At 37.2% G+C, this 144,179-nt stretch overlaps 5 protein-coding genes and 1 long non-coding RNA gene across 10 annotated transcripts; 3 read left to right on the top strand and 3 right to left on the bottom strand.

The window, feature by feature from the left end:
• The first annotated feature begins 32,118 nt into the window (after positions 1–32,118).
• On the top strand, positions 32,119–66,081 carry LOC126976147 (ER membrane protein complex subunit 1). Of its 2 annotated transcripts, XM_050824351.1 has the most exons (17): positions 32,119–32,294; positions 32,381–32,496; positions 32,686–32,820; positions 33,658–33,856; positions 34,930–35,266; positions 36,027–36,219; positions 36,900–37,013; positions 38,139–38,153; positions 41,538–41,707; positions 43,540–43,686; positions 45,005–45,172; positions 45,806–45,910; positions 48,212–48,398; positions 49,934–50,086; positions 51,252–51,428; positions 54,923–55,147; positions 59,533–66,081. In XM_050824351.1, exons 1-17 carry the CDS (start codon positions 32,152–32,154, stop codon positions 59,691–59,693), a joined length of 2,745 nt encoding a protein of 914 aa, XP_050680308.1. In that variant the 5' UTR covers positions 32,119–32,151; the 3' UTR covers positions 59,694–66,081. The 2 variants fall into 2 exon arrangements, with proteins under 2 accessions (XP_050680308.1, XP_050680309.1); XM_050824352.1 differs by lacking the exon at positions 38,139–38,153.
• A 581-nt stretch (positions 66,082–66,662) lies between these two features.
• On the bottom strand, positions 66,663–89,997 carry LOC126976007 (TELO2-interacting protein 1 homolog). The gene is made up of 11 exons (XM_050824139.1): positions 89,942–89,997; positions 86,721–86,921; positions 84,083–84,250; positions 83,311–83,535; positions 80,821–80,963; positions 78,901–78,996; positions 74,789–75,074; positions 72,339–72,636; positions 69,995–70,100; positions 67,332–67,454; positions 66,663–66,882 (listed from the first exon to the last, which is right to left on the bottom strand). The coding sequence occupies exons 2-11, from the start codon at positions 86,917–86,919 to the stop codon at positions 66,676–66,678; spliced, it is 1,851 nt and encodes a 616-aa protein (XP_050680096.1). The 5' UTR covers positions 86,920–86,921; positions 89,942–89,997; the 3' UTR covers positions 66,663–66,675.
• On the bottom strand, positions 87,085–89,801 carry LOC126976039 (uncharacterized). Of its 2 annotated transcripts, none has more exons than XR_007731824.1 (5): positions 89,681–89,801; positions 89,121–89,540; positions 88,701–88,980; positions 87,581–88,560; positions 87,085–87,160 (listed from the first exon to the last, which is right to left on the bottom strand). It is a non-coding gene; the product is annotated as an uncharacterized LOC126976039 (long non-coding RNA). The 2 variants fall into 2 exon arrangements; XR_007731825.1 differs by having other exon boundaries at positions 89,121–89,400.
• Positions 89,998–90,036: 39 nt separating the features above from the next.
• Positions 90,037–103,256, bottom strand: LOC126976012 (TELO2-interacting protein 1 homolog). 3 transcript variants are annotated; one of them, XM_050824150.1, is made up of 9 exons: positions 102,737–103,255; positions 100,837–100,982; positions 99,952–100,126; positions 97,435–97,627; positions 93,862–94,000; positions 92,191–92,356; positions 90,755–90,945; positions 90,184–90,360; positions 90,037–90,062 (listed from the first exon to the last, which is right to left on the bottom strand). In XM_050824150.1, exons 1-9 carry the CDS (start codon positions 102,925–102,927, stop codon positions 90,052–90,054), a joined length of 1,389 nt encoding a protein of 462 aa, XP_050680107.1. In that variant the 5' UTR covers positions 102,928–103,255; the 3' UTR covers positions 90,037–90,051. The 3 variants fall into 3 exon arrangements, with proteins under 3 accessions (XP_050680107.1, XP_050680108.1, XP_050680109.1); XM_050824151.1 differs by lacking the exons at positions 90,037–90,062; positions 90,184–90,360 and having other exon boundaries at positions 90,761–90,945; positions 92,195–92,356; positions 102,737–103,256; XM_050824152.1 differs by lacking the exons at positions 90,037–90,062; positions 90,184–90,360; positions 90,755–90,945 and having other exon boundaries at positions 92,209–92,356; positions 93,875–94,000; positions 102,737–103,256.
• A 9,692-nt stretch (positions 103,257–112,948) lies between these two features.
• On the top strand, positions 112,949–114,586 carry LOC126976017 (uncharacterized). Its single transcript, XM_050824161.1, has one exon. The coding sequence runs from the start codon at positions 113,398–113,400 to the stop codon at positions 114,472–114,474; it is 1,077 nt and encodes a 358-aa protein (XP_050680118.1). The 5' UTR covers positions 112,949–113,397; the 3' UTR covers positions 114,475–114,586.
• Positions 114,587–129,094: 14,508 nt separating this feature from the next.
• Positions 129,095–130,885, top strand: LOC126976011 (uncharacterized). The gene has a single exon (XM_050824149.1). It carries the CDS (start codon positions 129,122–129,124, stop codon positions 130,595–130,597), a length of 1,476 nt encoding a protein of 491 aa, XP_050680106.1. The 5' UTR covers positions 129,095–129,121; the 3' UTR covers positions 130,598–130,885.
• Positions 130,886–144,179: the final 13,294 nt, after the last annotated feature.

Below are 144,179 nucleotides of genomic sequence, written 5' to 3'. Positions count from 1 at the left end.
GTTTCTTCTGCCAACATGCAGGCTTTGCACAAGGGGCAGTCAGTAATGCCTATTTTAAATAGATGTTTCCTTTAAGGACCGTGACGATTAGTTACCGACTCTGGGCGAAGACACTCTAGTACCAGGTCTTTCCATTTAACCGCGTACTGGGAAGATCGGCTCGAAGCAATGACGATCAGGTCATCCCTGCGCTGGTACCCACATCACAAGTGAGATATTACCGTATCCGCACGGAAGACTGCACTTTATTTAAGATAAGTATTTCTGTAGGACATCGTCGTATTTGTGTGGATGTTCAAGTGTTGTTGACCTCTGGTTTAGTGAATTAAATTTATTTATTTTATCTATATACGATTGGCTTGATTCCCTGGCGTTGCGTAGAGACCACTGGCATGATGGATTTAGGATATGAGCACGGCTCAAACTGAGCCAGATAACAAAAGATCGAATCAGATGTACCATCGACAAAGTTGATTTATGACCCACTTTGCTGATAATTCTCTGAAAAGCATAAAACAGTTAGGTTTATATTTGCACGAAAGAGTTTGACAATTGGTGGAGTGTCAGCGTGTAATAAAATGATAACCGTTACTTAGGAAATGTATGTTCAAGTAAATTTCGACCTACTTGTTTATGATGACTGTAGGAAATTGACACGATTAAATTTTGATGATAGTACTTGCAGAGGAACAAAATTAAAAAACTAACAACTATCCTATGATAACCGACCCACTAAAATCTTTTACTAAAAATAAAAACTATCCTAAATTTGTTTTGTAATATTCTTATTTTGTTAGTGTGTGTTTTAGGAATGCCGTCCTTGTATTTCTGAATAAAGTCCCTTATTGACGTAAAGACGTATTTAACAATGCAAATTATACTTCATATTATATGTCATTAGTAACATGTCATTGCTCCCGTCAATTTCGGTATCATTTGTATAGACGCTACGTATCAACGAGGCCACTGGCCACTTATTTCGTGACTCGGATAATTTCGTATCATTACATTTTTCGCATGTGTTTTGATTTTGGACATACTCTTTGTCCTAAAAATTTGTCAACTAAATCCTTATTGCTGTTGTTTTCTGAATGCGTTTCCAAAATATATGAACGGTAGCCTGTAACTATTCAGAATTTATTGGGAATAAGTTCTGAGCTGTAAGCCACAAAATATCTGTTTCTTTTAATTTTCATGATACCCAGAGAATAATGGATTGGTTTCTACTTTTTTTTTATGATAATAAGGGACGAGACGAGCAGGACGTTCAGCTGATGGTAATTGATACGCCATGCCCATTACAATGCAGTGCCGCACAGGATTCTCAAAAAACCCAAAAATTCTGAGCGGCACTCCAATTGCGCTCGTCACCTTGAGACATAAGATGTTAAGCCTCATTTGCCCAGTAATTTCACTAGCTACGGCGCCCTTCAGACCGAAACACAGTAATGCTTACACATTACTGCTTCACGGCAGAAATAGGCGCCGTTGTGGTACCCATAATCTAGCCGGCTTCCTGTGCAAAGGAGCCTCCCACTACTACCATGCCAACGACGAAAGCATACCATATACCAGATTCTTATATGCCTTGCCGAGCTTGAATTATAAGAAAGAGATGTACAACTGACATCATATAGCCCATCATTGCGCAGTCATCTATTCTTACTAATACTACTTACTAGCGGTCGAACAGGTACATTTAACACATACCATTGTACTACGCATACAAAAGTACGAAAATAATCCCTAGCCTTCATAGATTACCAAAGGATTTGGCAGCCTTAAACATGAATTCGTATGACCTTTGTCATAATAGAACAGGGGATCGAAAATGCTTATGTAAATGTCATCAGAATATTTGCTAGTAGAGTAAAGAAAACGTGATGTTATAATCTCTACTTTTCAATCAACAGGGAAGTGAGGCAAGATATCCCAGAAAAGTTATTCTTAGCAGTAATAGAGCAAATGTTCAGGCACTTAATCTAAAATTACTCCATGTTACTGGAGCCTATGATGAGTCCCTAGAAGCCGAGCAACTCGATCAAGACAAAAATTATGGCAAACTCAGCTGATCAAAAACTCAAATATTAAAATATTATTTTGTCAAACCGGCTTGAAAATTTGAGCATTATTTTTCGAGATAAATCGAAGTTGTTGTACTGGTCAAATACAGCGGTCGGCAAAAGTTGTATGCAAATCCAAATGTATCATGGCTTAGCGGCCAAATAATTTACACTCATAACTGTCGTTTAATTTAAAAATAGAACGAACTTGTACTCCGAAACAACCAAGGAGGTAACTTATCAAAGGTTTTATTTAAATTTCGAACTGAATTTCGAGTTAATGGAAATCTGTTTAATGAAAACAAAAAACAAATGCACATTTTAACGCGGGAAAATCTATTGTTGTTCGTTGTTTTTCAATGATTTTGAAAAGTAATTCTATTTGAAAAATGAGTTCAAACGAAAATAGCAATAATATGTATTATGAAGCCAACGAAATTCTCTAAGAAAAAAGCGATTCACTCGATTGTATTAAACGTGCAGTCTTTGATAGATTTAGAGATGACGGCTATAATCTTGTAAAAAAGGAGATCCACTACGTTATAAGCAACTGTTAACCTTCAAACTTAGCCGGATTATAGTCAAACGTCGCCAAACACCATACTGTAATTACTACTATTTCAAATCACTGCACGTTTTATATTAAACAAAATTTCAATTATTACTTAGGCATTCCCGCCTCTTTATTTACACAAAAGTGTGATTGAATTACTTTACTTACCTGAAATTCATGAGGGGGAAGATCCGTTTTGTTTTAATTTCCGCGCATTATTAGGAAAAAGTATTATACAACCTTGGCCACAACTAAGAATTGGACTTACTAATATGTTCTGTGTACTAATGTGTTAAGCATGTTCGCCCATCAATGCCTCTGTTGCAAGACACTGCAGTAATGTGCTATTCAATAGCCACAAAGTTGACGGCGCGTCCTCCTAATACTTTTCTATTCCTTGTTTGCTATTAAATAAATTACATGCACTTGATGCGAGACACAAAAAAAAATGGAGCCAGGCAGTGCCGGAATCGTATCCAAGGGATGGCAAGCGAAGCGGAGTTAGGCAGTTTACCAGGTGGGAGGATGAAATAAAGTTAACAGCGGGTCCTAGCTGGAGAAGACTGACGCGAGAGAGGAAACAATGAAAAACTTTAGAGGAACTATAAATTTGATTTAAAAATTATTGTATATATGTATATATGTATTGTATATATATTATGTATATACTTTCAGAATTAATGGGCCTATTATTATTATTATTATTAACTTACAGATTCCTATCTATAAGGACAATGTCTATCGGGCCTGTACATTTTTCTGCACTGTTGTACAGAATGTTAAACAGATATCAAATCTGACCAATTAACAAAGATTTAATTTTAAACTTCATTTACCACCAGTAAACTATTCAAATATTGTCGGCTCCACCGACCTCTTCAAATTGTGTCTGTCCTTTGATTATTTTTACAGCCGAAGGATTTAGTTAATATTGCACTAGAAATTATTTTCAAGTAGGTATATGTATGTAAGAAAAAGATATGGAAAAGAAGAAGAATATAGATAGACAAAAAAGCATTGGCCCCTTCCGTCTCTGGAATCCTTCCGTCACACACTACTAAGTTTGGTAGCAAGCCTCCCACTGCATGTCGTTTGCAATTATAAGATTGGTACCCAATGTGTGGTTCTTTTTTTTTTCAAATCTACCAGTATCAAGAAATTCTCGATAGCCTCATTTGAATATCAAATCTCACAGTTACTTGTTACTGTGTGCGTTCTCCTCACTTGTTGTCAGGTAACCACCCTTGGCAGATAATGCGCTACCAACCTGTTTTCACTTACCCGACCACTGGGGAACATAACAACTAAAGAAACGCGCATCTTGCACACATTCGTGCCTCTACGGTTAGTATTTTAAAAGCGGTCTCAACTCTCAGTTTCGTTGTTGTTCAGCGTGAAGTTGTCACTGTCTAGCTGACTTGAATTAAGAGGGACAACTGATACTCAATTAATTTCGACCAATATCTTAATGGTTATGAACGTGGAAATCGTTATCAAATACCACAGACAATTAAAAAATTGTCTGTGTCAAATACACATAATTAAATTTTATTTGTATCATTATGAAAAATAACCAGATATGACTCGGGTTCGTGATGCCCTGAATATATTATCACATAGTATTATCAAAGAGGATGTTAATACTACGTAATAAAAATTTAAATTTAGTTTAGTATGAAACGTGCAGTCATTTGACATAAGTTTGAAATAGTACTAATTACAGGATGGCGATAGGCGACGAAGTATAATCCGGTGCAATATATTGAAAGCGAACAGTTGCTTAGAACGTTTTCAAATAATTACTCTAGAACGAATGTGAAACAATACGGTCCTTATAATAGAATATCTACAACATTCAATGTGAAACGATCATGACGTTGACATTTTTCACGACACGTTTAAGTCATTTAGAAATAAAGTTTTAGAAAAAATAACGACCATTGTAGATAATAGTTTGTATTAGATTGTTAATGACTTATTAATTCTTACTTTTATTTTTTGTAATTCCATACTTACCACTTTATAATTATTTACATTGTATAGTTTCTAGAATTAAGATTTATTACTAAGTTACTTAATTTTTTCATAATTAAAATTCTGAATGTACCTAATTAGAATAACCAACCTAGAATTAGTATATAAGTGCAAATCAATTGTTAATGTTGAGTTATTGTTGGTACATCTTAAATAAATAAATAAATAAACGTAGTGGATTTCGGCTATCGTTTTTTACAAAATTATAGCCGTCATCTGTCAAACTATCAATGACTGCATGATTTATACAATCGAGTGAATCGCTTTTTTCTTAGAGTGTTTCGCTAGGCTGGTATTATCACCAATCATCTTTAAATATGTCCTTATAGAAATGTTTAATAGAATAGTATATTAATTGCAATGCAACTTTTTTGAAAAATCAGCCTTTATTCAATATTTCCTAACATAAGCGCAAACATATAAGAGAGAAAGGGTAACTTAACCTAAACAAAATTATACCACCATTTTACATTCAATGGCTTCCCACATAGTTAATGAAGAGATTAATAAATAGATGGAGTTACAAATTTATATTTTCCGTAGTTATCGTGTTTACCCCGCCATGCGGACTCTATAAATCCACACCATAAGCAACTAAAACCATACTTTTTATGTAAAAATAACAATTAACTTAGACTAGATTTTTTTTTAATATGTTCAACACACGCTTCCCGCTTAAGGCATACAGTAGATAAAGTATTATTATTTTAACCGTTTTTTTTTCTCTTGTGGTTCCATTAATTCCATTAGGTGATTTGTCCTCTTATGCCAAAAATATCCCTTTCAATTTTTCCTTCTCCGTATAGTCCAATTGAATAAATAGTTGCTTAGCTTGTCACTCGGAATATACAAGTCAAGAAGATTGGCATGAATTTCCACTGAAAACAGTAAATAAAATGAATGGTTCGTTCCGACGGAAAATCTATTGGTTATATTTACGACATCTATTTTATGTGAAAACAGCCCTGAATTCAAGTCTGTGGTTCAAGTGTTATTTCGGGCCTGCTTTTTAAAAAAAATTCGCTGGTCCAGTGTAAGTTTAGTCAACACACAACCTTTGAATATCTTCGCTGGTTTGTGACGGTTCGAAGTTCTTCATTCCATCGAAAATCGGAATTTTTGGAGTCGGTGTCATCCAAGATAGGTTTGTAACTACATACATTATTGGTGAGATGTGCTTGAGTCGTGAGGAGGCGAGAGGCGAGAGCGGGTCGCGTTGGAAGGACACCGATTCCAAAAATAACATTCATCGTAACTAGAATTAGATTGTATTAAAATATGCAATTATTTTTATACTTTTTAGTGCATATTATATCTATTGTTTTGGAATAGTGTTTTTGAAGTTGGTTGTTTTTTTTTGTTAATTTTTTTTTATTGAACACTTCTCGTACTTTACTTACAGTACGTTCGAAAAAGCAAAACACAGGTAGAACTTACATTACATGAAGTAGGATAGATAATAGGATACCTGAAGCCTTAGTACTTACAATTATTACGTCTTGTAAAAGTCGCATTTTTGAACGAGTTTGTTTACCAGTGGGAGTCTCCTTTGCACAGGATGCCGGCTAGATTATGGGTACCACAACGGCGCCTATTTCTGCGGTGAAGCAGTAATATGTAAGCATTACTGTGTTGCGGTTTGAAGGGCGCCGTATCTAGTGAAATTACTGAGAAAATGAGACTTAACATCTTGTCTCAAGGTGACGAGCGCAATTGTAGTGCCGATCAGAATTTTCGGGGTTTTTCAAGAATCCTGAGCAGCACTGCATTGTAATGGGCAGGGCGTTTCATTTACCATCAGCTGAATGTCCTGCTCGTTTTCATAAAAAAGAGTTTATTTAGGAGAAGAATATGTGACAAGGGCGTTTATAAATAATGATTTTCTGGTCGCTATTATATCCTACAGCTTAAAAATAATCCACAAACGTGACCGAGGCTATCACTTAATATCAGATGACCTGAATGCGCTTGCAATTTTAATCCATAAAAATACTAGGCTTTTACAAAGGAGAATATTTTTGTAAAGCTTGCAACACAAAGAAAATCAGGATGTAGGTTCATAGGCTATTCAATAAAGGGCCTAGTACTTACAATAGTACTTACCCTACGCATACGACTATTGCATTGAGACTCGCCCGTTATATTTTTTTTTCTCACATCTAGGCATTGTCTAGTTCACCTACAGCGATACATTGTTAATTCTAGACTCCAGACTGGTGTGAAATTCGCACCGGCTCTCAGCTCTCATAACCGGTCGCGGCTGAATCGGACGCGGCATTGTTCGTTGAGAAATACTCTGAATGGATCTAAAGGGGATGAATCGAATTGCATTGCACAGATGCATATAGTTAAATCTTGAAGAATGATGTATGAATTCGTTTTTTCGTCTTATTTCTACGAACTGTGTGACCACGGAGCGGCTGCTCGATTATTAAAGACCTTCTAAGAGTCGCAATTATGAATTTAAATTCATATTTCATTGAATTTCAGCTTTGCTCGTTATTATTTATTCAATTTTAACGCATTATAATGCGTATTTTAATGAACTGGTTTTATGGATCAATTAAAACTCACTTCATATTAATTTTTATTAAAAATTTTTTTTCTTTCGTAAAATATAATTGACAATATTTTTTGCTTCGTTCTAAGTGAGAGGCTCCATTGCACAGGATGCCGTCTAGTTTTTGGGTACCACAACGGCGCCTATTTCTGCCGTGAAGCAGTAATGTGTAAGCATTGCTGTGTTTCGGTCTGAAGGGCGCCGTAGCTAGTGAAATTGCTGGGCAAATGAGACTTGACAACTTATGTCTCAAGTTGACGAGCGCAATTGTAGTGTCGCTTAGAATTTTTGGGTTTTTAATCATCCTGAGCGGCACTGCATTTTAATGGGCAGGACGTATCAATTACCAACAGCTGAACCTCCTGCTCGTCTCGTATCTCTCTTATTTTCATAAAATAAAAAAAATAAAAAACGAACGCCGTTTTCGCAAGGTTTTGAAAATTATTAGTTATTTTAAAATAAGTTTTATTTGCGAAAAATAATGCTTATTTTAGTTTAGTCCATTAGTTATTGATTCCATTTAACCTGCAAAGAAAAAAGTTAAGGATAAATACATTCGACGTAAGTCATTCTTTGGAAGGACGGGTCATTTCGAAACAACTTGTTTACCAGCAGTCATGGAAAATTTTCAACGTAGCCTCCACCACAAGACTCTCCAGTTCAAACAGCCATATCTGTAATATAATAATTATGTACGCAAAGCAATGAAGTTTTGACACTCCATTTTTTATATATATTGTATAGATATAGTCATAAGAAAGTCCCCCTGAAAACGAGATATGGAAAGGTCTTGAATCGTCGCGGTCGGGTTATCTAGAATAAAAATAAAAATGTAAATTTAATGTAAAATAATAGTTTAAAAAAACTAAAAAACACGCTTTATATAAAATTCAACTAAAAAATAGAAAATAAATTTAAATTGAAAAAAGTGTAAAAAAAATATATCCTATCCCTACTAATAAATGTGAATGTAAGTTTGTTTGTTACGCTTTCACGCCTAAGCCACTGAACCGATTTTGATGAAATTTGTACAGAGATAAACTTGACTTTGGGAAAGGACTTAGGCTACCTTTTATCTCGAACAAAAAGCATGGTGAGGTTAAAATAGGGATGGATGATTGTATGGAAGATCGTCATCATCGAATATGACACCATGAATCTATGTATTTAGGCACTTAATAAGAAATAAATAAATATTTGTTCTACCGATTTTGAAATTTCGACCTGTGGGGATGAACTATGAGGATAAAAGTTCTATCGTAAGTAAGTAGTATATAAAAATGTATTAACCGCAGTAGTTTGTGTGTGTATTATTTGCAAAGTAAGTTTATATTATAGTGTAAAAATGCTGCCCAAAGTAATTATTCCACGCGGGGGAAGCCGGGGTTAAAAGCTAGTCTTATATATAAAATTCTCGTGTCACAATGTTCGTTCCCTTACTCCTCCGAAACGGCTTGACCGATTCTCATGAAATTTTGTGAGCATATTGAGTAGGTCTGAGAATCGGCTACTATCTATTTTTAATCCCCCTAAATGTTGAGAGAAGTCCACCCCCAATTGTTTTTATTTTTATTTTATTATGATTCAGCATTGAAAAATACATACAAATTTAAACTTTCGCCCTTCTACGATCTACAACTATTTTTGTATCACGATTTTTATATGATTCTGTTTCATCCACCAAACTGATATAGGGTTGCAAGAAGAAGAATCGGTTGCATAAAATTTTTAATAATTGATTTTTTTAAATATGTTATGTGGCAAACCAACGTTTGCTGGGTCAGCTAGTTTCATTATAAAAAAAGCATGGGATGTAGAAGAATTTTTATTTTAATAATATCTTAAACAGCACCCCACGCTTTTTATACAATAAAATATATTTTTTTACACTATTTTCAATTTAAATTTATTAAAATTTATTTTCTATCTTTTAGTTGAATTTTATATAAAGCGTGTTTTTTAGTTTTTTAAACTATTATTTATTTTTCATTTTTTAGTTAAATTTTCTATAAAAGCGTATTTTTAAAACTATTAAGTACTTTAACATCAATTCCTGCCTTATCGACTATAGATAAAAATTACATAAATTGACAAATATCTTAGTTGGCAAAATGAATAATGGAATAATCTTATCAAATTAGTTTAATGTAATCGGTCCTCGATAAATCTACAAAGTTGAAATGAAAACTGGCCGTTTAAAGTGGGTCAAAATCGCGTCTAAAGGAGTCAGTTACAAACATACATACAAACATACAAGTGAAGCTAATATAAGGCGTATAAAAACATAGTTACAATTACACGCGTTTTAATCCTTTAAAAGTGTTTTTTACATATAGTTATAAGATTAATTTTTTTGAATAAATATAAGCAGATAAAAAGATACAAGATAATAATTTAATAAAGATACCAATAAATATTAAAACTATATGAAAAACATTAACTTATTAGTAAATTGAATTATTCTTGTAGTGAAGATATTGCAGAGAATATTATATTACTTAAGTTTCTTATGATTTCAGGTTACTTTCTCTGAGGTAGTTTCACTTCCACACGGCAACTAAACTTGTAGATACTTTTTATTGTACTGGATAAGTACTAAGTCTGTCTGATATATCTTACGGCCGTTGATAGTACTCAGTCTATCTGATATCCGATTGTGGCCTACTTGAGATATAAAAAATACTACTCCAAAAATTACAATAATCATAACTAGAATTAGATTAATTAATTAGATTGTATAAAAATACGCAAATAATTTTATACTGTTTAGTGGATTTTATATCTATGGTTTTGGATTAGTGTTTCGAAGTCGGTTGGTTTTTTTTTTGATTTTTAGTGAATTTGAAGTACACTAACTAACAATATGTCTAAATATACAAAATTTTTCAATGCAGCAATGAACGTAAGCGCTATGCAATTTGATTACAGGCAGTTAGAAATTCTGCCACAGATCGCACTGTTACTGTAAGTCGTTAAGGAGTCCCATATTCGACTACGACAATTACTTGACCATAACTATGTTATGGTAGATGACTTAAATATCCGAATAGCATAAAAAAGATTCGGCCGAGTATCGTTAATTTGCTTCTAAGAATTGAACTCTCAACCAACTTTGAATATCTTTGAAGTATATCCTTTCCAATAAAAAAAGAATCATCGAAATCGGTTGGCGTGATATTGAGTTATTCGTAAATTTATCATCCACTTTGCTATACGTATGTATAGCAAATTTAAGACTTTTATGGTTTTCTCATGGATGCCATTGTCAGATCTGGACTAAATTACAATGGAACCACACGTAAAGCAGCTTTCAAATATCAAAAATTATCAAAATCGGTTAACTCTTCGAAAGTTTTGAGGTAGCAAACATAAAAAAAATATACCGATGAATTGCGAAGTCTCCTGCTTTTTTGAAGTCGGTTAAAAAGTAGAGCTCGTGAGAAGAACTGTTTTCAATTAATAGAGTTTTTACAACGGCTGTAATATACAAAATAAATTAGTTTGTAAGGTGCTGCATCCATATAGATTTAGTTCCCATCCCACATCATCATTATAGACAGGACGTAGGTACTACTTGTGCGATCACTGGTGTTTTCCATTTTCATTTATGGCGCTGAAACATGGACTTTAAAGAAAGCCGACGGGAAACGAATCGATGCCGAATGAGGTGCTGGAGAAGGATGTTGGGCATACCTTGGACAGGACACCGAACTAATGTGTCGATCTCTGAAACGGCTGGGCATTGTGACTAGGCTCTCTACCATCTGCTTGCGTAGGGTCCTAGAATACTTCGGCCACATCGCCAGAAGGGATGAAGACAACCTGGAGAGACTGATGGTAACAGGGAAGGTGGAGGGAAGAAGACCAAGAGGAAGGAGCCCCATGCGATGGATCGATCAGATTCGCACTGCCCTTGAAACCACTGTCCACGATACACTCTGCTTCCGACAGGGGCAGATGGCGGCAAATAATACGCAACAAAGTACTCTGTCGAGATGATCACGACCCTCAGCACTGTGGAAACCGACGCGAGGAGGAGGTAGGTACTACTAATCTAAGTTTACTATGCGTTCACTGTTACATACCCTATGTGACAGACTGAATAAGTAGAACCATTTAATATCCAGTTCTTCCATCTTGCAATTATAATAAATAATTATTACTTGATACAAGTTATCCACGAGCGACTTTGTTGACTTTTCCATATTAGGTGTAGACACTCATTGGCTTCAAAGCGAATGATGAAGTTGAGTGCCCGTCGAACTTAAGTACCGAAATATTTAGTACTTTTAAAACATTAATTAAGTATTGAATAATGTTTCTGTACCTTATTTTTTTATACATAAATAAGGGACGACTTAAACTTACGTCTCCAGGTGACAACTGCAATTATAGTGCCTCTCAGAATTTTTGGGTTTTTCAAGAATCCTGAGTGGCACTACATTGTAATGGGCGAGGCGTATCAATTACCATCAGCTGAACGTCCTGCTCGTCTCGTATTTTCATAAGAAAATGGGTATTACTGCCTGATTAATGCAGTAAGAAATGAATTTCAGCTATTTTTATGATAAACTTAATATGGTTATGGGTAGCCTTGTTTCACTGCGACCAATACGATCTATTGTGATAGCCACTGTTAACTATAGCTCACTGCTAAGATTGATTCTTTTAATGAATCTTATTATATCTTTTGCAGTCAGCTGAATGAGCTAGACTAATCCTTCAACCGCTTGAGATACTCAAGCGGTTGAAGGATTAGTCTATCCAGAGATGTTACGTTGAGTCAATTACATTGCAAATCATTATATGTATTTAAAATCATACTATTATATCATTTATCATACTATTGTATGAAACAGAGGCGCTTTGCATTGTCTGTCTGCACGTCATATATTCGCTTACTCCTTCTATACCACGCGACGGACTTTGATTCGGTTTTAACCATCACTTAGACAGTTTTTCACTGAAGGTTTACAGTTTAAAGTTCGTCACGTTCGTTAAAGGTCACAATAAAAGTATTTTTCAACAAAGTCGGCAAAAAATTAAGTAATTAGGTCAAACCACAAATTTTTGACTCTATTTTTCTGTTTATTTTTGTGTGGCAATCCTTGATTGCATGTATTTTTCTTAGGCTAAAAGTATCCGCAACACCATTAGAATGCACCGGAAGACCAGCGTTGATCATATCACCTATGATCTGTATTATGCCATTTGAATGTTATCCTCAACAAAAATTGTACCCTACGTTAACTTCAAAATAAATAATGTTTCTTTCTTCTTTCTTTCTTTTCACTAAATGCTAAAACAATCAAAATATTCAATTTCGCGAGATTAAAACTGAGCGGCGAGTATTTTTCCCATGGATAGCTTTGGCCTTATGAGCTATCGTATTGCGAAAAGAAAAGACAAAAACCGCACATTATTTTGTCGCTATTTTTATTCCTAGATTACACAGTTCAGACCACTCTATGATAATTAGTAATTTTTTATTTACGTCAAAAATGGTAAATAAAATAAGTGGGTCATCTCAATCTCAATAATTTTGATCATCTCAACACTAATAAGAATGTGTAACAAATAAATTATAGATATTTCCCACAACGATAAACGTTTCCAATAGGTAGCACCGGCACCCCATTTGCAATAGGCGTGTTAGAAAGTGATCCGTCAATTTCAGCATAGTCTTAGAACGGCTAATAAGGCCGAACAAGAAATCTCTTTTGAGTTACCCTTCATAGAATCCAGTTAGTAAGTCGGGTCAGCTGGGAATGTGAAGGGTCATCGTGGTTGGTTCTCCGGGTATTATTATAAATGTTTTTATTCGCGGCTCTCAATCCGGTTGGCGGCCCCAGTCGTTCAACTATCGGCCGGCTGTTCTCTCAATACATCTTACGAAGTCTTGTCTTATACGTCGCGTAATTATTTATTTGGTTATGCAAATTTTAAAATGCAAGGTTTGGACTGTCTGGCAAACAAAGTTTTGTGAATACTCTTTGCTTGGTGTTTTGCAACCAGTAATATAAATATTCTTTTTTTGTAGTGATAACTACTTTAGCGGCTTTGAGCACTTTTCTTGTGATGGGTATAAACTGTTAAACTCGCGTCAGGACACCTGATCGGAAATTTTGCCGGCATTCCCGGAGTTCCGATACTTCATAATATATATTTACTATATTTACTGAAAGCTCTACTGAAATAATAGGATTTAATATTAAGGCCTATTAATAAAGAAGGGCACAATTTACTTCTCACCATCTATATATATATAAAAGAGAATGTATGTTTGTATGTTCCCTAATAACTCCTAAACTATTCGACCGATCTCAATGAAGGTTTACATATCTTTAAACGAGCAATTCTTGTATATATATATATATATAATCTGAATCTCGGAAACGGCTCCAACGATTTTCATAAAATTAAGTATGCAGGGGATTTCGGGGGTGATAAATCGATCTAGCTAGGTTTCAATTTAAAAAAAATGGTTTTATCCATGTTTGAATGAGAAACAGCTACAATAACATTAGAATACAAAGGTAAATTTCGCCACTATATACAAGACTATTATAGCTCAGATGGGACATTGGGTGATCCGGAAAGCAGAAGACCACGGTTCGAATCCAGATGTCCTATTAGTTTTTTTTTTTGTTCAAGTTTTGTACATTCTTAAAAATCCGAGCAAGGCTCGGTCGTCCGGATATTATAATTTATATGGCAAAACAACGATTGCCAGGTCAGCTAGTTAATATTAAAAGTGCTTTCATAACACACATAAAAAGTATTTATTTTCTCAAAATTTATTCCTTTAGAATTTTTTATTGTCAGTTCAAATACTACTACCGCTTCGGAAACAAATGGCGCTCTGAGAGAGAAGATACGCTGCAAGAAACTCTTCCAGCATTCTTTTTTGCGCTGTTTTTTAAAATGAACTATAATTTCATTGTTATTGCTATAAAATCATCATAATCTAGCCCCAGGCTGTCCGATCGCTTAGATATTCAGCTGTGGAGTAGTAGGATTTACGACAGAGCTACTTTTTAATAAAACATTCAAATTTATTTATAGATAATGCGACTGGGACATTATTATAAAAGTGCATACATTTAAGCTAGAGGATTGAATCCCGGTAGGTGCATGCATTTATATGATGAATATGGATGTTTGTTTCCGAGTCATGGATGTTTAAATGTATTTATGTATGTTTATATGAATATATGTATGTTTAAGTAAGTATATTGTATTAAATATATCATTGTCTTGTAACCCATAACACAGGCTAAAGATGCTTATCTTGGGGCAAGATAATTTGTGTAAAAAGTGTGTCAATATTATTATTATTATTATTATTTACCTTTAAGGCATTATATTGTATCATATTACTTCAAAACATCGCAACAGATAACGAGGGCTAAATTTTTCCATCACTTATGCCTCTTGTCACTCGACAAATTTGGTGGTTCTGGGTCAATGGAAAGTACCCAAAAGTTGTGTTACAGCAAGTTTTCATTTACCGCAATACTTAAAGTATTATTTAGTCTTAAGAGGTACTTCTTTAAAATACCTAATATATAATTTATATTTTTTTTAATGAAAATAAGGGACAAGACGAGCAGGACGTTCAGCTGATGGTAATTGATACGCCCTGCCCATTACAATGCAGTGCCGCTCAGGATTCTTGAAAAACCCCAAAAATTCTGAATGGCACTACAAATGCGCTCGTCACCTTGAGACATAAGATGTTAAGTCTCATTTGCACAGTAATTTCATTAGCTACGGCGCCCTTCAGACCGAAATACAGTAATGCTTAAACATTGCTGCTTCACGGCAGAAATAGGTGCCGTTGTGGTACCCATAATCTAGCCGGCATCCTGGGCAAAGGAGCCTCCCACTGGTTGCAAAGTTATATCTGCAGTAGCTGATACCCACGTACCCCGTACACTTATGAATGAGCATGTAGTACTTGTAATAAAAATCGTTATTTCTATATCTTATATCTTTATACGAGTAATTCTTGAATACATTATATATATATATACATATATATAATCTGAATCTCGGCTCGAAACGGCTCCAACGATTTTCATAAAGTTTAGTATACTTTTTCGGGGGCGATAAATCGATCTAGCTTGGTTTCAATTTAAAAATAAGTAGTTTTTTCTGTGTTTTAATGAGAAACAGCTACAATAACATTAGAATACAAAGGTAAATTTCGCCACTATATACAAGACTATAATAGCTCAGATGGGACGTAGGGTGATCCGGAAAGCAGAAGACCTCGGTTTGTATCCTTATGTCGTATTAGTTTTTTTTTTTTTCAAATTTTGTACATTTTTAAAAATGCGAGCAAGGCTCGGTCGTCCGGATATTAATATATAATCTAATCTATCCTAATCGAATAAATTTTGGTGTATTTGTAAGTGCATTCAGCTTCGAACAATTTTCATTTCGTGTTTCGAATAAATTTGTTTTGAGTGCCCAAAACGGAGTTTCACCAGACATGATATTATACAATAAATATTAACATTACTAGCTGTCCCGGCAGAATTCGTCTCAATGCCTCAATAAAAGACCGAAATTTTTGTATAAAATAAACTTAAAACAAACAAAAGGAATCTTTTTTTAGTGTAATTACCCGTGTTTTAAGGAATTTTATATTTTACCTCCTAAGAAAGTTAGAAAGATATAAAAATTCTAATTAGTTATTCATTTTAAACTATTATTTTTATTTGATTTCTGAACGACGCACGGGGTACACATTAAAGGAAAAACAAAATTGTTTTTTTTATTTAATTCTGAGCATTTTCCTATTAATTCACCTTTTAAACCTTCCCTGGACTTCCACAAATAATTCAAGACTCGGTCCATCCGTTCTCGAGTTTTAGCGAGACCAACGAACAGCAATTCATTTATATATATTATTTGTTTATTTTATCGAGATAACAGGATTTATTCAATTAAAGTTTGCCGTTTGCCGTGAAAAAATTTCATAGCTTTGTATTGATATAATGAAGTTTGTAATGAATTTTAATTGCCAAGTTTAAATTGGTAATAGCCAAGTGTCTAAGGAATAAAACTTAGAGACTCAATTGATGCTTTTCTTGCTTTTCCGTGATGAAATAAATGAAAATATAATATGTTATTTTATTTATATAAAATTTTAATAGTTTCTAGTATCTGTTAATTGCTGTTAATATGATAATTTGAATTTTCAGATAAATATTAGTGAAACCATTTTAAGTGATGCTTCATATATAATTAAGTGTATGATTCAATTCGTTAGCTGCAGACTGAAAATGGTTCTTAACGGACTTAAAAAAAAGAGTAACTTCAAGTCGAGTGTTGATTTTTATTTTTTTCATAACACCTCCGTTAATTCGGACGATTTCTTTATTTAACCATATACACTTCAAGATTGGTCCTATGATAAAATATATTTTTTGTTTAATTTGTCACCTACTTCAAAATGAAGTAGCAAATGTGTACCAATTTTCTTCATACTTCTTCTTAGTCGGACACTCTTGTCAGAGTGGTCGTGGTTGCGCTGACGAGGTACATGGTGGGGTGTTCGGTGGGTCAATATCCTTTCTGAGGGTAGATCTCCTGGCGGTGTGCTTCCATTCCTGACGGTTAGAGGCGTTGCGAGCACACTGGACTATGGTGGTCAGTAGCCTTTGTGATGGCGTCTATCCAGCGGGATTGCGATCGACCGCGTGCTCTCTTGCCTTCCACCTGGCCCTGAACTACCAGTCTCTCCATCGAGTTCTCATTTCTAGAGACGTGACCAAAGAACTTCAGTATTCTTAGTTGCACAATTGACGATAGTCTGTCTCTCATACGAAGCTCTTTGAGGTTGGATACATTGTTGCGAAATACCGTCCACGGGATCTTTAGGAGGCGTCTCCTGCACCACATCTCTAATCACTCGATTTTATGGCGGTCCTGCAGTCTCAGAGACCAAGTTTCGGCTCCATAGAGAAAGATTGGAAACACAAGGCATTTCGTCAATCTGACTTTAGTCTTCTTGGTAATCCTCCTGTCCCTCCAAATCTTTCCCAGTTGTTCCACTGCAGACCTGGTGATGGCGCACCCTCGTCTGATCTCGTCGCCACATCCTTCAGTACTTGATATAGTAGAACCAAGATAAATATAGATCTGTACCACTTCACAGTTGGCTATATAGGGTACGTTGGTTCCAATTTGTTCGGCCCGGTCTACTATCATCACCTTCGTCTTGTCTCGGTTAATAGTAAATCCAAATTGGAGACTGGTACTTTCTAGACGGTTTAGAAAATTTTCCATGTCTTCTCTAGTCTGTGCGAGAAGGGTAGTATCATCAGCGTATCTGAGGTTATTTATCACACGTCTTCATACTTACCTTGTTTTAAATATTAATAAGAAGTCACTATATTGTTTGTAAAATGTATAGTAGTAAAGTGTTGAAACTATTTATCAATATAAACCATACTTTTAGATCATACAATACGAAGACAAATACTTTAGCGAATACTCAATAAAGTTGTACTCTAGGTCTAAGTAAAGCTGTGGTTCCTTGCAAATTTTAAATGAGAAGAGAATTTTTTTATCACGTCACATAGAGTAGAGCTCTAAAAAGTAAAAAAATGACGTTTATTTTTAATCATTTGCAATAAGAATCATCATATAAAAACTAATATACTACAAGAAGAGCAAAGGCTTTTTAACGCCATGGACGAGTAAAAAAATAAGGACTCCGTGTCACCTTACATAACAGTGAGGCACCAATACAAGCCGCAAAACGTGTAAATACATAGCCCGATGCACATACTTACACTAATACAAGCCGATCGGCCGCCATTACGATACGTTTGCGTCGCAATAAAATATTTTAAAAATGCCGTCTTGGGTTGTGAAAAGGTGTAAAAACAAAAATATAAAAGTATTTATGGACATATGATTATTTAAGGGAGAAAAAAATGTGTAACTGGTATACCCCGTAACCGCACACACACTAGCATAAAGGTGCTTCACTTGCTAATATCACGGCGCGCATCTTTTTTTAGTAGTCCGTGTTTAACGCAAGATTATTTCAAATGCGGGTACCTCAGAATGGAGAAGAGAAGAGGACATTGTCAGTAAATTCTAATCTGTCTACAGCAAATACCACCTCCAAGGCAATTATTGGCGCTAAACTTTATAATGACAACTATGACAAATACTATCTTTGACTCATTTCATCTGCAGTCCCCCTGAAAACGAGATCTGGAAAGGTTTTAAAACGTTGGGTTAACTAAAATAAAAATGTAACTTTTACGCAAAAATCTAATGTAACACTAGTTACAATTACACGTTTTAATCCTTTAAAATTGTTTTATTTAAATACCTGAGAATAGATTAAGTAAGAATTTAAAGAGAAATAAGGAAATGTGTTTCTTTTTTATTCATTTTTGATAATTTTGGATTGATTGACTCATAGTGAAGAAAGTAAATCATGTGCCGTTCGTATAGAAGGGGTGCTGGTACGTCCCCCAATCGATGAGAGGGAAACCCTAGCTAGAGGAGGTGAACTATATACACACCCGCTTACCTATTTACAATCGCCCCATTACACGCCGTGGGGTCCCTTGATTATAAAAAATACACCACTAGTTTATAATTACGAAAAAACCCACCCATTACCTACACGCCGTCACGTCGCGTAGTTTATAATAACGATAAAAAAAGCGGCCAAGTGCGAGACGGACTCGCTCATGAAGGGTTCTGTAACAGCAAGTAACATAATATAAAAGTTATATAGAAAGGAAAATGATATTAAATTATTTATATGGAAAAGGCAAAAAATCTTTGATCAAAACATACAGTGCAAATGAGCTCGCCCATTTATACGTATTAAAAAAAAACTACTTACTATATCTCGTTCAAATAAATGTTCGGTGAAAGTTTGCAAGGTATATTGTACATCATATATTTATTTTAGTTTTATCATTCTCTTATTTTAAAAATAACAGGGGGGGGGGGACATCTTTTACCACTTTGGAAGTGTCTCTCGCGTAAACTATTCAGTTAAGAAAAAAATGGCATCAGAAACATCATTATCATTATTGAAGACCTATCCATAGATATCTCACACGTATGGGTTTGAAGAAAAAAATTCTAAGTTTCAGTTCTACTTATGATAAACCCCCCCCCCCCCCCCCCCCCGTATAGTTCTTATTGTTTTGGTAAAAAGTGGCTGTGACATACACGGACAGACAGACAGACATGACGAATCTATAAGGGTTCCGTTTTTTGCCATTTGGCTACGGAACACTAAAAAGGAGTTTTCACATCAAAAAATCTTCAGTTTGTATCTGCAGTCACACCAACAGCTTCACCATCAATTATCCCAAGACGTACCTCGGTTTCACATTACAACGACACTTCTTTTGAATAACCCACCTCTTTCTTTTATTATCCTTTTGTGAGCCAGACAAACCCGTTGTCCGTTTCGGAACAAAAAAATTTAATGGATGTCTCCACAATAGGGTGAAATTTCGATAGGTGAGAGTAATCTTTGACCGACCTTACTTGACCCGTTACTCATAATGGCATAGGGTTACTTGTTAAACGTATTCCATTTTGTTATTGTATACCTATTTTATGTTCTCGCTTAATTCAAAAGAACGATAATAAGATTACTCACTGAATTTATAAAGAAATGTCTTTCATGTGACAGTTACGTTTGGCTACGATTTTATAATAGAGCTTCACAACACTAGCGTTGAATAGTGACAATTAGCGGTGAGTCTATTTTATTGTTATGTCTATGATTCTATTTGACAGTGACAATGAGGCAAAATATTTTGTTATAATTTTAAAGAGGGGAGGTTTTTTTTAGGTAGAATTAAACTTTATTGTGACGTATTGGTATTTGTTGTTAACTCTAACCACAAGTTGCAGAAAGCATCATTAAAGTTAATGTTTCAATAAATATAATAACTCCACTTTCATTTTCATTTTGATGGTCAAAGATAGTGATATTTTCTACTTTCTGCAACTAGCGGTAGGCCTAATATAAAATAAACAAATGGATACTTGACTCTATGACACTATATGCGTGTGGTATCGCACGAGAATAGTACCACCCCTACTCCTCCCTTGGGTGTAGTAAGAGGCGACCAAGGGAAACATATAACAGAGGATGGGCATCAACATCCTTCCGAGAAGCATCAACATCTACTGCAATGACCAAGCGAGGCGATTATGGCAACCCCAAAATGACAACGGACACTGTTAGGCCCCGGCCCATAATTCCCGGTGGGCCCGGTGGTGGTGGTGTTGGTACGTGGGTGGTTGAAGATGTAATGATGATCTTGTCAAGATCGGCCGAAAGCGTTGGATGAGGGCAGCGCGGGACCGATCATCGTGGAGATTTTTGGGGGAGGCCTTTGTCGATATGTGAAAGTTGTAAATATATAATATATTCCAACGTAGAAATGCTGCTTGAATTCTTGGTACACTTCCTCGTATTGATAGTGATTACTTCATGAATAAATACATAAACATAGCGTATGTTCAGTGCTATAACAATGATTCGAAAATTAAATCTTTTGCAGCATCTTTCCTTTATGAGGTCGTGACTTTCATTTACATTTACAAGCTCGGTCAAGCTTTGACAGATTAGTTTATTTATAAGACAAAATAATTGGTTATTTTTATAAAGTCTTAACCCTGGGAATAATTATACAAATTATATTTGAAAACAAAATTTATGAACGATTCGGGACACGAGCCTGCGACCTCTCGCGTTCCGTGCGAGTTTAAAAAAAATAACAAACTGTTTTGAAAGAGCGACATCTCAAGTAAATTTCCTAATATGAAAATTTTGGGGTTGAGCAGGTTATCAACTGTAAAGTAGATCCTGTAGATGAAGCCATAACCTGAGATATGTGGTACAAGACATATCAAGATTTATGAACTTACGTCACTCGAACGATTAGCTCGGTGGAAGAGCGCTCACGCGAAACGCGATTAAAAGTCAAAAAAATCATACGTCGTGTATACCTACTATCAGGTACCCATATAATTTTAATATAAGGTTGTGAAGATGCAGATTATTCGTTTTAGCTTCATTTTGTGAATTAGATGTACATTTGATAAAGTAGTTTAAAAAATACGATATATTACCCTGACCCGTTTATTAGTAATTGTGAATCAATGATATCTATCTCACAATTATTATCATGTGTGGTTTCAGAATCAATTACTGTGTGTTGTGGTAGCTTCTTGTGGGAAACGCCTATGTACCTACTTCTTTAAATATAATATTATAATTTTTTATTTATTCACTTGTGGCCACATCTCAAATTTGCCTGTGTGTGTTGTATACACTGACCTGTATAAATATTAAACAGCACTGGACAGCTGTTCCATATGTTTGACAGCAAATTTTTGTACCTATTTGAAGCGCCACTCGCGAGCGTCCAGAGAACTAATTTTGACGTATAATACAAATGCTTGCGAAGGCACATACTATACTCTGAAGTGATTTTGCATTTTGAATTAATTTCGTCTGTTTCCGTGTTATTTATACTTAAAGATTCAACGTAATAAAGTTCACATTTTTTTGAAAACCACCATCCCATCATCTATCGATATTTGCTGAGGTTGTCATCACTTTGTTTTAGTAACGCAGACTCTCGCTACATGGCGAACAGCGCCAAAATGGCGAATATCAAACAGGCACAAAAGCACTTTGACAGCCGCCAGTTCAGTGGTATATAGTAGAGGTGAGTATTTAACCTGTGTATTTAACAGGGTGTGTTTAACCTGTTCTGTGTGTTTAACTTTCTTATTATTACGCTTAGATCATTTATACGTCTGTCAGACAGCTATGAAAATGTCGATAAAAATTGAGGTTTGCGTTTAACTTATATTATGCGCAATGCACGCACACTAACACAAAGTGACATACAAATCGAGAGTGTAAGACGTAGTTTGCCACGCACACAAAAGTAATGAACCTGGCCTGTTTTCATCGGTGTCTAGCAGCAAGAGGCTCTATCGAATATTAGTGGTTGCATAATTGCACTTGTTATAATAAATGAAACTAGTTGTTTATCTAAACTATTCATTCAGTATATGTAACTAGCTGACCCGACAGACGTTGTTCTGTTCATATTAAAAAAAACCTCGGGCGGGTGGAAATTCGTAAAATCCGTTCTTAGCTGACCTCTACTCGGTGAAAAGAATATTGCTACCAAATTTCAAGTCTTTAGCTCTAATGGTTCCAGTGATATCGGGATGAGTGACTATATACGTGGAAATCTCTTATATATATATAAGAAAATGTTAGACAGTACTGTTTATGAGGATATTTTTTTTTATTGTCATCAACGCAATTCTATACTTACCGGACGATAACTGTTGTAAAACTGTATGGAGATTTTGGTAAAAATATTGTGAATTGTGAATAGAATATAATAAAATAGTTATTGTGACTCCATAAGGAGTATCCATCTCCATAACATAACATAGCAACAACACTCGGTAAACGTCATGAAGCTACATCAGTTCTAAGGGGCTTTGACATTGGGAGAAGAAGTGATAAGAAAGTGACAGCATATCTTTTAACTCATAGAATAACAAAATTTCTTAGCATGCTTTTTATAATACTACTAGTGGACCCAACAGACGTTGTCCTGTCGGAAATTTCGGACACACGTCTTAAATTTGAAAAATTGGTCCAGCCATTAGGAGGAGTCCACTAAAATACACATGAGCAGGATAATTATATTATATGGACGGGATTGAGAATCTAAAACAATCTCAAGTTCACTAGAACACACAAACAAATCATCAAAATCTGTTAAATTTTTTTTGTATTATAAATTGTCATTTTTGTGTACAATAGCGCAATAAATGAATATTGTATTTAACTACATAAATGCTAGTACTTTTATACTGATAAATAAAGCAATTCGTGCGAAATTATTCCCAAACCATTCAAAACAATTCCAAAATATTCAAAAATGCACAACGTTAATGTTCAAGTTTTCGCTTCTGCCGGCACTCCCGGAGTGTAACCCGTTTTTTATATAGATACCTTCATGTCAAAGAAGCTTTAATGTGTTTTTCAAATTTGTGCTCATTTTATTGTAAAGTTGAATACCAAGATCCATGATGAAGTCCTTAATCCATAGCATTAGAAAGCAGCTGATATCGTAACAATATTTGTTTTGCAAAAAAGGGCGATAGGGCCATCTATAATCTGAGCTCTATAGAAATTTTGAAAACACTTTAAACACATAGGAATTTTAAAAATATCATCCCAATTCATTTATAATAATACTAGCTGACTCAACAGACGTTGTTCTGTAAATAATAAAAAAAAAGTTTTATAGGAATTCGCCAATAATATTTCAAAACATCAAGAATTATTTCGTATAAAATGCTCCCTGTTGTTATGCTGAAATTGTTTCACAGCAGAACTGTCAAACCGTGCGTCAATAAGTTATCTCATAGAAAATATGTCCATACAAAATAAATATTGGAAATAAAAATAATTATGGATCCCAAATCGAAATAAAAACTATCCTATCTCTCAAGTTGGACTAAACTGCACTCTATGAAGTAATCCCCATTAAAATCCGTTCATTAGTTTAGGAGTCCATCGCGGACAAACAACATGTCACGTAATTTATAAATATCAAGATATGTATAGTTTATAATAGAAGGAATGAATACATTCAAAATAAAGGTATGCATATTATCCATACAAGAAATATAAATAAAATCGCTATTCCAAAAACGAGACTCGTTACAATACAAAATTTATTTGTTTATCTCAGTGTGCAGTTCTTTAATAAAATTCCAAATAATATTACATGTCTAATACATAGATATATATAATAAAAATTTGTAAAGACTCACCTTATCCAAAAAGCCTATACTATACTCAATCTAAATATAGTCTCCTTCCCTCAAATATGTGCGAAGGCAACGATGGCTGGTCCATGCGTCAACTCATGAACGGTTGCTGCTTGTGGTGCCAGGTCGACCTGTTAAAGTTAATTAATCATTGTATTTGTTGGAATTGTAACAGTGGTCACGACCATCTTGTTCACGAAGCATCCTTACTCGGGCAATGAATTCAAGCTCTAAAGGTTGATGCATCCAATATACGATAATTTATATTCATACAGTTTATTCTTTACTATTTTTTATCATATCATTTACGTAATTTAAACAGGATTCCTATATTGGATGCAGCACCTTACAAACTAATTTGTTATATATATTACAAATATTCTATTTGATTGAAAAGAGTGGCCGATGAGTTTCTTGTTATCGCTCCTTATAAGCGAGAGAGCCACTTAAATAAAAATTTTCATTTAATTTTTTATATGTTTTTTGGCACTCCTACTACTATACTAAAAAGTTTTGTTATTATATTTTTTTTCTTTCGCAAAAGAAGTATACTCATTTTTACGTGTGTTAGGAAGTGAAAGGTTACGCGATATAACTTAACCCTACGATGCAATTCCGTTCACGATGTTTGTGAAATCAAGTTTGCGCTCGACACCTTGATACATAAGATGTTAAGTCTCGGTAACCTAGCAATTTCATAAGCTACGGTGTCATTCAAACTAATCTCTGTGAAATTTGATGGTAAAACTCAACCGCCGATCTTAACCCTAACATTTATTCCTCTGAATACTGGGATAGACTTTTCACGCAAAACCAAAGTGTCAAGCCAATCGTAGAGACATGATATTTGATGATTCTGATCGTTGTACACATACATATGATATTTAGAAGATGCTAAGCTCTAACCTCGTAACGGATATTTTAATTATAATTAATTATCCGGACGACCGAGCCTTGCTCAGATTTTGAACTTGAACAAAAAACTAATAGGGTATCTGGATTCGAACCGGGGTCTTCTGCGTTGCGGATCACCCAATGATGATCTGAGCTATTATAGTCTTGTATATAGTGGCGAAATTTACCTTTGTACTCTAATGTTATTGTAGCTGTTTCTCATTAAAACACAGAAAAAACTACATATTTTTAAATTGAAACCTAGCTAGATCTATTTATCGCCCCCGAAATCCCCTGTACAGTAATTTTTTATGAAAATCATTGGAGCGATTTCCGTGATTCAGATTATATATATACAAGAATTGCTCGTTTAAAGATATAAGATATTTATTTTGAATATGTTCAAAACGCAAAGCTCCACGTTAAGCCAGTATTAAAACAGGACAAAAGTATGTGTTTGAGCAAAATAGAAGCCTTCGAAGTGAGTTCCGGCGCGGCACATGCAAGTGAACACGTGTGACCGACCGCGCCATATGCAGTACTGCTTACCAGGGATGTACTCACCGACACAGAGGCCCCTTGGATTAGAGGGCTCAAAGTTGATAAATTATTTATTTATTTTAGGGAACAAACAGTCATATTCCAACATTATTACATAGTAAATAGTTCAAACAGACCTAGTAGTTCCATTCATTATTTAGAATTAAAGTAAACATAATATTAGACATACTAGTAAACTTAAAACATGTTTGGAGATAAAGTAACAAAGTATTCATTTTTATTAAGATTTATAATGCATATTTTCGAGATTTATAAATTCATTTGTAATTATATAAAAATTGTTTATTCGTTCAAATGTTCCATAGAAATCATTTGTTCTTAACTTTATCCAAATTTTTTTGATTTGACGGATAATTTAGGAACGGGAGTGTTATACGGGACATGAGTTGCGTCACGAGACTCTTTCAAATTACGAATGTGGGCTGACACTTACATATTCATTAATTCACAGTTTTATTTAAATTAATTAAAGGGTCGCTTTCATACTCTGGTGGAAGAGGGGTAGGTGGGCCCCGGCACCTCGACACTAGCCTATGCGAAATACGCTAGGCTGCTACTTTACGCCGGTATTGTGTGCGTGTGTGGTAATTAACCCGGACGAGTCTGGCCCGTTTGTGCTGACGTCATAAGACTCCTACTTCTAAAAAGATTTTAGTCGCCTCTTACAACACCCTTGGGCCTGGGACTCCCCTATTATCACTACGCCACGGGAAAGCAAAGGGAAAACAGCACAGTTTTTTATAATTTTTTTAGAGCGGTAAACTCTATGTCCAGGTACAGGATATTGAATCATCGTATCGCTTATAAATTTAGTATGTTCAACTCTCAAGTTGCGGCACCTGCTGTTGGCACAATTATGAATTGTTTCCGATAACTGGCATCAATAATTTTGTGAGGGGCCCGAGATTCGAGTCTGTCCCTGGCAACCAGTCTGCGGTTATATTCTTGTTGCACCCCTCCGCTAGCCAACATGCACATCCAGTACTACTTGTACTTATAGTTTAATCAACACGTTGTAAAATAATACCGTGCCACGCAATGCAATACGGAGCATCTATATGTGTAAAATTATATACCACTAGCTGACCCGACAGACGTTGTTCTGTAGATAATAAATGAAGTACTGTTTTTTTATGAATTTGTCAATAATATTTCATAACATCAAGAACTATTTCGTAAAATTTGCTCCTTGTTGCTATAATGAAATTGTTTCACAGCAGAACTAACTGCAGCAGATATAAGGGATTGCTTGTAACTAATTCTAGTAGGCTTCATAAGATACATAATAGCTTTAAGGGTAAGCGCCGCTTCTTCTCTCTCAGTGCGCCATTTGTTTCCGAAGCAGTAGTAGTATCTAGTATATAAGAACCTACATCAAACAGAATTCTAAAGGAATCAATTTTGAGAAAATAAATGCCTTTTATGTCTTTTAACTGTCAAACCGTGCGTCAATAAATTCTCTCATAGAAAATATGTCCAGAGTCTGAAGGAGAAAATTGATTCTTTGGAATTAAAGCATGTGGAGGAACGGGAGTATATAATCCTGCTCGAAAATAAACTTGACGATTTGCAAATATCAAGTCACAAACAAAACTTTGAGCTGAAAAACGTGCCAAAATATAACAATGAATTAAAAGAGAGTTTAATTGAGGTGATTGTTGAGCCTTTCCGATACTGTGAGATATGAGATAAATAAAAAAAACATAAAAGACATATATAGAGTACGCGGAAAGACAACTAGCCCAAAAAATTCTCGAATTATTGTTGAAATGACATCCACTCTAATTAAAAGTGATCTAATGAAAATGAGTAAAGAATTCAATATTAGACATAAATCCAAACTCACAGCTAAACATTTAGGCTTCCGAAAGGATGAAGATGTATTTTTATCTCTGAAAACTTAACCGCTAAAGGAGCTCGCTTGTATTTTTTGGCCCGAGATCTTATGAAGAATGAAAAGTTCAAGTTTTGCTGGACTGCTATGGTAAAATTTATGTCAGGAGAGATGAAACCTCTCCAGTCATTTCTATAAAGTGAGAAGCTCAATGCAATAAACTTATGAACCTCCAATGACTAGATATTATTGTCGAATGTTTCTTACTCTATTCTTTCCAATTGATTTTTGTAACTGGAATATTCCTTTAATTTGTATTTTTTGATTTAACTATAAGATATTAAAGTATATATATAGATATTATATATTAACTTAAAGGCCGGCAACGCTCTTGTGTTCCTCTGGTGTTCAAAGCTGTGGAATGAGCTTCCTTGTGCGGTGTTTCCGAGACGATACGACATGGGTACCTTCAAAAAAAGCGCACACACCTTCCTTAAAGTCCGGCAACGCTCCTATGATTCCTCTGTTGTTGCAAGAGAATGTGGGCGGCCGTGATCACTTAACACCAGGTGACCCGTAGGCTCGTTTGTCCTCCTATTCCATAAAAAAAAGATATTTTAACGTAAGAAATTTACACATTTACTTACGAATACACAAACATGCTCACTTAATCAGTATACACTTGCACTTCCGATGCACACTTATTCTTCCCATGCAATCATAACTCTTATCCTCGATTATCTACTATTTACAAGAGTATAACTTAGTAAAAACCACAACTTAAAAGTTGTCTTTGTTTTCAACTGCAGTATATCTAGTATATTAAGCATATATATGGGGGTACCACAAAGGTCTATTCTTGGACCCTTCCTCTTCCTAATTTATATAAATGATCTACCTAACCTTGTAGAAAAAAAACACAAGGTGGTATTGTTTGCGGATGACATTTCACTTATATTCAAAGTGAAACGAAGCCAAGTTTTATATGACGAGGTAAACAATGCTCTATCTGACATCGTGTACTGGTTTAGCGCCAATAACTTCTGTGTAAAATGTACGATTATATATTATTTGCCTGAACTGAATCGATGTTTTACAATGCTGCTTATTGACCAAGAATATTTTAAAAAACTAACTAGTAACTACGGCAATGTATGGATATAACAGTCGAAGCTTATTATGGTGTTATTTTTGGTATGTTCCATATGTCGCCTTTTTTCTTTTAAATTTTCGTTTTTAAATGATTTGTCTATATGTATAGAACTTTATAGACCGCCTTTCGCACCAACGTGTCTATTCTAAGAGCACTTAACGTCAAAACTAGACTTTCCACAATATGCCTTTGAAGGATCCTGGAATTCTTTGGACATATTGCGAGCAATATGATATAAATATAAATCTTTACGAGAAAGAGGGTCATAATCTGGAACAGTTGATGGTGACAGGCAAGGTAGATGGCATGCGTCCCAGAGGACGCAGTCCCACGAGATGGTCGGACCAAATACGATCTGCTCTAAACACTAACTTCCATGATGCCCTTCATAAGGCTCAGGATCGCAGCAGATGGAGGGGAATCGTACGGGAGAAACTGATGCAGCGGGGGAGTCACGACCCTCAGTAATGAGGAAAACGACGCAAGGAGGAGGATAGAACTTTTTTGACCTGGAATCATAAATCTGTCATGAATGAATAACTGCACAAGTAAAGTCAAATTATTTTTACAATAGATTCCGGTTATAATATAAATACTATCTGGTATGAGACTCAGACTCGTACCAGAGTTTGGCGAGTCAACATCTCCTAAAGATGCCTCGTGTAGAGGCGAAATACGTGTCGAATTGTTTGAAGATGAATATTGGCGGAATTAACACTCAATAAATCTCAAAACATTTGGATAGTTATGCATTTCCGTAGAATAACGCCTCCTTCAAAAATATAAATACTATTTTCTATTGCATAATAATTTTATAATTGTAGTGTCCGTTAGTTTACACCATGGAAAATATCAATATTTAATTGTCAATCTTATGGATTGTTCTAGGGACTCCAAATTATAATGACGTTTAGAAAGTGCCATACTCTCAAAAACTAAGCACAAGTCAAAGTCAAAGGAACTTTGTTCATTAGGCTGAAATTAAGCGCATTTGAATCATCACTATAAATATTTATTTTAAATTACTAAATTTACCTTATGAGATCGTGAGAAGAAGAATACAAGAAACTCTACGGCCACTCCTTTCAGTCAACAGATTATTTTACAATGGCTGTAATATATAAAACAAATTCGTTTGTAAGGCGATCCAATATAAGAATTGTGTTAATACCAATCTATATATAGAAAAATTAATTGCTGTTCGTTAGTCTCGCTAAAACTCGACAACGGCTGGACCAATTTGGCTAATTTTGGTCTTGAATTATTTGTGGAAGTCCAGGGAAGGTTTGAAAGGTGAATAAATATGAAAGAGTTCGGAATTAAATAAAAACAACAATTTTGTTTTTCCTTTGTGTCCTCCGTTGACATATTTTCTATGAGAGAATTTATTGACGCACGGATTGACAGTTCTGCTGTGAAACAATTTCATTACAACAACAGGGAGCATATTTTACGAAATAATTCTCGATGTTATGATATATTATTGACAAATTAATAAAAAACATCATTTTATTTATTATATATAGAGCAACGTCTGTCGAGTCAACTAGTTATTTAATAAATATAAGTTTTCGTGTATTGGATCCATCAACCTTTAGAGCTTGAATTCATTGATTGTGTAAGGATGCTTCGTGAACAAGATGATCGTGATTACTGTCATAATTAGTAATCGCATCCAACAGTTTGATTTTTTAATTTTAACTGGTCGACTTGGCACCGCAAGTAGCACCCGTTCACGAGTTGACGCATGGACCAGCCATCGTTCCCTTCGCACATATTTTAGGGAAGGAGACGACCCCGCACACTACGCCACCGCAAGCAACGCCATTTTAGTGAGCATGACGAACCATGTTATTATAGCATACACATGACAAATACAAAATTATAAAAATAATGCTCACAAAGCAAGCCCACTATGCGATTTTATATACTGCAAATAATAGTAGATTTTATATAAACCAAAGAATATAATTATATTATATATTTTTTTTAAATGAAAATAAGGCACGAGACGAGCAGGACGTTCAGCTGATCCCATAAGTAAGACTCTTAACAATATGATGTTTAAAATCATAATAATTTATTATAATATAAGTCATATATAATACTTATGTGTTTTACAATTAATGAACGAATGAATAAGAAACTCATTATTAATTGTAAAATACTTATGTATTTTACAATTAATAATGAGTTTCTTTTGCATTCATTAAAATTATGTATCTACTCACACTATCTAAAAAGTGTTTTATATTTTTAAACTAAAACAACAAAGGAAAAGAAGTTGAGTTGGTAGTTCTATTTACGAGAGGCATAAAGATTTAGTACAAGAACTTTTAAAGCACTAACAAGGTACAGTCTGAATGGGTAGCACTTGAATTGTCGGCATTGCAATACTGCATTGCGGATATACTCTGTAGGTAGTCTGTGGTCAGACGCTGCGGTGTTTTTGAACTCCTGCATTAGAGTGTCGGGTCTTGTACCTACCTAAAAAGATACTTTATTATATATAAAAATTATAAAGAAAAAAATCCTTTAGTTTTTATATAGATCTGCTCTAGACGAGGAATCTAAATTCTTTAATAATTTGGAGGTACATGAATATTGCTATGAGTAGGCAATATATGTAAAAATTATGAATATAAAAACATAATCTGTGTTATTAACAAACGCGAAGTTAAGTTATTAATACTTTTTGTTTAAAAAATCTTACCTTTGTTACAACAAAATTACACGATAAGGAGAAGTAATTTTAAACCTGTAAATTTCAATATAATCCATTTTAGAAAATGAAATTTAAAAATTATTTTCACAAAAATTTACCTAATGATTCCTCAATTAAGTAGGTAGTTTCCCCATATGAGTAAGTACACTATGGTTTGGGGTTCCCCCATCCTATACCATTTATTAAAATGCATAATATTAAATATTTTTATGCCATTTCAAACTAACGACGTTCAATGAACGGTATGACCCTATAATTGATTTACTAACTTATACATGGTATATGGCATACAGGTACCTACAATAATTTGTAGTTCATATTACATTTAATAGGTATTTAGTTTATTTATTTCTTTACAGCGACCCTGATCGACACTATAAAGCGCTGGAACAGACATCAATGAACAAAATATAATATTTTTCATATAATAATAATAGGAAAGACTGAGCAATATCAAGGACTCCATTTTTACGACATACTTAAGTCATCATGGGCAGTACGCATTATCTATAGGTTCCTGTTTTTATGAACTTTGGACCGCCATGTATATTAATGTCAGGAAAAATATATTTATTTTATAAGAGTTCCATGCTTGTCATATTCTGGATTATTATTATACATACATAACATTGTTATTTAAATCTTTTATAAAACAATTCCTTCAAAATACACATAAGTAATTACCAAATATCAAACTTAATAGAATTCAGAAGAATATTCCTCTTTGTGTTTAAAATGCCAAATGTTAACGTCAGCTTTCACATTGATGATAGTATTCATAATGTCAAAAACAAACTATGACATTAACGCTCGTCAGCCGTCTTTATCAGTTATCACAGTGACACAGTGAAAACCTACTCTAGTACTCTTTGGTTATCATTATCACTAAAATGGGGACGCTGTCCTTTACAATAAAACCCAATTTTTTGGGTTTATTAAAATTTTTAAACAGTATGAATTGGTTTATAGTGTTTTTTAGTTTAATAAATCTATCCCTTTGTATATATGAAGATCAAATCGGCAAATTTGACTGGTGAATACATTAATTATAGGTTATAAAGTTCTAAGACTTCTTGGGGTCGTAGTACAATTTATAATTTATTTAATAATTACTTGCAGGCGTCAAACGTATGTAGGCCGTATTAAATTTGCCCATTTCGACACGGTTTCAACAGCAAAAAAGATAATAGTAGCGACCGAGGAGAATGTTTTAGCTGCCCTACATTTGAAAACTGGTAATTAAATAATAGTATCTGATGGAGTATTGCACCGGTGTTTTTCTCACGGTTCATTTCATTTTTAGAAAGGGTTTAAATAACAAAATGAAATACTACTTTAACTTAATCTTTCAAACATTTCATTCATATGTTTGATATTTAAGAATTTTCATTTAAAGTAGTATCAACTAACTTTTTTTATCATAGGACAAGTGGTGTGGAGACATGTATTTGAAAGTGCATCGTCAGGAAATATTCAGCTGCTGCATGTCGATAGTGATAAAGTGACAACTGTAACTGGATCTAATCCATACTTAGTTCGAGGATGGGATTCAGCTACAGGTAACCATTTTAAATTTGTTTATTGTAATGAGGAATCCTTAGGGTAAACTGTTTGTAAACTTCTTTTTTTTTTGTCTTAAAATCATTGGTGCAGTTGACACTGAGCCTCCATAAAGTAGAAATATAGCTGTGTTGTGTCAGACCAGCTACATGTATTTTGGGTAATCAAAACATATATTATATAGGTACTGTAAATAACTGTACTGTACAGTGTCTCACTTGGATGGTGACAGTTGCAGATTTTCTTAGAAACCTTACACATTCACCTGGAAAGATATTTACCCAGAGCTTTTGACCTATCAGTAATACATGTAATCTCCTGTTGGTACATCGGGATGTCCTCATATTGGAATACCTCCTTACCTAGTAGTATTTAAGTCCTTACTTTGTTTTTAGTTCTATTTGTTGATTTAACATCATGAGCTTCATACCGATCTGTCATTTTATAATAATCATAATAAATTATAAAATAGATAACATTACTTAATATGATAATATCATGAAATAAAAATAAGTGCCTCTCTGGTTATGATTTATTATTTGTCTGTCAATGATCTCAGTGTGGGTGCTTCTAATGGCCGTTTTCAATAATGTATCTCTAGTCATGGATCACCATTTAATGACAAGATCTTATCTTATATTATTAGTTATGCTCCAATGCTATCTGTTGATAGGTTATTGAAATGCAAGTAAGAGTAAAAGGATAGATTTGTCTATCTCTAGTAAGTTAAACTAAGGATATATAGGTTATTGAAAACCGCCATAAAAGGATACTGCAAAGTCTAGCTTGCAGCTTGTTTTTGTTAAATGAAATAATTGTAAATCTTCTATTTTCAGGTGTGCTTATTTGGGAGTGGCCAATCACAATACTTGACGATGAGCGTGCCCATCTGTCGGAGTGGTGGGTGCAACATGGAATGCTGGTGCATATGCTGCCATCTTTTGGTTCCCATCTTGAGGTTTCTATGTACAACTTGATGACTGGTGCGAACAGAGGTGCCACATCAAAACTACCAGCAGTTTGGACTAATGAGGGGTAAAATTATGTGCATTACACTTTGAAATAAGTAATTTAAATAGAATGAAGTACATACAGGCTCAAGTAAGAGTGATCTCTCAACACATTATCATATAATCATTTATACCTCTAGAAAGACCACTGTCTATGTCTAACATGTGAAAATGTTGAAAAAAATTGAGGTCGACAGTTAACCCCTATTTTGAGCAATGCAGACAGACTAACACAAACTGGCTGACATACAAATTGCGAGTGTATCATATACCTTATCATGCACACAAGAGGCACTATCTAGACATTAAATTATCTAAAATTTTTTATGTCTATGATCAAGATAATGGGCGTGATTATGTTATCACCACTACCCACACATGAATTAAACATAATCCGTAGCAGTTAGAAACCAAAGCCAGTGGCTTCATAGACTCCCACTCTTAGGATTGGTGTATAAAACAAGGCTCCAAAGGAAAGGATGTAACAACATTTTTATTTTTAATAAAAAAATAGTTTTACTGAAACACAAAATACATAGATATAATTATAAAAATTAAAGTATAAATATGTAGTTAGAGACACTATTGGGTACAAATAATACTTCATAAATAGAAATATATTAATTTACAATAGGGAGTCAACATAACATATTGCAACAACACTTGGTAAAGAGTGGGAGGCTCCTTTGCACAGGACGCAGGCTAGATTATGGGTACCACAATGGCATCTATTTCTTCCATGAAGCAGTAATGTGTAAACATTATTGTGTTTCAGTCTGAAAGGCGCTAGTGAAATTACTGGTCAAATGAGACTTCTTCTGAGAGAGATCTTATTAATTGTAGTCCCGGCCAGTGGCATTTTCAAGAATCCTGAGCGGCACTGCATTGTAATGGGCAGGGTGTATCAATTACCATCAGCCGAACATCCTCCTCATTTCGTCCCCTATTGTCATTAAAAATAAACATGAAACTATCAGTGTATGAAAAGGGCTATGAGTTTTTGAAGCAATTTTGTATATACTCTCTAAAATGATAAATTTTAATAAGCTGTATAAATTAAATAATTATTGACCAACCTAGATTCTAACTCTCTTCCAGATGTATTTTAACACCGCCATACTACACCTGTGTCTCTGGGAAGATGGGAAGCTACCTCCTGCAATCCATCGATGTTACTGCTGATGCCATACAGCTTATAAGCAAACCTTTATCGTCATTTTTCAAGGACAATGAGATCATTGAGGGCAATCTTAGACCATTGGATGGACACAGCACATTATCTGGCTTTATTATAGATGATAGATATATACTGTTTATTAAGAATAGTGAATATCACCTGTTGAATACAAAGTTGCTCGATCAATCGGCTAGTGCTGTTATAACTGATGGCGCAAGCGGTCAAACTTTGGTGCAGATGTGGACACATGATGTTAAGGTATATACACTTCATACCTATTATAATTTGTATATGAATCTTATTATAATAAGCTATAATATTAAAGCATGTTTATTTCCTCTTTACATTAACTTTTTTTTCATTTGACTGAATATTTGACTACATTGTAATGTAGTATCACAATTTTAAGTGACCTGATTTAATTTTCTGTTGTTGTCATATTAAAGTTTGTATGATATCTTTTTAGAGTTGATCTTCTTGGTGAAAATGCATTATCTTATCACATTTATTGATTTTAGATATATAAAAAATAATCGGAAATCTAACTGGGCACATTTGCAGACACCCAACTATTATATCAAATTTCTTCCTCCTTATTGGTTGTATCCATCATAACTCATGATTGTGGATGTTGGTTTTATTCCGGGCATGACTGACCCCCGCCATTGATTCCTCTCCATCACCAAATTATAAAACTTGAAGCAAGCTGACATGTTATTTTATAATGCCACTGGGCAAAAGGCTCCCCTCTTCTACTCCACTCTTCTTTATTTGCAGTTTGTATGATCAAGTTCTACCAGCCATTTTCACTATTTCATCTTCCAATCTTCTAATTTGCCTACCTCTATTTCTCTTGTAATCTCTTGGGTACCATGAAGTGATGGTTCTGCTACATTTTTCAGGTCCTCTCATCATGTTTCCAGCCCATTTCCACTTTAGTCTCTCAAATTTTAATTACTTATTTTGAATATATAAGAATTATATAATTAAAATATTTAATTCATTGCTCATATTCCAGGGTTTCTCAATGAAAGCTCACAACATTGCAACTGGTAAAGAGATATCGGAGATCTTTTGTTCAGATGCCACATTGGAAATACCGGAACCTGAGATACTAGATGTGGTATGCATGAACACGGCGAGAGAACAGCCTGCTTGCAGACTATTGGTGAATGGGGCTGATGATGCAGTTCATCTGTTGCAGCAAGGAGGTGTGTTTCATGTAGAAGAATATTTGCCCACTGCATCTCTTGCTGACTCTCACTATCAAATTTGATAAGCTATATAAAGTTTCACTATTTGTTGTGTATGTTTATTTAATTTAATAGGTATCTTTCTTTCATATGAAATCTTAACATATCTGTATGCATGCCACCCCTAAAACCTTGGAAACAATATCCATATTACACAATGATAGTTTTATGTGGTGGCTAACACAGACTTCAGTCCAGCTTCTTACAGAAGTTCAAAACATAGTTTAACCTCATATTTTCAAAGGTTTTTGGGCACTCATTTTACTCATTTCCATTTCACACTAATCACCGTTTTATCATTGAGAAAATATCATCTGCACTTAGGGCTATCCATACTCTGTTTGTTAAAAGTTGCATGTTTTGTCGCACATGTTGCTTGGTGTGGTGGTCTCGGGTGGTGGGTACCAAATTATTGGAATGACAGGCCATCATGGATTTATTCACATAAATCACTCTAGAATGCCTCTCAGTGCCCTTGAGAACCTTGGAAACCATATCTGAAGCTGTTTTTAATATAAAAAATAAGTAAAAAATCCTTTTTAAGTGTATAGTTTATTTTATCCAGATAGAGTCCACTGATAATTTTTATTAGTCTTTAGTAAACTATAATATTTATCCTTTCCTTCGATATATTCCAGGCCGTGTACTCTGGTCTCGAGAGGAGGCGTTAGCAAATGTAGTGGCTGCAGAGTTTGTGGACCTTCCTGTATCAGACACTGACGCTGCACTCGAATCCGAATTTGGAAAAGAAGGTAACATAATATACTTTCTTAAAAAATATTTGTATGGTGATAGTCTTTAGTCACACCTAGTGAATGATTTGCAGTCTGTCACACAAAACGTAAGCATTTCGTCTGTTTTCATGGGTGTAATGTTTGATGTGGTTGTCTTTATTTGGAACAAGGCCTTAAGAGGTTGATTCGGTTGACGTTTACAGATTAAGGGACTACGCGCACTTATTCAGCTCTTTTCAGCTTTTGTCCATAGAAAACAACAATTTTGTATGGAGACGTGTACTCGTCGATTCAGCTTTCCGTGTCCATTCTGCTTTCGCGGCAAACCAGCATAAAATGAGGATAAATGCGTTTTTATTATGCGAATGCTATAGAGAGCGTTCGGCGCTGTTCGTCGTCGAATGCGCCGGAACAGCTCTTTACAGGGATGGTTCGCGACTCAGAATGGACTCCATACAAAATTGTTGTTTTGTATGGAAAAAAGCTGAATAGAGCTGAATAAGTGCGCGTAGTCCCTTAAAGTTATTATTCTGAATCTTAAGATGCCGTACGCGGCTGATAGAAGCTGAGCTGTATAAGTTTGACCAAAATCGTTCAGCGAAACGCGAATGGAGCTGAATAAGTGCGCGTAGTCCCTTAGCCAACTAAACCAATCTGAAGAAGTTACTCGAAACAAAAGATGGACGCTGAAAGTATTTTGTGGCTAAAGGGAAAATGTTTTTAAATGTCAGCGCTCATACTTTTACATAAATACTATGTGATTGTAAACTGAATAAATTATTTAATGGCCGTAATTTCATATGTATTATTATTAGTAACATAACATATGTTGATACAAATTATTTGATTTATGTGCCACCATATTATTTTCAGTTGTATTTTATTGTTATTTGAAATGTTTTCGTTTAGATAATTTATACGTCTAGATAGAGCCTCTCGCTGCTCGAAAACCGATGGAAACAGGCCAGGTTTATTACTTTAGTGTATGTGCATTGCTCAAAATAGTGGCTAACTGTCAACCTTAATTTTTTTCAACGTTTTCACAGCTGTAACAGTCTATCTAGACGTTTAAATGATCTAAGTATTTTACTTTGATGTCTAAACTTTGTAAATATTATTATAATATGATATATTTGTTTCTAGCTGCGAGGGCCTACAGTAAGTATGTATGCATGTAGTGTGTACAGAGTTTTATATTCGCACGTATTTGTGTTTAAGCATTGGTTTTGATTTTTTATACATATGATAATCTACTTTTTCTATAAATCTTTGAATATAAATTTAATCAAATACGAGGGCTGCAGTAAAAGTATCGGGAATGGAATATTTCCACTGTTCCTGTCATATTAAAATATTTTTAATTGAAAACTCCTTGGTTTTAAAAATCGAATACCATTTATTTATTTAAAAATAAATTCTCGGTCTTGTCACAAGGTCTTGTCAAACTTGTTTAATCGTTGAGAAAATGGAATTGACTCGAGAAAATTCTAGAGCGATGATTTATTATGGTATGACTTTCGAAGTGGTTCAACACAAAAACAGAGTGTTGACCGGATGATTTCTGCATTTGGTGATGAAGCCCCATCCAAAACCACATTTTATCGCAGCCCTCGTATCTATATTCATTTTTATGTATTTTAGTTTGCTCGTACAGTTCCCGACACGAATCGTGAGCACAGTTAGAAATTAGTGGCGCTAATTAATACACGGCCATATTATCTCTGGTCCTCGCTGGAACGGGAAGCCCCTCCCGTTCCCCTTTTCACCCCCTCGCGCTCGCCCTGTAGCGTCAGTACGGTTTGCAGATTCATTACCGTTATATTTAAAGCTATCACTGCATTGTTTTTGATGTTTTCATTGTAAATTTTGACTTTTGTTGTTAAACAAATGATTTGAGTTTTCTTAAGTGTTAATTCCGCCTATATTTGTCTTTAAACTAAAATCTGACACGAGACTGAATTTCAGTCTCGTGCCAGATTTTTGGCGAGACAACACGACATGAGGATGCCTCGTGTAGAGGCGAAACACGTGTCGAATTGTTTAAAGACAAATATTGTCGGAATTAACACTAAAGAAAACTCAACTCATTTGTATAATTATGGATTTCCGCAAAGTAACGCTTACTTCAATTTTTTTTTTGTTAATAGTTCTGTAGTTTCTGTTGTTCTGTGTCGCTATAATAGAACTGCCAGAAAAGAATATTTTTTTTACTTAATCTAGATTCTTTCATTGATTTTTCATTATTATAATAATAATCAGCAACACAACACATTTATATTAATCTATAATACTGAAAAATAAATTGATGTTTATTTATCTGTACATATAAATAAAATTGGAGTGTCTGTTTGTAATATTGAATTAATATATATACGGCACATACACCAAAATAACATTATTTACAATTTTTGCCTGTCTTGTCTGTCTGTTTGTTCCGGCTAATCTCTGAAATGGCTGGAGCGATTTTGACGGGACTTTTATTGGTAGTTAGCTGATGTAATAAGGAGTACCTTAGGCTACGTTTATTTAAAAAAAAAAGTAATGTTGGAATGTCTCAAAAACTAACTCTAAAAATAATTTATATGGCAAAACAACGTTTGCCGGGTCAGTTAGTTATAGTAATAATATCCTAGTGATGCTTGTTTTGCACACCGTAACAAAGCGACGATGTGACGTCATCGACGTCAGGGCCAAAGATAATATAGCCGGGTAGTACTCTTAAAATTGTTATTGACATGAAGAGTGTATATAGAGTATGTTCCGATATGCACTGCGACCACTGTACAGTGTGACGTCAATTTAGTATACTGTGAAGCCGTTCCTTTATAGCCAGTTATACTGGTTAATATTTAAAACGAAACGCAATCCCGTATACTGTCAGCCGCATTTTTGACGCGGCATTCAAATGAGTGTATTAAGTACTGACTGTTGTTGGAGTACCTACTGTCAAATTAAAAATATTTGGGATTAAACTGTAGGTATTGTTTATAAAACGCTAGGCACTCGAGTGGTTTTGACTGATCACGTGATCAAAGTACTGCGAGTACCTTACCTCGAAAACGCCAGTGCTCACAGTAGAATATGGCGGCGATATATGACGTCATATATTTTCCTAGGGTACTGCGGCAGTATACTGGCAGTTCATAACGGAACGAATTTTTCTACGGTGATAGAACTGTGCAGTGCATATCGGAACATACCAAAAGTGAGCCAATCATAGCTTGTTCCGCTTCACGTGCGTTTCACACCGACCAATGAAAGGCGTGCTCACTGCTCGTGTCGGTTTTTGATTTTCAATTCGCTTTGGAGACTGAAAATTTCCATTATTTGTACCTGCATATTTAAAAGATTGTTTTTTTTTTCTCTTTTATCTTCTACATGGGCATTTACGTATTGAATGGGCTTTTTAATAGTGATAAATTTTTTGCTATTCATTCCTTTTTTATCTCTCTCTCTCTCAAATTTCTCCGCTTAAATCATCTGCCTATTTCTGCCGTGAAGCAGTAATGTTTAAAGATTACTGTGTTTCGGTCTGAAGGGCGCCGTTGCTAGTGAAAATGCTGGGAAAATGAGACTTATGTCTCAAGGTGACGAGCGCAATTGTAATACCGCTCAGAATTTTTGGGTTTTTCAAGAATCCTGAGCGGCACTAGTTTGAAATGGGCAGGGCGTATCTATAACCATCAGTTGAACGTCATGCTCGTCTCGTCTCTTTTTTTCAAAAAAAAAAATCTTATTTATGTTAACCAAGATGATAAATTTCATCGTTTATTTTTATTTTGTTATGAACAGTAGTGCAACCTAAAGATAACGTAATTATATATTTATAGCAATAATGACAGTACAATATTGTATATTTTATTTAAAAGAGCGCTGGGAGAGTTTCCTACGCCGCTTCTTCTCTCAGAGCGCCATTTGTCTCCGAAGCGGTGGTAGTGTTTGATGTCGCGAATTCTAAAGGAATTAATTTTGAGAAAATAAATGTCTTTTTTGGCAGAGCGAGTAACAGTCCCCGAAACACCGACACCTTTGTATAAAAAAAAAATATAAGAAGTAGTTGTACGGTTTGATGTATTAGCTCTAGAACTTTCTGCAGATCTTGTCAGGTCAAGGTTCTTTAGTAGGTTGGTGAGAGAAACTAGTATACCTCTCGCTTCTACATCCTATATTTTTTATTTGTAAATGAGGGACAAGACGAGCATGACGTTCAGTTGATGGTAACTACTTGCCCATTACGATGCAGTGCCACTCAGGATTCTTGAAAAACCCAAAAACTCTGGGCCCCACTACAAATACTGCGCTTGTCACCTTGAGATAACATTTTAAGTCTAATTTGCGCAGTAATTTCACTAGCTACGGCGCCCTTCATTGCGAAACACAACAATGTTTACATATAACTGCCTCACGGCAGAAATAGGCGCCGTTGCCGCCGATAATCTAGCCGGTATCCTGTGCAAAGAAGCCTCCCGCTGGTAAAAATCTACGGCAAGTAATTCTAATACATACCCGTGTTGGGCACTCAACAATCAACTTGAACTCCAGGTTCAATATGGGCTGCATTCATACGCCGACTGCACACCCAATATCAACAGCTGCAAGCGCTGCTCCAGAACCTTCACACGGAGACTAGCATCCAGGACTCCAAATCGCCACTTGTCCGTGACTACTTCAACCTGCACAAAATCATCGTGCTTGTCACTGAAGTTGGCAAGGTAAGCTTTATTTGTCGTTAGTTAATATTATTTGAAGGAAGATGCATGTTGTATTTTCTTTGATTTACGAATTATGCATTTAAATAAAACACTTTTTAAAGGATTACATCGCGTGTAATTGTAACTGTGTCATTACTTTCGTTTAAGAGCACGTTTTCAGGTGGACATTCAGGTTTTCAGACTGTCTGAAAACGTGCTCTGGAAAGGACCCGAAACGACGTTGGGTTAGCTAAAATAATATGAAAAATGTTACGTTTACGCAAAAATAAATAAAAGACAGAGTTACAGTTATAAATTGTTTTATTTAAAGATGCATGTTTATTTTTAAAAAGTCATGAAATATTTAACAAAACCAAGTTTTTTGTCGATTCTTCAAGGAATCGCTTGAAACAACATGAAACTTTATAGAGGAAGTTTTCCATGTAACTGTGGTCCTTGGTCTAAGTTGATACGTGAAATTTATCAGTTAAGTTAATAGAAGCAAGGAAAAATTAATCACGAAATGAAGTAGATGTAATAACAATCATCAAGTAATCATTTCAATATTACAATATCGGTTATAAATATAATAAGGTTCGGCGCTACATAATATGTAGACGACCTGTATAGTCGAGTGGTTAGCGATCCTACCTACTAAGCTAGCGGGTTCCCGGGTTCGAATCCCGGTAGGTGCAAGCATTTATATGATGAATATGGATGTTTGTTTCCGAGTCATGGATGTTTAAATTTATTTATGTATGTTTATATGAATTTATGTATAATTAAGTAAGTATATTGTATTAAATATATCATTGTCTTGTAACCCATAACACAGGCTATATATGCTTAACTTGGGGCAAGATAATTTGTGTAAAAAGTGTGTCAATATTATTATTATTATTATAGTTGCACCGTACAATAATTCTACGCTTAGATTAAGCTTTTGATTAGTCTCCAACTAAATAACGCAGGCGTAGTCGCAAGTCCGGCAACTAATACTACGCCCAAGTTGGCGTACTCGAGCCAATCTTGAACACTGTTACGTTGTTACTCACACTCTGTCACGTTGACGTGCAACATGTTGTGTTAAACTTTGCTTATAATTCAAACTAAAATGCTGGGTTGCGTAGTGAAACTTTGTAAAAATAATACTACAAGAAATAAGAAAGACACTGGGATCACATGTAATGAATCATAATATCATTTAGTATTTTATTAATTTCAATGTAAAATAACACGAAGCGTTTAAAAGTTACAAAATTTGAAAGATGCCATTGAGTGCCGAAACACAAGCATCTAATAGTTGCCGTAATAAAAAGCTATTGTTCTTAGGTAGTGCGGTATTTAGTTGTAGCGCAGAGGAGACTAATCCTTAGTCTAACCCCCTTATTCGGTCCGCTAACTTTAAACAGCCGCTAAGGAGTGTTTTTTCTCATTCTGACTTAGGTCAATAGTAGAAGACAGAGTGAGAATTAGCAATGCTTTAAGTTAGCAGACTATTATAAATAAGGGGGTACGGCTCTACGTGATCGTAGTCTAAGTAAATAAAAATTAAGGTTACTACTAAGCGTGGTGGTACGAATATTTTCTTTTTATAGTATATTATATATTCTATTTAAAAAAACAGAAGTCTTAGACGAGACAATTAAATAACCATGAGATTAATTATTATACTAGTTAAATTTGTAACCAAAATTTATGAACGATCACGCGACCTCACGTTCCATCCGAGCGCTCTTACCACCTGAGCCAACCATTCAAGTGACGCAGGGTTCGTAAATCTTGGTATTACTTGTTCAACTCTTAAGTTCGGTAGCAAATTTTATTTATTGCTTGGGTGATGGTGGTTTCAGATATTCGGCATGGACAACTTATCGGGCGAGCTGCTATGGCGGCGGTACGATCCCAGTCTGAACACAGAGAACGTGGTGCTGTTCACACGAAGGACTGCAAGGCATCCACCGCTCGACGCCTATGTTACCATCGTAGGGAAACACGAGGTCGGCTGAATTTAATTTAATTTGTATTTTAAGATCAAGAAAATTTATTGAAGTAGGCGTTACTATGCGGAATTCCATAATTCAGTCTCGATAACTCAGTTCGAGACTCAAGTCTTGTGCCAGAGTTTGGCGAGTCAACATGTCCTGAGGTTGCCTCCTGTAGAGGCGAAACACGTATCGAATTGTTTAAAGACAAATATTGGCGGAATTAACACTTGAGAAAACTTAAAACATTTGGATTTTAAGATCAAATTATCAAAGATGGAAAAGGAGGATCAATGAACGTACCTGGTGTTAAGTGATCACCACCGCCCACATTCTCTTGCAACACCAGAGGAATCACAGGAACGATGCTGGCCTTTAAGGAAGGTGTACGCGCTTCTTTTGAAGGTATCCATGTCATATCGTCTCAGAAACACCGCACAAGGAAACTCATTCTACAGCTATCTTAAGATAGTTCTTTTAAAACCGCTCTGTGGAGGAAAACCACACATCCAAATGGTGGGGATGGTATCCTAATTAGTGGCGCGTCGTTCGACGGTGGAATTCGGCGACAGGAATCACGTGAAATAGCTCTTTGGAACACTCCCCGTGATAAATGCGGTAGTAATATTACAAAAATAGGGAATATGTATCCGTTTCTTTATATTTATTACCGTTTTACAACATTATAACACTTTATATACAAAATTACTTAATAGATAGAACTTAGCGCTCTGGCTTATTTAGGGCACGACCGTCTACCGTGAGCACTGCTGTAGTGCCAAGTTCTAACTTACACGAATCAAGTTTAAGATCTAAATATTATATGCAATTATAGTTATTTCTAATTATAGTGATAATTATATTAAATAGTATTTAAATATTAACAGTAGTTAAATGAATGTAATTATTAATTGGGATATCTTATGACAGTTTATGATGTTGGTAGCGCTTGTTAACACATCAAGCTGGCACAAGGGACCAGCAAATATAGTTCCTGAATAGAAAATATCTTGACTAAACATGAACTCATCCTATGTGGAAGTCTTCTACAGCTACCTACCTACCTACTTCTTGGCCCGTTGGGCCCAGAGGCGCGGAGAATGTTCAAAATACTATCTTCGCGCCTCAATAAGGCTACTGGAAACCCAAGCGCTGGCAGCTATTTCGGTCAACGGATCAGCCTAGCTATCCAACGCGGTAATGCTGCCAGTATTCTTGGTACGCTTCCACGTAATGATAGTTTTAATTTTATGTAGTCGTAGTATTGTAAATATAGTTATAAGATTTGTTTTGTTTGAATAATAAATACATTAACTACCTAAACATATTTCAGGAGACAGGAAACGGCTACATAATTAGTTTAAACCCTATTCGAGGCACACTAGTAGGCGAGCGGACGCTGCGGTTGGACTTGCGAGTGTTGCAGTGCGCCGTGCTTCATACCGCAGACTCGGAGAAGCTGCACGCTCTGATACTCCTGGATGAGGACGAGACTGTGCAGGTAAAACGGCATAAAAAGCATTTAAAAATTGCACAAATAAAACTGAAATAAATTTTTTATGAAGGATGCGGGACTCGAACCCGTGACCTCTCGCGTTCCGTTAGCTCTTTCCAACTGAGCCAACCGTTCGAGTGACATATCGTCTCAAAATTGATTCCTTTAGCTTTCTTTTTGACGCCGCTTCAAACACTACCACCGCTTTGGAGTCAAATGGCGCTCTGAGAGAAAGGAAATGGCGCAAGAAACTCTCCCAACATTCTTTTTTGCGCTCTTTTTAATAAAATATACAAAATATACAGTATGGTAGGTCGTGTAAGCAGTAAAATAAATTAAGAAGTATTTAAAACATTTAGTCACTCCAAACGACATCTTAAGAGACTATCTTTGACAATGCATAAATGAGATTTTTGACCTATTTGGTGAAAGTAAGTGACTGTTTTTAGGTAAATTACATTCACACATTTCTGTAGGTTGTATGTAATTGTTAATGATAATTGAAGTGATGAATTGTGAGTGAAAATGAGTTTATTCACACTTCAATAAATCTTAGACATTCATAAATGAGGTTTTGATCGAAATGAATAAATGTTATATTGAATTTAAATGCCTGTGAATGAAAGTGTTTGTGTTTAGGTGTTGCCGGTGTCGGCTGCGCCGTTGGTACAGAACATGTACCTGTACGTAGCGGACAAAGAGTCTGGCCACATGCAGGGCTATTCTCTCAAGTACGACGGAGCGGTGAGTAGACTCATTATAATTTGAACTTTCTTATACACACGGCGACATAGGGCGCAGCATGGAGTAAGATGATACTGAATTATTTTATGCCATAAATTGTCTATCTACAGATGAAATCTCCCCTTTGTTGATTTCAGTTATAGGTCTGAGTGTGGCCTTACGGTATGTAAATAACAAAATAAAATGATGAGAAAAGATATTTATAATATGGGCTATATTCCGCAACTCGACATTCTATTTTGAGATAACTTGGACCAAGGGCAAATTTTGTTAGACCCTACTAATTTACATATCTTTATTGGCTGTAAGTATAAAAAATTTAGGGAACTTTAGGTCTAGATTTAATATCCTGGTGACCGTTTGTTTCTATTGAAAAAAAAAAATAGAATGTGTTTGTGAATTGTAGAACCCCTAGGTAACACTAAAAATGTTTAGTAAATGAAAAACGGCTTAATGTAGAAAGTTGCCAAAACTTTGATTTTTTTTCGAAGTAATCTCCTCTCTACACATCGTCGCATTCGATGGAACCACTGAAAAGCAGTGGGCCCATTCTTCCTTAGGGGTCTCTTCTATGGCATTTTTTTACGCTTTCACCGCATCTTCGGGGCTGGTCAAGCGAATACCTTGAATTTTATCCTTAGTTCTTGGGAATAAATAAAAGTCGCAGGGCGCCAGGTCAGGACTGTATGGCGAATGACTCATTATCTCGACACCTGCCATAGTCAAATATTCAACAGCCCGTTTTGCGGTGTGTGCTGAAGTATTGTCGTGGTGAAGGAGGATCCTGCTTCGAGGGCGGTGCTGTTGAATTTTTTCCAAGACAGCAGGCAAACAGCGATTGACATACCAGTCAGCAGTCTGTCAACTGTCCTTCCATGTTCTAGCACAACTGTCACGAAATGAACTTTCCTACCAAAGAATGAGGCAATCTTCTTTTTTCCTTGACTTCTTCCTTTTTTTACCTTAGTTGGCCGATTCTCGAAAGGACACCAACTGAGCTTATTGTCTTTTGGTTTCGGGTTCGTAGCAATATATCCAGCTTTCATCACCTGTGACGATGTCAAATACAGCATTTGAGTCACCTCCGTTGAACTTATCTAATATTTGGCGACACCAGTCATTTGAAGGTGTTTCTGGTAGTCGGTTAAAGTATGGGGAATCCATCTGGTACAAAGATTCCTGACGCCTAAATGTTCGTGTAATATTTTTTGAACTTGACTCATACCAATGCCTAGGCTTGCCCGTATCTGCTGATAGGTCACTCTCTTATCTTGCTCCATCATGCGTCGCACATCACTGATGTTATCTTCAGTAGTCGTTGTTAAAGGACGTCCCTCACGCGGATCATCATTGAGATTGCTACGTCCACGCTTAAACTCGTTAAACCAATTGTAAATAGTGGCACGAGATGGGGCTTCATTAAGAATTGCTCATCGCAGCCTATCATAGCTTTGTTGTTGAGTAAGCGTTAGGTTCATTTTCACGTTTATTAAGAGTTTTAGATTTGCCGCCAATTCACAAAAACAAATGACAAACGAATGCAATATACTACATTAGGTTGCCAAAAAGTTTTAAAATTGAAATTCAAAAAAATTCTAACTGGCCAGTTCTAAACATTTTCAGTGTTACCCACGTATATCCTTCAATATTATCGGCTCTTAAGACACACGTGCCCTCTCACTTCCGTCGCTCACAGCGGCCCACTGAATCACGACCGCACGTGCGCTAGAGATGACATAATGCTTCCTTCTCTTTCACTCACATACACTACGAGTACGTTGACTTTGACAACTTGCTCTTAGGTGACGTTTCTAGGCTATCGTGAAATCGCGTACACTCATAGACCAAGTATAATAACTAGACTAATTGATAGCTTCCGTCTCACTCACACGAGAACAAGAAAAACTTATGCGAGTCTTATGTAGAGAAATGAGATAGAGTGATTAATTTTTTTGTTTTTTGTGCCGGCTTTTTCAAGTTCAGCACACTCGCTGTGTTAAACAAACTTGTCAGCGCTGCACAGATATTTTGTTTACTTTTATTTGCGTCTATAAAAATAAGCTATTATTGTTGTGAAACGTGTGAAATATCCAGTATTTATTCAACATCAGTGACAATTTTAAGTAGAATCGAAGGAAATATGGTGCGATGTTGTGTTTTACGATGTAAAAGTGATAATGAAAGAACACTTGTGTTATATAATGTACCTATATATATAGGATATTATCAGTCTCATGTTGGCCACACCAAACCGATCGATGTCTAGTTACTACATGAATGTATATTGTGGGCTGTGTGTAGTCTGTGCGGGCCGCGCGCACGTGGTCGGTGCGACTTGGCGGACGCGTGACGGCGCTCGCGGGTAACGGGCGTGGCACTCACTCGCAGGCGGCGGGCCGGCCGCTGGCAGATCGCTCGGTGCTGTACAAGTACTCCAACCCCAACCTGGTGCTGGTGGTGTTGGACGTGCCCGACCCCGTACATAAAGGTACAGTTTTTTTTTTCTATGAAAATAAGGGTTGAGACGAGCAGGACGTTCATCTGATGGTAACTGATACGGCCTGCTCGTGACAATACAGTGCCACTCAGGATTCTTGAAAAAAATCAAAAATTCTGAGCGGCTTTACTACTGCGCTTGTCACGTCACCTTGAGACATAAGATGGTAAGTCTCATTTGCCCAATAATTTTACTAGCTAAGGCGCCCTTCAGACCGAAACACAGTTATGCATACACATTTCTGCTTTACGCCAGAAATAGGCGCCGTTGTGGTACCCATAATCTAGCCGGCATCCTGTGCAAAGCAGCCTCCCACTGGTGAATGAATTGTATATCGATCTGCATCGATATAAGTGTACTTATATCGATGCAGATCGATATCGTAACATCAGCGTTACGGGTTATTGCTTTTTCTAACGGTTCTGTTACAAAAGAAGAAATCTGAACATAATACTACTTATACTCAAATCAAAATATTTTTATTCATAATAGGATATACTTAATATCAATTATTGAAAGTCAACAACTACCACCCATTCCAAAATACATAGACCTGAGAAAATGGGCGCAAGAAACTCAGCTGGCTTCTTTTTTTTCATAAATACATGTTTACAATGTAATTTAGTTCTATTCCCAATCTGTGGTATCCTTAAGAAAGTAATTTATGTTATAGTAACCTTTACCACACAAAAGTTTTTTAACAATTCTTTTGAACTTCGTAATACATTTGTTTTATACATTTTCTGAGGTCTTGTTGTAAAAGCATTTACAAGATCCCACAAAAGACTTACTAACTCACCTTGGCCGAGTTGTAGGCATTATAAGTTTATGTTCGGTCATGTGGTGTTAACATTATAATCCTATGCAATTAAATGTTCTTTATTATTTTTAAGTGATGTTCCTCACTTGTGGCATTGTAATATGAACAAAGTTTTATGTAACCCAAAATTTATGGACGATGCAGGAATTAAACCTACGCCTCTAGAAATAATGCTTATGGCGCTCTAACCTAATAGATTTACTGTGAAGCTGGATTTTAGTACATACTTGTTCGACTGACCAGTCGTGTCTGTTTGGATGGTGGTTAGTTAGTTACTTAATATTTTCTGAGGGTTGTTGGTAATATGTCATGATTATTTTCTCATAAGCCGAACAATAACGTTCTATAAATATATAAGAACATATCTTTCGAAGTCTGATAGCGGAGCGGCAAAAGTGTGCTTAAAGACAATGTAGGCACACTTTTCTCCTTAGTCGTGTGTCAAATGTTGTACATTGCTGCTTATTGACCAAGATTATTTTAAACAACTGGAGTAAAAGCGGCAATGTATAGATATAGCAGTCGAAGCTTATTGTGGCATATTCAATATTTCGTCTTTGTTTTTATACGACGTGATTTGTCTAAATGTATTGGTCCGTCATTGGAGACCGATAATTAAAAGTTATTAGCAATTGTTTTCCACTCGTCTGAATTCATGCGATTGTTACTCGCCTCCCAGTTTTGTATTGTATTGTTGCGTGTACAGACGTGGTGACAGCAGTTGCTATCGACGCGGTCAGCGGCGCTATCGTAGCGGCGTCTTCACACCGGCGGGCGCGCGCGCTCCCAATCGCCGTGCATTTCGATAACTGCCTTGCCTACTTCTACCGCAGCGACAAGCACCGCCGTGTCGAAGTCGGTCTGTATTACTAGTGTTCAAAGTTGCTATATTATGTTAATAAAATTACTTATTTTATGTAAATCGTCTTACTTTTTGACCTAACACATTAACATGCTATCTTATCGTATCGCACTACACAAACAAGTATAATACTTATAACAGTCCGAGTTGCCGTATTTATTTGCGATCCTAAGCGAGGTGTTACGCCTTCGGCCGGCACCCAAAGGTTTTAATTTATTTATACATATAGTATTTTACAATTTTACGTAAATTTATGTACAAACATAACCCCATTCGGGGTTTACCGTGTACTACACTCCTCGCATGTTATAAATAATTAATTAAGAGAAAACTAATTACTAATTACAATGTAACTTGAAAAAGTTATTGCAATTATTAAATATTAAACTCTTATTCAAATTTTTACAAACTTATTATATTATATTACAAACAAACAAAGCTAGTTTTTACAGCACACTCATTTACATGTACCCTTCCATTCATTTACGTTTGTGTATTATTGTTCTCTGTATGATATAGAATAGAATATGATGAAGATTGCGATATATCGATATATTATATATTGTTTGTCTCTATAACTTCTCTCATTGGTCACTTTCTACTCCTACAGACTGAATGTACATCCTAAATATATAGTTATAATTATATTAATCCTATAAATATGATTATTTGGTAACCACTGATTTAAAATATACTCACTTTAGATTATCTTATATCTTTAAACGAACAATACTCGTATATATATGTATAATCTGAATATCGGAAACGGCTCCAACGATTTTCATAAAATATTATCATACATAGGTTTCCGGGGCCAGAAATCGATCTAGCTAGGTTTCAATTTAAAAATGTATGTAGTTTTATTCGTGTTTTAATGAGAAACAGCTGAAATAATATTAGAATAGAAAGGTAAATTTCTCCACTATTGTATATAGTGGCGATATGAAAAGACTATAATAACTCAGACATTGGGTTATCCGGAAAGCAGAAGACCCCGCTTCGAATCCAGATGTCCTATTAGTTCTTTTTTTTGTTCAGGTTTTGTACATTCATAAAAATCCGAGCAAGGTCCAAGTCCGAATATTTATTTAATTAACGGAGCTGTCTGTGTAACTTTGTTTATATATATTTGTGTCCTTACAATTGTGTGATACGTTCACAGCGACAATGGAGCTCTACGAGGGCAAAGAACGTTGGACGCCGGCTGGTGGTCAGTTCAGCTCGCTGTGGGGCGCGCGCTCTCCCGGCGTGGAGCGACAGACCTACATCCTGCCGGCCACGCCGCTCGCCGCCACGCACACACGCACTGAACGCGCGCTCGCGGACACGCATCTGTTGTGTGAGTGCCTTAATCAGATCCGTCTGTTTTGAACTTGGTAAATACCTGCTCAATTGCATCGGTGATCTGCTCCTGAGTTTGTAGGAAGTCTTCCATGGTGGACATCTTTGCTGATGATGATGCTATTGCTTTGATATAGGTAATGCAAATAAAATTATACGCCTTATTTGGATGGTTATCGTTCAAACCCTGACTGCAGGCTGCTTACTATGTGAAGTAATCTGTTTTAACTTGATTTTTGCTCCGATATCTGCAGTGTAAATCCTCACTGGCAACACAAGATTCACATACACCGAATATACGTCAATTTAGTCACTCGCGATAAGTCCTAGAGAAGTAAAAGTCTTTGATAGCTGTAAAAATGATATATTGATAGAAAGATAAAATAAACTGATAAATTCTAAAATGATATGTAAATGAGTTACACGCGGATTGATTGATTACCGATGACGAACTAACTGTCTAAATGACCTAAATTGATGCATGTGGCGTAAAAGTGCTGAAATAAGAAATGTACGTGCATTGGCCCGTACGACTTCGTAACTTTAATAAAATCCACAATCGCTTCCAATCTCAAAAAATACATGTCAAAAACATATAAATCCATCACTTCAAAACAAACATTCATATATTCATACATATACCAACTGGGATTCGATCCTGGGACCTCTAGTTCAGTGGGCAGGATCATTATCCACCCAGTGGTTAATATAGGTTGTCAGTAATATTACTGTTATATCACAGTCTAATGCCAGGCTGCCTGATAATTTAGATTGAGTTGATCATTTCAGGCGAGTACATAATAGGTGTACGGGTCAATAGCCGTACAACTTAAACGTGTTTTTGTTAACAAGTGAAAGTGACACTGAATGAGGCCCCACTGCATGATTTATATTAAATATGTAAATTATTTAGTAATTCACCAGTAAGCTACCAAACTCCATACAGTTAGCTACTCAATACATCTCGATTCCTTAGTCGCAGCTCGCGGCAGGAGCCCTATTACCAAAATCGAAATACGATTTTTGTTTGACGGATCGTACATTTTCCAATTACGAAAGTGCTTCTTTTTTTTTTACCACTTTTACACAAATTATCTTGTCCCAAACTAGGCATAGCCTGTACTATGGGTACAAGTTCAAATTCAAATATTTTTATTCAAAATAGGATTTAAAATCACTTATTAAACGTCAAAAACTACCACCCATTCTAAAGAGACTGCCTCAGACCTGAGAAGAATGGGCGCAACAAACTCAGAGGGCTTTTTTTTTTAAATATAAAATATGGATTACAATGTGATATCGTACAATAAACATTTATAGTTTAAGAGCCTGAGGGGTGTTCGCTTTATTCCCAGTCCGTGGTGTCATTAAGAAAATCGTTTATGCTATAATAACCTTTCCCACACAAACGTTTTTTAACAATTCTTTTAAATTTCGTAACATATTTATTTGTTTTGTACATTTTCTGGGATCATATTGTAGAGGCATATACATCGCCCATCAAAAGACTTACTAACTCGACCCAACCGAGTAGTAGGCATAACAAGTTTATGTTTGTTCCTCGTGTTAACATTATGAATGTCACAGTTTCTAGAAAATTGCTCAATGTGCTTATGAATACAGAACATTATCAAAAATGTATTGAGAAGCAACAGTCATTTATTTCTTTAAATTTTTCTCTTAATGATTCTTTAGGACCTAGGTTATAAATTGCGCGAATAGCCCTCTTCTGCAGCACAAAGATGGTGTTAATATTGGCCGCACTGCCCCATAACAATATATCATAGGACACAATACTATGAAAATAACTAAAGTATACTAATCTCGCCGTATCTATGTCAGTTAATCGTCTGATTTTCTTAACCGCATATGCTGCAGAACTAAGCCTATTCGCCAATCCTTTAATATGGGGGCCCCACTGCAATTTGGAATCAAGAGTAATGCCAAGAAATACAGCAGATTCCACTGGTTTTATCACCTCTCCATTTAATAAAATATTCGCATCTACATTTTTGACATTTGGCGCGGTGAATTTAATATATTTGGTTTTATGACTATTTAACAATAAGTTATTGGCGCTATACCAGTACACGATGTCAGATAGAGCATTGTTTACTTCGTCATATAAAACTTGGCTTCGTTTCACTTTGAATATAAGTGTCATCCGCAAACAATACCACCTTGTGTTTTTTTTCTACAAGGTAAGGTAGATCATTTATATAAATTATGAAGAGGAAGGGTCCAAGAATAGACCCTTGTGGTACCCCCATAACGAGAGGAGTCCCAGGAGATCTCCTGCCATTCACCTCGAGCCTCTGAATCCTATTATTTAAATATGAGAAAAAAAGATCGAGTGCAGATACTCTTATACCATAGTGACATAGCTTCCTGGCCAGCGTTGAATTTTGAACATAGTCAAAAGCCTTAGATAAATCACAGAAGATACCAAGTACATTCTGTGATTCCTCCTAGGCCTCAAAACAAGATAACAATATATTTAATACAATATACTTAAACATACATAAATACACATAAACATCCATGACTCGGAAACAAACATCTATATTCATCATATAAATGATTGCACCTACCGGGATTCGAACCCGGGACCTCTAGCTTAGTAGTCAGGTCACTGACCATTCGGCTATATGGGTCGTCAAAAGCTTCGGATCTGAAGATCGATACGAAGTTCGCGATTAGACATTTTGTCTTTCGTTTTAATTATTCCCAAATTTACTTGACATTTACTTTTTCCTTGTTTTACATTATTATGATCGTAAATACAACTTCAACTTTTTATGGTTATATCTATGGTTCCGATACGAAATCCGTCAGCACTTTGTAATTCGAAGTTCGTCGTTCTTTCGTTTCGGACCGAAACTTCCGATTTCGATTTTGGTAATAGCCCTTCAGATCCTATACTGTACTCAATTTATTTATCTCTGTCTCATATGAGCTGTTCCTATACTGATTACTTATTTTCCTAATCATCTCATCGTTTTTATAATTTAGTTATAAAAGGTAATAAATCATGTTTTAACATACTATCTTATTTACCTACCCTGAACAATAAGATGTGAAGCAGTCAGGGCAAATAAAAACAGAATTCCAACCCAAACCACTGTACAGATTTTATATTTATAGCTTTTAATTTTCAAATATCTACTTTCGGAATTATTTAACACTGCAGAATACTAATTTAATCCCGAGCAAGGCATTATATACCGTTCGCCACCCCTTTCCTCTTCTCTCCTCACCCCTCCACGACTCGCCTCACACTTCACATCGCTACACTAGCGCCACCTTTCAAACAACCGCTGCTCACTTCACTTGACCCGTCCAACATTTACTATAGAGCTAATTTTTAAAATTTATTTTAGACTTCTCAGCATGGGCTTCGGACTTAATTATAAAATTTCCACATTTACCCCTAAAGCATTTTTGTGTTATATATGGTACCAGCAATTCGTTGATCGGGGTTTTTGTGTTCAGTGGCCCTCAGCAACGGCATGATAAGTGAGATGCCGTGGACGTGGCTGGAGCCCCGGCGGGGCGCCAGCGAGGCGCGCGAGGAGGGCGCCATCCCGTACGAGCCCGAGCTGCCGTTAGCGCCTGACGCCGCCCTCAACTACAACCAGACGCTACTGCGCACGCGCCGCGTGTACACCGCGCCCGCCGCGCTCGAGTCCACTAGCCTCGTGCTCGCCGTGGGCCTGGGTGAGTTACTCATGATCGAGCTGCCGCTGGCGCCCGACGTGGGCCTGGGTGAGTCGCTCATGATCGAGCTGCCGCTGGCGCCCGACGTGGGCCTGGGTGAGTCACTCATGATCGAGCTGCCGCTGGCGCCCGACGTGGGCCTGGGTGAGTCACTCATGATCGAGCTGCCGCTGGCGCCCGACGTGGGCCTGGGTGAGTCACTCATGTTCGAGCTGCCGCTGGCGCCCGACGTGGGCCTGGGTGAGTCACTCATGATCGAGCTGCCGCTGGCGCCCGACGTGGGCCTGGGTGAGTCACTCATGATCGAGCTGCCGCTGGCGCCCGACGTGGGCCTGGGTGAGTCACTCATGATCGAGCTGCCGCTGGCGCCCGACGTGGGCCTGGGTGAGTCGCTCATGATCGAGCTGCCGCTGGCGCCCGACGTGGGCCTGGGTGAGTCACTCATGATCGAGCTGCCGCTGGCGCCCGACGTGGGCCTGGGTGAGTCACTCATGATCGAGCTGCCGCTGGCGCCCGACGTGGGCCTGGGTGAGTCACTCATGATCGAGCTGCCGCTGGCGCCCGACGTGGGCCTGGGTGAGTCATGAGTGATCGAGCTGCCGCTGGCGCCCGACGTGGGCCTGGGTGAGTCACGCGTGATCGAGCTGCCGCTGGCGCCCGACGTGGGCCTGGGTGAGTCACTCATGATCGAGCTGCCGCTGGCGCCCGACGTGGGCCTGGGTGAGTCACTCATGATCGAGCTGCCGCTGGCGCCCGACGTGGGCCTGGGTGAGTCACTCATGATCGAGCTGCCGCTGGCGCCCGACGTGGGCCTGGGTGAGTCACTCATGATCGAGCTGCCGCTGGCGCCCGACGTGGGCCTGGGTGAGTCACTCATGATCGAGCTGCCGCTGGCGCCCGACGTGGGCCTGGGTGAGTCACTCATGATCGAGCTGCCGCTGGCGCCCGACGTGGGCCTGGGTGAGTCACTCATGATCGAGCTGCCGCTGGCGCCCGACGTGGGCCTGGGTGAGTCACTCATGATCGAGCTGCCGCTGGCGCCCGACGTGGGCCTGGGTGAGTCATGAGTGATCGAGCTGCCGCTGGCGCCCGACGTGGGCCTGGGTGAGTCATGAGTGATCGAGCTGCCGCTGGCGCCCGACGTGGGCCTGGGTGAGTCACGCATGATCGAGCTGCCGCTGGCGCCCGACGTGGGCCTGGGTGAGTCATGAGTGATCGAGCTGCCGCTGGCGCCCGACGTGGGCCTGGGTGAGTCATGAGTGATCGAGCTGCCGCTGGCGCCCGACGTGGGCCTGGGTGAGTCACTCATGATCGAGCTGCCGCTGGCGCCCGACGTGGGCCTGGGTGAGTCATGAGTGATCGAGCTGCCGCTGGCGCCCGACGTGGGCCTGGGTGAGTCACTCATGATCGAGCTGCCGCTGGCGCCCGACGTGGGCCTGGGTGAGTCACTCATGATCGAGCTGCCGCTGGCGCCCGACGTGGGCCTGGGTGAGTCACTCATGATCGAGCTGCCGCTGGCGCCCGACGTGGGCCTGGGTGAGTCACTCATGATCGAGCTGCCGCTGGCGCCCGACGTGGGCCTGGGTGAGTCACTCATGATCGAGCTGCCGCTGGCGCCCGACGTGGGCCTGGGTGAGTCACTCATGATCGAGCTGCCGCTGGCGCCCGACGTGGGCCTGGGTGAGTCACTCATGATCGAGCTGCCGCTGGCGCCCGACGTGGGCCTGGGTGAGTCACTCATGATCGAGCTGCCGCTGGCGCCCGACGTGGGCCTGGGTGAGTCACTCATGATCGAGCTGCCGCTGGCGCCCGACGTGGGCCTGGGTGAGTCGCTCATGATCGAGCTGCCGCTGGCGCCCGACGTGGGCCTGGGTGAGTCACTCATGATCGAGCTGCCGCTGGCGCCCGACGTGGGCCTGGGTGAGTCACTCATGATCGAGCTGCCGCTGGCGCCCGACGTGGGCCTGGGTGAGTCACTCATGATCGAGCTGCCGCTGGCGCCCGACGTGGGCCTGGGTGAGTCATGCATGATCGAGCTGCCGCTGGCGCCCGACGTGGGCCTGGGTGAGTCACTCATGATCGAGCTGCCGCTGGCGCCCGACGTGGGCCTGGGTGAGTCACTCATGATCGAGCTGCCGCTGGCGCCCGACGTGGGCCTGGGTGAGTCACTCATGATCGAGCTGCCGCTGGCGCCCGACGTGGGCCTGGGTGAGTCACTCATGATCGAGCTGCCGCTGGCGCCCGACGTGGGCCTGGGTGAGTCACTCATGATCGAGCTGCCGCTGGCGCCCGACGTGGGCCTGGGTGAGTCACTCATGATCGAGCTGCCGCTGGCGCCCGACGTGGGCCTGGGTGAGTCACTCATGATCGAGCTGCCGCTGGCGCCCGACGTGGGCCTGGGTGAGTCACTCATGATCGAGCTGCCGCTGGCGCCCGACGTGGGCCTGGGTGAGTCACTCATGATCGAGCTGCCGCTGGCGCCCGACGTGGGCCTGGGTGAGTCATGAGTGATCGAGCTGCCGCTGGCGCCCGACGTGGGCCTGGGTGAGTCACTCATGATCGAGCTGCCGCTGGCGCCCGACGTGGGCCTGGGTGAGTCACTCATGATCGAGCTGCCGCTGGCGCCCGACGTGGGCCTGGGTGAGTCACTCATGATCGAGCTGCCGCTGGCGCCCGACGTGGGCCTGGGTGAGTCACTCATGATCGAGCTGCCGCTGGCGCCCGACGTGGGCCTGGGTGAGTCACTCATGATCGAGCTGCCGCTGGCGCCCGACGTGGGCCTGGGTGAGTCACTCATGATCGAGCTGCCGCTGGCGCCCGACGTGGGCCTGGGTGAGTCACTCATGATCGAGCTGCCGCTGGCGCCCGACGTGGGCCTGGGTGAGTCACTCATGATCGAGCTGCCGCTGGCGCCCGACGTGGGCCTGGGTGAGTCACTCATGATCGAGCTGCCGCTGGCGCCCGACGTGGGCCTGGGTGAGTCACTCATGATCGAGCTGCCGCTGGCGCCCGACGTGGGCCTGGGTGAGTCATGAGTGATCGAGCTGCCGCTGGCGCCCGACGTGGGCCTGGGTGAGTCACTCATGATCGAGCTGCCGCTGGCGCCCGACGTGGGCCTGGGTGAGTCACTCATGATCGAGCTGCCGCTGGCGCCCGACGTGGGCCTGGGTGAGTCACTCATGATCGAGCTGCCGCTGGCGCCCGACGTGGGCCTGGGTGAGTCACTCATGATCGAGCTGCCGCTGGCGCCCGACGTGGGCCTGGGTGAGTCACTCATGATCGAGCTGCCGCTGGCGCCCGACGTGGGCCTGGGTGAGTCACTCATGATCGAGCTGCCGCTGGCGCCCGACGTGGGCCTGGGTGAGTCATGAGTGATCGAGCTGCCGCTGGCGCCCGACGTGGGCCTGGGTGAGTCACTCATGATCGAGCTGCCGCTGGCGCCCGACGTGGGCCTGGGTGAGTCATGAGTGATCGAGCTGCCGCTGGCGCCCGTGATCGCTCAGAGGGTAACGGAGAGGGCTATGCTCTGAGTTTTCCTGCGAGATCGAATCAGAAATGAGGAGATCCGTAGGAGAACCAAAGTAACCGACATAGTCCAAATGCTTGCTAAACTGAAGTGGCAGTGGGCAGGGCACATAGTTCGACGGACAGATGGCCGTTGGGGCAGAAAAGTCCTCGAATCGCGACCACGTACCGAACACGCAGTCTTGGTAGACCCACAACATGAATCAACGATCTGATCAAGCGCAGGACCGATCGATGTGAAAATCTTTGGGGGAGGCCTTTGTCCAGCAGTGGACGTCTTCCGGCTAGATCGTATTATGGTTCCATAAGGTGCGTACAAATTATGCGCGGCAAACCATCGAATATAGACGGCGGTGTCTTTATTTTATACCGCACCAAAGGAGCGTCTGTTGTAGTTTTGGTGAATTGGCTCGCGCGGTCAACACGTAAAAATGGACCTTTGACAATGAATTTTAGTTTAGGTACAGGAGTCTTCAGGTGCCAGGAATCTTAAAATTGTTAGGCCTGTTCAAGATGCGCGCGCGGCAGTCGCGTTCTACTAAATTTATATCAACATTTTGGGTCGCGCCGCAAATGAAGGTCAGCTCGGGTGAAACATGGGCTTGTGCATTATTTATACGCACCTTTACACTATCATCAATCTCGATCAATCTAATCGCGCTATAAATTTGTACAGTCAATCAACTTTCATACATTCTCTCTCTTTGGCCAAACCGCCCCAACGACGTGTCTCTTTAACAGTAAACAGACATCACTCTATCTAATATCACTGTTTATTAATTTGTCATCAAATTCGTCACATAATATCTCACATTTATACTTCACTACAATATCTCTGATTTACGTGTAATATTTTTCAGATATATTCTACACTCGAGTGGCGCCGTCGAAAACATTCGATCTCCTCAAAGAAGACTTTGATTACAATCTTATTACGATAGTATTAGTGGCGCTAATCGTAGCGACCTACAGCACCAAATATTTCGCGTCCCGGAAGATGCTGAAGATGGCGTGGAAGTGATTGAAGTTCCAGTATTGCGGGAGATTAAACTGTATTGCTTGGTGTTACAACTGGTTCTTGGATGCCGGAAAATTTTATATCTTTATATAGTATTGTAGGTAAGACTAACTAACGGATTAAGGGCGGTTCCACACCGGGAAATAAAGCTACGGAACGAAATGTAAAGACGTTTCCGTTTACCGTCGATCTTTATGGACAATATGAACAAGAATGATGAGCAAGATATATAACCTCTGATGTACAAGCCTCGTGCTACGTACAAGGGTTTTAATTTTACATTAGATGACATGATAGCTTTTTATGTTATCAGTAGTCGGATTTATACAGAACTTATATTATTAATAATAATAATTATGTATCTCAGACGCTTGATTCATAGTACAAACACAATAAAAATTTAATAAAAAAACAATTTTTGTTATAAATATCTGTTTCTTAACTTATAAAATAATTTAAACATTTTCGTCTGTATTACGTCTACAGATATCTATCAATTGCTTCTTGACTCTCAAACTTTTTGTGAAGGCAAAACCATGGATACATTAGTGGGCGCTTGTAGCAACATGTCGCTGAACCATAAACTTATTATACTAGTGTAATAACAAACACTCTCCTCATTACGGCGAGACTAAATTAAAAATATTCATGTGTGCTAGTTTTACAGATGTGTGAGTGAGTTAGTGAAGAGTGTAGTATTTTTCTTTAAGACAATGCTTATTACAAATATTGATAAACCGCATCATATTCACGTGTACAATATTTTATTATCTACCACATATTTTTCTTAATTAATATAATCTTTAGAAAATTAAGTATTTACTGCGTATATAAAATGCAATACAAAAAATTTTAGTGCATATGTTCTACGAATATAAACATAGAAGTAGTATTGAAGAATCACTTTTGGTTTTTACCTTTGAAATGTTTCATTAGTTGGATTGTTACTTATACACTCGAATACGATATATCGAAACACGATACCATTATATTTTTTAATTAATATCCGTTAAAACGCAGAACAATAGCGATTATAACACGGTCCAATTTGATAGGAGACTAATGGACACTAAATTGTTTCAAAACGGTTTCATGGTTTTCATCTATTCCTTCTCTTTCTCTCACTTTAACAGGGTTTGTCTATTACGTTTGTATGCTAAGATTATGCGTTGAACAGACATAAATTAAATAATAATTAATTTTCTTTAAAACGAAAGCAATAATGTTATTCATAGACTGTCTCCTAATATAAATAATGATAAATAAAATATAATAAATTATTGTTATTATTGCGAACCAAAGATTATGGTAGTCAATCACGATGTTTAACAATTGACTAGTTTTGAAAAAGTTGGGTGAAAAATGTGTCAGTAAAATCGTCATAATAATGTTAAAAAAGATCTGCCTACAACAGACAATAAAGGACAATAATGTCACACCATCGAAAATTTGTCTTATTCCTTACGGACGAGTAAAAAAATGGACTCCGCGCCGTAATATTAGTAAGTGAAGCACCGTTATGCTAGTGTGTGTGCGGATACGGGGTATACTAGTTACACGATTTTATCTCCCTGAAATAATCATATATGGCCACAAATACTTAAATAGTATCGTTTTTACACTTTTACACAACGTATGACGGCATTTTTAAAATATTTTATTGAGACGCAAACTGATCTGTCACAGACGAATTCTCATAATGGCCGCCTATCGGCCTGTAGTAGTGTAAGCGTGTGCGTGGGGCTATGTATACATGTTAATCGGCTTGTTTTGGTGCTACACTGTTATGTAAGGTGACACGGAGTCCTTATTTTTTTACTAGTCCGTGTTATAACTATTAGTTCTAATTAGCTTCAAATGCTTTCTGATAGATATTTATATGACTATATTAGTGTAATACCTCATAAAAAGTATAAATATTTATTGTAACATTTTTGTTGGTACTCTTCGCAACTAGCAATACACTTCAATCTCCCAGCGGTGTTAGTCTTTATATAAATTATTAGAGGTGATTGCATGTATTTAATCATAAGTATATTAATAACGGGTAGGCTAAATTATTTCTTGGCGTTTTATGCCAATATTATGTTCTGAATAGAATAGTTAAACGAAATCTATGTGTTCACATGGTTTAGAGTTTAAATTTGTTTATTTGTAAACAATTGTGATTAACGAGGTATTGGGTGGGAATTTCGATGCAGCGAACAACCGGTCACAATTAAGTACTTGTTCATTTTGATTCGCGGGCGCATTCACTAAATATCAAACAGGCTAAATAAGGATGAACCCACCACTGTTTCCTTTTTTTCTCTTAAACTTTCTTTTCTTCAGCAGTAGTGCTATCTCTTCGAGGTACGGTTTGATACCGTCTCAGTGTGGTGTGGCGACTCTGGTGTCTGTGTGGTGTCTAGTTTGGTAGATTACGGACACCACGGTGGCGGGACTAGTTGCACCGCCATGGTTTCCCGGTGAAATATAGCCCTAAGTCAACAAGCACTAATAGACCATGTCGTATGGTTTGTACGATTTGTCCTCGGATTGTGACTGTAGTTAATATAATTAAATTTGGTCAAAAAAAGTCACATTTGTGTCAAAACGTGCTGCTAGGAATGTTCGAAAGCTACCTATTTATAAATCTTAATCTATATCATTTATTGACTTGAATTGTGCAAATCGTTAAATCAATTTGTAATACGTTTTTACCCCAAAATCTTATTAATATATACTTCCCAATTCTATTATATTATGATAGTTAAAATGGGATCCATTGGAACATTCATATAAATATGTGTTATTTCCTTAATATGAAAGGCCTAGACAATTCAAACAGAAATAATAATTTATCAATATGAATTCGAGTTTTGTGCTACAGAAGAAAATATACAAATTTCAATGAATTTATATTTTGCGGGAATAAACGTTTGTTTTTTTTAATTTATTTAGTAAAGTGTCATTGAATTTGCTCTACAATTTAGCTAATATAACTTATAATTGTGTGATAGAAAAGTGAATACACCCATAAATATGATAGATAGTGCAATTTAGATATAAATAAGTATGGTTTTATATTATAAACTAACATTGTATACATCAATATTAAATTATTGTCTAACATCTTTGTATGACATATTTCTACGAGATGAAAACTTTGTTTTATTGGAATCAAAATGCATTAAGAAAAAAACTATTTAGTTTGATTGTAGGAAAAAATATATAAATCTTTTCGTGATATCACGAGAGAATAAATACATGTATTCTTATTTCGATATGGTCGAGAGTAATATCACGGTGCGATTACATAGCGTAGTGTCCAAAATGTGTGGCTCGTAACTGTACAACTGTACTTGTAGAAGACTTAAATAATCCTCTAGTGTTATATAAATAATTACATATTAACTGTGTACTGATCAGTTTTGCTTATATTTAACCTAGAGCGAGAACTTTATTATCTGAAGGTATATAGAAGTAAAGGTAATGGGGCCGTGTCTAGCACGCACCCAACTATTAAAAATATCTGCACGAATCGCTTTCATACTATTTGCATAGATGTACGTCCTATGCTAGTACATTGTATAGGCCGGTACATGTACGTGCTGTGAGTCTTTTTGGACAGAATATTGTTGCGAAACCACATCGCGGGTTCAGAAAAAGAGAGAATTATTATTGTTTCATTATTCAAGGTAGTATCCCAATTTAATCTCATGGGGATCCAGATTAGAGTAACTTGCAGATGGTCAGGTTTACCGGATACTGTTATACCGATCCGGTGTCGGTGTGACAACGGCCTTATTATTATTAAAAACTGGAGTGAAAATGAACAACAAAATAAGACATCCCATCGAAACAGCGTCAGTTTAAACGGAAATGCCAAATTTACTGTCTCCAAATAAGTTAAAATTTACTGCGTTTATACTCTATTATTGTATAAAAAAAATAAAAAAAGTAGTTCGAACTACGATTTGGCGGCGGAGTGCCGCGGCCGATTGTAGTGCGACGTGGGATAGATGGCCTAAAAATTTGGGGCGATGTAATAAAAGTTTCACTTTAAAAACTTACCAAACTATCTTCTCTCTTTTTGTGTAATTTCGAAATATGTCGCAGCGACAAAACGTGCATTTAAATACCGGTCTCCGTTATTTTGTTCGGTTCACTCCGCCATTGGCAGATCTGTTTCTTTACACGGACCGGGGGTCTTATAGCAACGATGCCTAATTGTTGTTAGTGTAAGCGCAGCTCAAATATTCTTATATATTTTCGAGACGAACTTAGGCGGAATCGCACCTGTGTTACCAATTAATTAGTTTCTTTTATAACAATACATTGTGTTTATTGGCTCGTAGATATTTGCATTCTCACGGTCACATTATCTTTGCACACCGTCAGAATGCGATGCCATTCCTACTTACTTCCCTAAAAGATCGAAAAAAGTATGCAACAAGTACCTAGTGCGTTAATATTTCTAGTGATTCTTTTTTTTCTCAGCGTACTACAGAGGCACATGTTATTATCGACGCCCACGTGCACATATAATGTGACTGGATTGGTCGTAAGTGGATAATTTAAGTGATTTATTATAATTATTCCATGTTCTAGTGATTTTTTCATTTGTTAACAATATTTCAATGTTATTAAGATTATTTATTTAAAAAAAACTCTTGAATTTCATTACATTCACAAAGACAACGTAACGATGGTTTTGCATTTAAATATAAACAATTTTAACATTAGTACAATTATTAACAGATTTCAAAATTAGTGATGTTCTGATTTCGCTGCGCTTTTTCTTAGATTGTACGGTTGTATGCTAAAACTTGAACAAAATAAAGGTTATTATGTTGTAGGATTTTTTTAAATTTATATATGAAGGTAAGGTTTACTGCTAAATAAATTAGAAAAAGGCACGTTAAAATCTTATGACATCACCAATTATTAAAGCTCCACGAAAACTTTCCAGGTAATCTCTTTTTGGGCAGCAAGTGACTGTAGATACTATATATATTTTGGAATATTAGTAATAGGTATTATTTACATATAATATATAAGCCTTCAGTTTACTAAGCTCGGGCTGTGACTCATCTGCAGCCAATATATGATACAATATAGTGTTACTACAGCTGAAAGTTGACAATTAAGCCACAGAATATGGGAGGGGATAATGTTCTTAAGCTACCGAAACAGCTCGTGAAAAACTATAGTATTGTATTATGTTACTGAAGCGAATATCCCACATTAAATAATAGTGGTTTATGTGACTGTACATAATGAAGGGCATTAAACACGTGTTTGAATTTCTAATTATGTACAGTTACAAACACTTCTTTATCTACCCACATATCATAAGCATGATGCATTCAGGAGCCGCTTAATATTACGAAGTTTTCTGGCATCAAAGCATCTATAGAGCATATATAGAGTCGGCCCCAACTATCATATCGTTCGATATCTTACTCATGTTCAACATTTGTCAAATTCGTTTGCAAATTAACATGTCATTTCGAACTAAACGTCGCCTCGACTGATATTAGAATAGATGTCAAATAAAATTTCTTTGTTTTTCCGAGATGTTCGAAATTTGAATGAAATAATATAATCGAAGTCGATGTTATTATTTAGCAATAATAACATTTTTGTCATAATGTGCGGTTCTTAAAGTATCATAGAGGGCTTATGATATTTGAGTTGATTGATATTGAGTTTACGTTATTTTATTGGACATGGGCGAAATTTAAAATTAATTAATTCCGACGTTTTGCGTTACTTATGGCTAGCATTATACAGGTGATTGGAATATTCCACGCGATACATCTGAATAAGATGTTAACAATGTTAAACTTCAGTAATAAAGATTGTCATGTCTCTCGCCCGGAGCAGCGATCTGTAAACTTATACAAATGATTTAAGTTTTCTTTAGTGTTAATTCCGCCAATATTTGTTTTTAAAAAACAATTCGACACGTGACAATTCAACGCGACAATTCGTTAGTCTCGTGCCAGATTTTGGCAAGACAACACGTCCTGAGGATGCCTCGTGTAGAGGCGAAACACGTGTCGAATTGTTTTTTTAAAACAAATATTGGCGGAATTAACACTAAAGAAAACTTAAATCATTTGCATAGTTATGGATTTCCGCAAAGTAACGCCTACTTCAATAAATTATCTGTAAACTTCTTTCTACAACTGCTCCGCCATTCGTCCAGTATCAATCGATTCTATTTCAAATAATAAACAAAAATACAAAGCATATATTATTATACGTAATAATAGTTTTCTTGTATGAGATTGATCAAACAGTTACGGGAAGTTATTTCATAGTTATCTTCGAAGCAGATGTTTTAATGTATAATATTGTTTTCAGTGATATGTTTTGTAAATAAATTTGAATTACCTCCTGTTTTTTGCTTTTTATTATATTATCATTCCATCGAAGAAATCAGGCTTGCAGTTGAGTGCTGCAGATTATTCGATATTTCACTGTTATCAACAGACCCGGTTTTAATAACTACAAACAATTAATTCAAATCAACAACCAAAACTTAAATGCAGGATTAGTAATACACTCACAATCCTGTGTGATTCCTCTTGTGTTGCAAGAGGAATCATTTATATTCCTACTAATATCTATATCCCTAAATATAATAATCCTGCGCTTGGGATCGGACATCTTAGATTTAAAAAATAATCCCAAATTTCTTCTGTCTTCTTCGTACTGTCATCCCGAGAACCTTTGAAACGATATTCAAATTGTCTCAATGACAATTGCACACATATAGAATTTCAAAGTGATAGGTAACTTATCACTTTTAGGAAACGCTTGATTTTCTTTTATTTACTTCCTTATCTCGGGGCTATAACGATACTGAATTGAACTGAAGCAATTTTAAGACAAATTTTCAAGTTCAGAGTGAATATATTGACCGTATTTTAGGCCACGTTTCAAATTGGAGGGGCGGGGGGAGGTAAATAAAATTAAAAGTCAATTAATGCATTTAACTTTTAATACCGAATATGGCTTTAACATTGCTGTCGAATTCGACGGGCGCCTGGTGCGGCACGCATATAACAGTCGCGAGTGAGAGAGGGGCCCGGGCGGGGGGCACCGCCTCCAACTCGTTCTGACAGAGTCGCCGCAGAAACAACCAGCAGGCGCCGCGACGGTATACCAACATCCGTTGGAAGAACACAACCGCCAGCTCCTGCACGCGATACATTGTTATAATGGGATGTTTTTAAGTGCATTCAAAGAGTTTGTTGAGTTCAGGTTTCAAGAGTTCTATCACAGACATAATAAGGTCCTTCCTTAAAGGCCGGCAACGCTCGTGTGATTCCTAAGGGTGTTGCAAGAGAATGTGGGCGGCGGTGATCACTTAACACCAGGTGAGCCGTACGCTCGTTTGTCCTCCTTTTTCCATTAAAAAAAACTGAAGATAATTTGCAAGATGGCAGAAATGTACAGATAACAAGGATAAACATTTTGATGTAATAGATACATTTTACCTTACAATTTGTTATTTAATTTTTCAGTACAGCACAAATAATATTCGGCAACGCACCTTTGGACCTTTGTTAGAAGAGTTTCATACCATAATCCCTTATATTTTTGTATCGAAAGATATTTATTGATAAAATATTATTTTACACCAACCTGCAGCGGTCGGGGTTGATCCTTGGACAAGTACTCGTGTGCGCAACACATGGCGCTTTCCACGCCGATGTCGTTCAGAGCCAAGTCCTCCACCAGCGCGGGTAGGTGAGTCATCGCAGTCATCTGCAGACCATCATTGATAATCCTAACTAATATTATAAACCCAAATGTGAGTAGTTTCGACCTTAACTGCTCAATCGACTATCATGAAATTTTAAACACTCAAAATATCCATCCATACAGTCACGCCTTGTTCCTGTCGGGGTAGGCAGAGACAATAGAATGCCACTTGATTCTATCCTTACAAACCTCACGTGCTTCCTCTACATTAATTACTCTTTTCATACATGCTCGCCGGTTGCGGGTGCTCCGAACCTTTCCTTTTCTCAAAACGTCTCCAATTTGGTCGACGAAGTTCTACGAGGTCTCCCGCGACCGACTTGCCCACACACACTTGCCTTATATTTCCACAAAATATCTGATTCACAATAATAATAAGTTTCTTTTTTGTTTTAATTTTTTTATAAATGTTAGTCGTTATAGATTAAATTTAATATAAATTTAGTCAAAATGTTCATCTTCTATTCTAAGTAGAGGTATTTATTGAGACCACATTCTTTGTTTTTATTTGGCTTAGGCAGGCTTCGTGGGAAGTCGTTGTGTTGGTAGGGGGGCCTACCAAGATGGACCGATGATCTGGTCAAGATCGCCGGAATACGTTAGATGAGGGCAGCGCAGGACTGATCGTCATGGCGATATTTGGGGGGAAGCCTCTGTCAAGATACGATCATCCGGATGATGGTATCGTGGTGCGGGTCGTTATCTTCTTTCAAATATGGTCGAATCTCGTATTGGCTGAATGATGCTGTCATCCAGAACATTATCGATGTCAATCTTTTGTGACATATGGCACAATTGTTCTATGTTAGCTTCTTAAGATGAAATCGCGGTGTCAATCACAGTAATATATCCTACATAATAACATTATTATTATTACATATTAGGTACTTATATATTTTATTCACACACTTAGCAATTTTAAAATTAATAAAAAAATACTGTCAGCCATGACTGCACACAATCATCATGTCGATACCTCAGTTCCAAAGAGTAACAATTCAAAGGGTTCTGAAACTTTAAAAAACAATTCGAATTATTCTGATATTTTGATCCAATAGTTCCAATTGAGTTCCGTCGCGACAACGATTCATGCAATTGGATCGAAATATCGGCATCAAATTAATGTTAATATATGTTAGTTCCGCGATAACAAAAGTTTAAAAACATAGATTGTAGTTGTATATACTGAATTTTATATATACTGTATATAACGAAGATATCCTAGACTTTTGAAGATATGTTGGAAGTAACAACTAAACTTCATTCCTTATCGACTTGTTTCTCTTTGATAATGGTGGGTTATCGTTGAAGGAACAATTTCCCAAACGTATCTCAAACTTACTGAATTTAAGACTTGTTATACTTTGGAAGTGAGGTATTGATTTGGCCAAATCCATATGATTCCTAAAGAGTTAGAAGATGCCTGTTGAGTCCAAACCATAAACATAGTACACTAGCGTAATAAACAAAGACTTATTTACTCCTCATTACGGTGTGACTAAATTTAAAATTGTCATGTGTGCTAGTTTTACAGATGTGTTAGTAAAGTGTGTAGTATTTTGCTTTTAGACAATCCCTATAACAGATATCGATATCGGCGTCATATACACGTATACAATATTTTATTTTCTAACACTTTTTTTTAATTAATATAATCTTTAGATTATAATAGATAGAGCGTATTTACCGCGTATATAAAATGTTATACAAAACATTTTACTGAATATGTTCTACGAAAATAAGCACTACGAAAGCAGTATAGAAGAATCAGTATTTACCTATGAAATGTTTCTCTATTTGGATTGTTGCTGTAGATAACAACACAATCTAACACAGAATACGACAACATTATATAAATAATTAATATCCGTTTAAACACAGAACAATTACGATAAAAATAGTAAATTTGACAGGAGACTAATGGACACTAAATTGTTTCAAAATGGTTTTAAACGGTCCATCTATCCCATCTTTCTCACACCTAGGTTTTTGTATAAGGATAGTTATCTCACTCTCACACATTGTTCGTCTATTACGCTACTATACTAAGTTAAGTGAAGTGGTCCAAACGTTAACACGAGGAACAAACATAAACTTGTTATGCCTACTACTCGGTTGAGTCGAGTTAGTAAGTCTTTTGTTGGGCGATGTATATGTTTCTACAATATGATCCCAGAAAATGTACAAAACAAATGTGTTACGAAATTTAAAAGAATTGTTAAAAAACGTTTGTGTGGGAAAGGTTATTATAGCATAAACGATTTTCTTAATGACACCACGGACTGGGATTAAAGCGAACACCCTCAGGCTCTTTAATTATTAATGTTTATTGTACGATATTACATTGTAATCCATATTTTATATAAAAAAAAGCCCGCTGAGTTTCTTGCGCCCATTCTTCTCAGGTCTGAGGCAGTCTCTTTTGAATGGGTGGTAGATTTTGATGTTCAATAAGTGATTATAAATCCTATTTTGAATAAAAATATTTGAATTTGAATCAGAAGGGCATCTGTACTACAGTATTTGTGATATACATATCTTACCTGTAGCGAGAAGTCCGGTGACCACCTGTACGAGGAGCCCTTGTCCTTCCGTCGACTTTCATTGGAGAGACGGGCCAAGATTTTATACAGGGGCTGCAAAACATCCCTGGAATAAATAACACTGCGTCTTTAAGCCGTTTAAAACCGCTTTGTTGCACTTGTCTATAATTTGTAAAGACTTATATATGTGAAAATGTATCAAGTGTTTTTCCATTTGTTAGGCTATTGAATGCTTTACGGAAAACAATTCTATGTGAATGCAAAAATAATATATATGTAACCTTTTAAATATTTTTTAAAAGCCGCAAATTTTAAGCTGCAAAAGGTTTCAAGTCGTGTCGTTTGACTCATGGCTGAACCTTCACGAATTATTTTCCGGATGATCGCTTTCCAGTTGTTACGGCCTTTATGTTAACGGACGTTTTTATTGGCGGTGTCGCGGATCTGATCGCTCCAACGCATCACACTCCTGTCTTTCACTCGCTACCTTGTATTTTTCCTGTTAGTTTCTCTGAAACTAGGTTGTCGCTTTTCTTTCTGGCGATGTGACCGAAATAGTCAAAGATCCTACAGAGGCAGATGGTCGAAGGTCTCGCGATGACCCCCAGTTCATATTGTGAAATATTTGTGCGGTGCGCAGTCCAGTGGGCCTACTTCTAAAATCGATATTCGATATATCGTGGCATTAGTCGTGTCGAATCCTACTCTTAGTTACATCGTATTCAATGTCGAAACGACGATTGAACGAACGAAACCTTTTTCGATATTATCGGCTCTAACCCTACTCTTAGTTGAAAATGTCAGAGACGAATATTCGAATTCGACAAACAATCAAACGTCACTTTTACGATATTCTCAACGTCACCTTGTAAGCTGTCGTGGCTATTATCGTTTCAAGTTGCATAGATTTATTTGCCATACAATATACATACATAATAAATATTATTAAAATAATTATATGTGATTTACTATTCCACAGGATTTTTTACTACCAAGCAATCTAAGTCATTTTGTTGATCGTTTATGCGTAGAAATAATGCATATGGCCGCCTGAGAAATAGGGTAAGTCGACGAGAAGGGTTGAGTTACTTTTTTTTACATTTTATTATCCGCAATATAAGAATATTGAGAAAACTAGGCTCCTTACATACTTTAGTTTGCTGATTTTAGTTTTCAGGGAGATCACTCTATCTGCCCACACCTTAACCAGGGGGGACATCGCGCTTTTTGCCATGCCAATTCGCCTTCCCACGTCTAGTCCGCAAGAGACATCATTGCATATAGTATGTTATCTAATATATAAAATTCTCATGTCGCGGTGTTTGTAGTTAAACTCCTTCGAAACGGCTTGACCGATTTTTCATCCCCCTAAATGATAAGGGTGACCCACCCTAAAAATATTTTTTTTTATTTTTTTTTGACAATTTTTTTTTGTAATTAATTTTATTATGATTCAGCATTGAAAAATACATAAAACTTCAAATTTTTGCCCTTCTACGATCTACAACTATTTTTGTATCGCGATTTCTATAGGGTTCCACGAAACCGCTATAGGGTTGCAAGATGGCAATCGAATACAATAATTCAAGTGCGATATATTTGGTAGGTCTGAGAATCGGTCGTCATCTATTTTTTATACTTACCCCAAAAATTTTAAAAATAGATTTTTATTATTATTACTTTATATGGCAATACAAGGTTTGCTGGGTCAGCTAGTTTAATAAAAAAAAGTAATATAGTAAAAAAAACTAAAAAACACGCTTTGATTGAAAAGATAATGGTTGAAATTTAAAAGGAACACCAATCCTGCCTTATCGACGATAAATGAAAAAATTATATAGATTAACAAAAATCATATTTTGCAAATTGAAAAATGGGATAATTTTATTATAATAATGAATTGTCATCAGTTTAAACGAAATCTGGCCGTTTAAAGTGGGTCAAAATCGCACCAAAATGAGTCGGTTAATAACAAAAATACATACAGGTGAAGCTAATAAAAAGCGTGTAAAAATATGATATGATTTACCATTGGGAGGCTCCTTTGCACAGGATGCCGGCTAGATTATGGGTAACACAACGGCGCCTATTTCTGCCGTGAAGCAGTAATGTGTAAGCATTTCTGTGTTTCGGTCTGTAGAGCGCCGTAGCTAGTGAAATGAGACTTAACATCTTATGTCTCAAGGTGACGAGCACAGTTAGTGCCGCTCAGAATTATTGGGGATTTTCAAGAATCCTGACCGGCACTGCATTGTAATGGACGTATCAATTACCATCAGCTGAACGTCCTGCTCGTCTCGTCCCTTATTTTCATAGAAAAAATGATAATACGGCCGGAACGTACTTGGTCGCCCTCGCTCTCAGAAAGTCTTTGGCGTGATGTGCCATGGTGACGAGCAGCTCTATGGCGTGCCGCTTCACGACGTGGTCGTCAGCCATGAGCCGCTCCACCAGCGGCGACCAGAGCTGGTGCACCAGCGGCAGCAGCTCGTCGTCGTGACCTTCCAGGAGGGGCAGTGCATCTCCCACCACCTGCATGCTAAACACGGCCACGTCCCGCTTCTCGCTGTGTATGAAGTGCACGCACCGCTGGATTATCGATTTAGCCGCTTCTACGTGCCACGGGAGGGGAGGGGCGTCCTCTAAAACAAAATAATAATATGTTATAGTGATAGATTTGAAAACAAATATTTTTTGAAGAGCACAGGCATGGAACGCTAGATGTCGAGGGTTCGAGTCCCGGGTCGTCCATAAAAATTTGTTATTAAAAAAAATAACATCAGCTTTTTTTTATGTTTTTGTAATGAAAATAAGGGACGAGACGAGCAGGACTTTCAGCTGATGGTAATTGATACGCCCTGCCCATTAAAATGCCCAATAATTCTCAGCGGCACTACAACTGAAAGTTGAAAAAGATGTTCAGTCTGATTTGTCCCAGTAATTTCACTAGCTACAGCGCCCTTCAGACCGAAACACAATAATGTTTACACATTACTGCTTCACATAATCTAGCCGGCATCCGGTGGAAAGGAGCCTTCCACTGGAAAAAAAGCTTCAAAGTCACAACATACAACTGGTTCTCAAAAGATAATAATGATGTTAAATTGATTTAATTAAATGCAATATAATATTGAATACTCATACAATATGCATTCATACAGCTGGCAAGGCATTTTTTGTATGTTTCATATGAGAACTAGAACAGCTATTTGATGAATAAATTTTATTATAATGTAATTTACAAAAAGAAGCTGAGTTTTTATAGGCGGTGTCTTCAGATTTCAACGTTTAACTTAATAACTAACATTAAAGTCCTAGTATGGATAAAAGTAAATGCTGAGTTTGACTTTTTTTTATAGAGGAAAGGGCAAACAGGCAAGAGCCTCAGGTTATAGGAAGTGGTGAGGCTGCCTATGGACATCCGAGAAACCAGGGGGGTCAAGGGATGCGGTGCCGGCCTTTAAAGTGTATGCTTTATGTTTGAAGGTCCCTAAGTTGTAGCTCTTCGGGAAAACTGTAGCCAGTAATTATACCACGAAGTGAATCTCTTCGCAAAACACGTGGTTGTTGTTAACTATTCATTTAATTATCATTATTTATAATTTAAGACCAATCAATAATTGTAATTAATTATATAAATAAAATAAAATAATTCATAAGTTTTCCTGTAAACTTTAACCCCCTTATTCATAATAGTCTGCTAACTTAAAGCATTGCTAATTCTCACTCTGTCTTCTTCTATTGACCTAAGTCAGAATGAGAAAAAACACTCCTAAGCGGGGGTTAAAAGTTAGCGGACCATTATGAATAAGGGGGTTAGTAGATAGATTCAAATTCGAATATTTTTATTCAAAATAGAATGTGATACACTTATTGAAAGTCAAAAACTACCACCCATTCCAAAAATATGCCTTAGACCTGAGAAGAACGGGCGCAACAATCTCAGCGGCTTCCTTTTTTTTACATACAAAATATGGTTACAAAAGAATGTGGTACAGTTAAACTTTTATGTTATTTTAACCTTATTTAACCATATTATGTTAACCTTTAAAACACCAAATACAATTCTTTTCAATTTCGTAATACATTTGTTTTGAATCCCCTCAAAAGACTTACTAACCCGACTTAGCCGAGTAGTATGCATTATAAGTTTATCCCGTCAGTGGCTAAAGCTGCCATAAAGCGCGTGGCACACATTCCCGTCTTAAGCCGCCGCGCGTTACCGACGTCAATTTCAACAGGCTCGTGTTACAATAAAATTTATTGCTTTTGAAGTGTTTCGGCTTGTTTATAAAAACGAACGTAAATGCTTTTGTTATTAAACAAGCTAGCGCTTTGTTAGATTACATAAACAATAGATACTGCGTAATTTGAACAAATTTCGTTTAAAGTAGGGCTGTCATGCATTTTTTATGATTTTTTTAGATTTACCTACAGATTTCATTTCATTATTTTTAAAATTAAATATTCATACTTTTATAGTCTGTTAAATTACCTTTCTTGTGGTATATCGTGTAGCTTGTCTTACTCTGTGCATATTTAACGGAAAAAATATCTGCTACCGTTGTGTGCCAAGCAGACGTACGACGTCTGGTTTAGCACTCAACGGTAGTTTTGATAGCAGACGTTGGACGTCTGATTGGCACCTCGGGGGTTAGGTCTGTTCCTGGTGTTATGGTTATGACAGTTTCTAGCAAATTCACTTATGTGCCTATGTACATACAGTACATTGTCAAAACTATATTGAGACATCAGTAAAATCTTAGAAATGGGCGTGCGCGTATTGTGACTTACTTGTGACTGTTTCATCGCCATCCGTAGCAACGTCTTTCTTCGCCACATCTTCTGTATACATCTCCTCCGCAGTCTTGCCTTCCTCTTCCTTCAACAGCCTCTCAATTTCTTCCTCGTTCTTGATATACTGCATCAAGTCACTGAGTATATCAATGTTGGATTGTGCTTCTGTTTGTATCTCCGTCTGTGGGAACCACCGACCCAGTCGGAGCACGAAGACGTCAAACACTTGCAGGTACGTGTATAGGTAGTTCTGGGCGTGTAACTCACAGCACTGACTCAATAGCTGTGGTAAAAAAAATAATATTGGTTTATTATAACTATTATCTGTTAATTGAAACGAATATATTCGGTATTAAATGTATATATTAGTGGATTCATTTAAGTTGTTACCTTTTTCAAGATTTAAAGTATCCTTACACAGTTGGCTTCTTCAAAACACATTTTATTCTATAGAAGAGTTTTTTGACCACAAAGAGTAAAGGATTTTGACATTGCTTTCTAGGTGGATTATTCTTATCTTGACTTTAATTTTTTTTTGTATTGTATAAAGTTTTAATTTTGTGTTATATAAAATAAATTAATTTATATTGTAATAAAAATTTTTGCCCAAGACCAAGTTTGCATGCTATTGGTAATGGCTAAATAGGAGCTATTTTAAGACCAAATTAATTACCTATGTAAGACCTATTTAATAGCAAATAAATTAATATGAATATGAATATATAGTTGACAGTTGGTTGACACTTGAGTTGTACCACAGAGCGATCAACCTTCAGATGCGACGTTATGTCACAGAGGTACTGGTTACACCGAGAATGTCGCAAATCAAAACGTCTTCACAATAATCAATAATAAATAAAAAAAATAAAATAAAATGTAAAAAAATGTATACTAGTCTATATATAGCGTATAAGTGTTGGGACTGCTACGAGGACACACAATGGCTCAAGCGGAACATCGGCGCTGGACATACAAAATATGTGTGTCAGCCGAGTTTGTGTCTATTTGCGGCCGATGTTGGATCTAATTGTATTTTATTATGTTTATGTTTCATTTTAATTTTAAGTATTGTTCTATTTTTAACTGTTTTTATGTATGTACACCGATTATTCTGAGATTCATGATCCGATTTACGTAATTCTTCTTTTATTTGATGCGAAATAGATGCCATTTGGTCCCATAAAAATTTTACATAGTATGACCCAGTAGTTTTAATTTTATGAACATTTATATGAAAATTTTCGTCTACCTGGATGACATAATTGATTTCTGTGTACGGATTTTTTTTGGAGTTTTCATTCAGGTTGATTATATATTATTATTAAGTGGCACTAAAACGTAAAAAATAAAAGATAAACTACGTTTAAAAAACCGACTTCAAAAACTGAAAAGTATCAAATAACTAAAAATTTAATTTAATACACCTCTTATGCTGCAAGCCTTTACCTTTAATATTAATAAAATACTATTATTTGTATGCGCTACATATTGATAGCTTTGAAGACGGTGCCAAGCCAAATGTAATAAAGGTACCTACACTCGCCACGCGTGACTTTGAGCGGGATAGCTTAGTCTAGAACAAAAGAAACTACGCGGACAGACACGTGTGGCCAGACAACCTAAATAATTACAGTAAGTAAGCTATTTATAATATTAAGTTTTGTTTTGTTTAGGGCTTGGCACTGACTTAAAACCTATCAATAGGTAGCACATATAAATAACAGTATTTTATTAATATTAAAGGTAAAGGTTTGCGTAAGAGGTGTATTCAATTACATTTTTAGTTATATGATACTTTTCAGTTTTTGAAGTCATTTTTTAAACGTAGTTTTTTTTTTGTACTAAGTTTTTAGTAAATAAATATTTTATTATTATTATAAGGAGTATAGTATTTTTATACCCATATTGAAGGATTGGCGAATAGGCTTAGTTCTGCAGCATATGTGGTTAAGAAAATCAGACGGTTAACTGACATAGATACGGCGAGATTAGTATACTTTAGTTATTTTCATAGTATTATGTCCTATGGTATATTGTTATGGGGCAGTGCGGCCGATATTAATACTATCTTTGTGCTGCAGAAGAGGGCTATTCGCGCGATTTATAACCTAGGTCCTAAAGAATCATTAAGAGAAAAATTTAAAGAAATAAACATTTTGACTGTGGCTTCTCAATACATTTTTGATAATGTTTTGTATGTTCATAAGCACATTGAGGAATTTTCTAGAAACTGTGACATTCATAATGTTAACACGAGGAACAAACATAAACTTGTTATGCCTACTACTCGGTTGGGTCGAGTTAGTAAGTCTTTTGTTGGGCGATGTATATGCTTCTACAATATGATCCCAGAAAATGTACAAAACAAATGTGTTACGAAATTTAAAAGAATTGTTAAAAAACGTTTGTGTGGGAAAGGTTATTATAGCATAAACGATTTTCTTAATGACACCACGGACTGGGATTAAAGCGAACACCCTCAGGCTCTTTAATTATTAATGTTTATTGTACGATATTACATTGTAATCCATATTTTATATAAAAAAAAAAGCCCGCTGAGTTTCTTGCGCCCATTCTTCTCAGGTCTGAGGCAGTCTCTTTTGAATGGGTGGTAGATTTTGACGTTCAATAAGTGATTATAAATCCTATTTTGAATAAAAATATTTGAATTTGAATTTGAATAGACCTCCAACCTCAACCTAAGAGTTGAAGAAGATACCAAAATTTCGGTCGATGCGATGCGTAACTCGGACGGTTTGCTCAGTTAGTAAGAGCGCTCTGACGGAATGCATACGGAATTTTGGAACAAATTAAAATTGTATATATCGGCGCAAATACTACAACACGAATTGAAAACACGTGCACGTGCACCGAGCCTCATAAATACGGCCACATTTCGAAACACGTGGACATTCAATACAGCGGAACGGTCGACACAGGGGTCCGTCGTGCTCGGGCTGTCGTACGGTACGGCCTGACCTGTTATTGCTGGATGCGGGATAGGCGCCTGGACTTTAAATCAGATAAGCAACTCGTCCATTTGCCCCCTCTGATGAAAAAATGTGGAGTACAAAATATGAAACGTAAAAAGTTCATATATGAGTTTAAATGTGTAAGGAAGTGTTGGGGAAGGTCGGAGTAGGCATACATGCCACCATTACAATGGATCTCCGGACTGTTTGAGCGGCGACAAGCGAAAGCCGTACTTAGCGGTCATTCAGTGTAAATAGCGCTTTGGCGTCCCCAACATCTTCTAATATATAAAATTCTCATGTCGCGGTGTTTGTAGTTAAGCTCCTCGAAACGGCTTGACCGATTCTCATGAAATATTGAGTGCATATTGGGTAGGTCTGAGAATCGGACAACATCTATTTTTCATCTCCCGAAATGTTAAGGGTGGTCCACGACAAATTTATTTTTTAATTTTTTTTTTAAATTTGATTATGAGTCAGCATTAAAAAATACGGTTACTTTTTTATTTTTTACGCGGTTTAATATCGGCAATACAACGTTTGCTGGGTCAGCTAGTAATATATATATTTCTTTTGTGCGTCTGCTGTAACTGAACTCCTCCGAATCTGGATTATCTTGAAAATCAGATTTTAATGAAACTTTGTGTGTCTTCAGGTGGATGCGAGAATGGTTTAGATTCACAATTTAACTACATCCTAAACGTCTGGACCAATTTTGATAATTTTTTTGTGTGTTCCAGTGAATTTGAGATTGGTGTGTGTCGTCAGGTGGATACGAGAATGGTTTAGATTCACAATTGAACTACCCCCTAAACGTCTGAACCGATTTTGATAATTTTTTGTGTGTTCCAGTGAATTTGAGTTTGGTTAAAATTCTAAATTCCGTCCATATAATACAATTGTCCTGCTCATGTGTATGTAAGTGAACTCCTCCTAACGGCTGGACAGATTTTTCAAATTTAAGACATGTGTACAGGACAACGTCTGTCGGGTCCACAAGTACATATGTAAAAAAGAGATGAAAAAAATATTAAGCAGCTGTTTTCTCTCCACAAAAAAACGATCGGTGATTATTATTAACATACAACTATCCCAAAGGCACGTTCAACACTTTCGCTACAAATTAATTTATCTTACATCGCCAATGATCGCATACAGATAGTCCAGTATAGCAGCGTCGCTGAAATCAATCACCACGGACAGGATCTCCAGAGCTGACTTCGTATTCCAAGCCTGAAAACATATCAAACACATGCTTCAGCGAATAACACATTCAGAGAAATGTTAAAAAAATATATAACCTTTAGACTTAAACTTAAAGAAAAAGAAAGAGTCCGGGATGCCTGTAGCACTCCTTGAATTATGATTTATTAAACACAACTAACCCTTCCTGTATTTATTCAAAACGTTAGAAAATTTACCACCACTCTTACGCTGTTCTGCTTCTGTATGTGTGACTTTTAGAAATAATTGATCTAGAAGAGAATCGTCCATAAACGTTAGATTATTCAACAACTTTTTTATTTTAGTAAGTTAAAAGTCGTCAACCAAATATATGGTCCTTCGAGCCGGAGTAAGGTGTAGTTTGCAATTGAACTTCTCTAAAAATTAATTAAATAAAAATTAATTATCATAATAAAAATAAAACATAATTTAAAAGAGCATTATTTGGAGATTTATTAAATAAATTATATTGTAATCAATTCAGTGGTATGATATAGAAATAACTTTTATTATATCTTAAGCTACTAATATTATATTACACTATTAGTATTGTGCCAATCTGACAACAACTATGACAAACTAAAGAACTTATAAACATTAAGAAAATGTTTAAAAAGCGATTTAAGTAATTCTATTTCTTAGTATTTAGAATATGCTTATGATTTTATATTTTACAGTTATGTAAGAGAAGATTCTTCTAACACAGGCGCTATTGCTTAAAAAGAGGCTCCAATCATGGATGTTGATTTATGTACATACTTGGTAAAGGAAATAAGCATTTTGTATTTTGTAAGGCAAGTGTCAGTTCAGCAAAAATTTGATCTTTTATGGGCAATTTACCTGAATTACTATTGTTAATGTTGCCCTATATAGGCGAAGCGGAGAACAGTTTTTCAATGTCTCAGTCTTTCAGGGCTCACATAAATCCTGTTATTAAAATCCAATCTCTACGCTAGTCCAATCCACATAGATACTCTTCACCACACACAATTCAACCTAAAGAGGATACGCTACTGACCCTACGCTAAAGCACGGCCCGCCCTTTTATGTTTCTCAGACCGCCGTTAACATTATATCGCTATGTCATTCGCACGTGTAAGATAGTGATGAGACACAGTATAAACATAAAAAGTACGTTTATTGACAATTATATATTGAGATTTGACATTCGTTAAAATTTAGATTTTCGATTGTTATCTGTTTGTTGTCAGATTAATGAATAAGTTATCTATAAAACCTTGTTAGAAAGAGTATAACCAGGCACGAACACACTACAACTACACCTACATCTACATCATCTACAAACATATGGCCTAAGAGTCCATGAGCCTTCGTTATTTAAAAAAAACTTGGAACTATCAAAAATTTCTGGCCAAAGAGGAAACATTATCTAATTCTTACCCAAGTATATATATATAAACAGCTTTTATACTATCACGTTAGTCAAATTATAAATTCATGTAAATATAAGGTGTCTGTCAAGGGGTTGCCACGAATTTAACTTTCTGGCAATGCATGACATGATTTTTAATAATATTCTGAAGGTATTACCTTCAATACCCCAAAATCATAATTTATTACTTGGTGAATTTAGATGGGTTTTTTTAAACACATTTAGCACCGTTCACCTGCCAAAGCCACGGTAACCCAAACTTCATAATGGTCCATCGTTCTTACCTGTGTTGGGAGCATGTGCTGACAACTTACAGCTTTTATAAAAAAACGAAGGTCTGGGGTTCGCTGGCTCTTGCACTACTATGAATACGCCAAGAGAACAGAAAATTACGGATTTTTTTCTTAAAAGTACTACATTATTTTAAAGTACTACAGTACCTTCTTAATTCGCCTGGTGATCTGGTTGGTGATGTAGTCAGCGTTTTTCGCGATCAGCTCCGCGATTGATCCATGACCGCCTGAAGCAGATATATCGTCCAGGGCCTTTAATCCAGCCAGGTGAAGTAATTCGTATCGGCTTCCTGGTTGTCAACATTATATTAACGTGTGTCGATAATCCAGGATATCTTTATATATATAATTCTTGTGTGCGTGTGTATGTCACTGAACTCCTCCTAGACGGCTGGACCGATTTTATTGAAACTTTCTGTGTGTCTTCAGGTGGATTCGAGAATGGTTTAGATTCACAATTGAACTACCTCCTGAACGGCTGGACCGATTTTGATGAGATTTTTGTGTGTTCCAGTGAATTTGAGATTGATGTGTGTCTTCGGGTGGATTCAAGAATGGTTTAGATTCCCAATTAAACTACCTCCTAAACGGCTGGACCGATTTTGATGACTTTTTGTTTGTTTCAGTGAATTTGAGATTCGTTTAGATTCTCAATTACGTCCATATAATATAATTCTCCTGCTCATGTGTATGTTAGTGAACTCCTCCTAACGGCTGGACAGATTTTTCAAATTTAAGACGTGTGTACAGGACAACGTCTGTTGGGTCCACTAGTATAAGTATATAATTCTTCTGTATGTGTGTTGACAGTGAACTCCTCCTAAACGGCTGGACCGATTTGAAAGATTTTTTTTGTGTGTGTTCAAGTGGATTCGAGGATGGTTTAGATTCACAATTGAACTACCTTCCTAAACGACTGGACCGATTTTGATGATTTTTTGTGTGTTCCAGTGAATTAGAATGGAATCGTGTAGATTCTCAATTCTGTCCATATATAAATATCCTGCCCATGTGCATGTATGTTAGTGACCTCCACCTAACGGCTGGACCGATTTTTCAAATTTAGGACGTGTGTACAGGACAACGTCTGTCGGGTCCGCTAGTTAGTGTATATAAAAGTGAAATATCTTTCAATAAATATTAATTATAAATGATGCCGGCATCAATATTTTTGATTTCATTTTGAGTAGCACCAATGATATATTAATATCATTAGCAGTCTGATAGCGAAACGGCAAAAGTGTGCTTAAAGACAATGTAAGCACTCTTTTCTTCTTAGTACTGTGTCAACTGTCACTGTCCTAATCGAACTTAAGCTGAATAAATGTAATAATAACTAATGTTATATTTACATTGCTGCATATTGACCAAGAATATTTTTAATCAACTGTTGTGAACAGCAAACTGACAACAGTCGAAGCTTACTATGGTGTAATTTGTGGCATGTTCCACATTTCGGTTTCGTTTTACGTATCACGTCGTAACGTGCATTGCCTACATGTATAGTACGTTTTTTTTTTATTAACATATATCAACTTACATTTAAATTACATTTATTTACTCGCCAAACGTTATGTTTATCGGCGAGATGCGCTCATTAATTTTATACATGACCTACTAATAACCTAATCATATACAAATTTTAATTTTAGAACCATTTTATGGTATGTTTTTATAACAATGCAAGCTGCGAGTAACTATATTATTATGATATATTATATTTCTATACTTATTACCTAATATTGTCTAATAATACATTCTTCTTTGCTTTTTCTTAAGTAATCCAATGTTTATCTTGGGGGTCTGTCTTAATATGTCTATATTATTAAATACTTAGGTATATATATCTATCTGTACGTTTACCTTAATAATTTGATATTTTATTATTAATTAACTTTTGTTCCCTAACCCTTCTAGTATTATATTTATTATGCAGAGTCTCTTTATACCTATCACTATAGTAGTATTCCACGCCTATTAAACATTCGACTTTCTGTTCAATCGGTAGTATTTCACATATACAAAATAATTTATTGTACTCTTTTTTGCATGCCTAGTAATTAACTAGAACTTATATATAAAAAGTGCAAAAAAATATGCGTAATTTAAACATTTGAGAAGCGACTGAGTTATATAGCGAGAACGAATTTAACCTACCTATAAGTGTGTTTATTGTTAGGACCTATGACGGCATAGTGCAAACACTAAATTGTTAGTAGTCAAGTTTCGTCAAAAAAATCCGACAAACTGAACGGACGCGGATTTTTTTAAATACTTTGAGATTCTTTTATGGCTTTTATATAGCTATCGAATAAAAGTATTTATTTCTGTATTTGGCGACCTGTATAGCCGAGTGGTTAGCGATCCTACCTACTAAGCTAGAGGTCCCGGGTTCGAATACCGGTAGGTGCAAGCATTTATATGATGAATATGAATGTTTGTTTCCGAGTTATGGATGTTTAAATGTATTTATGTATGTTTAAGTAAGTATATTGTATTAAATATATCGCTATCTTATCTAATCTAATTTGGGGCAAGATAATTTGTGTAAAAAGTGTCTCAATATTATTATTTCTACTATTCCGTGTTTCTGCATTGGTAAATTACTGCAATCCAAAAAAATCCAATTATACTGACCTACCCTCTCTAATACGAGACACAGTGTCCTCATGAGGTACGGTTGGAACTCCTCCCCCAGTCTCCGGGCCATCATTCCCACACCCTCAGTGAGTAGACACATGAGGATCATGTTTTGCCGGGCCTGCGCTGGTGTACGGCAAGCATGCGGGTTGGATTCGCGGACACGCGGAGTTTGGTAGCTGATGTCAGTATAACGGACTTCTGTGGCACCTTCAAACAAACCTGGCGGAAATAAAACATTCGAGAACGATAAATAACGCGCTAATATAATATAATATTAATATAACAAGCCGGGAGTTAGGGTCCAGTAAAGTAATTGTACCAATAAGCGAATTTGTAAGAAACTTTGATAACCATAATTGTAATGTACTGACATCTAGTCTTAACAGAGTATGTGTTAACTATCATTATCATTGTCACTGTCACGACATCGACAGTGACATTAACCGTGTGACGTTGAGTACTATAATATATAAGTTGAGTACTATAATAATATATAAGGAATGTCCAATACAGCGGAAGGCCAGTTCTAATCGGCAATTGGTTGCGTGCGGACGTGTCCGGATGTAGTGCTACATAGTAAGGATTAGTTGTTTCACTCGTGAGCAAACGAGAAACATTACTATAATATTAACACTAGGAATAGACATTAACTTATAATGCCTACTACTCGGCTAAGTCAAGTTAGTAAGGAAAGCAGTGGGTTAGGAATTTATGCTCTAGAATGATGATCTCCGTGGTATATGCGGTAAAAATGTATCCGATATACCTGGAACATTGTCCTTAGTCCAGGCGCGAGGGTTGTACACCGTGACGTCACACGTCTCGTCGACCGTAGCGGGCGTGTCGACTCTCAGTTCTACGGGCAGGTACCACACCTTCTCCTCGATGTACGTGCTTATCAAACGCCGAGATATGGCGCGATCAGAATTTGGCGCTGTCAAAAATATCACCAAATAATTTACCACTGAACAACTCGCTATTCGCACACGAGACGACTGCGCCAAAGACTGCAGCATCCTTATGTCATTTTTATGATTAATCAAATCAAAATCACATTATTCGTCTGGTCAAGGAAGTGTCACTTATGAATGTCGTCAAAAATTTTCATTTATTTTTATTTTTACCACCACTTCGGAAAAGGTTGAGCTTTCGTGAGAAGAAGTGGCAAGAAACTCATTGCCACTCTTTTAAATCAAGATTTACAGCTTCATCTTTATACAAATATTTTCAATTACAATATATTATGTGAAGTGGTGCAATAAAAATACACAAACGTCAAACTTACTTAATTACTTACTTAATGCCTTACACGAGTAGGTAAGTGAAAAAAAGTAAATGTAAAGTAAACAAGTAAAAACACAAGAGTTATTGAGTTATAAGTTAGCTCATTTAGTACCTGCATCAATAACACAAACCGTAAATAAATAAAGGTATTTTGCGAGCATTTTATAAGCGAGTAGTTAACCCGACAGACGTTGTTCTGTATATAATAAATAAAATAATGTTTTTATATGAATTTGTCAATAATATATCATAACATCAAAAATTACTTAGTAAAATATGCACCCTGCTGTCGTATGAAATTGTTTCACAGCAGAACTGTCAAACCGTGCGTCAATAAATTCTCTCATAGAAATTATGTATGGACACATCAAAGGAAAAACAAATTTGTTGTTTTTATTTAATTTAGCAGCATTTTCCTATTTATTCACCTTTTAAACCTTCTCTGGACTTCCACAAAAAATTCAAGACCTAACTTTGCCAAATCGGTCCAGCCTTTTTCGAGTTTTAGCGAGACTAACGAACAGCAATTCATTTTTATATATATAGATAGATAATAGATTATAAAAAAATAAAATAACTTTAATTTTCAAACCATGTAGCAGTTTCTGATAACAGGATCATCCTGCCACCACAAAAAGCGCCTGTTAGGATGACACATGGGCCGGCCATCGCATCCCTCGATCATATTTTAGGGAAGAAAACGACCCGTCCCACGTCACCGCCACAAGCAGTGTCATTTAAGCGAGCATGACGAAGCCTGCCACGAGAACTGTTCTTCTACATATTAGGCAATACTCGCTAAATACCTCTAAAGTTTCATTAAATAAAGCCAGTTGGAGATCTTGTTCCCTATACGGCCAGCAAAGTGATAGAACCACCCATTGTTATTATAATAGGTGTGTATTGGGTCTTTTTATATCACAAAAATCGTAACTCAGGCCCATAAGCGACGACCTGTATAGCCGAGTGGTTAGCAATCCTACCTACTTAGCTAGAGGTCCCGGGTCCGAATCCCGGTAGGTGCAAGCATTTATATGATGAATATAGATGTTTGTTTCCGAGTCATGGATGTTTAAATGTATTTATGTCAGTTTATAATATGTATTTGTATGTTTAAGTAAGTATATTGTATTAAATATATCGTTGTCTTGCATCTCATAACACAGCCTATATATGCTTAATTTGGGGCAAGATAATATGTGTAAAAAGTGTGTCAATATTATTATTATAAGATCCAGATTTTTTAGGCTGTAGCAAATTGTATATCTTTTTGCTACTTGATGTTATGTCAGGCCTGTCTCACTCCTCGTGTATGTATCGAAATCGTAAGTATGTGCGGCGGTCCCTGCACAAAAGAACTCAAGAGCGAGCAGTGAAGCATGCGCGAGTTTTTAAAAATGGAGAACCATAAAAAAGTAAAGCATGTTAAGTGTCATTGCGACCAATATTTAAATTTTTTAAGCTTCCTAAAGACCCTGCAACAATCTAATTTAAAGTGATTATTATTGTAATGAAATCACCGTTCATGATAGTTAGGTAGCTATTTATTTCCTATGCTATCTGCAACTAATGTAGGTTTGACAATGAAAGAATTGTTTAAAAATTTAAATTACATATATAAGAGATTTCCACATATACAGTCACTCATCAGGATATCTCTGGAACCATAAGGCGTAGAGACTTGAAATTTGGTAGGAATATTCCGTTCGCCGAGTGGAGGTCAGCTAAGAATTTACGAAATTCTACCCGCAAGAGTTTTTTTTATTATAAGCAGAACGTCTGTCGGGGCAGCTAGTATATATTATTCAAAAAACTAAGCAATTTTTAAAAGATGAACTTATACTAGGTAGGTAGAGTTATGGGTTAAGAAGAAAACTCTATTGTCGTCAGAATTGGTAAGAGTCCACCAATACAAAGAGAGGCAATTTCTAGGTAAATAAAAATGTAGGTGTGCGATCTGAATTACACCTTATTCTAAGGACGCAAGAGTCCCTTTCTGAGTGAGTGAATTTCTTTAATTGATTTTGTAGCGTGAAACTTCTGTACTTGTATTATTATATATTCTTTGGTTAAACCAATCGTTCTAGTTATAAGTGTGATGATGAATTTAAAGTGCTGACCTGCAGCCATCCAGTTCATGATGCACAGCGGCTCGCTGTCCCGCTTTTCGTAGAAGATGTCGAGTAGCGCGTCCACGATGAGATGCGCCGTGTCCCCCGCACCCAGCAGAGCGCATATGTCGCGCATGCGGTCCACGCAGGCTTTGTCGTCGAGGTTCCGGAACTGACGCCAAGGGGACTCCGATGGTAGCATCGACATGCCTGTAAATATACCACTTAATAAACTTGTATGCATTCTACTCATGGGGCGTGATCGTCGCTGCTGAGCAGTGCGGTGAGACGCCAAGGCTCATATAGTACCTGTGGTATTAGTGTCGAGGCAGTGGTCACTCAGAGGGGGCGTGGCCAGTCCGAACAGCGGTGGTCACAACACACTCGCACATCTTGCAGTGATCGTCGCTGCTGGGCAGTGCGGTGAGACGCTAAGGCTCATATAGTACCTGTGGTATTTGTGTAGGGGCAGTGATCACTCAGAGGGGGCGTGGCCAGTCCGAACAGCGGTGGTCACAACACACTCGCACATCTTGCAGTGATCGTCGCTGCTGGGCAGTGCGGTGAGACGCTAAGGCTCATATAGTACCTGTGGTATTTGTGTAGGGGCAGTGATCACTCAGAGGGGGCGTGGCCAGTCAGAACAGCGGTGGTCACAACACACTCGCACATCTTGCAGTGATCGTCGCTGCTGGGCAGTGCGGTGAGACGCTAAGGCTCATATAGTACCTGTGGTATTTGTGTAGGGGCAGTGATCACTCAGAGGGGGCGTGGCCAGTCAGAACAGCGGTGGTCACAACACACTCGCACATCTTGCAGTGATCGTCGCTGCTGGGCAGTGTGGTGAGACGCCAAGGCTCATATAGTACCTGTGGTATTTGTGTAGGGGCAGTGATCACTCAGAGGGGGCGTGGCCAGTCAGAACAGCGGTGGTCACAACACACTCGCACATCTTGCAGTGATCGTCGCTGCTGGGCAGTGCGGTGAGACGCTAAGGCTCATATAGTACCTGTGGTATTTGTGTAGGGGCAGTGATCACTCAGAGGGGGCGTGGCCAGTCAGAACAGCGGTGGTCACAACACACTCGCACATCTTGCAGTGATCGTCGCTGCTGGGCAGTGCGGTGAGACGCTAAGGCTCATATAGTACCTGTGGTATTTGTGTAGGGGCAGTGATCACTCAGAGGGGGCGTGGCCAGTCAGAACAGCGGTGGTCACAACACACTCGCACATCTTGCAGTGATCGTCGCTGCTGGGCAGTGCGGTGAGACGCTAAGGCTCATATAGTACCTGTGGTATTTGTGTAGGGGCAGTGATCACTCAGAGGGGGCGTGGCCAGTCAGAACAGCGGTGGTCACAACACACTCGCACATCTTGCAGTGATCGTCGCTGCTGGGCAGTGCGGTGAGACGCTAAGGCTCATATAGTACCTGTGGTATTTGTGTAGGGGCAGTGATCACTCAGAGGGGGCGTGGCCAGTCAGAACAGCGGTGGTCACAACACACTCGCACATCTTGCAGTGATCGTCGCTGCTGGGCAGTGCGGTGAGACGCTAAGGCTCATATAGTACCTGTGGTATTTGTGTAGGGGCAGTGATCACTCAGAGGGGGCGTGGCCAGTCAGAACAGCGGTGGTCACAACACACTCGCACATCTTGCAGTGATCGTCGCTGCTGGGCAGTGCGGTGAGACGCTAAGGCTCATATAGTACCTGTGGTATTTGTGTAGGGGCAGTGATCACTCAGAGGGGGCGTGGCCAGTCAGAACAGCGGTGGTCACAACACACTCGCACATCTTGCAGTGATCGTCGCTGCTGGGCAGTGCGGTGAGACGCTAAGGCTCATATAGTACCTGTGGTATTTGTGTAGGGGCAGTGATCACTCAGAGGGGGCGTGGCCAGTCAGAACAGCGGTGGTCACAACACACTCGCACAGCTTGCTGTGATCGTCGCTGCTGGGCAGTGTGGTGAGACGCCAAGGCTCATATAGTACCTGTGGTATTTGTGTAGGGGCAGTGATCACTCAGAGGGGGCGTGGCCAGTCAGAACAGCGGTGGTCACAACACACTCGCACATCTTGCAGTGATCGTCGCTGCTGGGCAGTGCGGTGAGACGCTAAGGCTCATATAGTACCTGTGGTATTTGTGTAGGGGCAGTGATCACTCAGAGGGGGCGTGGCCAGTCAGAACAGCGGTGGTCACAACACACTCGCACATCTTGCAGTGATCGTCGCTGCTGGGCAGTGCGGTGAGACGCTAAGGCTCATATAGTACCTGTGGTATTTGTGTAGGGGCAGTGATCACTCAGAGGGGGCGTGGCCAGTCAGAACAGCGGTGGTCACAACACACTCGCACAGCTTGCTGTGATCGTCGCTGCTGGGCAGTGTGGTGAGACGCCAAGGCTCATATAGTACCTGTGGTATTTGTGTAGGGGCAGTGATCACTCAGAGGGGGCGTGGCCAGTCAGAACAGCGGTGGTCACAACACACTCGCACATCTTGCAGTGATCGTCGCTGCTGGGCAGTGCGGTGAGACGCTAAGGCTCATATAGTACCTGTGGTATTTGTGTAGGGGCAGTGATCACTCAGAGGGGGCGTGGCCAGTCAGAACAGCGGTGGTCACAACACACTCGCACATCTTGCAGTGATCGTCGCTGCTGGGCAGTGCGGTGAGACGCTAAGGCTCATATAGTACCTGTGGTATTTGTGTAGGGGCAGTGATCACTCAGAGGGGGCGTGGCCAGTCAGAACAGCGGTGGTCACAACACACTCGCACAGCTTGCTGTGATCGTCGCTGCTGGGCAGTGTGGTGAGACGCCAAGGCTCATATAGTACCTGTGGTATTTGTGTAGGGGCAGTGATCACTCAGAGGGGGCGTGGCCAGTCAGAACAGCGGTGGTCACAACACACTCGCACAGCTTGCAGTGATCGTCGCTGCTGGGCAGTGCGGTGAGACGCTAAGGCTCATATAGTACCTGTGGTATTTGTGTAGGGGCAGTGATCACTCAGAGGGGGCGTGGCCAGTCAGAACAGCGGTGGTCACAACACACTCGCACATCTTGCAGTGATCGTCGCTGCTGGGCAGTGCGGTGAGACGCTAAGGCTCATATAGTACCTGTGGTATTAGTGTAGGGGCAGTGGTCACTCAGAACAGCGGTGGTGACAACACACTCGCACAGCTTGCAGTGATCGTCGCTGCTGGGGAGTGCGGTGAGACGCCAAGGCTCATATAGTACCTGTGGTATTAGTGTAGGGGCAGTGGTCATTCAGAACAGCGGTGGTCTCAACACACTCGCACAGCTTGCATTGATCGTCGCTGCTGGGCAGTGCGGTGAGACGCCAAGGCTCATATAGTACCTGTGGTATTAGTGTACAGGCAGTGGTCACTCAGAACAGCGGTGGTGACAACACACTCGCACAGCTTGCATTGATCGTCGCTGGTGGGCAGTGCTGTGAGACGCCAAGGCTCATCTAGTACCTGTGGTATTAGTGTAGGGGCAGTGGTCACTCAAAGCGGCTGCGGTCACCAGACACTCGCACAGCCTGCGGTGTCCGTCGCCGCTGAGCAGTGCAGCGAGACGCGAGGGTCGACCGGAGCTGAGCAACTCGATATAGCCATACAAGAGGTTGAGTGATCTCAGCTTGCGTCTCGAATCTGTGGATTTTCATGATTAGTAAATACTCATATAACTATAGTTAAGTCTTTTTTGGCTATATTTTTTTATGAAAATAAGAAGCGAGACGAGCAGGACGTTTAGCTGTTGGTAATTGATACGCCCTGTCGCTCAGAATTATTGAAAAACCCCAAAAATTCTGAGCGGCACTAGAACTGCGCTCGTCACCTTGAGACGTTAGTAGTCAAGTCTCATTTGCCCAGTATTTGAATAGCTGCGGCGCTCTACAGACCAAAACACAGTTATGCCTACACATCACTGTTTCACGGCAGAAATAGTCGACGTTGTGGTACCCATAATCGGGCCGGCATCAGTGATAAATGAAATCCAGTTTGGTTTCATTGTAACGACATTAAATACATAAATCAAACTTACCTATATTGTTGAGCACCCGCGGCAACCCTCCCAGCACTATACTCAAGTTGGTATCGAAGTGGTTCAACGCTGTAGGGCTCCGCGCGACTTCAGCGGAGCACCTGGCCGCGTACTCCATCACTTCAACGTACGGGTCCGCCGACAAGGAGATCAACGTGTCCAAACACATTGCGATGGACGGCTGCATAGTACTGAATAAATACAATAAAATACTCGTAGCTGTCTCTGACGACATCAGGAATCCAGTGTTTAAGCGCTGGATCTCTGTTCACATGGACAAGAACAATAAATGACTGCACAAATTTGTGCAATATTTATATAGTTTTAGTTAGTCTAATTTTACTTTTAACTTGGCACCCCTTTACAGTGTTCAAAATTTTATGGAAATATGGGTTTTATTATGCCTGAAATAAATACCTTATATTTATTTATTTATAACATTTTCTTCCATATCTAACACTATTTGAGATGAATTTGCCTTTAAGGCTCTGGATGGAAGTATTAATTTTTAGACTTGAGTTTCTGGGGTATTCCAGGCTTTTTAGCACTAATTAATTATAAGTAATATCGCAATTAACTACTAATTGGCTGACATTCATGCTAAGGAAAAACTTTTTGGCAACCAAAACGATATATTACATAGGGAACATCAAGTTAATTGCAAACTCCCATCTCAAAGGCTGGCAACACATCTCTTGACCTGTGGTATTACTGATGTTCATGGGCGGCTCGATTTTCTAACTTTCCATCAGCAACTCTCCTGTGATCCCTCTGGTGTTACAAGAGAATGTGGGAGGTGGTGATCACATAACACCAGGTGACCTGTATGCTCATTTGTTACCCTTTTCCATAAAGTAGGAATTTAAAAAAAAAAATGATAATCCACTTGTCGATTAGACCCGTTACATATAAAAAAAACACAAATGTCGCACACATATCGAATTTCTATTCGTGGGATGTATTTAGTGTGTGTATTTAAACAATCAAAAAGTAAATTTATGATCCTGTGTTGAGAAAAAAACATTCAAGATAAGAATATTGTTATGATTCTAGATCTGCCATAGCATTTCACCAGTGGGAGGCTCCTTTGCACAGGATGCCGGCTAGATTAGGGGTACCACAACCACGCCTATTTCTGCAGTGAAGCAGTAATGTGTAAACTTTACTGTGTTTCGGTCTGAAGGGCGCCATAGCTAGTGAAGTTACTGGGCAAATGAGACATAGCATCTTATGTCGCTCAGAATTTTTGGGTTTTTCAATAATTCTGAGCGGCACTGCATTGTAATGGGCAGGGCGTACCATTAGCTGAACGTCCTGCTCGTCTCGTCCCTTATTTCCCAAAAAAAAAAAACATTTTAGTTGAGAAGATTGTTATGATTCTAGATCTGCTACAGCATTATTTGTTTTCTTTGTGTTTGTGCGAATAAAGTACTCACTTACTACACTCGGTTGCAACCCTATAGCACAGCACAGCCAACTCCTTTCTTACTTTATAATGTTCGTAACTGACCAACCGGATTAGACTTCGCACAACGACATCCAACTTCTCCCCGGCCATGTCAAACCATTCGCGGGTCAGCTTTGGTATATCGGCAGATTTCACTGAAAGTTTATTAAAAATAAATTAATATTAGAATTTTACTTTTAAATACTATGTTTTTATATAGCTGTTAATAAATTGTAAAAGTTGAACCATTTTTACTCTCTAACTATTATTTATTTTTCATTTTTTAGTTAAATTTTCTATAAAAGCGTATTTTTAAAACTATTAAGCACTTTAACATCAATTCCTGCCTGATCGACTATAGATGAAAATTATATAAATTAACAAAAATCATATTTTGCAAATTGAAAAATTGAATAATTTTATCAAATTAGTGTAATGTGATCGGTCCTCGATAAATCTACAAAGTTTGAACGAAATCTAACCGTTTAAAGTGGGTCAAAATCGCGCCCAAAGAAGTCGGTTATAAACATACAAACATACAGGTGAAGCTAATATAAAGCGTATAATATTATATTATTTAGAGAGTAAAAAGGTTTGGATGTCATAAAATGACTCACCTCAAACAGTCAAATGGAATATAACAAAAATAATTTCAGTTAAGTAATCTATGGTGCACTGGTCTCGAGATATATGCGAATATGACGAGTTGTTGTACTTAATCCAGTGATTGACCATCCATGCCAGCTAAGTTAAAGCAGTTAATTTGATCTTAGAAATGAACCCTATTTTCACGAATTTACTAATCTATATAAAGGAGACATCCTTTAATACGTAATTTAGAAGTGAAACTACATACACTTAATAGGTTTAAATACATCAATTTAACAAACAATCACTTCTAATTTTACATTTTATTTATTAAATAGAGACAACCTATTTATTGTCTTTTTTGTTATCGGGAATGTGAATCATCACATCAGGCGAAAAATAAAGCATTTCTTTCTGTCTCAGCCTTACTCTCTTAATCTATATATTTAATAAAATCGTAAATAAAAAACTAAAAAAAACACGATTCCGTTTCTAATTAATTTGGAAATGAAAAAACCCTAAAACTAAAAAGACATCATACCCGATTGCACTTACTTAACTGAAGAATCGCCAAAGTTGCTAAGCCGATACTCATAAGCGTCAAAGCCATGCAAAGAATGACAATTTAGACTTTACACATAAACCTTATTCATAATGGTCCGCTAACTTTAAACAGCCGCTTAGGAGTGTTTTTTCTCATTCTGACTTAGGTCAATAGAAGAAGACAGAGTGAGAAGTAGCAATGCTTTAAGTTAGCAGACTATTATGAATAAGGGGGTAAGTATTTACGTACTTTAAGATGTTTAGTGCAAACGGGCATTCGACTAATAAGGGTAGGTAAATTATAGACCAGGAGCTCATTGTATTTTTATGAACAATATCTTTCAAACAACAAAAGTTTTAGCAGTCGGGACACATTCTAGAAATGGATGCTTAGTGAAATGAGAGATAATACCTATATATTACAGATTATTCTAATCTACTGACTAAGCGGCTTACTTTCTAGAATGGAATATCTACTTTTTCATGCTAATTATTAATAAAACTGATAATATTCTGTGAAGTCAATTACCCTTGCCGCTTACATTCGCTTTATCTGACTGACTGATTGAAAGCACTCTCATGAAGTCCTCTGCCGTGATCTCTTTAGTAACTAAGTGTTTATTGTTCATTGTCATGCAGAGAATACGGTGTATGATATTCAGAGCATTCTGAAAACAAAAATGTTAAAAAAAAAATTTAATTATTTTGTCAATCAAATTTTGCATATAACGGCTTATGATAAATACAGACAGAGGTCTTTGAAGTGTGGTGCAGCAGAAAAATACATTCTAAAGAAAATAGATTCATATAAATACTTAGTATTTAAAAAAAATTGAGTGCGTACAAATTAAAAAAAGGCCAGAAGTGAAACCTGCATTGTGCATGAAGCTCTAAGCTGCATATTAGTAGGGGAGCCCACGATGCTAAATGGGGATTTACTCGAGCGTCGTAGAGACCTATTGGGTTGCAAAGCTTAGATGATAAGAAGAAAAAAATGTTATATGATGATGATATACCTTTTCATCGGTGGGGGAAGCGGCTATAGATTTTTAAATATGTAAAAAAAACTGTTGCATTGACATACTCGAACGCGTCAGATATTGATAGCATTAAAGTTCTACGTATTTTTAACAATGTACGTATGTTAATCTGATCGTTTGCATGATGCGGGTTGTATGTAAGGGTTGAAAATGAAAACAAATTTAATCGAGCGCGTCAGATTTTCTAAGGGAGTGTTAAGTGCACCAAAAAAAGCTCTCACTTACTAATCTGACGACTTCGATGGGACGCAAACTCGCGGCCATTTTCATAATGTGCAAAAAAAATTCGCCATTTTTAAATACTCAAGCGCGTCAGATTAAGATATATATGGTTCATCTTTATGTTCTAAACGTAATGTCTCATAATCTGACGATTATCTAGAGGGATTCACCTGATCTGACTTGGAATTTTCACACCGCAATAACTTTTGAATGGATCAAGCAATTTTCACGCGGTTGGCATTCGACGCAGTTTTATCATCCTCATAAGTCATTTTCTAGTTTTAATTGATCGAACCAAAAATTTCGGAGTAATCACGAAAAAACACCTTTTTCGGGTTTCTTTCGTTCACGATATCTCTCGAACGAATCAACCGATTTTGACCAGCTTGGTGGCGATCGACGTGGTTTTTCAAGCTTAAAGGCGGATTAGTTTTTGAAATTGATCGATAAAGACGTTTAAAAGTTATTCCAAAAAAAACTTTTTTTTTAGATTTTTCAAAATTTCCCAAAATCTATCGGTCCGAATCGGTTCAAATTCACAGGAAATCTAATTTTGAGGGAACTCTTTAGAACGCCGTTTAGTAGATTCCGATCGGTCTAAAGTTATAAGCGAGTCACAAAGTCAGTCACACACACACACATACATACAGACATACATCAGGGAAGCTTCCTATGCCCTTAAAACGTCGAGATCTGATGAAAATTAGATTTTCGCAAAACGGGGTAAAACCAATAACTTCCCGAATTGTTTAAAATTTTTAATTTTTCTAAGCGGGAAGTTAAAAATATTTTATATAAATCATTGAACTTAATTAATTGAAAAGCTCAGGAAATAGCATGCAAATAAATAAGTGTATGCTTTTATCCATCACGCAGCTGCAGCATTTAACTTTATCGACGAATTTTTGTTATTTCGGCTTTCGGAAATCGTCAGATTATATATTTTTCATTATTATTGAATTATTTCCTTCAAAAAAAAAAAAAATTAGCTACGCTCGAGAATGTCGAGATGACGTTTTCTTTACAACTTTGCTGCCCTCCCCTCTCTTTACGTCACTCTCAAATTGTCAGATTAGTGGAATATACACATTTTTAGGATGTAATTAACTCACCCTACCTTAATCTGACGCGCTCGAAAATTTCTGATGGTCAATTTATTTTTACTAATCTGATCCTGTATCCTTCACGGGCGGCCTTATACATGGGCCTGATGTTTTATTGGAGGTACTTAACCGGGTACAAGGTATCCCCCTGTATATTAATCTGCCGCGCTTTAGTAAATCCCGAAATCCCCGCTTGGGCTCCCCTACTATATGAAGTCCTGGTACATGTTGCTAGGATGACACATGATTTAAACCGCTATGAAAGACATTACTATCACCGCTACTATAGTTATGTTCTCCTGGTCTCTATGTAGAGTAATACGTCGTGCGCATGACCTCAGAATATATTAAGGTATACTAGCGTCACACATAAGACAATCTCTTCTTCAACTATGATCGCCTGGTATCAAAACACTGCACAATGCTTCGTATCTAATTTTCTCCCACGTTAAGTCGTGTCTGTCTCTTTTTACTGTCTCGCTTTTTCGTTTCATCAACGATGCTAAAGAAGTTTTCACTTTGTAAGATGTTAAGTTTTTTATCACACATATTAAATTGCTGGGCGTTGTGTCCTAAATTTTGTTAGTATAATTATAACTACACAGGCACATGAAACCGCATAAATGCCTTTATAATTGGCGCATCATAATAACTAGCAATAGTTTGTAGAATGATGTTAGGGCTACCCCGCAACCTCCTCAGCAATGACGATTTTTTTTCAATAGATTGATTTTTTATACCTCAAATTTATGTAATCCCTAATAATTTCCCATTTAATTTTAGCGTTTACAATTATCGTGAGCTTACGATACACAGTGACAATAAAGTATAATGACAAACTCTTACAATATTTTGAAATACAACTAAATATTATTGGAAATTATAGAGGAACACTAGGATTCGCTATGGCTTCACACACGCATAATATTATTCGATCCAATCTACAACATGCCCGATTAACAAAAGCTAAATATGTTGCGCGCGCGCAACACTGACCTGCAAAATAATGATGCGTGTTCATGTTATATTAACATGTCAAGTTAGATTATCCATGATGGCCTTGTAGCGGACACAGCTAGTAAATAGGTTGTAAAAGGTCATTGTATCGCACAAAAAGGACGCACTTGGAACATCTGCTTTAAATACAAAATTTTGTATTTTTAATATTAAAATTTTGGATACTTTTTGTTTGATTTTTAAAACAAGTTATTGATGTAATTTTTCTGATTAGGTAACATACTTTCGGTATAAGTTTCAAGTTTTTTGTGTGTGTAATGGTTAAGGAATCATCGCCTGGTCACACTGAACGTATATTCAAATTCAAATATTTTTACTCAAAATAAGATGTGACATCACTTATTGAAAGTCAAAAAACTACCACCCATTCCAAAATGAATGCCTCAGACCTGAGAAGAATGGGCGCAACCAACTCAGCGGACTTTTTTTTCATCGAATAAATATGTTTACAAAGTAATATTGTACAATTAAACTTATTATTTAATAGCCTGAGGGCGGTCACTCCATTTCCAATCTGTGGTATCATTAAGAAAGTCATTTATGTTATAGTAACCTTTACCACACACACGTTTTTTAACAATTCTTTTGAATAACGAAATACTTTTGTTTTGAACATTTTCTGGGATCTTGTTGTAAAAGCATATACATCACCCCACAAAAGTCTTACTAACTCGACTTACATATACATGCTGTATACATATGTACATGAAAAAAACTCACCAAAACAATGGCATGTCCAGGGTTGTCAGTACACATGGCCACATCTTGCAATGTCGACAGCACTCCAGGTAGGATACAGGCTAACATATGAACTACAGCCTTCTCAACTACAGGGTTGGCGATCATATAGTTTGCATCAGTCAACTGTGGATGAGTACAGGTGAGTGACATTAGGCTTTCTAATGCTGCTAGCCTGAAAAGTTTGTTAAGTCATGTATATTAAAAGTATAATAACTGATTTACAAAAGGCATTTATTTTCTCAAAATTTATTCCTTTAGAATTCTTTTTGATGTTCTTTCTAATATACTAGATACTACTACCGCTTCGGAAACAAATGGCGGTCTGAGAGAGAAGAATTGGCGCAAGAAATTCTCCCAACATTCTTCTTTTTTCGCTATTTTAAATAAAATATACAATATTGTACTGTCATTGCTATTGCTATAAAATAATCACAATCTAGTCCCAGGCTGTCCGTACACTTAGAAATTCGGATCTGGAGTAGTAGGATCTACGACAGAGCCTTTTTTTAATAAAACATTTAAATTTGTTTATAGATAATGCCTGAACAGTGGCTGTGACTTTATTATAAAAGTGTATACATTTACCCTTAAAGCTATTATGTATCTTATGAAGCCTAATAGAATTAGTTACAGGCAATCTCTTATTTCTAGTTTTATAATAATGAAATACACATATCACGTTCGCGTTAGGGACTGTGGATTAGTTATCATGAGCAATGCTGGGGTTAGGGGTTGACAGGGGCATGCATATCATATAGGCAATTGGGCAGTGCCTACCTCGTAAACTACGTAATTAAATAAATATAGCACTAGTGTTAAAGTTAATTTAGTTTCATTTGGTTCTGTTATATATAACGCAAGTTTGGTTATATAAATTCTTAAAGTGATAGCTTAGCATTCATTTAATGTTAATACTTTGTAACATACTATAATCAGATACTCACTCACAACCACCCACACACACATACACACACACACACTCAGAGAGACACACATGCATACAGAGTGCATTTTTTGACCTTTCGGTTCATATTGTTAACAATAGATAAATTGGTTGCCTACAGGACAGGCTACGCCTAGTGTAGGGACCAAATATGATGTAATATTATGTGATAAAGTGTCTGTATATAATAAACTAGCTGACCCGGCAAACCTTGTTTTGCCATGTAAAGTATAATTCACGCGATAGTTTTATAAGTAATAAAATATTGCCTATATTATAGCCTGTACATCATTTTGTTCTATTGTCAATAGTTTTTGCAGCGCACGCAAAAATAGGTTTTAGATTTTACACCTTGTGTTACAAAATAGCAATTTTATTATGGATCCCTAATTTTGAAAAAAAAACATAGCCTTCCTCGATAAATGGACTACCCAACACTCAAATAATCATTCAAATCGGACCAGTAGTACCAGAGATTAGCGCGTTCAAACAAACAAACAAACACTGCAGCTTTATAATATTAGTATAGATAAATAAATTAAAATATAAAAATAAATTAAAATATAACCAAACTTCTATTGCACACCCACTCATCAATATGTTCCTCACGCTAGTATACTAGTCCTATGGTAAGCAATCTTTGCATATTCCAAAGCTCAACTACTAGGTAGATCCTCAGTGCCTACTTTGCATGAAAAACGCGCCCCTGGCGGTTGATTAGTGGTAGAGCAAGTAGAGTTTCAAAGTTTCAATGCCTCCCTATGTATAGAAACAATTACAACAACATTTCTTCTGCCGTGAGGCGAGTGCAATTGGGATGCCACTCAGAATTACGGTTCAATCAAGCTGCACTGTATAGGAATAATAATAATAATGACTCCCTTTTTACACAAATTATCATGCCCAAAGTTAAGCATATATAGCCTGTGTTATGGGTTACAAGACAATGATATATTTAATACACATACATAAATTAAACATACATATATTCATATAAACATACATAAATACATTTAAACATCCATGACTCGGAAACAAACATCCATATGCATCATATAAATGCTTGCACCTACCGGGATTCGAACCCGGGACCTCTAGCTTAGTAGGAAGGATCGCTAACCACTCGGCTATACAGGTCCTCAGGAATGAATCATTGTTATCATGTCAATGCTTGATGTGTTAATTGGGATATCTTAATATCCCAATTAATAATAACATTTATTTAACAAATTCTTTACTGTGTTAGTAATGTAATTTTATATTATTATCACTGATTAGAAATAGCTATAGCATATAATATTCAGATCTTTAGTTAACTTTATTCGTGTAAGTTAGTTGGCACTACAGCAGTGCCAAATAAACAAAAAAAAACAATTTTCACCAATCTATGATCAACAGTTACTTTTGTATCACAATTTTAATATTGGCAATACAACTTTTGCTGGGTCAGCTAGTATGTATATAAGTTTTGTCTGTCACCCACAGTATATGCTGTGACCAGCTTTGTGCTAGATAAATTGTATGAGAGAAAGAAATAATATTTCAAAACATACCTAAGAGCTCTGTGCCTTTCCATTTTAGCCATATGAACAGACGCAAATATAGCTTGGGCAAGTAGGGGTGAATGTAAGTGAATTTGTTTCACTCTATATGCAGGTTCTAAATTCAGCATCAAGGCTGTTTGTGTTTGCATTATTGTGAGTTTTAGCTCTTCTGGAACATCTCCAACTGAAAAAATTCATAATATTTAAAAGTGAATGGGATTATTTAACTATAGCATTTTCAACTCGATTTATATTACATTAAAACTGAGACTTTGGCACACACTCATATACTTATTAAACACACACTCACACTCATAAATACTGAGGTTAATACAATTTAAATGTTTCAATTTCTTTATTAGTTTGGCCTCTCTTTACTGTGTATCACATGGGGATGGCTGAAAAACAGAACTGCGTGAAAATATCATTTCAAGCAGCATAAGCTGAGGTTACTCCCCTTCGTCTTAATGTATGTTTATACTAAGTTTATTTAAATTATTATTATATCATGTCAATCATTCCACATAAAGTACATATATTTGTGTTCCTAAACACAGCCACTTTGTAGCACTTTATTTATTAATTATTTATTAGGTTCACCAACAGATTATACACTATTACTAGCTTATAAAAATAACAAAATAAGTATTAATTGTGGTGTAAATCCAATTACAGGGAAACCGGCATGCATTTTTGAGTCGCACAAGTGCGAGGTTGCAAGTTTACATATATATATATATATAACACAAATACAAGGTTACACATAATGTATAATATAGAATATATTATATAGATAACTTTTTGCAGCAAGAATTTTACTTGTGTTTATAAGTAAATAAACATAAATGAATATAAAATATACTTAAATATTTGATTAATAAGCCTGATACTTACTCATGCCTGGTTTTTTTGTATCAAATGCAATCTGACCAAGATTTAACTGTATCCTGATAAATAAGTCATATGTTTGCAGATGTATAACCCTCTGTAATACCTCCTTCATTGCATTTATCAGTAGTATTTGTAGATCATATTTACCACTGTAATAATTAATTTATGATATTATTATTGCCAATTATCAAAAATATAGCTATGTTCTGGTTGTTTTGTAAACTGTCGCTTTGCAAAACTGGTCTTAAGACTGTAGTTGTCTGTAGGTGGTTGCATAGATTTGTTAATAGAGTGGCAAATATATTTCGTTTTTTGTGTATTTAAAGTGAGTAAATTTTGGTTTAACCAGAAATCAACCAGTGTAACTCCCTTATGAGTAACACTACAAATTGATTCCCAGGTTTTCCCCGCAAACACAATTCAAATTCAAATAATTTTATTCAAAATAAGATGTGACATCACTTTTTGAAAGTCAAAAACTACCACCCATTCCAAAATGAAAGCCTCAGACCTGAGAAGAATGGGTGCAACAAACTCAGTGGGCTTTTTTTTCATCGAATAAATATGTTTACAAAGTAATATTGTACAATTAAACTTATTACTTAATAGCCTGAGGTCACTCCATTCCCAATCTGTGGTATCATTAAGAAAGTCATTTATGTTATAGTAACCTTTACCACACGATTTTTAACAATTCTTTTGAATAACATTATACTTTTGTTTTGAACATATTCTGGGATCTTGTTGTAAAAGCATATACATCGCCCCACAAAAGACTTACTAACTCGACTTAGCCGAGTAGTAGGCATCATAAGTTTATGTCTGTTCCTGGTGTTAACATTATGGTTATGACAGTTTCTGGCAAATTCACTTATGTGCCTATGAACATACATTACATTATCAAGAATATATTGAGAAGCAACAGTCAAGATGTTAATTTCTTTAAATTTTGCTCTCTATGATTCTTTAGGACCTAGGTTATAAATAGCGCGAATAGCCCTCTTCTGCAGTACAAATATTGTATTAATATCGGCAGTGTTGCCCCATAGCAATGTACCATAGGACATTATTCTATGGAAATAACTAAAGTATACTAGTCGCCCCGTATCTATGTCAGTTAATTGTCTAATCTTTTTAACCGCGTATGCTGCAGAACTAAGTCTGTTCGCCAATCCTTCAATATGGGGGCCCCATTGTAATTTGGAATCTAGAGTTATGCCAAGAAATATAGCGGATTCCACCGGTTCTAGCACCTCTCCATTTCACAAAACATTTGCATTTACATTTTTGACATTTGGTATGGTAAATTTAATGTATTTAGTTTTCTTGTTATTTAACAATAGGTTATTAGCGCTAAACCAGTACACAATGTCAGATAATAGCAGTGTCATCAGGATACGCAAATAATTTCGCACTTTCGATTTTTATTTTAAGTAAATCATTGATATAAATAAGAAAAGTATGGGGCCCAGAAAACTACCTTGAGGAACTCGGAAACTAATGTTAGAGTACTGACTTGTATACTGTCCAACTTTAGTACTCTGTTTTCTGTTTGATTGGTAGTCTTAAAAAAGTGCAAGGGGTGAACCTCTTATACCTATATGTTGTTGTCGGGAACAAAATCTAGGTTGCATTATTTTGAATATTATTGTAAATTACCTATAGTGCTCACCTGTTCTAAGTTGCTTAGTAAATTACTAAGTTGTACATAAATATTAATATTTTTATTTTTTCTTAAAGAAAACTAGCAAGTCTCTAGCCAAAAAATTGTTTCAAGGGCATCAGAAGACACTTATACCCTCGTCTATCAAGTACATTTCAAAACTCAACCTCTGGTCTTTTATGTACACAGAGGGTAGATTATTCTTAAACATTAAATAAATCTAATAATAAGCCAACTTACGTAATCTCATTGGACTGAAGATGAGTGATGATAGGAAACAGGATGAACAGCTGCAATTTTTCTAATGTATCTTCCTTCAAATCCAATGCTAAATTCATTAAAGCATTAATATTGGCCGGCGTTGGGTCTATCATTACCATATCGCACACAGGCTTTGTTACAGCGAAAGCTCTTTTCAGATCGGCATCCATTATTAAGCTTTTGAAATTCAGGTGCTTGTTAGTTGCAACCTATTAGTATATTAAAACTAATTCACTTTAGAGTACATGTTGCTCTTTACAAAAGTATGTTTGATTTTCCTACTTTTATTTCACATTTAAATAGTATTGATGTTACAGATGCACTTTTACCGCGCTTTAAAACAGAGCTTATTGCAAATGAAAACAAAATAGAATAAAATAAAATATTATGTTATCGCAGCTAAACACGTAAATACTTGCAACAATTACAAATTAAATTATATATGAAACATGTTGAATCGCAATTTGGTAGGTACCTATATTTTTTTACCACACTGACAGAATAGGGCCCAGAAATCAGAATATGACTTATGAGTGACGTTTGACATATGACAGCTTGACAGCATATTGACACTATTCTATTCTATTCTAACCACTGTAGCTTCTATGGAAGGTATACCACAAGTTTGGCAATGTCATGTAGAAGTGATCGGTGCTAAAGATTGATACAAGATTTATTTTCTTTCTTTTTTTAAAAAACCTTAAATAAATATTCATGCTATTAGACTGTTGGACATACACAAATATAATTACTTAAATTATTAAATATAAGTACATAATTATATTTACAACTTAATTTTATTATTTTTAATATGTTAACACAAAATATTTACAAAAGGAGTGAGAACTAGTGAAAGAAGACATTTATAGGAAGTCGAGCAGGGAATTTCAACAGATGATCCACGTTACCCTCGTCTAGGCCACATTCACAAAGGGAATTGTCTCTAATCCTACGTTTAGCTAAGAAAACTGGAGTACACGCGTGATTAAGACGTAAGTGGCAAATAGTTGAAATAACTGTTTTAATGGGAATCTTAAATTTAGAGAACCAAGGTTTTTGAGGGATTTCAGGTTGGAGTTGTCCATAAAATTTGCCTTTAGAAGTTTTGTACACTTGCCATATGTTGTTTATACCAAGTCTCATGCATCTTGGGTTTCAGGATAATGCGCATGTCATGCGAGAAATATTCTGAATATTGGAGAGAACCCGTTTGGACCTGGAATCCATGCTAAACATATTGACACTATAGAAATAAATACACGTGCCCCTTTTAGATTGCAATAGTTTTGACAGGAGTAGTCTTAGATATTGTCATATTATTATTATGACTAAAATTACCCCTCACGGAATTAAATAGATATCATAATGTAACACACTCAACAGACGATTGGGAATGTGAAGGAAATGTGTGAGGAAATGATTTAAGCATAATTATTAACATTATGATTTCATAAAATCACTTAACCTATTAGAATATACTACAGTAAGAACTCAAAATATTGTGTTATTTGTTATTTCTATTCACATGTATTTAGTTTCTTTCAAAAATCTAAGTTTTTAAAATATGCATAAAACCTATGTATTGTATTATTAGATTGATACAAAAACAAAATATCATAAACTTGGAATACCGCCGGCAGCAGATCATGCCCAAGGACTGATCTATCGGTGGCAGAGCCGCAGACAGAGGCATCTGTATTAGATTTTTGAGCCAACTGCGTAGCGAGAACCTTTTGATATATTGAATATTGATAGAAGCTTTAGCCGACTAGACTACTCTAGAAGACTAGCCAGGCTATGATGGTCTAGACAACGTCTAGTCGGTCCTCGTTAGCCACGTCAAAGTACTTGATGAATTTGTCCGTCTCAGCTTTCATGGCGTAGTCTTCGTATGGGATAGTGATTTCGACTAGGACTGCCTGGCACCGTGATGGGTTAACCACCACATTAAAATGCTTATATAGGCGACAAGTCTAGTTCTGACAATGGCATCCATAAGAAAACCATAAAAATCTTAATATATTAAGTATGTGTGCAACAAAGTGCTGAATAATTGAATATCACTTCACAAGATACTTCAAGGGGAAGAGATTGATTAAGTTCTTATTATGGGATTCATCACAAAGTAACAGAAATCCTCAATTCTTAGGGGCAAATTAACGATACTCGGCCGAATTTTTATATGCTATCCGGATATTTGAATATCATCTATCGAAACGTATTTAAGTTCAAGTAATTGTCGTGATCGAATATGATGATCAATGGAACCCCTTAACGGCTTACTTAATTTATCTTTGATAGAATTTCTAACTGTCTTCATATCTCAATGCGCTGACGTTCGTTGCTGCATTGCACCATGACGAATCGTTCTATATATTTTTGCGCTCTTCGCAAGTCTCTTTTGAAATTCTCCCCGCGGTAGATTTCCTCTATTGAGATAGGCGTATCTCCCTGACTTTGTTGGTTTCATTAAAACAGCGTTGTCTCATATGAGCAGCATGATTAGTAGGCCTTCACATATTATTCAGACAAATAAGTTGGTGTACTTCAGATTCACTAAAAATCTAAAAGAAATTTACAAAAATACAACAGACTTCAAAAAACTATTCCAAACAATATAATACTATGCACTAAAAAGTAAAAAAATAATTGCGTTTTCTTCTTTTAATTTAATCTTATCTTAAAATTATTTTTAGAGTTCTCCTTAGTAAAATGAAATGATAAATATTAGACTACTTAAAGTCAACCGAATTATTACGACCATATGATGTAGTTATAATTACTGTTAAGTACATTTTGGAGTCGGTGCCTGCCTATTCACTTACATGATAAAATTTGAACTGCACCTTCAATAAGCCGTTTGTATATATTTTATGTTAATATTTGTGTCGCATCAAAGCGGACTGAAGAAATTCTTGCATGTTTATTTGGTAAATAAATAAAATATATACATCTGTTCGTCCTGTTGCTTTTATCTATTGTTTTTTTAACATTTGATTATTTTAATTTTGATTATGACAAATTTAGGTTTATTTAAATTTATAAAAATAGGTGACTATGAATCAAAAATCAATACTCTTTGAAAGAATATTTCATGTAAAATTTATTGGATACGTGCTTGTTACAAATTATATTGAAATGTTAGGTGAAAATTACTTACGTGTGGAAGCTAACTCCTGGATATTTACATTCACTAAGACTTTGGCAATCAGATACACCACACCCAACCTTAACTACGATATTGACACTATAGATATTATAGAACTCTTTAGAGTAAAAGTGTTCTGTGCTATAGAAGTAGTGTCCAAGTGCCCCTTTTAGATAGCAATAGTTTTGACAGGAGTAGTCTTAGGTGGTGTCATATTATTATTATGACTAATTTCTAGTCATTCACCAACGGAATTAAATCTAACGACACAAAGTCATATACTCAACCGATGATTAGGAATGAAAATAAATTAAACACAATAGCGAAAAGCATTTACTGATCATTAAATATTTATTAACGTGCCATAACATAAAAGATGAGTTATATTACAAAAGTAATTTCACATAAATTACGATTGTCTATTAACCTTTTGTATACCGAGCCCACTAAAAGTTGAATGTCGCTTATTTATCGGGCGAGTTTGGCGCGCGAGCGAGTGCGTGTCTATGCGTATTGTTTTAGGTATAGCAAAATAATGCTTATAGTTAGAGTAATTTAATTGCATTGCTCTGAAAGCTATTGAAACAATCAATAATAATGTGTGCAAATTATTTTATTTGTGATATTTTTTTATTTTATACAGACCTTTCTTTCGCCAAAAAGTTGAAAAACAATTATATTTTAGAATTATTGAGTATTTTTAATGAAAAAAATTGGTTTTATTTATTAGTAATTGTGGTTTTATAATTCTTTTTATTTGCTCTATCTAATACAAAACTAAAATACGCATATCTTGATAGTAATAATTTGAGATATTCATGCAGAAAGACACCCACGAAATTGAAGATGAACCGATATTTCACGCGTTGATGACCGTACTTTCAGAACCTTCTTATGAATAGATGTTTAGAATCTATACTTCAAACTTTTATATTGAACGATAGAAAATATTATCTAGTTTTTATGAAATAATAATAGTTTATTTAAATTATAAAACCTTATACCTTATGAAGCAAAATGTTTCGTAAAGTAGGAAATTCACGACATAAATTCGAAGATTGTTATTCTTCATATTATGTCACGATAATCTATGTTTTTCGCTAAAAATACTATGTACGAAATAGCAATGAAATAAGCTTTTCATTTATGTATAATATATGTACATCATAGAACAAAAAGTTATAAAAAAAATATTGAAAACTACTGTCGCCGACAGGAATTCGCGAACTTGAACTGTGAGCTGGCGTATATTTACACGGCCTTATACGGGCTGCTCGATTTGCGCGATTTTTGAGTGCATTCTACCTAGTGTCATGTTAATTATCAATAATATAATGTCATGAATTGAGCTGTAATGGATAAGTATAAAAACGAGTATAATAATATTTGTGCAATTTTATTAGGATTATGAAATTTATTGTTGTAAAAAAATCGAAACAATGCCAATGTGAGAACATAAAAAACTATTTTATTTACAGTTTATGTGACTCAGTATCGCTACATACATACAGATATCGCTAGACACAGAGATTTCATATACATTTTATGGTTTTATGAGTAAATTAGCTTAGATATAAATCTGTCATTTGACTAAGTATCGCAACATACATACAGATATCACTAGACACAGAGATACAGAATAAAAAAAATTTAAACAATTTCATAATATACAATTTATTACGCTTTTATGAGTAAATTATCTTAGATATCAATTTATCGTTTTACTTAGTATCGCAAGATACATACATACAGATATCGCTAGATATAGAGATATGTATGTTCATTCTGTAGTTAATTTTGATTGAAAATTTATTCAAAGTAATTATGATTAAATTGTAAAAGTACATCCGCTTACATCTCTTTTACTCAAATCCTAATATTCGTCATCTGTCAAACTTATCCATCTAAATCCTTCAATCATTACTACTCATTCTTCATCGTTGCCCCGGGAAGCGAACCTGAAAATTCAAGTTTACAGTTTATCAAGCGAATGATAATCAAACCAACACTCCCCACAAGCCTACCTGGCACAGTTGACATTTCTGCCTGACGTGGGTACGTTTATTGCGAGCCTTACACATCGCGCAGTACACTCTCCTGTGACTCTGGCTGTTGGGCATTTTCTCAGTATAAACAGGAAAATGCTTGCAGCCTGAGTCCCAAGGAAACATGCGACGCTGGTAAGGCTGGCAAGGAAACATGCGGCGCTGGTAAGGCTGGCAACGGAATATGACCTACGCCAAATCGGGCAAGTAACCCTTCCGCCACTTTCGTGCGGAAATCTCTATGTGAGTATACCACATGTGTGGGGTTGCGGGTGTATATTATATAAGCATTCAGAAGACTGGTGTTCAGTAGTCTTTTGAATACTTTCATATTATTACCATTTCCGGCCTCGCTTTCTCTCGAACAGATACATTGAGAGTTTCTGATCTTTGAGATCGACGCCGTCCATGTTATGGTTGTACTCCTCTACCGCGATTGGCTTGTCCCTGGCTTGTCCAGCACGCATTCCCGGTACCATCTGATTTTGATGGTACGTAGAGACTACGGTGACTAGCTTCACGTCTTTCCACGTGAAAAGAGCTATGTCACCGCAGTGGCTACCTATACAAGTCCCACGTGGAACTTGACCGTGCTTCAAATCTTTCAACACTTATGGGATATTCTTGCGCGCCCAGTTTAGTGTGCCCAGGACATCTGTACACCGGCTTTTCAGGTATCTTGTTAGGGGTATCTAGTTGTACCTGTTATCCATAACTAAGATATGCCCAACATCCAGATACCCATCCATAAGCTGTAATACAACTTTGGCAGTTGTGTTAGTGAACCCATGTACCGGTTCTGGGTGCATGCACGTATCCTTGCCCGACTGTACAATTTGCTCCTGAGCATAAAGCCGGTGGCAGATTTTTTTTTATGTTATAGGAGGACCAACGAGCGTACGGGTCACTTGTTGTTAAGTGATCACCGCCGCCCACAATCTCTTGCAACACCAGAGGAATCACAGGAGCGTTGCCGGCCTTTAAGGAAGGTGTACGCGCTTTTTTTGAAGGTACCCATGTGGTGTACGCGCTTTTTTTGAAGGTACCCATGTCGTATCGTCCCGGAAACACCGCACAAGGAAGCTCATTCCACAGCTTTGTAGTACGTGAAAGAAAGCTCCTTGAAAACCGCACTGTGGAGGACCGCCACACATCCAGATGGTGAGGATGATATCCTAACTTGTGGCGTGTCGTGCGAAGGTGAAATTCGGCGGCAGGAATCAGGTTAAACAGGTCTTCGGAACACTCCCCGTGATAAATGCGGTAGAAGACACACAATGAAGCGACGTCTCTACGCAACGCCAAGTGATCCAGCCGTTCACAGAGCACTGGGTCCCCGACAATTCGAGCTACTCTGCGTTGCACGTGGTCAAATGGATCGAGCTGATACTGGGGTGCGCCAGACCAGAGATGACAGCAATACTCCATGTGTGGCCGGACCAGCGCTTTGTAGAGCGCTAGTATGTGGGCCGACTTGAAGTACCTATTGCCGTGCTCTATTAATGACGCCCAGTTTCTTTGAAGCCAATTTGGCTTTGCCTTCCAGATGACCACGAAATTGGCAATCGCTCGAGATTTCTAGACCCAGTATTCCGATACTAGGCGAGGCTTTGAGGGAAGTGTTGTCGAAGAGCAGTGATACGACAAATGGGGTTTTTTTAGTGGTAAACGCGCAAACTTGAGTCTTCTGGGGGTTAAATTGGACAAGGTTCAATTTTCCCCATTCCTCGACCTTCTTGAGAGAGGACTCGATAGAAGACACAAGTTTCTCCCGGCACTGGTCGACGATTTCCCGAGAGAGACCTGCATGGCCCGTGTACACGGCATCACCAGTGCTGTCGTCTGCATAGCAATGAATGTTGGAGGTGTCCAACATATCATTGATATGCAGAAGAAACAGCGTGGGAGACAGCACACAGCCTTGGGGCACTCCAGCATTCGCGCGCTTCGGGTTCGAGCAATATCCGTCGACAACGACCTGTATGCTGCGCCCAGTGAGGAAGCTGGAGGTCCACTTGCACAAGCTCTCGGGAAGCCCAAATGATGGAAGTTTGGAGAGGAGCGCCTTGTGCCATACACGATTAAAGGCCTTCGCTATATCCAGACTAACTGCCAGGCCTTCCCCCTTGCTTTCAATAGCCGCAGCCCATCTATGTGTTAGGTATACCAGAAGATCACCTGCCGACCGACCATGGCGAAACCCGTATTGTCGGTCGTTGATCAACTGGTGACCCTCTAGGTATACCAAGAGCTGACGGCTAATTATGCTCTCCATGATTTTAAAGAGTAAGATTGTTGGCTTGTGCGAGACAAGTTGAAAGATTTAATGCCGAAACGAGCAGCTTTTGCCGAAAGCTTAAACGATCCTTCCAAAGTAGCAAGGACTCGTCTAGGCAGATGTGCTGCATGGGAATGTATAATTCCGAAAACTTCTTATTGCAGTGGTCAAGTATTGGTGCCACTTTGCAAATTTTCCGTGCATAGCCATGAACCGAACTATCTAAGTCGCTTACAAAGTGTAGGAACCTTGTTAACAACATAAATTTGTTGCGGCTCATAATTTGCCGGAATTCTGGCATCCCCATTACGCCCGTCTCCCAATATTCCCCAACTCTGGCACGTTTATCGAATGACATATAAATGAACACAGCAAACAATTGGTACAAAACTCATAACGTCACATCTGTCCATTTCTCCAAATACTTTGGAAGAATGGCATTCATTGCGGGATTAGAGAATGTCTCAATATGCCGCTTTGCAAATGTTTGCATTTTGTTTCTGATGTTATGTGGGTCATAACATCCTCGTCCCAAATTTTAAGGAATATATCGGTAGGGTCGTCGGAAACGTATTCTGGACCAGGACTTCGCTGGTAAGTTTCCTTTCGTCCGCAAAAACTCGAAAAGTCTTCCGTCCAATAGAAAGCATTACTAACATTCGGTACAAGGTCATTTTGCCCCCCCAAATCATACATTTCCTCGTTCATAGGTTCATTACACAATTCGTCTAATTCTTCTCTTTCATTCCCAACAATTATGTCACCCGTCTCTACCACTTCTACACCTTGATGTAAGCGGAGTATTCTTTCACGAAGTGTCTCGTCGTCCTCTTCGATCTCCCTGTGTTTTTCCTCCATCTCCTCCACCTCCTCCTCTGCGGAATCGTCGTCACTGCCGGAATCCATCAAAAGCTGATGAATCTGTTCGTCGCGAAGAGGCAGCGACCGCCGAGCTTTCTAAATACGCCGTCCGCTAGAGGTGGAGGGCGCTGATGCAGACTGCATCCCAGATGTCTGAAAATGGAGTGGTAGCTCAATACATTGCCCAGTAAGTAGGTAAGTCATATAACACAATAGAAGTCGATCCAAGCAAACAAAGCCAAAAACTTATTTCGAGAGAAGAAGTGCCAAGAAAGACAAAGGTAAACTTTTCAATAATTATTTATAGCTTATCACAAATGTGTCATATATGCAAAGTGATGCAATAAAAATACTCAAACGTAACGCAACATAAAAATTGTTTCTACAAACTACAAAAAGTGATTTCAAATAAGCAGTGTTCACAGCACAATTTATTGCGCCAGCGCGGCGCAGATGTTAGGACCCACACTTAGAACAATTGAAGGGTTTCGAGTTTCTACTTATCGCTAGTCTTGGCGGCGTTGTTCTTGCACCGCTGTATTCCAACACCGCTTAGAACAATAATTGTTTTCGGCTTATCGCTGCTGGCATCATAAAATAAAATAAACATTTTCGAAGGATTAGCAAGACACGTGCAAGCAGTTTGAATTATGTTTTCTCGGTTAATTTGGTAATTGTTTTTTTATTTACCAAATTTCGTCAACAAAAATAATACAAATATCATCATCAGATTACAGTCCTAAAATTGGAAAATTCTTAAGAAAGAAAATTTATTCTGAAAAAAGCTTCTCGTTATAGTGAGTGTGAATACGTTTTATATTATAAAAATAAAAACAGAAATTAGACTTACACTTGGACCTGCACTGATTGTCGTCCGTGGAATTGTCCGTGGGCTCCCAATTTGATGGAGAGTCCCCCCCGGGCTTGTGCTGTAGAAAACGTAAAATAAACGAATAATAAAATAATGGCAACCTCTTTTTTCTTTCAAGTCTGTAAAACTACAACATCGTTATAATTATATTATACGTTTATACGACGCTTTATAAGATCGGCAACGCTCCTGTGGTTCCTCGGATGTTGCAAGAGAGTGGGGGCTGCGGTAATAATTTATATATATTGCCGACACGCACTCATACAAGATAACGATTTGAATGTGTGCGTTGATTTTGGGAGGCCCCGTGTTTAGAATCGATTTTATGTCAAACTAGGATATATTGGGACAAAATAACTACTGAAACATATTTAACGATAATTTGTCAAGTAAATAAAGATATATTTCAACATGTTTCAAAGTAAATAAAGAGAGATTTTATCAAGAAATTCTCTATTTTATACTATTATAATTATGTAAATGTCTTAGATATATACTCTATATGTAATATAAAAATAGTTACTGAATATTGGGTATTATTTTTCAAAAACACAAAAAATTTAAAGTTTTCTATTTCATTAAAAAAAAACTGTTGTTGGAGTACTGTCAAATTAAAAGTATTTTAATTAATATTAATTGTAAATATAATTTAATATAATAAAAGTAAGATTTTTTTTTTATAAAATGTTTTTCATTACTGAACTTATATTAACTTTGTGTATAAGTAAATGTGCAGAGGTTATGTAGGGGGAAATTTGATTACTATAAACGAAAAAAATTGAACATTTTTAATACAGTCTAATAACGTTAATTTTTGCAATTCTCCCATTTTTTATTTATTAATCCAAACTAATTACAGAACTTTATAACTTTGGGATTACACTGTAGGTACTTATTGTTTATAAAACGTCAGGAATTCGAGTCGTTTTGACTGATCGCGTGATCAAAGTACTGCGAGTAGGTACCTTACCTCGAAAACGCCAGTGCTCACAGTAGAATATGGCGGCGATTTATGACGTCATATATTTCGTTAAGGTACTGCGGCAGTATACTGGCAGTCCATAACGGAACGAATTTTTCTACGGTGATAGCACTGTGCAATGGTCGCAGAGCATATCGGAACATACCCAAAGTCGACGAAGTATCCGGCTAAGTTTGAAAACGAACAGTTGCTTAAAACTTTGAGTTTAGTGTACCTATTTCGGCTATCTCCGTTTTATACAGGATTAAAGCTATCCTCTGTCAATCTATCAATCACTGCACGTTTAATACAATCGCTTTTTTCTTAGACTTAGTTGACATTGACATAAAGTATACAGTTGAAATGAAAGAAAATTTATTAGAAAAATTATAAATTGCATTTCTTATTACGCAATGTTAAAGGTTTCGTGCAATTCCTTGATCATGGAATATTAAACATATTATATAACCACAATAATGTTCTTAATAAGGAGACAACTTGTTTTACCGAAATGTCTAAAGATTTTGAGGTTAGCTCTAAGGGACTACAGCAGTTTGCCGGACTTAAAAAATCTAAATGTAGTACGAACAGTTGAAAAAGTCATCGATAATAACACAAGTATTTTTATTGAAAGCCCTATTCACGTGAAAGTTCAGCCTATTGACGTAGATGACCTGAAGGCTCATAACAAACTCACTATGACATTGTACAGTAAAGGTAAAGAAACAAGTGATTTCCAAGTTAAACAGACAACTAAAAGATTAGAATTTTTAAACAAAAACACAGCACCTGATAGTCATGATGTATGTCTGATTAATGTTCCATATAAATTGAAGGTACAAGTTGTAGCCACAGAGGATGCCTCAGTGCAATTGTCCAAATTGGAGGCAGAAGAGTTCCTGGTAAAGACCCAAAAAGGTGCTGTTAAAGTGGCTGACTTGAAGGCGGATAATATACAAATAGAAAGTGGTTCAGGGATAATAGAAACAGAAGGGAGACTGCAAGCAAGTAATATTGAATTAAAAACAGGCTTTGACGGGAGTGTGAAATGCAATAATATAATGTCTAATACATTTCTTGTAGCAACACATGCTGGGCCCATATCTGTCAAATCCTGTTACAGTGATAAATCACTTTTTACAACTCTGAAAGGGAATATAACATTGGAACATTTGCACAGAATTGTTAAAATTGAAATAATACAAAAAGGCAATTTGCACATACAAGGTTTCTCAGGGAACCTCCAAGCAACCTTAAAGAGTGGCGAAGTGTTCATGCATGCCTCACGATTGACGGATAAAAGTAGTATATTTATTCATGAGAAGGGAAAAGTTGAGTTCTTGATGCCGGACATAGTTAAGAATCTGCCAGCAACAAACCTCATAGCTGATAAAATAAAAGTTGATAAGAATATTCTAAAACTAGGCCGTTTTATGGATGATTCACATCCAAAAAGGTTTAGATATGAGAAGGAACACTCGGACGAGTTACACATAGTTTGTAAGAATGGCTCTATTGATTTGAAAGAGACAGATCTACCATTTATTATATAACAATGCAACTATATTTCTTTGTTCTGTAATATTTATCTATCGTTATATAAATAATGTGTGTAGGAAAACTATATCTTTGAACAAAACTGCCACACTGTATATGTCAATTTATAAATATTGAAAAAGCGCGTACACCTTCCTTGAAGGCCGGCAACGCTCTTGTGAATCCTCTGGTGTTGCAAGAGAATATGGACGGCGGTGATCACTTAACACCAGGTGACCCGTACGCTGGTTTGTCCTCCTATTACATAAAAAAAATTGAATATTTCTTCTGAAATTTGATATTTAATCAGAAATAAAATTAATAAAATTCAATTATAGTTAACTATGCAGTAAACAAAATATAAATAATTATGTTAATTGCAAATGTTTGTCACTGATATTATTAGTAATAATCATTAAACTATTGTTCGTTTGTCCATCTTAGTCGTTCACTCTAGGCAGAGCGGTTGTGGACATGAAGTTGTCTTCTCTGACGGCTCTTATTGGTGGTTTGTTATTTCTGTAGTTGCATTGCAGGAACACTCAATAGTGAGACAATCTGTGGGATATTTGACCAGTGCTGTCCCTTCATTATGCCTTGTATACCGTTATGTAGTAGTTATACAAATAAAAGTTTTACCCAAAATTTATGAATGATGTGGAAGTCGAACCTACGAACTCCCAGGTTACATCTGAGCGCACTTCCACTGAGCCAACCGTTAGAGTGACATAACGTAGTAGATCTTGTGGGTGGTGGCTCCATCTACAGTATCTACTTTACAGTTGATAATAATGATATGGACACAACCTGAGAGTTGAACAAGACATACCAAGATTTACAAACCATATGTCACTTGAACAGTTGGCCCAGTGGAAGAGCGCTCGGACGGATCCTAGGTCGCGGGTTCGAGTCCCGCATCATTCATAAATTTCGCATACAAATTTAATTTGTATAATAAATCCCAGAAGTGGGCAATATCACTTTAAAAGTAACAAATTGTTTATATTGTAGTAGTTATTAGCATATTGATATTATAAATATTTGTATATAATTGTTTGCAATTGAAATTATAACCTCATCTGCTAATTATAAATTAAATTAATTGGTGTTTGCAACAGCAATAGATTGCAATGTGTGTTGTCTTCTAATTCAATAACATTACTGTACATAGTTTGTCAATTGTTACTCCAAAAGATGATTTGTTTTTTATATGCATTGGGATGGTGCATTTGTAAATATTTATTATAACATCTCAAATATTTGCCCAATATAATATGAAGCAAGTCCAATATGTTTGCTTGTAGCAAAAAATGAACTATTGAATTTTTATTAATAGCATTAATGTACGAGATCTTTTATATGTCTAGATAGACTAAGATAGCTGTGAAAACATCGAAAAAGATTGAGTTAAACCTCTGTTTTGAGCAATCACACACACTTACACAAAGTGTCATACAAATCGTGAGTGTAAGACGTAGCTTGTCACACACACTAAAGTAATAAACCTGGCCTGTTTTTAATGACTATCTCAACATATAGATTATCTATCGGCCGTTCCCAATATTCAGTCTATCTTTTACTTGATATAAAATTAGTAACTATCGTTGACTTTTCTGTTCCAATGAACTTTTAGACGGTTACTCACCTTACACACTGTCAATGGGACAACGTATAGCTTACCAGCGATAGAAGTTTGTATGGAATTTGCAATTCACGCGTCCCAATATATTATTATTGACAGCTATCTACCGACAGTAGACGGTAGTAATGTATCTCTATCTGCAGATAGAATATTGGGAATGGCCGTAAGAGAAATATATTATTATTTAGTAATTCAGCTACATCTTTGTTATATTTCAAAGATATTTAATCATTATAGTTCTGTTGGTAAAATATATTATGAAGATGCAAGTTAGACTGTCAAATAAGTATCTAATTTTATTTGACAACTTACACTTGAGGGAGTGTTACGTGTTAACGATCTCTCTCAGATAGTCATAGATGTTTGACCTTGCCTTCATACAAGAACAACAGCAAACAAAAGCCTGCAAATACTGCCTTTTAATGAACTGTACACACACTCTTAAGATTTCTTTTGCTGTCATTTATTATATGTGTACCTGGCATTAGGGCAGGGAAAGTGATACTGTAATCCTGTTGATATTATGAAAAATCTTAGATCATTTATACATCTAGATAGATTGTGACAGCTGTGAAAACATAGAAAATAAAAATGTGTGTGTACTTAAATATGCACGCAAGAAGTTATACTTCTTTGGCCTAACGAAGCAAAAATCATTAAAATGATTTATTCCTCGTATTTTCTACGTTTTTGGAAAGAACAATCTTGTAAAAATCTTGCAAAGATGGCTTTGCTAGTTAATTATTAAATAATGAATACGGCTGTATGGGCTTGAACCCTTTGCCTGTCCCAATAATGGATGAAGAAACCAAACAATAATAACATCTGACGCAAACGTCAAACATCAGAAAATTTTAGGGACCAACTTCAACCTGTTACTTTTATGTTACAGTTACGCGCGCGCATCACTGTAACACTTCATTATCATATTTTTTTCCTAAGACGCCTAAAGATGTGTAACTTAAAAAATTGAGGTTGACTGTTAACCTCTGTTTTGAGAAAAGCACACACAAATCGCGAGTGTAAGACAGCTTGTCACACACACTAAAGTAATAAACCTGGCCTGTGTTCATCAGTTGTATAGCGGTCATAGGCTCTATCTAGACGTATAAATTATCTAATCTATACAAAACACTAAACTTGTCTCCTGTTTGTTCCTAATCTTTACATATATGGGAAGCAAGCAGCAAAAAATCTTAACATTATTTAATTAATTTATAGTAATTTATGTAGGACTAGTCAATGTAGAAATATTAATTTAGTTAACTAATTGTAAGTTATTTCATGATCTTTTTAAATTATTATAGAACCTTTAATTTTAATGAGTTTGAGTACAAATTTCTAAAATGAAGGTAATGCGAAATATTTAGTTCAATTGTAATCAGTTAAAATACAATATATAAATTATATAATATTAGTCTAAAATTTATGGATGTTTCATCCTTAAATAATTCACGGGTAAAAAATAGATGTTGCTTGTCATTCACACTAAAGTATTAATAGTCACACCAGTGGCAGGCTCCTTTTCACAGGATGCCGGCTTGATTATGGGTACTATAACGGCTTCAATTTCTGCCGTGAAGCAGTTATGTGTAAGCATTATTGTGTTTCAGTGTGAAGGGCGCCGTAGCTAGTGAAATTACTAAGCAAATGAGACTTAACATCTTATGTCTCAAGGTGACGTGTGCAATTGTAGTGTCACTCAGAATTTTTGGGGTTTTTCAAGGCACTGCATTGTATTGGGCAGCGCGTATCAATTACCATCAGCTGAACGTCCTGCTCGTCACGTCCCGTATTTTCATAAAAAACAACCTGGCTGGCAATATATAAATAATCTAATGTTTTATCTAAAGTAGATGTTTTCTGATGCTTTTATAAATAGTTAAAGGGTAAACTATACTTTTATATTAAGGTGGGTCACATATCAACATGATTACACAAATCTATTCGATATCTGAATGGACAAATTAACTTGGCTTAATATTCTCATTCTCACCCGCGGAATATTAACACCCGAGTCGAGGGCGAGGGTGAGAATCGCGGGTAGCAATGTCCTGCTTATCCCATGTGGTGCGTATACGATTTTTTTCCCCACCAGGATGACAAGCTCAATTTTAGTCTCTGGTACGAGGGAGAAAAGTGGCCGATTCCGCGGGTCAGAATGACCTACTTTTCTCCCCAGGTGCGTAATATACTATTACATCATTTTGGTTGAATGTTGGTCTTAGGTAATTCACATTCAAATATTTTATTCAAAATAGGATTTAAAATCAGTTATTGAACGTCAAAAATTACAACTACAGTATAAACAGGTGCAAGAAACTCAGCGGGTTTTGTATGAAGTATCATACAATAAAATATATAATTAAATAGCCTGTTCGCTTTCCCAGTCTGTCGTATCATTAAGAAAATCATTTATGTTATAGTAACCTTTACCACACAATCTTCTTTTAAAAATTCTTTTGAATTTGCTAACACATTTGTTCTGTACATTTTCTGGGATTATGTTGTAAAAGCATATACATTGCCCAATTAAAGACGTACTAACTCGACTTAACCGAGTAGTAGGCATAACAAGTTTATGTTTGTTCCTCGTGTTAACATTATGATTGTCGCAGTTTCTATCAAATTCGTTAATGTGCTTATTAACATAAATAAAATTATCAAAGATATATTTCGATGCAGCAGTCAAAATGTTTAAGTATTCCCTTAAATTTTTCTGTTAATTATTTTCTAGGTTATAAATAGCGTGAATAGCCCTCTTTCGCACGAAGTTCTAATAAGATTTTTGGAAATCACATAATACTAATCCTGTTATTTGTGCATGATATTAAAAAAAAACAATCAAATAAGTAGTATATATTCAATGGATGCAGAAGGATATAGCTGAGACTGCCAAAATGCATTTTTATTGAAATTTTGTAAACTTATTGAGTGTAATAAGTAAGTTTCAAAAACAAAGATGTTATGAAGTTATTACACCTACTATTATGTATTATGAAGTATTACTAATGTTTTCAATAAATGATGTTGAGAACCTGTTAAGTTTTTTTATTTAAAATAATTGGAGGTACTATATTATTAACCTACCCGAAACAATATACGAAAACTGGAAAAAGAAAACTAGCTTGTGTGACAGATATCCAAGAGATAAGAGGTCAACTTAAGGCGACACTAAATGCCAGCGACCTTGAGCGATATGAGTTCATGGCTGCCGGCCCGCCATCTATGTAACAAAGCCAATATTTTCAAAATTCTTGCGTGGAAAACAGTTTGTATGCTTACAATCCTCGTTATTCACTACTAATCTGAATAAATGAACCTACACAAAAAAGTACAAGATATAAGAATAACTTTTCTGAGAGAAGTACTAAAAAATGCGTCACGCCATGCCAAAAAACTTGTTTAACTTCAAAGAAATGTGGTAGTTTAAAAAGGCTCGGCAGTGTTAACTATAACCAACAGCAAGCATTAGCAACCTACAAATAAGACTTAAGGATATGTGTAACAGGATTAAGTAGTGTTCATAGCTCGAAATGCTATACTTTCACCACAAAACTTGTCTAAAAACACCATGTTTGCGTGTTTTCTGCTTACTCTTCGCCTTAAAAAGTGCCACGACTGTTTACAGGAGAGTCAGTTAACTCGCTATTAGAGATTGGTATGAGCGAGCATGCAATCAAGGCGTCGCGTTAGGCGCATAAAACCAACACAGAAAATTTAGAAATAGTAATAAACTATCGAATAAAATTAGTTTTGTGTTGACATCTATCATAGTTTTTAGATAACATGAATAAATTAAAAATAAGGGAAACCTATTTTTCAAAAAATAAATTTATCGAGAGTTTTTTTCTTAATCGTGTTTTCGATTGAACTGCAATAATTTAGTTAAAGAAATGAAGATAGACATTTCAAAAAACTGGAACGTTAGTATTTGTAGAAGTATTTTAAGTAGATTTTTAAAAATGTTAATTTTTGGGACTATAGCGCCTTAAGGCGAAGAGTAAGCAGAAAACACGCCAACAAGGTGTTTTTAGACAAGTTTTGTGGTGAAAATATAGTATTTGGAGCTATGAACACTACTTTATCCTGTTACACATACCCTTAAGTCTTACATGTAGGTTGCTAATGCTTGCTGTTAGTTAAACTTAACACTCCAGAGCTATTATGAATAACCAGTTTTGTTTGCATTTAAACAAGTTTTTTCTCGGCATGATGCATTTGTTTAGTATACTGCTCTCATAAAAGTTGTTCTTATAGCTTTTACTTTTTTGTGTTGGTACATTTATTAAGATTAGTAATCAATAATGAGGATTGTAAGCAATGAAACTGTTTGCGCCTGTTAAAATGTTAAATTTTCGACGCAAGAATTTTGAAAATATTGGCTTTGTTACATAGGAGCCGTGAACTCATATCGCTCAAGGTCGCCGGCATTTAGTGTCGCCTTAAGCAGATCCCTGCTGCATGCATAGTCCAGCGGTCTTACAAACTAAGACAACCGTCCACATGACGCATATTCCGTAAATCTTGGCACGTTTATTCAACTTACCGGTTGTGGTTTGTGCATACAAAAGTTTTGGTACATTTTTTATTTTTTTCCGGAAGTTCAGCTTATGGCAATTGATACGCCTTGCTCATTACAATGCAGTGCCGCTCAGGATTCTTGAAAAACGCAAAAATTCTGAGCGGTACTACAATTGCGCTCGTCACCTTGAGACATAAGATGTTAAGTCTCATTTGCCCATTAATTTCACTAGCTACGGCGCCCTTCAGACCGAACCACACTAATGTTTACACATTACTGCTTCACGGCACAAATAGGCGCCGTTATGGTACTCATAATCTAGCCGGCTTTCTGTGCAAAGGAGCCTCCCACTGGTTAATTGATAGTATTAATACTTCTGGTTTTAAGTGTAGGTAGGCACTTAATCCCAGAAATAACGGACGTCACTTTAAAATATCAAAGACTTTATTTACATTGTTGATAATTAGATTTTTCTAAAGGTACGTTTTCGCTTCGTTCATTGTAATTTATTATTAATATTTTAGGAAGCTTATAAATGGAATGTCATTCGCCAAAATCATTTATTTTCATCAAATTATAAGGGTCCATTTTTAATATTGTTTAAATACAGTTATAATAATAAATGTTACTTAATATTCAAAACATTTATCCGAGAATTTATCATTATCAAAACATTTATCCAGTCCAAGAGACCAGATCGACGACCTATGCCGAGGCAGCATCTGCAGATATACCCAAGGCTGAGCTCGTCATCACATCAGCAACTGGTTATATCACCAAAGATACTGCTGCCATAGTCGAAAAACACCTGGATGATGCGTTCATCGCGACAGCCAGGAAACAACTAACGACCGTTGAGGGCCCCATTTTCATGCGAAGGCCGACTTACTATGACGGCTCGCTTCGCCTCTACTGTGAAAACCAGGAGGCAGTGGAGTGGACCGTCAGGGTATGCTCGGAGCTGGATCTGCCGGGGGTGGGCAAACTTATGGTCACAGACGTAAAGGACATACCAAAGATGGTAAGCTGCGGCATCCGTCTACCGCACGAGTACGATGGAGACCAAGTGCTTATTGGTATGTGCTAAAACTGGGGAACCAATGGGCACAAGTGGAGCGATGCCGTGTGCACACTATTATCCCGCAGGATAAGGCGACGTTTGTGGTGGTGACCATCCCCAATGATATCATCAAAGCAGTGCTGGAGAGGAAGCGCTGTGTCAGCTATCGGCTGGGTGTGGTATACCTAAAATTCTAAGATGCCAAGGGGAGGTTCTTGGACACTCCTATGGATTCTCCGAACGAGTCAGGGGGGATGCGGGTCGCGGCACCTGCTGCAAAACCTGAAGTCCCACCGTCCTCAAGAAAGGAGACCTCACAGGCTGGGTCGAGCCGAGCTGTCGATGCATCAAGCGACGATGAGCTCCTTGACCTCACCAAACATAGGCTGGGGGAGGAAGAGGATCCCAATGGAACCCCTTTCCCCCAATAAGAAAACACTTCTCTTAGAATGCAACCTCCATCATAGCATTACTGCGACGGCTCAACTTCGAAGATGGTTGGAGGTTGCATCTACTACACAAGCCATTGCACTGATCCAGAAATCTGTGTGCCATAAGGCTGAAATCTAATCAAGACATAAACAACCTCAACATCGTTATTGCATCAGCCGGATATGCATGAGGCGGTACCACCTGAAGGACTCAACACACTCGTCAGATACGGCGAACATAATGTATGGGAACTGATTGTATTAATGGACTCCAAGGCCCATCATCCACTTTTGGGAATGGAAGCAAGGAACAATAGAGGTAATGATCTAGTTGAATACCTATTTACTACTAATTTAGACATATTAAACAAAGGCAACGAGACCACATTTATGGGTAGGCGGTGCAGAACAATAATTGATTTGACACTGACGGAAACCCCCCCCCCCCCCCCGAGCTGCTGATCTAATAGCGGGTTGGTATGCTCTGATCACAGGTGGATTCGCTACGATTTAAAAATAGCCAGTAACCTCGAATAACCTAAAAGGTAAGGAAAACTGACCAGAGGCTCAACAGATCTCTTGTAGAACTAGAGCTGGGAAAACAGCCGTCTACCACTAGGTCAGACAGCATATACACAATTGATCAGCAGGTAAGTAACTTAAACAACACTATAATAAACTGCTTCCATAAAGCCTGTCCTCTAGTAAGACCGGTTACTGGGGTCATATCCAAGGGCTGGTGGGGCACAGAACTTAAAAATCTACGAACAAAAGTAAGGAAAGCCTTCACTAGGACAATGAATACAGGCGCTGGTGTAGACTGGGATACCTACAAGGAGAACAAAAGTCTATATAAAAACGCATTAGATTTTAGATTTAGCTAACTCATGGAGAAATATCTGTGAAGACATTAATTCCACTCCACAAGCAAACCGCATTAGGATGGTACTGGCCAAACAGGGTCCTTGCGTCGTCGGAAATCTGAGGAAAGCCGATGGTACAATGACCCTGAGCCAAGTGGAGACTAACACGGTACTGCTGCTAACACACTTTCCAGACTGTAAGATAATACGAGAACCCAATTGGACGATAGCTAACAGCTTGGTTACAGAAAACTGCTGGCAAACCGCCTATGAGATCGTCACCTACATTGAAATGGGCGGTGGACAGCTTCCAGCCTTTCAAATCAGCGGGCACATATGGCGTCTTTCCAGCACTGCTACAGTGGGGAGGAGATAAGTTGATGTACACACTGACATATATCTACTAGGCCTGTCTGGACTTTAAATACACTCCCCTTGCCTGGCGGGAAGTTAGGGTCATCTTCATACCCAAGTAAGGTAAGAGTAATTACACTAATCCTAAATCATCTAGACCTATCAGTCTGTCTTCTTTTCTCCTCAAGACTTTAGAGAGAATATGCGACAGACATCTAAGAGACAATGCGCTACTAAATACACCTATACACAGGCATCAGCATGCCTACTGCCAGGGCAGATCAACGGAATCCGCTCTTCACCAGGTAGTAGGAAAAATTGCCTTACAAAATAAATTAGTCCGTCTAGGTTGCTTCATAGATATAGAGGGAGCCTTTGACTTAACCAACTTCACCAGTATCAATATAGCACTTCGTAGACACGGAGTACAGACCCTGTTTATTGACTGGATACTTAATATGCTAAGCAATAGAATTATAAGGGTAACAGGGAAAGACACGAAAGGCGCCCTTGTAGCCCGCGGCTGCCCGCAGGTAGGTGTTCTCTCTCCGCTTCTGTGGAACTTAGTAGTGAACGATCTGATCTCCAAATGGAACAATCAATACTTTTACACAGTTGGGTATGCCGATGACATCACCATATTAAACACAGGCAATAATGCCAGCATGGTATGTGATAGGTTAGAAGCAGTTCTTCGACTCGTCGAAGAGTGGTGTAAAGACTATGAGCTCTCTGTAAACCCACAGAAAACACAGGTAGTACTCTTCTCTAACAAAACATTGGTAGGGAACCACAGACCGCCCACCATCTTCAATACAAGACTTCAGTTTTCAAAAGAGGTCAAATGCCTAGGCTTGATTCTAGACAGCAACCTGAACTAGAGCAGCCACCTAGAACACAAAATCAAAACCGCAAGTATCACCTTATGGCAATGCCGCAAGATGATTGCCAAGCGATGGGGTCTTCAACCAAAGCTCACCTTATGGCTCTACACAGCAGTGGTGAGACCAATGCTTACTTATGGCTGTGTAGTTTGGTGGACCAGGATCAGGCTTACAACTTGCATCGCCAAATTACAAAAATTTCAAATGCTGTGCGCTGACGGGATGCATGAGAATAAATCCTATCGCCGCCTTGGAAATAGCTCTGAGCATCCCTCCGCTCCACTTACTCATATATCAAGAAGCGGCAATGGCTGCGCTAAGATTAAAACACCTGAAAACACAGACAATTGATAAAATAAGACACCTTAGCATGCTTTCAGAAGCATGGTCAGCTATGCCACTTGTGGAAGCAGCGAGTGATAAAATAGAGCGGACATTCAACTTTGACAAATAATTTAGAATAGAGCTCGAGGAAAGGAACGACAGTGTCCTTACACATCATGAGCTCGACCTTTACACAGATGGTTCGAAGACGTATTCAGGCACAGGTACAGGTCTTCTCGGAAGATCTAAATATCAGCGTATCGTAGTCCTTGGGTAAGCTTAACACTTAATACCAGGCTGAATGCATGGGGATTCTGCTAGCTGCCAATGCTATCTTGGCCAGAGAGGTTCAAGATCACACCATTAGAATACTCTCTGATAGCAAATCGGTATTACAAACCCTTCAAAGTAAGGTAATCAATTCCAGCCTATTACTTGAATGCCACTCAGCATTAAATAAGGCGGCTGGCAAAAACAACATCTTAACACTTCAGTGGATCAAAGGTCACAGTGGGGTCAGGGGCAACGAGGCGGCAGACCAACTGGCTAGAAGGGGTTCTTAGACCCAACCGGTCAGACCAGAGTCTTTCCTGCCTCTGCCACATAGCTGGTTCAGGAACCACTTAAATCAAAGATAAAAGCACTACATAAACAATACTGGGATAGCCTTGAGGAGTGCAGGCAAGCCAAAGCAGCTTTACCTTGCGCTGACTTGCGTTTTACCAAGGAAATCTTACAACTTAATCGGTGTCGACTAAGATTAATATTATGTGCGGCCACAGGTCACGGTAATTTTAACAGGCATCTTTTTAATACAGGTGTTACAGACAGCTCCCTAGCAGAAACAGCCGCTCACGTTCTGCTGGAATGCAGAGAGGTAGCAAGGTACAGGGCGAAGCACCTGGGGTCACCAGGCGCTCTTCGGGAACTCTTCCAAAACGTTAAGAAGTTACCTAGTTGACTTCTTGGAGGAGCTAGCCTGGTTGGAGTAGCCTCGCACGCAAAATAGGCGCATATGACGTCGAGTTGTGGAAACCATCTGTGTGAAGAACAAGAAGAAATGGTTTTGGTGGTTGTTACCACATTAATATTTGTTGAGTACGTTGTAGAATGTTTTACTCTTCACATTATTTTTTGGTTTTTTGTAATAATGTCAAAGAATATATAGTACAATAGTCTATAGGTACCACCCTAGCCAAACTCTCAAAGAAAAAAGCGATTCAATCGAGTGAATACAATCGATTGTCTATAACGTGTAAAAATATAAGTCATTGATAGATTGACAGATGACGTTTATAATCTTGTAAAAAAATGGAGATAGCCGAAATCCACTACAAACCTATGAAGCAACTTAGCCGCATTATACTTCGTGGCCAATCGCGATACATCAATTACTACTATTTCAAACTTATGTCAAATAACTGCACGTTCCACACTAAACTAAATTTAAATTTTAACTCAGGCAGTCCCGCCTCTTAAGACGGAGTATTTACATCCTCTTTACATATCTACTCGTGTTTGTTTACAAAGTCAAGCTCAAATGTCACAAGCCAAGATTCGTTTTGGCCCGCTGAGCCCAACGTAATTTTTTTTTATGGGAGGACAAATGAGTATATGACCTGGTAGCAAGTGAGCACAGCCCCAGTTAATGTACCAGATCCAAATATATTCGAACTCGAGCATCGCTTCCAGACGCCTGCAGTTGTCTGAAAACCTGCAAACTCCCGTAATTTTTTTTTAATGAAAATAAGGGACGAGACAAGCAGGACGTTCAGCTTATGGTAATTGATACGCCTTGCCCATTACAATGCAGTGCCGCTCAGGATTCTTGAAAAACCCAAAAATTCTGAGCGGCACTGCAATTGCGGTCGTCACCTTGAGACATAAGATGTTAAGTCTCAATTTCACTAGCTACGGCGCCCTTCAGACCGAAACACAGTAATGTTTACACATTACTGCTTCACGGCAGAAATAGGCGCCGTTGTGGTACTCATAAACTAGCCGGCATCCTGTGCAAAGCCTCCCACTGGTGCAAATCCGGCCAATCCGATAACTATTTAAACATAGGAAATAATAATGTGTTTATATGTGTTAGAGATAAAATATGCAACATGCCAACAAACTAGTTTATTTGTAGTAAAATGACCAAATTGTTTCAACCGGTTTGTACTCTCGAGACAGCGGACGATGATGTTGCTTGCCAAGAATTCGCAGATTTTAATGATTACTTTTGTATCATGTATAAATTTATTTAATTCATCCTTATGCTACATAATATTATAAAGCGAATCTAATTAAATATAATAATAAAAATAATAATTAAAATTACCTTATGTTTGTTTGCTACTCTTTTACGAACACAATCGTCCATCATGGCTTTTGTACACACGTTTTATTTAAGTATGTTTTGGATTATATTATATATCTTTTTTGGTATAGAATAGCATATAAATTTTTTATGACACTAAGGGACGAGACGAGCAGGACGTTGAGCTGATGGTTGTGGATATGCCTTGATCACTACAATGCAGTGCCGCTCAGCCTTCAGGTTACTTTAAAAACTTAAGTTCTGTACGGCACTATAATTGCTCTCGTCACCTTGAGACATAAGATGTTAAGTCTCATTTGTCCAGTAATTTCATTAGCTACGGCGCTCTTCAGACTGAAACACAATAATGCTTACACATTACTGCTTCACGGAAGAAATAGGCGCCGTTATGTTACCCATAATCTGGCCGGCATCCTGTGCAAAGGTGCTTTTGGTAGCTCGATCCATTTGACCGCATGCAACGCAGAGCAGTTCGAATTGTCGGGGACCCAGTCTGTGAACAGCTGGATCACTTAGCGTTGCGTAGAGACGTCGCTTCATTGTGTGTCTACTACCGCATTTATCACGGGGAGTGTTCCGAAGAGCTGTTTCATCTGATTCCTACCGCCGAATTCCACCTTGCTCATCTTCGTTCATCTCCACCATCAGGATGTGTATGGATGATGGCGGTCCTCCACAGTAAGGTTTTACAGGGAGCTTTCTTCCACGTACTACAAAGCTGTGAAATGAGCTTCCTTGTGTGTTTCCGGGACGATACGACATAGGCAGATTTCTTAAAAAAAAGTGCGTGTGGAAGGTCCACATAGGCCAACAACTCTCCTATGATTCCTCTGGTGTTGCAAGTGAATGTGGGCGGCGGTGATCACTTAAATGACCCGTACGCTCGTTTGTCCTCCTTTTCTATAAAAATAGTTACGATTTCTTAACTGTTCTACATAGCCCGACCCGGAGCCAGAAATGCTTGCCGTTGTCTGTCCGTTGCATCTGTCCGTTGAGTCTACTATTGAGACGTATGAAACTGCTTATCGAGTAATACGGTTCGCGGGTTTGGTCCCGCCGAGCACTTTGCATTTCATGTTTGATTTTTCTTTACAGCTTATATTATTTAATGGTTCAGCAGTTTAAGTAAAGGCAATCTGGAGTTCCAGTTTCCGGAGCGGACAGTTAGTCTGTCGGGCCCTGGGTTACTATAAGATCCTCCCCTGTGACGGTCTATGAACCAGGATCTTCGATAATTGACGTGAAAAACGGCTCTTTATCATTTCGCTTATGAAGCTACAGTTTCAATAACAAGTTATTATTTTGAAAGATATATGGATTGTATTGACAACAATGAGTAATGGTACATCAAAACTAGGCACACAGACAGCAGCTGTGATGGTCATTGTGCATTTACTGTTGACATTCGAGACTGGTGAGTTGAGACTACTTTCAGACGATTATCATAACGATTTCACACGTGGTCTTCACTTAAATAAACAATATCAAGTTAATCTATATAAAATATCGCGCTATTTGTGTTACACAAAAATATCAACTATTGTGCAGAGTACAGAACTACAGAGCCGTAGCTTTTTGTGACTATTATTAATTTGTGTGAATATAGAAACTTGAAACTATCCACACGTGAAATAAATAAAAATATATAAAAAGTGATAAATCATCTCTACAAAATTGTGAAGATATGCGCCATATTAAACATAAAAATTACGACATTCAATACTTAAATTTATGATGTGATATTTTAATTATGAAATTAATATTATAATGACATTATTGGTAGGTAGTTATTAGTAATAGCTACCAACTTCTTCAGTCATTAGCAGTGTGGATCCCTTCTGTTTTTATAATCGGTTCCTAATAAACCGCAGTTTCGACATAACTTATTGCTATTTAGGTACTAATCGTCCACAACGAAGTGAACTTACGAAATTGTAATGGAAATTTACACCATAACATCTAATTGGAACGTCCATCCGTCCTATTATGAGTGTCACACAAATTATTGATATAATTATGTAGGTAATTAGTTTACGCCGGTTAATAATTAATATACCTACTTATAATAAAATTTTACCAACTAACTTTCGTGTGTATTATAATATTTTGTTTATTTAAACTAGATACTTAATAGTTAATTGGGTACAAAGATGATTTGAGCAGGCGATATATGCGTACTATATTTGAGATAACGAGGCTGTTTAAATGCAGTGGCAAGTGTATCGCGCGTCAGTCTGTTACCGCTGTTCGACATGCCGGCGTGTGCGCCTGAGTACCGCCTTGCGCGGTCCAATACCGAGCTAATTTTCTCGCCGAGAGTCAAACGGTGCGCGCATCAACAACCGTCCTTTACGGCGCTTAGACGGTCTTTTTCGTCCACTTTTTCTCTGATTCCTGAAGAACGGGCTGTTCCACCAGAACATCCGGCACCTTTGCCTCGTCTTATAAGAATTATCACCTGGTTCCCGCGACAATGTCTTCGACCGTTCTTTGCGTTGCTAAGCTTTATCACACACCCAGCCTGGAAACAGATTTTAGTAGTGCTACCGACGCTATGGATTGCCGCTTTACTATTTATTTTCTGGAAATTTGTGCAGTGTCCGATCGGAGTTCTAAAGATGATTGCCAGCGCCATTTCGAGCAGTCCTAACAAGCAGAGAACTGTTTTAATAAGTGGAGGAAGTTCTGTTCAAGCTCTACACCTTGCGAGGAACTTTCATTCGGCCGGAGCAAGAGTCATCGCATTTGAAATAGAGGGTTTGTTTGCTTTGTTGAAGTACTCGGCCGCAGTTAATAAGTTTTATACAATACCTAAACCAAACCCAGCAGATCCATTGGCGTACGCTCGAGCGGTGAAGGAAATAGTAGAAAAGGAGTCTGCTGTTTTCTATGTCCCGGTTAGCTCGACAACACCTGCTTACTATGACGCGCTAGCTAAACAGCACTTGGAGGTAATTGGATGTCAGTGCTTTGTACCATGTCCTCGTGATGTAGTCGCGCTGGACGACCCTCTTGAGATGATTCGGATCTGCCGCGTGGCTGGGCTGCCCACGCCACAGTTTTGGGTAGTGGCTAGTGAGGAAGACGTTAGGACATGGTATGAAAGTGGCGCGTCAAGGGAAGGTAAACATTTTATTGCCAGTGCTGGAGCCAGAGGTGCAAGGGATCGATTGCGCTTTGTTCTACCTGAAGATAGGACACATTTTAGATTTCCGAGAGAAATAAGTGCTGAAAAGCCATGGTTAATAATGAGAGAGCCAAAAGGAGAGAAACTTATGACCTGTACTACATTAAAAGAATCACGCGCAGTCAATAATGTAACGTGTCGATTGGATTCAGTAAGGAAAGGACTGGTTCCACAAAAAGATGACGAAGCTGATGCTTGGGTGCAGAAGTTTATTGGATCTTTTACACCCACACGGCCAATGACTGGTCATGTATCATTCAAATTAGTGCGTGAGGAGAATTCTTCAGGTAACGGGAACAAACTGGTGGTGATTGGAGCTCGTGTTGGGGTGTCCCTACCATATCTATGTCAAGGACCCAAAAGGTGTGGTCATGCTGCAACAGTTGGGAATCTGTTGAACACCGTGCTGGATACACGCGAAGCTCTGTTCGCATTCTGGGACCCGTTGCCGTATTGTGCTTACTACCAATCACGGTCGCCGGAAGAACGCAGGCCGCCGCTCCCTGAGCCCTGCAAGACTCCGCCCAACGTACCTCTATGACCGCCCTCAGAGCGGTAATCAAGACACTCTTGTACCTGAAGGAGCGTGTGATGATGCTGTGTCACGACCACTCCAATAATACGCTCTCTTATTGTCCTCTAGGCCGGACGATACCTTCGCGAAGGTCGAACGATTAGCGGACGATTGACATGTTTGTAACTACTGAGTAGATACGAGTTTAATTATATTATTACTTTCTTATTATCGCTAAGATAGTTGTTGTTAAGCAGTCGAATATACTTTTACGAAGCAAAGATACTGTGTATGAATAAAGTTATTTATTTCTAAGTGTGGTTTCATTTTGCGAAATACATTGTGATACGAATAGTGCGGTTTATTATTGGTCAATCAATTGCTGCCCTCGGTGATAACTAGGGTTCAATAAATTATATCAATTGCTTTTACTTCAGATATGAAATACGCACATCATTTACACTTATTGAAACTAATAATTTTGTATATTCGTTAAATATTACACCAGTAAATACTGCATTTTCAAAGGCTCGCAAAGTAGGTACCACTCGTTTTAATTATTTCCTTAAAATAAGATAACTTACTGGTTCTTTGTCATTGTAGTATCTTTTCCATCAAATTTATACTTGTGATCCATAATTATTTGAAAATTAACTGAGTACCTTATGAATAGATTTTTTTTTTAATACGGGACGAGACGAGCAGGACGTTCAGCTGATGGTAATTGATACGCCCTGCCCATTACAACGCAGTGCCGCTCAGGATTCTTGAAAAGCCCAAAAATTCAGAGCGGCACTACGATTGCGCTCGTCACCTTGAGTCATAAGATGTTAAGTCTCCTTTGCCCAGTAATTTCACTAGCTACAACGCCCTTCAGACCGAAACACAGTAAAGTTTACACATTACTGCTTGACGATTCTTAATTGCTGCTCTAATACTTAGTTGAGTCATTTCTTTTCAGGTGGTCTTATGGACTTAACTAATATAATGACCTTTGATTCTTTACAATGTTATATCATAACATTGATTTATCAGGTGACTTCTTCCACCTATTATTTCGATTGTTCTCTGAGCCCTCTCCATATAAACCATCTTATTAGATAACGTAACATTGTAAGGCATCTACACACAGTCACTACCGCTTGCTAAGTTCATTAAACTTCCATTGTGTATGAATATATATTATATACTTGAAGCCCTTTCACTTTTCATTTCATTCTAGTACTAATCACATACATTCATAACCACTATACGCATACTTATTTTATAATTATGAATCCTAAGCATATGTTATTCAGGACTTCTTCTTCTTGTTTTTTATAATCACCTTAGATTAAGGATTGGTCTCCGCTGCGCTCCGACTAGATTCCGCAACATTTAGATGCTTATGTGCGTGGCATCTTGACACTCAAAGGCATCTTTCAAATTTAATAACACACGCTTCGTGTTATTTTACTTTGAAATTAATAAAATTCAAAATACTTACTTACTGATGATTTGTGATCCCAGTGTCTTTCTTATTTCTTTTAGTATTACTTTTACAAAGTCTTACTACGCAAACCGACATTTTAGTTTCAATTATAAGCATTGTTCGAGACTCGCACAAGTACGCCCCCTTGGGCGTAGTAATAGTTGCCGCACTTTGCGACTACGCCTGAGGTATCTAAAAAAAGGCATTTATTTTCTCAAAATTAGAATTCCTTTAGAATTCTTTTTGATGTCATTTCTTATACTACTAGATACTACTACCGCTTCGGAAACAAATGGCGCTCTGAGAGAGAAGAAGCGGTGCAAGAAACTCTCCTAGCATTCTTTTTTTTGCGCTCTTTTCAATAAAAATATACAATATTGTACAGTCATTTCTATCGCTATAAAAAAATCACAATCTAGTCCCAGGCTGTCCGATCATTTAAATATTCAGCAGTGGAGTAATAGGATTTACGACAGAGCCATTTTTTTTATAAAACATTTAAATTTATTTATAGATAATGCCTGAACAGTGGCTGGGACTTTATTATAGAAGTGTATACATTTACCCTTAAAGCTATTATGTATCTTATGAAGCCTACTAGAATTAGTTACAAGCAATCCCTTATTTCTAGTGTTATAATAACTAGTATTCTAGTTGGAGCGGACACCAATCCTTAATCTAAGATATACACAATAATAGATTTTTTTTTTATGTATAACGTTGCTGTGCCCTTGCAGGGCGTCACATATTGTCTACCCATTAATGTACCAACCATCCTACTGTAAAATGTGACTTGCAATAAAATATTTTGATTTGATTTGATTTGATTTGATTTGATTAGATATACACAGTAATATAATGATATTATTTCATAATATTTTTCTTATATCAAATGTGATTACTATATTGTATAAAATCGCTCTTTAATAAGTATATCTTCATCTTGATAATTTTATTCTTTCAAAACTTGTCATAGTTTTAGCTGTAACGTCAATAAATCTACATTTATTTATTTAAATACACCACTTCATATACAATAATACAATTTTCTAAGTCTTATGGTACAATTTGTTGTTCTAATGTATAGGAAAATAATGGTGAACATAAAAATTACAAGAAACTCCCTAATTAACTTAAAAAAAATCTTATTTAAAATAAAAGTACAAATTATATTAAACTTTACCTATTCATTGAAATAGGAGAGAGAAAAAAGAAAAACTATTTAAGTATATGACTATGCATATTGAGTACCAGCTAAGTGCTTAAATATTATATAGTTTAAACGTCAGTTAAGTAGCGTTATTCTTTGACAAGAGAGAGTTTAACTTAAACGATAACGCAGCTAAACAGTGGGAAGCTCCTTTGCACAGGATGCCGGCTTGATTATGGGTACCACAACGGCGCCTATTTCTGTCATGGAACTGTAATGTGTAAACATTATTGTGTTTCGGTGTGAACGGCACCGTAGCTAGTGAAATTACTGGGCAAATGAGGCTTTACATCTTATGTCTCAAGATGACGAGCGCAGTTGTAGTGCCGCTCAGAATTTTTGGGGTTTTTTAAGAATCTGATATATGAGCGATATTGCATTGTAATAGACAGAGAGTATTAATTACCATCAGCTGAACGTCCTGCTCGTCTCGTCCCTTATTTTCATTAAAAAAGAAGTTTGTGTAAGGCGTTAAATGTAGACGGAATCACTTACCAAATACGTGACGAACATGATATAATGTTGGAATCAAGTATATTATTGTTGGATGCGATTACTAATTATGACAGTAATCACGACCATCATGTTCACGAAGCATCCTTACACAAACATTGAATTCAAGCTATAAAGATTAATGCGTCCAATATACGATAGTTTATAATACAATTGATTCTTCATTACTTTTATGAAATATTTGATTAAAACGCTTTTAACTTTGAGCACGTTTCGTATATTGGATGCAGCACCTTACATACTAATTTGTTTTATATATTACAGGTATTGTAAAATACTCTATACTCATGCAACCAAGGCGTCGCGTTTGGTTTATTACGAAAAAAATTAATATAAAATAATTCACAAAGCGAATTAATAAAACACACGAGGAATATTTATAAATACTAATAAACTATCGAATACAATAAGTTTTGTGTTTATAGCCATCATAGTTTTATGATAATATTAAACAATTCATATAAAAAAGGCTATTTTTCAAAAAAATAATTTTTTCGTAATCGTGATTTCGAAACTGCAATAATTTAGATAAAGGAATGAAGATAAACATGTCAAAAAATTGGAACCGTAGTATTTGTAGAAGTATTTTAAGTAGATTTTCAAAAAAGTTACTTTTTAGGACTATACCGCCTTAATTGAAGAGAGTGGCCGTTGAGTTTCTTGTATGTTCTTCTTACGAGCTCTACTTTTTCCGAACATATTATGGTAGATTCAGTAATAATTCAGTAAAATTAAAAGAAATATTGCTAGCGAATTACGGCCGTTTTCAATAACGTATCTCTAGTTACGGATACATTGCTATCACCGTTAATGACAAGATCTTATCTATCCATAGTTATGTCCAATATATAGTCCCATATGTCGATAGGTTATTGAGATGTAAGGTAGCGTAAAGGATGGATTTGTCTACCTCTAGTAACTTAAGCTTAGGATAGATAGGTAATTGAAAACGGCCGTTAATTAATTGAATACAGTTTATTTGACTTTAGTTTTTATTTGGGACGGACATGGAAAGCTGAACGTTGAAATCATATTATTGTAACGAGTGGTTCATGTTTATTGGTTGGTAACTTGAGATGCAGTTATTACATTCGATACGGTTTATCATGTGTCCGGGTCAGCTGCACTCGACCAAAGATCAATTCCTGTCAACTGATAGAAAAATTGATTCCAGACAAATACTTATTATTATGGTTATAATTAACTAGGCTCTCTTGAACTCGCTATCGTGAACTAGGCTCTCATATAATTTTACCGGTTGGAGGTTTTTGAAGTAAAACCACAGTAGACATATGTCGGTATAACTTCTATAGGCGCTATATACTTTTAATACAGAATGCTTTATGGGTACAAAAGTACATTTTTCTGCCGTTAAGCATCAGAGTTCTTTAACCAGATAAGGGATGCGTTAGTAAATGCACTGTTCATTCATATCAGCCAGAATTTTAGACTTTTCGACAAAGGCCTCTCCCAAAGATCTCCACGACGATGGGTCCTGCGCTGCCCTCATCCAACGTATTCCGGCGGATTAAGATCATCGGTCCATCTTGTGGAGGGCCTACCAGCACTGCGACTTGCAGTACGTGGAGATCCGTAGGAGAACCAAAGTCACTGATATAGCCCAAATGATTGCGAAACTGAAGACTTGGCGACCACGTACCGGAAAATGCGCAATAGCTAGAAGATATTTTAGGTTACTGTGACTTTACATAAACTCTACAAACAACAAAAATTTACCAGTGGGAGGCTCTTTTGCAACGGATGCCGGCTAGATTATGAGTACCACAACGCCTTACTGTGTTTCCGTCTGAAGGGCGCCGTAGCTAGTGAAATTACTGGGCACATGATACTTGACATCTTATGTCTCAAGGTGACGAGCGCTAATACCGCTCAGAATTTTTGGGTTTTTTTAATAATCCTGTGCGGCACTGCATTGTAATGGGCAGGGTGTATCAATTACCATCAGCTGAACTTCCTGCTCGTCTCTTCCCTTATTTTCATTTAAAAAAAAACTCATTAGTCAACGTGTCGAGGGCAATGACGGTTCCGCTCAGAGTTTAAGATTCTACTAGAATGCTGAGCTTGTAGTATCTTTTCACTTTTTTTGTAATGGAAGAGGAGCCCTTAGGTCACCTAATCTCAAGTGAATACTGCCGCCCACATTCTCTTCCAACACCATAGGCTGCTGGCCTTCTAGAAAGGTGTGCGCTTTTTTGAAGGTACCCATGTCGTATCGTCCTGGAAACACCGCACAAGGATGCTCATTCCACAGATAGGTTGTAAGTGGTCCATGGGTGTAATCTTGATTTTTGACGTGTCATGCGAAGGTGGCATTCGGCGGCAGGAACAGGTAAATCAGCTTTTTGCAACACTCCCCGTATAAAAAAAAAACAACTACATGAACATGTTGCCCGGTTTGTCACTTTTTATTATAAAAAAGGTTATTTATAGATTGTTGTACCGCCAGCTGCTGTTCTAGCTAACAGGTTATGCAACATATTACAGGTATAATCGTCGGACTTAATGCAAACAGAGACGAGCATTTTATTATTCAAATGAAAACTGTTTATTCAAAATCACGATGACATTCACACCGATAACTTGTAAACAAAACACGAACCGTCGATGGAAAAATTTGCTTCTTCGTCTTTTTAAATAGTATATTGGTTCGTGATTATGAAATATATATACAAACTAGAATATTTGATTTTTTATGATAATAATTGAAGAGACGAGCAAGACGTTCAGCTAATGGTAATTAATACGGCCTGCCCATTACAATGCAGTGCCGCTTAGGATTATTGGAAAACCGAAAAATTCTGAGCGGAACTACAATTGCGCACGTCACCTTGATACAAAAAAATGTTACGTCTCATTTGCCAGGTAATTTCATTACGATGCCCTTTCGACCGAAAAACAATAATGCTTACACATAACTGCTTCATGGCAGAAAAAGGCGTTGTGATACCAATAATCTCGCCGACATCCTGTTCAAAGGAGCTCACTGGTCAAATACCTTTAGTCGCCTCTTACGACATATTTAGGCCTGCGACTTCCCTTTCTTTTATACCCCGAGGAAGCAAAGGGTATAAACTGTGTCTGTCAGTGTGCTTCGATGTAGCCTAACAACTTTGTGTGTTTGAACCAGGGACCGTGTGGCCATGCGACGCCACGTGATCAACTGGCCTGACCTGCCGCATGTGATATTTCTCATTACTAATAATCACACCTGATATTTCACCTGATTCCTGCCGCTGAATTCCACGTTCGCACGACACGCCACAAGTTAGGATATAATCCCCACCATCTGGATGTGTGGCGGTCAGCCACACTGCGGTTTTCAAAGAGCTTTCTTCCATGTATGACGATACGACATAGGTACGTTCAACAAAAGCGCTCCTGTGATTCTTCTGGTGTAGAAGAATGTGGGCGGCGGTGATCACTTAACTAACACCAGGTGACCCGAACGCTCGTTTGTCCTCCTTTTCCATAAAAAAAAATCAGGTAACACTTGACCCATTTGTGTAGAATCCAATAAAACAACGAATAATTACAGAAGTTAAGTATACGAGTAGGGAATTCACTGTTCAATATTTCAGTTTCCATATCAATCAAAATGCACGCACAGCTAATGCGGTAATAGCGGTCTGTCACGATACATTATGTGCACGGGGCTTGTTTATTCTTCACATACTAACTTCATCTATATCTGTAATACTAAAAAAACTGCTTCATTTTCTATGAAATTTTATCTACCTCATGGTCTAGATTCAGGATCGTTGATCGTTGGCTAAACGAGCTTGGCAGGAGACAGTTTACCAGTGGCTCCTTTGCACAGGATGCCGGCTAGATTATGGGTACCACAACGGCGCCTATTTCTGCCTTGAAGCAGTAATGTGTAAACTGTAAACATTACTGTGTCTCAACATTTTTGTGAAATTACTGGGCAATTGAGACTTAACATCTTATGTCTCAAAGTGATGCAGTTGTAGTGCCGCTCAGAATTTTTGGGTTTTTCAATAATCTTGAGTAGCCCTGCATTGTAATTCAGGGCATATCAATTACCATCAGCTGATCGTCCTGCTCGTCTCATCCCTTATTATCGTAAAAAAGCCATAATAAAATTAAAATAGAAGTGTGTATTTGTATGAATCGACAAAATAATATTGAAGACTTATTATATAATGTAATAACTATACTAATAAGTACTTCTATCATAGATAAATCCCTAAGTAAAGTAAACAATATCGTTATTACATCAGAATGGACTTTGAGTTATTTTGAGCGATGTTAAATTATATAAATAGGTAACTAATAGATGGGTTAGATAATGAAATAGTTTTTTTAGGACTTACAAAAAAAAAGATAAGTATTAAGTACTTCATCATCATTTTTTGAGTCGGAAGATGTTGAATGCTGGACAAAGGACTCCCCCAAAGATAGCCATGACGATCGGTCCTGCTCTGCCCTCATCCAGCCAATTCCGGCTATGACTAGATCGGCGGTCTATCTAGGGTCTACCATCACTACGTCTTCCGGTACGTGGTCGCCATTCCAGGACTTTACTGCCCCAACGGCCATCTGTCCGTCGAGCTATGTGCCATGCCCACAGCCACTTCAGTTTCCCAACCTTCTATGTCAGTGATTTTATATTAACTATTACTTGCTTTATATCTAACATTCCACATCACGAACCCTAGTCACATAAATGACTCTTGAGTGACTGTTATTATATGGTCGTGGAAGGTAAGCTTTTGGTCAAATGTCAAACCCAGATCCTTCATTGGTATTCGTCTACTTATGAGCATACGGAGATAGTCAGACGAGAGACTAAGAAGCTTTGGACCAAAAAAAGCCTATAGCACAAAGTTTAACAAGCAGGATGTCGAAGGCCTTACAAAAATCAAAGAAAAGCACATCTATTTGTAATCGCATATCTAATTGTGTTGATATAAATTCTGTTAATGTTATGATTGGCTTATGCTGTATTTAGTTAGTAGTATACTCAGTAATATCGGTAGAATACACACTTGAAAATACAAAGAACCTGGCAAATGCCTCAGCAGCTGCAGCTCCCGTAAAACTGTCACCCTGGTACTCTACCATTGGCTCAAAACCTCATTTAGAACGTAGACTTGTGATGTGCTTGCACGTAGACATGCCTTAATGTACCGGGTAAGACCGTCTTCCCGCAATTAAATAAAATAATGTATTATCAAGCGTACTTTCGTAATTTTTTAATTGCTTATTTTTTTTCTATATTTCAACTTACCAAATCCCTGTTACTTGATGGGATAATGTTAAGGCATTCGAACTTCCTTGTGTGGTGTTTCCGGGATGAAACGACATGGGTATCTTCAACACCATCTGGATATGTCGCGGTCACATCCAGATGGTGATCCACAGTGCGGTTTTCAAGGAGCTTTCTTCCACGTATTGCAAAGCTGTGGAATGAGCTTCCTAGTGCGGTGTTTCCAGGATACGACATTCAAAAGAGTCGCGTACACCTTATTTAAAGGCCGCCAACGCTCCTGTGATTCCTCTGGTGTTGCTAAAATGTAGGTGACGGTGATCACTTTGCATCACGTGACCCGAACGCTGGTTTGTCCTCCTCTTCCATAAAAAAAAATCCAAAAGATATGACTTCGTCACTCTGACATTACCTATTCCCAAAGTATAAAATAAAACGTAATTAAACTAGATAAATTGAAATAATGATAAGAATAGTTATATATTTTATTTATCGTCGGCCATCGTCCAAGGTTGGAATTAATAGTATTAGATTTATTAAGGCGATTCTGCAACGAATCTTTTGCATACCTTGTTATGAGTTTTAAAATTTTTAGTAGGTACGATCGTTTCTCTATATTAAGTCGCAGTCTTACTATCTCACAAGTCTTGTACCTAAGCATAATTTTATGAAAGCAAAGTTAAATTTATAATTTGATTTATATAAAAAATATTAAATATATAAAATATTAATATTAAAATTAAATTTAAAAAGGAATATATAAAAAAATAAAATAATCATAAGTTTTCACTGATTAAAAAAGCAGCTATTATTCATCCTAAATTATTAATAGAAGAAAAAGCTAATAATTTTCGAATTGAAGTTTGATTAAAACCTATTAAAGCTCCAATTAAAACATTTAAAATTATGATAATAATAATAAAATTAAAATTATAGTAATAAAATAAAAGAATTAAAGGGGAAATTTTTTGTCAAGTTATTAAAATAAAACAATTTATTCAAGATAAACCTTCTATAATATTAGGAAATCAGAAATGAAAGGGGGCTGAACTTTCATAAGTCTTTACTATAAATAGACAAAAATAATATTTTTTTGTTTAATAATATAATTTTGAAATTTGTTTAACAATATAATTAAAAAAATATATGAATGAAGATTTGTTTAATTTTTTTAATCAGACCGAATTAACAATTACGAGATGTTGCCTAAGACATTTTATAACACACCAAGTTAAATTACTTGGCAAACGAGACTAATATTAATGTCCCAATGAGACGAGCTTGATTGTAGTGTCGCTCAGAATTTTTTGGATTTTTCAAGAATCCTGAGCGGCACTGCATTTTAATGGGCAGCGCGTATCAATTACCATCAGCTGAACGTCCAGCATGTCTCGGCCCTTATTGTCATAAAAAAAAAACGATAGTATAAACACTGAATAAAACTTAACTTAAAAAAAACACATTTTATCATAATTTTTTGTAATTGATATCTTAGAACCGGATTACTCACATCTTAGTTTATAAAAAAGTTATCTATATATATAAAAGAAAATGTATGTATGTTTGTATGTTCCCTAATAACTCCTAAACTATTCGACCGATCTCAATGAAATCTTTTTTTAATAGATTCGTTGAAGCTCAAGGAAGGTTTACATATATAGTTTGTCGTGTCACGATCTCACCCACGAATTTACCATATCTCTCGAACCGTTTATTGACAGAACAACGTCTGTCGGGTCAGCTAGTAATAAATAAACCTTAGTAAGCTAACCTCAGAGTTTTACAGTTTATGATGGACGATAAGTTTTGATAACTGTATTGCTCGAGCGATAGTAGTATTTAATACGTAAGTATCCATTCCTACTCTGTGGAAGTATCAATTCTACCTTCTTTTTTTTTATGGAATAGCAGGACAAACGAGCGTACGGGTCACCTGGTGTTAAGTGATCACCGGCGCCCACATTCTCTTGCAACACCAGAGGAATCACAAGAGCGTTGCCGGCCTTTAAGGAAGGTGTACGCGCTTTTTTTTAAGGTACCCATGTCGTATCGTCCCGGAAAAACCGCACAAGGAAGCTCATTCCACAGCTTCGTAGTACGAGGAAGAAAGCTCCTTGAAAACCGCACTGTAGAGGACCGCCACACATCCAGATGGTGGGGATGATATCCTAACTTGTGGCGTGTCGTGCGAAGGTGGAATTCGGGGGCAGGAATCAGGTTAAACAGCTCTTCGGAACACTCCCCGTGATAAATGCGGTAGAAGACACACAATGAAGCGACGTCTCTACGCAACGCCAAGTGATCCAGCCGTTCACCTATCAACAATTTCAATACATCTCATGACCACGGACGAGTAAAAAAATAAGGACACCGTGTCACCTTACATAACAGTGAGGCACCAAAACAAGCCGGTAAACGTGTCAATAATAGCCCCACGCATACACTTACACTAATACAAGCCGATCGGCCGCCATTATGAGATTTGCCATCGTCTGTGACTGATCAGTTTGTCGCAATAAAATATTTTAAATATGCCCTCGTGAGTTTTGAAAGTGTTTTAAAACAATACTATAAAAGTATTTATGGATATATGATTATTTAAGGGAGAAAAAATTGTGTAACTGGTATACGCCGTAACCGCACACACACTAGCATAAAGGTGCTTCACTTGCTAATGTCACGGCGCGCGGCGCGGAGTCCTCCTTTTTTACTAGTCCGTGCTTATGATCTGATTGTGGAATATCGCTAAGGTCAACTTTTCCTTCTGCACTTGCCTTATATATTTGCGCGTTCAATGTTAATTTCAACTTATCTCTCTACATGAAAAAATCTGCCGCTAACACTTCACCATCATCATCATCATGATTTCAGCCAGAAAACGTCCACTGCTGGACAAAAGCCTCCCGCTATAGGGGGGTGTCATTTGCCGTAATCGCCACGCTTTGCAGGCAGGTTAGCGATCGCAGTGGATATTGGTAACCAAATGTACCCAGTTTTCATTTTCGTACGCTTGATTTTCATTATATTATTTATGTTTTATTATCTTTAAATTACGGAGACATCATTTTACATCAAAGAAAAATGAATAATTGTTTGTTACTAGTGGGATACTAATATTAGCGTAAAGAAAAATACTTACAAATACTTTATTTTCATTTCTTCACACTCATTATGTTTTCTTATTTTTGCGCCAACTAATAAATATTTAACTCAATGTTTTTGTAACATTAAACTGAAGTGAGATGAAAAAGAAAACATAATTGAGATAACGCAACTGGTGTCTGAAATTGTTCAAGCTTATATTGCATTCTGGTCCAGTGGGAACCAAGATTTCAGCAAGTCTTAGCACCCGGTTCATCACCTATAACCTATCACCTATAAAAAATAAAATCATACGTAAATATATGTATGTGATTTTTTACTATATATGGACGTAAATGGTTAATGGTTTAAGGTTAATTGTCGGTAACTTCTCTTTTTATTGATTCATTTAAAACATTTTTATTAAATTTAGAGTTAAGATTGAATACTGAGTGATTGTTATATTTTTTATATATTTCTTTTTGCTGTAGATTAACCACTCAATATGGAGTACGGCAAGAACGTTCCCGCGCATTTTTTGTAAACTTTTGTATAGAGTGTTCGAATCTATCTGTTCAAAATTATACCTATATTATTCGCCTTCGTTGTAAGTTCAAACTTCAAAGGGAAATAGCACTTCCAAAGACAAAGAAATCGAATGAGGCTAGTGGATTTCGTTATTAAGTCGATCGACTTACTCGGTATTTCGTGCCGTATGTCTAAATTAAGTCGATGGATACACTCAGTATGTAAGTGGTTAATATAATATTTTTCTTCGACCATTTTATCATTTTTGCTACTTTGATGTTTTTTCTTACGCGAAAGAAGTATAACTTCTAACGCATGTACATAAGTATATATACAATTTTTTAAATCCAAATATGACATGTTCTTAACTTGTTTTTTTTTAAAAGGGAGGAGACGAGCAGGACGTTCAGCTGATAGTAATTGATACGCCCTGCCCATTAAAATGCAGTGCCACACAGGATTCTTGAAATACAAAAAAAACTAAGCAGTACTACTATTGCGCTTGTCACATTGAGACATAAGATGTTAAGTCTCATTTGCCCAGAAATACCACTATCTACGGCGCCCTTCAGACCGAAACACAATAATTTGTACACATTTCTGCTTCACGGTAGAAATAGGCGCCATGTAGTACCCATAATCTAGCCGGCATCCTGTGCAAAGGAGCCTCCCACTAGTTAGTGTTAAAACCAAAGCATGGCCTGAAATATGTTTAACCTTTGGCCACTCTGATAGCTGACAATAAATACATTGGCAAGCGTCGTAAATATTTACGCATGTCTTTTATAAATCTCGAAATTTATTGCTGCCTATCAAAACGGTATCGTCTTGTCCACAGACGTACAAAGTCCATCTCACCAGACATAACGACCCATATAACAATATAATATAACACATCACATAAACAATTATAATTAACTCTCAAAGTAACTATTCCGTGGAAATTTACAAGTATTTACACATTCATGTAACTTGTTTCGATTTGACTTCGTTACTTATTTATCTATTGAAGTAGGATAGATAACGGTTTATAAACGGAATATTTGTGTGTAGTGTGTGTGAATTGATGTACTATTGAAGTTTTAAGATTGATTTCAATTATTTTCACTTAAAGAAAGAACAGTGAAAATCATTTTATTAAGTTGCTTCACAATGACACTTGATGAATGTCAAAGATTTGACCAACACCTCGGAAAAGTTGAGCTTTAATAAGAAGTGGCAAGAAACTCATTGCCGCTCTTTTTAATCTATAATTACAATTTCTGCATTTACCCTATATTTTATAGAACGTATGTCAGGTGATGCACCAAAACCACTCAAACGTTGTGTAAGTTAAAAAAAAAGAAAAGAAGTGATTTATCATACAAAAACTCAGAAGAGTGCAAGATGCATCAATTCGGATACACTATAAATAAGTAATGGTATAGCGAATCATATATTTAAACTTATAACTTAAAATGGTTTAAGTCCAACATACAAAGGGTTTGCAATTATACAAGTTCACAATTATAATATTTTTTATAACATTTATTTATATGGTATACGCACAATCCTT

This window comes from Leptidea sinapis, chromosome 39 (genome assembly GCF_905404315.1).
Source record: "Leptidea sinapis chromosome 39, ilLepSina1.1, whole genome shotgun sequence".
NCBI lineage: Eukaryota > Metazoa > Arthropoda > Insecta > Lepidoptera > Pieridae > Leptidea > Leptidea sinapis.
Note: the sequence above shows the minus strand (reverse complement) of the source record. Positions and strands in the feature narration are given on the sequence as shown.

Coding starts and splice junctions, on each gene's coding strand:
- LOC126976147 (XM_050824351.1), top strand. CDS start 32,152: ATGGGGACGCTGTCCTTTACAATAAAACCCAATTTTTTGGGTTTATTA. Junction 32,497..32,685: donor TGCCCTACATTTGAAAACTG/GTAATTAAATAA, acceptor TTTTTATCATAG/GACAAGTGGTGTGGAGACAT. Junction 45,911..48,211: donor CTCTCAAGTACGACGGAGCG/GTGAGTAGACTC, acceptor GGCTGTGTGTAG/TCTGTGCGGGCCGCGCGCAC.
- LOC126976007 (XM_050824139.1), bottom strand. CDS start 86,919: ATGTCGATGCTACCATCGGAGTCCCCTTGGCGTCAGTTCCGGAACCTC. Junction 80,964..83,310: donor TCTCGTATTAGAGAGGGTAG/GTCAGTATAATT, acceptor GTTGACAACCAG/GAAGCCGATACGAATTACTT. Junction 70,101..72,338: donor CTGAGAGCGAGGGCGACCAA/GTACGTTCCGGC, acceptor TATTTATTCCAG/GGATGTTTTGCAGCCCCTGT.
- LOC126976012 (XM_050824150.1), bottom strand. CDS start 102,927: ATGGATGCCGATCTGAAAAGAGCTTTCGCTGTAACAAAGCCTGTGTGC. Junction 100,983..102,736: donor CTTCAGTCCAATGAGATTAC/GTAAGTTGGCTT, acceptor TAATTATTACAG/TGGTAAATATGATCTACAAA. Junction 100,127..100,836: donor TACAAAAAAACCAGGCATGA/GTAAGTATCAGG, acceptor GAATTTTTTCAG/TTGGAGATGTTCCAGAAGAG.
- LOC126976017 (XM_050824161.1), top strand. CDS start 113,398: ATGTTCTTAATAAGGAGACAACTTGTTTTACCGAAATGTCTAAAGATT.
- LOC126976011 (XM_050824149.1), top strand. CDS start 129,122: ATGCCGGCGTGTGCGCCTGAGTACCGCCTTGCGCGGTCCAATACCGAG.